This window comes from Homalodisca vitripennis, chromosome 7, assembly GCF_021130785.1.
Source record: "Homalodisca vitripennis isolate AUS2020 chromosome 7, UT_GWSS_2.1, whole genome shotgun sequence".
Classification (NCBI taxonomy): Eukaryota; Metazoa; Arthropoda; class Insecta; order Hemiptera; family Cicadellidae; genus Homalodisca; species Homalodisca vitripennis.
In genome coordinates this window covers 97,135,091-97,279,269 of record NC_060213.1, presented here as the reverse complement: position 1 = coordinate 97,279,269, position 144,179 = coordinate 97,135,091, and the positions used below count along the sequence as shown (strand labels likewise).

General features: G+C 34.8%; 1 protein-coding gene across 3 annotated transcripts; it reads left to right on the top strand.

The window, feature by feature from the left end:
* The first annotated feature begins 62,226 nt into the window (after positions 1–62,226).
* On the top strand, positions 62,227–129,372 carry LOC124366077. Of its 3 annotated transcripts, none has more exons than XM_046822304.1 (25): positions 62,227–62,403; positions 76,589–76,845; positions 77,146–77,248; positions 78,487–78,595; positions 79,360–79,421; positions 89,484–89,652; positions 90,508–90,645; positions 90,785–90,973; positions 94,974–95,194; positions 96,295–96,516; positions 97,449–97,574; positions 98,538–98,774; positions 102,528–102,669; positions 104,945–105,075; positions 106,170–106,256; positions 107,636–107,854; positions 110,119–110,286; positions 112,155–112,328; positions 113,908–114,024; positions 114,113–114,230; positions 115,540–115,756; positions 118,425–118,609; positions 119,356–119,565; positions 122,535–122,695; positions 128,750–129,372. In XM_046822304.1, the coding sequence occupies exons 1-24, from the start codon at positions 62,392–62,394 to the stop codon at positions 122,681–122,683; spliced, it is 3,762 nt and encodes a 1,253-aa protein (XP_046678260.1). In that variant the 5' UTR covers positions 62,227–62,391; the 3' UTR covers positions 122,684–122,695; positions 128,750–129,372. The 3 variants fall into 3 exon arrangements, with proteins under 3 accessions (XP_046678260.1, XP_046678261.1, XP_046678262.1); XM_046822305.1 differs by lacking the exon at positions 62,227–62,403 and adding an exon at positions 62,439–63,268; XM_046822306.1 differs by lacking the exon at positions 62,227–62,403 and adding an exon at positions 72,646–72,782.
* Positions 129,373–144,179: the final 14,807 nt, after the last annotated feature.

Here is a 144,179-nt window from a genome sequence, read left to right as displayed (position 1 = left end):
GTCAATACCGATATAGACTTTGAAAAGTTTAAACAAATGTGTGCTCTGGCGTGGAAAGACAGACACGGCTTCCTGGTCATATGCAAGGACTGTGACATTGATAAAGGCAGGTATCGTATCGGAATCGATAGTTTCATTCAAGATCTATGATGGTAAGGATATACCACTACAATGACCTCAGAGGTTTCTCAATCCAGAGATCCAACAAAGTCCATTCAAACCTGTGCACCTGGTACTATGCCGATAAGAAAAAGTTTTGCGGTAATTACTGTAGCAGACGCGGACCACATGGTTTTCTCTTCAATAGGAGGTGCTGGAGACATAAGCGTGTAGGGATGTACAGTGCTAGTCTACCACCCGTAATCTTGTTAATGATTTCAGCAAGCGAACGGTTCTACAATCGCGATATATGGATAGAGTTTGTGAAAAGAAGTCAAAACAAAGGGGTACCGCTCGAACTCGTGGTGTACCACGAGGACATGCTAAATAGTACGGTAAGAAATCCACAGAACATGTTATCCAGATTCAGACCGTTTCCCGATCAATTCGGTCAAATCGTACCGTTGAGAAACGCTCATGGTAGTGTAAACTTTGCGCAGACCTGTATAAGGATGCTCCAGTACGGGTGTAACATACCGCATGCAGCTCGCTGTATTCTCATTACAGAGAGAACAATACCAATCAGGAACCCTGTCAAGATCTACAATCGTGCTCTAGCTTCAAAGTGCTACATTGACATTAGCTACAACGTAGGTTACGGCCCCGTCCCAGACGGTTTACCGCGAGGTCAAAGGAAGAAAGATTTTGCTGGTGTAAACAATCTTTGTCAAAGTCTGTTTACGACAGAATTTCTCAAATTGGCTTTACCGACCGTACCAATGTACTGCGATAAGTTCGGAATAACACTGCGTGACGGGACTTACTCAATTACAAATACCAAACAGTTTGAGGCTTGGAGGAGTTTTACAGGAGCTAATCCAAGTGAATTCTGGTTACTCAACTCTTACATGATTCACATACACAGTAGGGTGAACAGACCTATAGAGCATCTGAAACAATATATGGAAAAGCACGTGGAGAGTGACAAGTATACTGTAGCTGAGATACCCCAGTGGAGAGACGGATGGAAAAGGACCTTTGTGTTCAGGGACCCTGATAGACCTGTACAGATACCGAGAACAGTTTACCTAAGAGGGCTAGGTACCGTGGTGTCACTAAAGCAGGTCGTACGCTTTCTAAGAAAGCATAAAAAACGAGCCCTCTTCTTTAGACAGGTTGAACTGCCATAAAGTAGTTAGTATTAAAGTACTAAAACCGAGTCACATTGTCAGTTTAAACAATGGCTTCAAAGGAGAAGGACCTTACTCTCAGTATAACTCGTTTGAGGAAAGCTATAAAGCAAAAGTATAAACAGTTCAGAGAAGGAACTCTGGCCACAGACGTATTTCTAGAAAAACAGTACAAACCTATCCTGTCAGAGTTACGAAAAACAACAGGATCTGTAAAAACTGAACCGAAAACCGAACCAAAGCAAGAAGAAGAAGAGGAAAATGAAGATGAGGCAGCCGTACAGTTCACTCCGGACGTTATGTCAACCCCCAAAACACCTGCGTTCCTGCAGGACGATGATGTGCTTGAAGCAGGACCGTCGTCACCAGACGTCAGTGATATACTCAGCACGAAAGAAGGACAACTCTCAGCATCTGCATGGATACAGAACACGTTCTCCCATCCACTAACCATAAGGTACATGACAAGTATGATGAAGGATATGTCAGGTAAACATAGTAAGATCGACCATACGTACGGACCACGCTACGACAACAATACGCTAATGGTAGGAGATAAGAAGTTATCATTTGGAGATGACGGTAGCATACTCGTAGGTGAACGGTCCTACAGACCTACACAGGGACTTTATGAATTGCTTTTTAATCGTCTGCCTGATGACAAACGTTACAACGTAAACGATATGAGAGCTTACAAGGATATATTGACACTGTCGTCTGCTCACAAGAGAAGTTACAATTATAAAAATCACGTGAACCGTAACGCTTCAACGAAATACAAAGTCATTATTTCTCAACTCTTCCCAAAGACCGGTAGCGGGTATAAGGATGTAGGAGCACCAGACCCTATCTACTATGATGACCCAAACGAACTGTGTGACAGACTCAGACTCCTCGTGTCCTCAGCAGAGACCGGTAACACGGGACATAGGAACGAAATAATAAACATTATCGAAGAACTCAAAGAATCAAAGACTATATCAGGTGATGGTAACGCGAGATTCAGATCATTGATGAGATGACCGTCAATAAGTTTGGTCAGAGGCCACAATCTCTGAAGAAGCAAGACATTCAGAGAGTTACGAATACTGTAAACAAAAAGCTAAAGAAAGATGTAAGAAGACTGTACTCTCAAATTGCAATCCTTCAGAATCAAGCGCTTATTCAGCAGAATCAAATAAACAGCTTACAAAATACAAATGAAGAAGTTATAAGGCGTCTAGCAGTTCAACTATTTCACTGGATCAATAAGATACACACTACCGTACCTCCAGCTCGCTTCCACGGCGTCTTAGATGTTGATGAAAACACATATATTGACTGGGATAAGATATTTATAAAGAGCAATGTACAGGAGGAGTCTTCATCACTTGCACAATGAGTGTTGACAAGTTTGGTCATACGGTCCGTGAAGGAAGTAAGAGAGGTCCGCCTGGACAAGGATTCAGTCTCACAGTCGACGGCAACTACGATATCAAGGGCAAGCGGTTATGTAACGTGGCCGACGCCCAGCACAGTCTAGACGCTATAAACTTGCAGACCTTGAAAAATAATGTGGATAGCGCAGTCCTCAAGACTGTGTCTGACGTTTCGCTTGTATCCAAGAAAAATGTGATGGACGCTAAAGGTAACAGAATTAGCAACATAGGTGATGCTCTACTCTGGACCGATGCTCTGACTCTTCGTCGTCTTGCTAGGGAGGTACCCTATAAGGACACGAACAGCAAATATTACAGGTTTGACAACTACAGGTTGCGCATGATAGGTGATCCCGCGGGGGATACAGATGCAGTGACGCTAAAATATCTTAAAACGAACACTCTAAAAAGAAGTAGTGATGGTAAAGTCTGGGAATGTGATAACAAAAGACTCGGACAGATGGCTGATCCTCTTCTCGCTGGCGACGGTGTAAACCTACAGACTTTGAACAGGAAACTGAATGAAAAAACGCTGGCGATAGACAAGGACACGATCGACGCTAAAAAGAGGAGACTAGTGAATGTAGCCGATGGTCAAGGACCAAACGATGCCGTTACACTCTCTCAGTGTCAAAATCTATTGCCTGCTACTAAAAGTATTGCGGACGGAACAGTTATCTTTAATAATTACAGAGTTTCTAATGTTGCCGAACCTAAAGAAGGTACCGACGCGTGCACTGTAAATTATGTGAAGGAAAGAACACCGGATACGGATAAGGATAAATGGTTATTTGGACGTAAACGATTAAGTCAAGTAGCTTCTCCGCTGTATGACGGAGATGCTGTTAATAGAGGATACCTTAAAGTGAACACTCCGATACTCGACGGTGACACGTGGAATTGTAGGAATAAAAGATTGAAACTTGTGGGCGACCCTGTCGACATGAGTGACGCTGTGTCTGTTAATTATCTGGTGAGAGTGGTGAGCGAAGTCTTTTACGGTATGTACAAACTACTGGCTCCGACGCTAGACGCTATACACCTAACCGATAAAGACGAGTGGATTAGGTTCAACATTGTCGACCCATACTTTAAAGACCCAGTGAGCAGGGTGAGATCGAAACCGTGATGGTTTTATTTATATGTGAGTTGCTGACATTTTTACCGATGACAAATTTGTTGTAGAACTTAACGAATGCACTCTCAGAGGCACTATGTTGGGTATGACCAGTAGCGTGTTGCCAGGAGTCCCTGATGGAATTAGAGGAGGTTTCAGATATATAAATGGCCGTCTGTACTTTATAACAGACAGTCACGTTCTGGAGTACGACGAGTTTACAGGAGTGGTTACAAGATCCGAGGCGGATATCTTTGACGTACTGCAGATCACATGTGTTAGGGAGACCCTGCTCAGGCAACTCTATAACGTATTACGGTATATAAGGGAATAAAATGGGAAAGCACAAAGTAAAGCGAAACAGATTGAAACGAACCGTCAAGCGAGGAAGAGGTCTGGTTTCGAGCGCTTTGCAAAACGCCGGATCGGTCGCTGGAAATCTTTTGAACCGTGCAATTGACGCTCTACCTGTCGAACTCCATTTACCTGGTGGGTACCGATACTGTGGTCCAGGTACGAAATTAGGGGTGAGATTGGCAAGGGGTGATAAGGGTATAAATCCCTTGGACGAATATTGTAAAAATCACGATATAGCGTACTCAAAATACAGGGATTCCGAACACCGAAGAGAAGCCGACAAAGAATTAGCCAAAAGAGCCTGGGAAAGAGTCAAATCGGCAGACGCAAGTATTGGGGAAAGAGCCGCAGCCTTAGCTGTAACAGGAGCCATGAAGACCAAAACAGCCCTCGGTGGAGGGAAGAGGCGGAAGAGCAAGCGAGGGAAGCCCAAACGTAAAGGTCAGGGTATGTACCTCAAGCCGTATCCAAAGAGAGGCGGTGGGGTAAGAAAGAAGAGGAGGTGTTGCAATAAAAAAAAACGTCGATACCAGTAAAACCGTTATCAAATTACGAGCTAGTACACTACGCGAAACTACTTAATATTCCGAATTTCCGTGGAGTTTATATGAGAGACGCTCTACCCAAACGCCCACGATCGTATGAATCGGCCATAATTAATCTGGATAACTCGGCCGGTGAAGGTACACATTGGGTGTGTTACAGGAAGTTAGGTAACAGGGTATACTACTTTGACAGTTTTGGTAACCTAAGACCACCAATAGAGCTTATATCATACCTAGGACCAGACGTTAACGTACGGTATAATTACGAGAGAAGACAGAGTGAGGGCTCAGTAGTCTGCGGACACTTGTGTTTAAAGTTTCTCAGCAGTAATGTTTTCACTTAGCGGTCCTGCTCCACAGGTATCATGCGAGGTATTTCCTCCAATGGACGTGAGCGATGGTGATTACGAAATTGGTCTAGTTGACCTCTCCACATACTATACGATTCCAAATATTGAAACGGGAATAAACGATATGTTTTATTACGGTGACAATAAACAAATCAAGATAGCAGAGGGGTCGTACGAAATTGAAAATATCGAAGAATACATCAAATCCCATTTAGGCGCGGATGTGACATTTAGTCTGAAAGGAAACAATAATACGCTAAAATCCGAAATCACTTGTAATAAAATCATACACTTTGACAGAGAACAGACAATCGCTCCCCTACTAGGGTTCAGTAAAAAACCACTTGAGCCAGGCAGGGTACACACATCCGATGTCCCCATAAACATAATGAATGTAAATACTATACGCGTTGAATGCAATATCGCACGAGGATCCTTTCAAAACGGTGTAGAGGGACACGTGCTGCATGAGTTCTATCCTGAAGTGGCCCCAGGCTATAAAATAGTTGAGAAACCCGCCAATGTAATCTATTTACCGGTGAACGTTCGTAGAGTGAACAACATTTCCGTAACACTCAAGGACCAGGACGGCAGATTGATTAATTTCCGTAACGAGATAGTCTCACTACGCTTGCATATAAGAAAACAATAATGGGTCTAGTATTTAGAGAGTTGCCGAGCCACACACTGGTCAGTAATCACCGAAAGGTGGCAGCGTTAACATCAAAGAACATAAAGTTTCTAAAGTCTCTAGGCTTTAAGTATGGCGCTTCTATCGATAGAGTCCGGAGCAATGTACGATGAAGTCGTAACGGGGTGGGAATTTCATACCCATAAACCGTACGCCTCGTCTACGTTTAAGAATAACGATGAAATCAGAATACCGATTAGTCAGCAAGACATAATCACAGCACCGTTCGAAAGCTTCATACATGTTAAAGGGACGCTGCAGGCTAAAAAAGCTGACGGCAGTGCTTGCAATGTAAATCTAGTGAACAACTCAATGGCACATTTATTTGATGAGATTCGTTACGAGTTGAACGGTCAAGTAATCGATAAAACACGCAGTGTCGGCATAACTACGACGATCAAAGGACTGGTATCTTTTAAGGAAAATGAAAAAATGAGTCTGGCTAACGGAGGGTGGCTCGGGGCGAATAATTCCGCAGACGCTGTTAAAGAGTTCAATTACGCCGTTCCCGTTAGGACATTGATGGGATTTTTCGAAGATTACAAAAAGGTAGTGGTTAACAGTAAACAAGAGTTGGTTCTTCTGAGAGCCGCCTCTGATAACAATGCTGTAATTTCAGCTGACGCTGCTACTGTTGATCTTGATATAACTGACTTGTACTGGAGGGTTCCTTACATTACAATATCAGACAGCCACAGGTTAAAGCTGTTGCGTATGGTCGAGAAAGATACACTGATTCACCTTCCGTTTCGATCATGGGAAATTCACGAGTACCCCAGTTTGCCGTTGACAACACGTCATAGTTGGACAATAAAAACGAGTACCCAAATTGAAAAACCTCGTTACGTGATTTTAGGTTTCCAGACTGGAAGGAAGAACAATTTGAAAAAAGACGCTTCCAGCTTTGATCACTGCGATCTACTCAATATCAAACTGTTTCTGAATTCACAGTACTTCCCGTACGATAACATCCATGGTGACCTACGCATTTTCTACGACATGTTTACCAGATTCCAGAGCTCATACTACCAGATACAAGGTGCCCCTACAGTTGATTTCAACACGTTTAAAAGTAACGTACCTCTCTATGTTATTGACTGCTCCAAGCAGAATGATTCAATAAAAACTGGCCCCGTAGACGTGCGTCTGGAGTTTGAGACTAAAAACGCTATTGCTGCAAACACTGCGGCTTACTGCTTAGTACTATATGACTCACACCTGGCATACACTCTGCTCACGGGTAACGTTAAGCGGATGGTGTAGGAGCGGTGGTGGGGTAAACACTTATAAGTAGCTAATTTTGTACATGTGTCTCATTCTGTGTCATGGAGAAGCTAAACAGTTTTCTAAACGAGCCTGACTCGGTCGAGGCGACTCGATACCTAACATTAAAGAACGAACTACTCTACAAGGTCGAGGGCATGCGAAGACTCTTTGCTCGCTTTAGACCTACAGTTAGAGTGCCCAGTGACTCTTATAGATACGGCCATTTCAAGGAATGCGCGTGGGCACGGCCCGACGCTACGTCAGGTCCTGACACTTGTCAGTGTCACTATATGGATTCATACATTAGGGGTTCGATTACGATTTTGGATCAGTTAGCTGAAATGAACGATCCGTTTCTTTCGAGATTACAGGTTCTACTTGAACCCTTCCGTGATACCGCAACACAGGGGCTGTATTGTTAGGGTGGGGGTAATTGTTAGGGTGGGGGTAATTGTTAGGGTGGGGTAATTGTATAAATTGAGCGACTCCTACGCCGACGTACATTACCTACCCAGTGTTGAACACTCTCGCAACGATGGCGCTATACATTTTCAGTTATAAGGAAGGAGAAGCAGAGGGGAAATTATTGGGATACCTCGAGTGTACTAATTGTACATCCTATACCGACTTTTATGATGTTAAGGACTTTAACAAAATTGAGGTTTGTTTTGAGGTAGACGATGAGCCCGAGGCCTACGACACGGATGATGAGGATAATCCTGTTAAACAGGCTCTAAATAGGTATAGACAGGGTATAAAAGCCGGAGTGTACACTTCCTTGTGGAAGGACGGAGAGATGAAGACATGTAAATACCTCGACTGTGCTAATTTCACACCTAATAGTGCGTTTTATGATGTGACGGGTTTTGACAGAATTAGGGTTAGATTTTGCAGAGAGGATGATGTGAAGCTGAAAGGGTATAAAAAGGGTATCAAAGCCGGAGTATACGCTTCCTTGTGGAAGGACGGAAAATTGAAAACAATTAAAACCATCAACTGTGCTAATTTAACATCCCATGGCGACGCCTGGGATGTGAGGGACTGTGACAAAATTTATGTCTCTTTTTCGATAGATCCTTTCACATACGAATGGGAGGAGGAGGTGGAGGGGGAAGAACCACCTGCTAAAAAATCTCATTGGTCAGAATAAGCGCGTCTCTGATTGGTCGAAATTCTCCTGTCTAAAAGTAAAATTTGAGAATTTACGTCAGACGTTGAGATGGAGTCGCAGACTATGGACGTGGAACCCACGCGGATTCCAAAACGTAAAGAGCGTATCAATGCGTTAACCGGGGTTTTTCTTAGATCTGTCTACTTTTTGGATAGTGATCTTTCAAAATGCGTAATTGTAGGGTTTGTTAAGAATCGGGGTGACTCTCTCGGGGTTCTCTTTAAGGGTAAAAAGGGATGCGTTTATTGGTCACACGATGTGTTCAATCAAATCACTCCTCATTTCAATTCCATAACCCTGGCTCTGGAGAATAAAACCAAATTTTATATTAAATCGGACACGGAGGAGGATATCAAGGTCACAAATGTTTTCGGTCGTATGCACGTGTTTCTCTTTGACGGGGAGCATACTTTAACGCTTAACGAGGCCGAATGGACTCAGTTTACAAACAGCCTTCCTCTGATGTACATTGCTCTCAGAGACAATTTTATTATCGAAGAGTCTGTACGGTTTACCATTCACGCACTAGCATCAGGGTTGGTAGAGGAGGACGTATTTGCAAAAGCAGATAGTCAGGGACTCCTCTGCTCCACAGCTCATAAATTAGCTCTTGAAGTGGCCTTGTACAAACGTTGGCCCAATGGATGTGGCAGTAGTTGAATTTCACGCATTTCAAGGCAATAAAAGACCCTTTATTCTTAAAGAGCTCGCGATCGTGGGAAACTCTTTTCAATGTCAAATTATATTTAAACCACCTTTTCCTAGAGAACGGTTGAGCGCCAAAAATCGTACAACAGCTCGCTGGCTTGAAGATAACTACCATAAGATTTCTTGGGAGGAGGGTGATTATCCCTACAGAGCTAATGTACTTCGCACTCTATGCAAACCCTTTGCCGTGATTTACACGCGCGGGTTGGAGAAGGCAGAGTTCTTGAGAAAGTTTCACGGTGATGTCCGTGAACTGGACGATATAGTGTGCGAGGAGGCCGGCAATCCGTGTAGCTGTAAAACAACACACAGGTTTGCTTGCTCGTTGCCACAACATACGTCAACCGAGGATCCCAATGTGAAATGCGCAATGATTGCAGCAAAGTGCCGTTTCGAGATCCTTAACAAACAGCTGCACAATACCAACGCTTATTAGTATCGGCGAGTGATTAGTAAAGGGGCGGAGGGGTTCGGCATTTAGTTGAGAATCCCGACGTGTTGGCTTGAAAGGACTCGCCGACGGGTCACATTGAAAGGCTTCACCGAGTAAAGTGACTTTTGACTGTAGGTTAGATACGAAAAATTCTAGAGCGGGGTGAATGATTGGTAAGCTCCTAAGGCTGGCGTAAAACCTGTAAGTCCTGGGGCTCTTTACTGCTCTTACGGCAGGCCTAAACTCCGTAAGACCGGGAGCAGTTGTGTGTGTGTGTGTGTGACAGATACCTCTATGGCAGGCCTAAACTCCGTAAGTCCAGGGGTATGTACCTCGCTCTAGATGCTGTAAAAAATAAAAAAATTTAAAAAATGTAAAATTCTCCGGTAAGTTTTTGAGTCACATTGAAAGGCTTCACCGAGTAAAGTGGCTATTGAAACTTACAGGAGACAAAAATATGTTGAGGAGCGATACATTGTAATGGAGTGAATCGCTATCGTGTACAGCGGTGGTTGGGGCTGTACACAAATACTGGTCACATTGAAAGGCTTCACCGAGTAAAGTGATTAGTAAAGTGAAAGAGTGAGAATAGGCCTACTGGGGAAACTCACTATAATCAAAAACGCACTGGGACCCCTACGGCCTAGCCATTCTGGCTTACCGTGGTGTGGAAACGTGGGTCACAAATTGCAGTTAATGCGGTGCAAGTGCGAGTCTCGGTGGGGGAGAGGCGTCCGCGTATAAAAGCGCGGTGCATCGGCTGCAGCTGCACTTGCTGTGATAGCTTTGCTATGTCTGTGGCAACTAGTTTTACCGTTTTCGCCATGTTGCTGTTGGTGGTGGCTGGCAACGATCTCGAGGTAATTATTGTTTTGATTATTTATTGTTCTATCGAGTTGTCCCTCAACACTGTTTCTAACTTGTAAAGTGTTTTTTAGGAACAACCATCCACTTCAAACGGTTTGCGTAGGAGTCAACCGATCCCTGTGCCCGGGGCTATCCGGGATCGATACTTTACTACGGATAGCGGGTCTATAGTCCATCTGAATATGGTTAGCTCACATTTCAATACTCTAATTTTTACTCCTTAGGTGTGTGGCAGCTTTTCTAACTTTATTTTTCTCTTTTTCAGAATAATGGTGATGATCGGGCTACACTTCCTGTCCTTCAGCGTGAGGTGACCAGGGTCAGTACACTATTGTTACCGTTGTATTGTACTAATTACGCATTACTGCAGTCCCTATAATCGAACTCTATTTCAGAACGAGTACGAGGCTCAGATCCAGAGGATGTTCAGGTCTGGGCAATGGGTGACCACTCGACGCGGCCGACTGCATGTCATAAGCGCCGGTATTGAAGAGGTGATTACCGTTATCCTATTTTCCATTCGTGCAGTATTCGTGTCTGCTAAGTCCCGCAACCGGTGGCGGGACCCGCCATGTATTAATTCACTTGTGCTTTAGGATGAGTCTCAACCATCGACTCTCGGGTGGACCGGTGATGCTAACCCAAACATCACTCTCCCCTCTGACATCTCTGAGGAGAGTCTAATCGCTGCTGCCGATAGGGCTATAGCCGAGGCGTCGACTTTTCCCGACGAGGCGACTCAAAGGGTGGTGATGGAGGAATCTAATTCCAGCTCAGATGAGGCGATTTCGGTTAGTATATAGGGCATTCATATTATATTGCAGGTTTCGCTCTGTTTACAGAATCAAAAAATGGATATTTCTTGTTGACAGTTGAGTACTTCTTGGGACTTCCGACGCAACCCCTCGACCCGGAGACAGTCCTCTGAGGATCTCTCTCAGTTCTATCGGAGGTTGAATCAGTCTACTCCACCAACAGTCTCGCCCATCAGTAGTGGCTCCTTCCACTCTGGTTTCTCCCCCGACCCCACCTCACAGGAGTCCCTCATATCCATGGAAGTGGCTGCCGGCTCGCCACCCCTCCTCTCACCATCTGCAGTACGTTTCATTCCCTACATTATCCATGCCACTACGTAGTGTTTCATCTGTTTAATTCGTTACCTATGTTACAGGACATAGATCCCCAATGGGAGGCAATGAGGGCGGTGTCAAGGTCCCTGAGTATAGTCGCTCAGGTGCAGGGCATCAGTGAGGGGGCCGTCTACGACACCGAACGGTGGATGGTGCGGAGACCCGAGGAGGAGGAGTTCCGTGCCGCCGCTCCAGCCGCTTGGGAGGAAACCCGCGAACGGTGGATGGTGCGGAGACCCGAGGAGGAGTTCCGTGCCGCCGCTCCAGCCGCTTGGGAGGAAATCCGCAGCATCCTCGCGGATTTCCTATACGAGACAGCTACCCGCATGGAGGAGGACTCCCGACGTAGAAACACCGCTGTGCCGTCCAACGGATCAACCCCTGCCACTCAACCCCGCGAAGTGTCCTGCCCCGTTTGCTTTGCGAATCTACCAACAATCGCTCTTCGACTGTGTGGGCATACACTCTGCCGTCCATGCTCCAACAGAGTGGGGGATAGATGCCCCACGTGCCGTGAGCTGATTGTGGGAAGATTCACAATATATCTCCCCAGGTAGAGTTCTACCTCTATCTTAATTATTCAATTGGCTTCACATTCAAAATTTATATTCCAAATTCCAAAGGGACGGGACATTATCCAGTCGTAGGATGTCTACCAGCTCTCTGGACCGATTCTTATACTGGATAATGTTTAACCTGGGTACTATACGTAGTACGGATGTTCCGAAACCACATCCAGGCCCACATCGACTCACCGCATCACACAATAAGGTACGATTCGTCTTTATTTCTCTTGTTTAGTTTACTTTCCCGCCCTTTTTACATTTGAGGTTATGTTCCCCTGTTCCCGCCAATTCATCATGGGCGCAGCCATATTGAATACGCGGGAAACCAAGAAAGTGAGGTTAGGTTCCCCTGTTCCCGCCAATTCATCATGGGCGCAGCCATATTGAATACGCGGGAAACCAAGAAAGTGAGGTTAGGTTACCCTGTTCCCGCCAATTTTTCCCGCCCTCGCCGCCATATTGGAATTCCCTCCGTCCCTCGTTTCTCCCTCACCGGACCCAACAAATCACCGATTTTACCGAAAAACAACGATTTTGACACCCCAAATCACCGATTTTACCGAAAAACACGATAATTTCGACAGAATTTGGAACATTTTCATAGGATAAGAGTGTGAGCAGGGAATTTCTCCCGCACATGAAGGGATTTCTCCAGCAAATGAGGGAATTTCTCCCTCCCATAAGAGCCCATGTTAGCGCTCGATCCGCGGGAGGTCTACTCCTGTATGTTATTAGATTTTCATAAACGATCTAGAGTGAAGTCGTCGAAGAGTATAGTATTACAGAATAGTTTTGTGGCCTACACGCCACAATGGTTGATAATCAATGTTTTTGAAGCAATTTTACAAAAAGTACTAAAACACATGTTATTTTTTAATTTAATTTTCCACGACTAGTCTTTAATTCTTTTAAATTCTAAAACCCAAGAACAACGGAAATGTAGGGAAATCCAGGTATTTGGAATAAAAATTTATTTATATGATTTCTAATCTACGCTTATGTTTTCAACTACAGAGATGTGGAAGGCTTTATTGATAAATTTGAACATGCTTGCAACATATTCTTAGTTAAATGATCGAAGTAAAGTTTAAGGTAAAAATAATAGTGGTCAAAAGGATTTCAGACATTTTCCATCGTTATGGGTACAAAATGAAGGTCCCTCACCTGACGAAGAGGATAGATTCCAATCCTCGAAACGTCGTGTTATACCTTTTGTAACCATAACGATGGCAAATGTCCGAAATCTTTTCATCCTGTTATATTTGAAAATTGGAGTTCTTATGCTAACTATGGCATATAATTCAATTTGTTTCGGAAGCCTAAAATACTAATAATACAACTCATGTTTCGTTAAAATGGTACACAATAATTAAAATTTAATAAAAAATCATGCTTTTTTTAATTTTTACAAAACGTAATACTAGTACAAATAAAAAAAATAAAAATGGTCTAAATAAAATGAAATTAAAACAAATACGTTTTTAGGGAATTACTCAATTGCAGGGAATTTTTAAGTACTTTAATAGCACGAGGGACTAAAAATACTTATTTCTGTCTGTATGTATGTCTGTCCGTAAGACATGTCAAAATGAATTAACCTATAGACTTAAAATTCAGCAAGAAGCTTCATTTCTATATAGGAAACACTGAGTTTCAGTATGGTGTATGGCACTCATGTGATTATAGGCTCATCTCATTTAGATATCTTACTATGTCACATGTAGAAATGGCATATAATCGTACTTAGATTGTTTCTAAATTTATTTATCCTGTGATCATTTCATTGCCATCATGGTTACACGTAAGACCATTATAAGAATGTTCGCTAACTCTCAGCCAAATGCCATTATGTCTTTTGTTGCCATCATAGAACTCAATGGTGCTTAGCCTATATGCAAATGAAACTTACTACAACATAGGTTTATAGGTTAATGTGTTCTTGAGAGAAACAGACAGAAATGCTTTTTTCAGCCTCTTGAGTAATACGCTTCGCCAATGCTCAGCCATGCACCTTGAAAGCATATTAAACTGTTTTGAAAAACTAACTTACGGTTCGATCAAGACGTAGAAATGGAACTCTTGGAAGCAATCGCAATAGACTTGTCTGGGGTTACGTATCCTGATTGTATAATCCTCTGCTGACGTCACGCGCCCTAAGTCAACAAATCTGTTAACCGTACTATTTCCGTAACCGACATCGCTGCATCGTTGTTCGCCTATAAACAACGAATTCCCGTCCATTAATCACTGAATCGACTTGATGCAATCGATTTGATGAGTTAAAATTACTTCTTTACGTCAATTGTTCTATAATGGCTATGATCTCAGTCAGCTCTTAAATTTTTCAAAACCGAACTTCCACTTCTCCCGCACTTCTAAACGCATTGCGAATATTACATTTAATTTTAATTTGAGAACAAATAAAACACATCAATACTTTTAAAATCTTTTGTTTAACTTTGTGTTCAGATAGTTATTTCTATATTTGGCTAATCTGGTATAACAAAACAAAAATTACCATGTTTTGGGTAACATTAACTTGAATAACATATAACAAAACGTGTAATTAGCTGAGCGTTAGCGAAGACAATCACTCAGGAGGCTGGCAAAATACTTTTTCAGTACGTCTTTCTGACCCTACGTTACAATTAGAACAAATAAAGTTACATACTTGAAAATTTGCATCAAGATTCATTTCTATACAGGGAACGTCAACAACGATGCATGTTCCTTTATGGGTTTTGGCTGAGCGTTAGCGAAGCCTACTTGTCCGCAAGATATCTTGAGAACGAAATGAGCTGTTAAGTAAGTTATAATTTTGCTGCAGCGTACGTACAACTTTTTTGTTAGTAATTAATTATTAAAGCTTGAAATGGGAATGTATTTAAATGTTACTAATTAGTAAACAGTAAAAAAAAAAAACATTGCCGGAAACATTTTTAATGGATAATTATGTTAATAATTTAAGCTTATCAACTTCGTTTCGTAAAAGTTCCGTAGGGATAGATAACGCAGATACAGCCGAAGGCAGTGGGAGGATTTGATGGGAATTTCCGTTAAAGATTACTCTTAACGACTACTGTCCGTCTGGAAGCCAACGGAAATATATGTTTATTCATTTCATTGTATTGTTTTCACTTGTATTTTTGTTAGTTCATCTTAGTGCAGTTTTGTAATAATTTAGTTCACCTAAAGTAAATTACTTGTAAGTTTTCCATAGATAACCTTCTTTTAACGATATATAATAATTAATATTTAATAATACTTGATAAACCATGAATTATAACTGATTTGTACACAAATATCTCGAACAATTGCGGTAGGTTATGGCAAGGTCAAAGTACAGAGTATACAGGGTGTCCCGTAACTCTCTAGATAGAGGTATACCATGTTATTGCTCAGGTAAAGACCAACATATTTCACCATATGAACTTGGGTCTCCGATACTTAGTTTCCCATCTGTCTGTCTGTATGTTTTTTTTTATAAAAAAATAAATAGGCTATCTTAAAATCTAATAAATTAAATTATACCAAATTTGACTCAAATTTTTATAATAACAAGGCCAGTTACTGAAAAAATGTCACTAAATTATATGTAGTATTTTGAAAATAGCCGCTATTAAAACTTGTAAACTTTAAATATCTTAAGAACCTGTAATTTTCCTCAAGAATTACAGGAAAACAAGTCTTAAGAGGATTTTATCTCAATTCTAACGACACACAAATTATTTAAATCTTATAATAAATAGCTGATTTAGAGCAGACTTACTGTGACGAGACATGGCCCTCATTGGAACTCTGTAGAGCTCTTATTTCTCCAAACGTTTTATTGTTTATCTTTACAAATCTTTTGACAAAGTTCCATTATACACAGTATAGCCAAACTGCCATTAAAACCTTATATTTCCCACGTTTTCCTTTATTATCAACTAAAGAGAAGAGGTCAGACTGGGATTACTATTCGATTTCTGTATGAAAAAAGTACACTAGGATTGAGTGACTTTGTAGTTCCTATGCTGCGCATGTAAAACTATGCGTACACTTAAAAAAAGTTCTTAAAGTAACACAATAAATATTAATACGTAATATTTTAGTTATTGTTACTTGTTGCATTAATGCTTTTTTTCTTCAGTTACGTAATCTCCAGGTAAAAACGATCAGTAATGATTCCAAAATCGATACTATTGTTGTGATCGTAGCATATTCGCCCGGCGAGTGAGATGTTCTGTTCAATTTCTGGTCAATCGAGTACTTTTAAGGAGCATGTTTTTATTGATTTTGATTATTAAAATATATACAAGTAAATCACGTAGCAGAAAATGAAATAAGAGTTAGAAGTAACAAAAGATAATTCATAAAAACTGGAAATCCTTTCAAAGTAGCTTATTTGAATAGGTTATGTATCCCATGGAGGAATATGCACCATCATCGATATCGATTTTTCCTATGTCAAAATGAAGTTTCATATAAAACTCCTGTTTAAAGTCTACAGGAAGATTCTTTTCGAGACATCCTGATGATAGACAAATTGACAGAGAGGACTAGTTTTCCAGCCCGCTGAGTGATTCGCTAACGCTCAGCAATAAAACAAGAATACAATACTGTTATACAAAATAACTTCGAAATGCATTTTCATCCCCCGATGGAATAAAACCATGCTTGTTAAATAATCTTGTGGTGTACATTTTATTACGCAAACACGGTGTAGTTGTACTTGTGACAGCTTTGCTTATGTAATTAATTATGTAACTAATATAAATATTTAATTTCATCTGTCAGTAAATGCGGTATGTAAGTGTGACTGTACTTGCGTGGCTGTGATAACCTATCACAATTTTAGTGTTACGCATAATAGTTGAATTAATAAACTCTTGATGAAGTCCACCAATAAGACCGTTCGCTACTGGAAAAACATTTTTTGTAGATGTCACAAATTGAGGAAATCAAGAAGGTGGCAAAGGTTAGCAATACCTGCTTGCGTAAGTCGGTTCAAATTGAAATGTTAGTTAGTGTTAGTTCTAACTGAAGATTCAGTGAATACAATGTGGGTCGTCCGAAATGTCAAAGATATCCTGATATTAGTATGATATCGATGTATGTGATATTATTATACTGAACTAGAGTTTATAATAGCGCAGGATATTCTTGTACTGACTTGCAAGGAACAATCCCTTAATTACGTAACCCTAAATTCGGATTTTTCAGACCCCTTTCTCCCTCTTATAACGGTAACAATTAGCCCCCTCAATATTTACGTAACGCTGACATCAAATCCCCCGCAATTTATGTTATTCTAAAAACTACGACATAATAAAAAGAATTTTAGTTTTGAACTGTATGCTGTTTCGTATTGGTTTGTGGATTTTTGAAATTTAAAATTAACTATTTAAACCGCAAGGAGCGCCTATATTCTGGTAGAATTCGGCTTGTGCTGTCAGATACGCGGAATTTAAGCACATACCGCGCTCCCTAAATAGGGTATGCTAAATATTATGTTTCAGTACTTCCTGTACAGCCAGTGGACTTAGGGTCCAGGTGGACCTAGGGTCCAGGTGCTGTACGACCACGATATGACGTGGCAGCAGAGTGGTTTAGTGCGGTAACACAATCCCACATAACCGGGACGCCGGAACCTTTGAAGGTTCCCTCTGCTTAAACCCCCTCCCAAAAGAAATCCTGCACGCCGAAGTTACGGGGCGCTTGGTTAACGCTTAACGCGTCTGTCGGTATGTACATTCCGGTCCATATAGTATTGGCTCTATAACAGAGCGTGTGAGTGAGGGAGGCAGTTTCTCCAAACAAAGTTCTTATCAAATATTGTCAACGTGGCTCAAACGTTACAATCCTCGGTGATAAAAGCTTGGCACCAAGAGATTTCATTTAGGTATTTATTTAGATGGTGGGGTCAGACTTATTTACGTTTGCTTTTTGGGAGGAAAATATAATACTAACTCTAAAATCTTTGGGAGGAACTGAGCACTTTTTTTTAACGAATTTAAGTAATTAATGATTGAGATTTACTTGTTACGCAATGCTGCGTAGAACGTAACTACCCTGTAACGTTGCGTACGCTGCCGAAACCCCCCCCCCTTGGTGTTACGTAATTTAGGGACGGCACTAAGGGTATTTTACCTAGTTGATCTTAGTACAAATTGTTTCATATTTCAGTACAACTAAAGTAAATTACTTGCAATCTTTCCATAGATGCACCTTTTCAGTGATGTACACTGTTATCAATCAATATTAACTACTAATATGTGTATAAACGGCATGTGATAAAATGACACAGTGTTTTACACAAATATCGCGAACCATTGCAGTTGGTTGTGGGAAGGTCATAGTACAGAGTATAGAGCTCTTATCTCTCCAAACGCCTCATTGTTTATTTTTATTATTCTGCCGACAAAGTACTTTGCCAAACTGCTATTAAAATCAGACATTTCCTACGTTTTCCTTTATTGGGTATTAAAGAGAAGAGTTCAGATTGGAATTACCATTAGATTACTGTATGAAAAAGTACGGTAGGACTGAGTAACTTTGTAGTCCCTATGCTGTGCATTTTAATTTGTGCGTTTTATGTACTCGTACACTTTAAAAAGGAATTCTTAAAATAACACAGATTGTTTTCATAAAGATTTTATACCTTGTTATAACAAATTAACCAGTTTTTTACCTCTTTATTTAAGAAATAATTATCATGCTTTTTTTTAAATATTGGCATTTATACTAAATGTAGGTACAAGAAATGTGTATTTTTTATAACTGTGGTAATAAAACGAAATAATTACTGCAATAGGTTAGCAATGTTTTGTACTAATAAAACACACACACACACACACACACACACACACACACACACACACACACACACAAATTTCACAGTGATAGTGCAATTTGTTTAGGAGAAATGTGTACTTACATTCTAAGATACCAATTTTCAGCTGTAGATGAAAACTCGTAATTTAGTCCAAGCAACATTAAAAGTGCGCTGCACCTTATTTAGCAGACTTTTCTTTAGTTTTTGTTGCTTTTTTGTGTTGCTTGGCTATTCATTAGCCCTTCTGGCCTCAAAAATCACGAATCGGTCAATTTGCAGGAGGCCTACTACACAGTTTCTCTCTACACCACCTTACGATTGTTTTAAAACTCTCACTGCCCACAAATCCCCTTTGATGTAGGTAATGTCCACATTCCATACACCTTTTTAAAGTAAGAAGACTTACAAAGTTAGTTGTTTGGCTGTTCGCTGTTTTAAAAAACACTTTTGCTGTTAGATCTCTAAAAATAGGCTTTACATCTGAGACACAGACTCTGGTGACATGCTGTGTATGTAAGTGTACTTTTTACTAAGAGCAAAGACCTTTGATACTTGCACCATGACCTTTTGTTTTTCCTCTTCGGACATAGCTCATGTAGAGGTAGGGTATCAGTTGACAATTTGGATAGGCCTAGTTCTTTTACAAAACGTATATTTTTGTAATAAATGAAAGTCAAATATGCAAGTATTATATACGAAAATGCACACAACAGAATAGGTAAAAAATCAAATTAAAATTAAAATTTTTGAATTTTTTAGTATAAGGTTACCAGTTGTTTAGTTCCTCGAAATACTTAAGAGGCTTTATTGGCGGCTATCTTGATTTTAGTACCATTAAAATACTTTTGCGCCCTTATTTTTAGTTGTAGAATTATGGGATATTTCTTATTTTAAAGATATAAACTAATACACATTCTAGTTTTTATATATTTTTTTGGTTATTCAGAAAAATCTCAAATTATATACTTTATACTTTTTTAATATTAAAAACGCATGCGCTTAACAAAAAAGCGTTTGGATGAATATTTAAAAATATAGTTAAAATGGGACATATTCTATAAGTCTATTAACAAAAATAAAAGCGTAAGTGTTTGAAGTTCGTATTGTTCTTGAGGAAAAATTCAAGGTCGTTTCACTAAAGGAGGCTCTTGGGAAGAATTCTCACTTTGGTATAATCTCGGATCAAAAAGTATATTTTGAGTTCAAAAAACTAACTTGAAGAGCTAAAATTAAGGAATCTACATTAAAATGTACTTTATTTAATTCTGCGTTTATTAATATGAATCAAATTATTTAAAACAAATACTTCCATTGTTTATGTTGCCAAGGACGAATGAAAGTGCCGGTTTTTGACGTTTTTAAACCTAACTACAACTTTGAAACTTCATAACTCGGAAACATGTTGTCTGGTTAAGGCCAACTTTTATACAATATAAGTACGTGTACTGTTTTTGACAATGAAGTGTTAAAATTTTATAAATATATTAAATTACCATCTTGACTGGGAGATTCACACAATTCGGCACGTCTCGTTATGAAGATTTTCAAGTAATTATATGCCGTGTATTTCTTTAACTATTGTTTAATTTTTAACACAGATTTAATTGTCAAGTCTGTTGATTTGCAGTTACCAACGCCTGTTCTTTTGAACGCGCAAATCGCCAGTGATACTGTACAGAGTGACCTAGGCAGTCTTGAGATTTTGAGATAAAATATTGAGTACTACCCTCAATTTTGGAGGCTAGAAGAAAATTACTTCAAACATTAATCGGCCTAGTGAAAAATCTCTAATATATTTGATTATATATTTATTACTAAAAGGTGTTCTCTAATATATTTGATTATATATTTATTACTAAAAGGTGTGTGGGGTGGAGGGTTCAGTCAATCCATCCTGTATTACTATAAATACTAGGCCAGTGCTCATATGTATGTTTAATGTATATCAAAAGTTGCGGATGGCGTATTCCTGGGTGTGTGATATAAACATCTCAAGTAGTAACAAGACTGTACGGCAAGTTTCATTGTTTAACTACGGTTATCGCCATCAAAGGTTATTTCCGCCTGAAAGATAACAATAGGCATACTATTAGTAGTCAAGCTGATTTTAAAAACTAGTCTCTAATTTTATACAGATTTAGACCAATGTCATTTGTTGGGATCGCACCAGTGGCGTAACTAAGGGGGTGACGAGGGGGGAATAAAACAACCCGCCCCCCAAAGGTCTAAAGATTTTACAAAATAAACGTATAACAGCAGTAACGACTTGTTTTAAATACAGCAGTTAAATATTTTACTTAAATTAGGCGTGTCTAATTTATTTAAATTTATATTTATTCCATATCCTACCTCCAGTGTCGATTGCTTATCAATCAGATCCATTCCTCCCAAAATATAAGTCCTAGTTACGCCACTGGATCGCACCAAAAGAATAATAAAATACCAGTATAATTTATTGTATAAGTTTTTTTTTACTTTTTAAAAGAGTTGCATCCTTCCACTATCCGCAAACCACCACTATCGCATAAAATGCCCATTGGTTTCTAGCGCTTCTAATAAGTTAGTGCTTTACAATAAGTATCACAATTAAGATATTATATTGTTGTTTGCTCATTTATCTTGATTTTAAGAATAAGTTCAACGAGTCCCTCTTGCCCAGTTGGGTAATGTTCATTCTTATATTTTACGCGTTGAATCCTAATAAAGGTGTTTCTAGTTTTATACGGATGTTTGTTCTTTAGCGGGCAATACATAAAATATAAATGTAATAACCCTAAACCTCCTATTACAGACCAACTGTGTCAAGTTAATGTGTACACATATAGGCTATAACCCATTAAGCAGGTTCAAACATTTGTTCGCAATCTATATAGCATCGTAATATATTTATGTTCTACTGATGCATATTGATGACATTATTGTTTTGACTGTATTACGCGACAAAATGTACAAGCAATTTATTTTTTAACAAGCTCCTTTTTTATTTTATTAATGCACAAGAATATCATTTAACAAGTTCTTTACCGGTTGGTGGAAGGAGGGAAACGGATTGTCATTTGCTTAAGCTAAATAATACACTTTTGTACCACAATAAAATAAAACAAGATTACTTGAAGTTCGTGAATGTTTTACATTACATAAGATGTTAGTTGTGTAGATAGAGATTGTGAATAATTTATTTATGGCTTTGAAAGCTAAATAATCGTTTATTTTATAAAAATCAGTCACAAATGTTTACATATGATGTTTTTCAGGGAACAAATCTAAAAACAACCAAGAGACTCCACTTGAAACACGTGGGCTCTAATTTTCCCTTAATTATTTTGTGTCTGTTTGTGTAAACTGCATACACAAAATGAAAAATTATTTCTTAAATATTCCAAATTTCTCCCTCTATGGAATCAGCTGTTTTAATTCCACTCCTACCAGTGCCAAGCTGTTGTGGGAATAGACAGACAAACATAAACAACAATCCACAACACGGGTCCCTGTCACTAAAATGGTACCAGTTTTAAATTGTGTCAGTTATGTTATCAGTGGAAGTATTTTAGTGATAAATTTGGCGAAATTTTACCGTTCACTCAATATTGAGGCCGCACTCACCGGTCACATCGTCCGGTCTAGTCTGTCACATCACTACATCAGCGCGGTGAGGGAGGCGATGGTCGACCGCCCGCAGGACGTGGAGGTCGCCGAGCACGCAGGCCAGGAGCCAGGAGGATCACCGACCACCCAAGTCCGGAAAGCCAGATCCATTCACACCGTCACCGATAGGATGACACGAACCGAAGAGGTCGATTACGATTCCGACTCTTCGTAATGAAACGACGTTGGAAACTTTTGGAAACCGTTTGAAAAAATACTAATTCATCAAAATTTGGAGCGTTCTATAAAATGGGGAGTCTGTCGCAGTTGTGGAGTTTAAACAGCTTAGTATGGTAATGTCCGGGTGTTGTGTGGATACCTGATAGATTTATATAATTTACTTTAATTTTGAATTATACAATTCAACTGAGTCGTGTTCTTTACTAATTTTGCTTAAAATCTATCCTCGGGGGGATGGGCAGAATTTTGAGGATATCCACTCACACAATTTTGAGGTGCATAATATTCTTCATATTCTCACCTTTAAGTGGCCCAGGTATATTTCATAATGATGTATCCTGCGGGAATTATAATATCTATTTACATAACTGGCAAGAGTCGCAAAGGATAATGGAATAGAAACAAGCGGTCCGAGATCAGGCCGAGACCAAAAACTAGATAGTCAAAAAGTAATGATTACTCACAATGCTCAACAGAGTAAGTTATACTCGCCTCCAAAATGAAGTGCTACTGTTTACTCATTCGAATTTGGTGTGTTTCCAAGATGTAGAGAAATTAAGGCATTATTGGCATTATCGCGAGGTCACTCTGTCCCTATCTACTAATTATTATCTATTATATGGTTGTCATGAATATGTTTCAAGTTGTACCGAATTTAAAGTTAACTTTTACGAGTACTCACGTGACCTGAGCTTGAATTTTGGTACTGTCATGAGGGATGTTTTTTGTCGTCAGAAGTGCCTGATGACGACACTGAAGCCTACACTGATGACCAGGGACATTTCCGGTCGGAACTTTCCCGACCTCAGATCACGTCTCAGATCGTCCAAATTTTCCAACCTCAGATCACGTCTCAGGACGTTCTGAACGTGATCTGAGGTCGGGAAAGTTCTGACCGGAAATGTCCCTGGTCATCAGTGTGGGCTTCTATGACGTCGGCATCACCCCCCCCCCCCACTTCTGGCGAAGAAACAAAAACATCCCTCGAGATAGCACCTAAATTCAAGCTCAGATCACGTGAGCGCTCGTAAAAGTTAACTTGAAATGTTTCTATTTACAATACGCACGAATGTATTTACCTACTTATATAGCCTAGTAATAAATAGTAGATGGGGACAGAGTGACCACCGGATAATACCAAAGTACCGAAATTAAATAAATATGGAGTAATTGGGTTCTTGCCTGCCTTTGCAGAGTATTTTTGAAGGTGACATCTCAATAACAGTTTTATTATACACACACAAGTTTTCAAGAGACATAACGCCAAAACGCTACATTAATATTAGGTTTATACAAGAAATAGCCAATACATCAGATGTCAGTTTTATCACACACAGTATCGTTATCTCTGAGGGTCTTGCATGCAAGCTCGTGTTAACATATAAATATCACGTGCTTATATGGAAAACATTACTTTAGTACTTTTAGTAGAGTAAACCAACTATGACTCTCTCACTAGCTCGCTCAGATGTTATTCTGTGTCTGTAATCACCACATTAATATCTCGAATGCTCGAGGTGTTCGTCTAAATTTGGTGTGCTAAAATTATGCGAATTGGTATTCAAAACCGGTTTGCAGCAATCTTCCAGTACGCCAGGGGACGTATGTTTGGGCGCAAATAGAAATGTAGAATTTACTTGACAATATTTCGCTATTAATAATTTTTCAGTTGCTAAGGAACAGTCCAGTACAGCTACAAAATAATTTTTTATACTACAAAAACGCTAGTCATCTAAGCCATACTGAAATTCATAGCAGGAAACTCAGCATTCTGATAAGCTAAATCACAGACTTTTTTCTGGTTAGTCTAATTAATTATGCAACCAGTAAATAAATGCATGAGGGCCGCATCTGTGTAATACCTTTTCTCAACTTTTCCTTATATGTTATTTTCGATTTTCTTATATACTTCAGAGAAGAGAGGTTATTAATTTGGTTTAAAATTATTATTTGACAAAGCACTTAGTGAATTATATATATACATTAATTAATTAATATATATATATAATATATATATATAATTATATACATAATATATAATAATTTTATATATATATATATAATATATATACACACACAAAATATATATATCCAATATGTATATATCCTTTTTTACTATCCAAACTCAATTTTAAGGAAGAAAATTAGTAGTGTTGTGCCTTAATTTTATAAGCAAAATTCGCTTTCAGAAATTGTATTATTTTAATTTACAGACATTATTTTGTTCTTATATAAATGTTAGATGTGACTTTTCCTTATTCAAATTGTAACGTCATTTTATCATAACAGTAAAACGAAAACATATGGCTGTCAATAAAAATACTACAACTAAGTTGTACATATGTCTATAGTTATTGACAAGGTTCTATAAATGTATTATAATTTTGTAATACCCATTGCAAGTTTTACAATAAAATTCATAGTTATTACATATCAGAGTTTAGAAAGAAAATATTTAGGTAAAAAATGCTAACTGTATTTAAAATTGGAGAAAGGAAATTAAAAATGAAAGCGTTTTATTTATACAATGCGTTAACACATGACTAAAATAAAATATTTACTAATCCTTTTTATTCTCTTCTTAGATGGATTATTTTTTATTTAGCTAATTTGGTAGCTTCAGGTAATTTGTGTTTTTATAAATCGTACTTATTTTTACATACTTTTTTGGCACTTTTCGGCATTCATAAAACAAACGTTAAAAGTCGTTGTCATTAATGTCGATGTCAGTTACCTATAAGAGGCATGACATTCGCAACTAGATATGCCCACATTTGCTACTATAAACAATTAATTGAAATATCAAAACAAAAATCCAAATACAAAGAATGTATTCGTAACTAATTACCGAGTACTCTCCGTATTAGGCTAATCCAAAAATAGAATGAAATGACCATACTTTTCAACAAGATAAAAATTATGAACGCTCGTGAATTGATTACAAGGACATATAATTATTTCTGCACCGCTGAGATAATATTAATTATAAATGCTGCTTTATTACGTTTCATTCTCTAATAAGGCGTGTGCAATCATTAGTCTTTGGAATTTGGGCTTTGATTTGGTTACTTCGTCGATTAGTTAGTCATTATAATGACTAAGTACTTGTGATTTTACTGCATTTCTTATATAACTACGCACGTAATTGTCTTATATAACCACTTACATTTATGTTAATTAACTATTCCTTACAAAGTTCAAAGTCCTTTACAGCTTTTTCAGCACAATTTTTTTCTTAACCTTGAATCAAACCACGCAATTAGTTTTAATACTTATACATATTATATTAAACTACCAGTTTTATAGTTTTTTAAAAGTATAGTATCAAAAAACGCTCGATTTAGCATTTTCTAGCAACGCTCAGTTCTTTTGTTAAAGTTAATTGTTGCCGAAGGAAGGTTTGAAATGATAGTAGGATTTCGGAAATTTGCCATCGTTATAAATTGTGTAAAATATAACGTTGTTATACATTTTGTAACATTTAACGATCACAAATGTCTGAAGTCCCACTATCCTTTCAATACCTACTAAGTTGTAATAGGATGTACCACTTATTTGAAAAAAATGAATAAATTATTTGTTGTTACAACAAGTAAATAAATAAAATTATAAAAACCCATCTTTCTGTATATTTAGGATTGGTTACCTATGACCAAATAATTAATTGTAAGTTTTATTTGAATAACATCAAAACTTCCAATACATTAAAAGCTACTTAAGAAACTAAACGTAAAACATGTTAATATTGTAAACTAAACGTAAAAGTCGTTATAATATTGTAATGTAGATTAAATCAATATTTTGAGTAATCTCCGTCAAAATATTACAGAATATACGTGTTTAGCAGAAATAGCGTAATAAATAACTAACCTTAAATAATGTTCAATTGCTTTTAATTCCTTGTTTAAACACTATAATTTATGATGGATGATTTAATAAGATAACCGGTTTTTGGAAATGTTGGACATCGACATTTTAGTTTGTTATATGCTTGAATCTTTTTTACAATTTGTTTAGTTATTAGACATGGATTTTCTGAGTTCATCGCCACTTTCTCAAAAAAAATGGCCACTGGTCAAAAAAATGTTTATGCTTAAGAGCCGGTTCTACTGGCGAACATCTTTATTTCAGCTCCATAAGAACATCGTTACTTGAAACAATTTTACGTCCTTATATTTGATCGTAGAATTATAAGCGATATCTCATTTTAAAGATATACTTAGTACGGATTCGAATGCGTTGTTAGTTTTTTGAATGCGCATTTATTAATTAACTCGTTAAAACGAGACATAAACAATGGTTCTACTGCCAAAACCTAGGGCGTAAAAGTGATTAAGTGAGTAAAAGTGTTTTCTTATGTGGTAAAACTCAAGGTCGTTTCTCTAACCTGTTTTAAGGTGTCTTGACTCCTGATGAAGAGGAAGATTCCTAACCCCGAAATGTAGTTCTATTTTAGTAACATTAACGATGGCAAATGCCCGAAAACCTGCTTTGAGTTATAAATCATTATTCAATTCGTTGTGAATTGTTTATTTCTTGTTTAATTAAATTCATACTAGACCTAAGTAAATGTAGACATGTAGTTTATTTGATGAATTCGAATTACTAACAATACTCAATTCAGGAATGTGAAAAGCGGGTCAATTGACAATCTAATCTAATCTTAATATTTAGATTCGTGCTAGGAATAACGAAACTTCCTGTATTCAAACGAAGACCAGGTTTGTAAACATTGACATGCCTAGACGATAAGCCAGTATGATAGGTTGTCGCGGTTTAAAGTTTAAAGCTCTGGCGGGCGATGGAGATAAACCTTTGGCACACTTTCAGTACAGAAGTTAAATGGTGGTCGAAGGTTAACGTTTACATGTCGATAACGAGTGTCTTGACACAAACAGACTGTTGTTAACATTGGTACTTTAATCGGCAATCACGATAATGCAACAGTAATCTCCGTGTAGAGCGGTACATCGCATGTGCGATATTGATGATCAAACAGCGATGCTATAGTCTAATGATGCCATAAACCATTCCATAAAGCTTGAGAAATGTGGATTTTGATCACATTAACGAATGTCGTATATCTACAAATCGATGGTTGTATTTACAGTTGCATTCTCAAAAACTGTCCGTGTTATTTTTTTTATATCAATTAGATTTAATTAAATGTAGTCAATTTCTGTAAACGTAGCCTACTTCAGAACTGTAAATAATGGTTACATTTTGTTTATAATTGTAATACTTAAAGGTGTCCACCAGGAGACATTTTTGAAATTATTGCATTTTTCCTTAAAAAAAAAAAAAAATAAATCGGCAAATTCACTGCTGTGCAGTAACCTCGGGAACGGCTGGACAATTTAACATTTTTTAAATTTTCTACAAAAAAGGTAGTCACTCTTTGTCCTATTTTCAACAATTAGGTCGGAAAAACGCTCATATATATATCCCGGCGGAGCAAGTACTTTTTGTGATTCAATGTTTATTGAAATTATATATATATATATATATATATATATATATATATATATATATATATATATATATATTTACTAGCAGTTACCCGCGGCTTCGCACGCATTTTCCTGTTGAAAACTCGGACAATATGTATATTCATCTATTCTTTATCTATGACATAATAAACACTCCTGAGATAATCGATAGTCACTCAAAGCTATTCCAATCTCCTGATCCATTTTAGATTTAAGTTTAAAGAACAGTGTTTTGGGGTCCTGAAGTCGTAAAGTGAAACAGTTTTTATAAGATTCGTATTTCCTCCAACATTCCATGATAATTTATTGAAGTGCTCCGACGATTTCAGTAACAACAAGAGTTAGCCTTTTTATCCCAACGACGAAAGTGTATCGTCCAACTCAAAAGTTGCTGCGGTCAATATGAGTCTGTTCTGGTCGTTTAAATTCACCCCCGGTCTCATCTATTTACAGTTCCACAATTGATTTATGCTGTTGCACTAACCAAAACAATGGTCTCATATGTTGGTTTCGGAGAGTATAAGTTAAATAGCATTTCCATGGCATTCGATGGATTATTGATCATTGGCGCAATCAAAATTTAAAATTAAATAATAACTTCGTCTCTGCAATCTGTGTTACACTTCTGATCAAGAAGTATACAGTAATGCAATAGTTACTAACATTTCAATGTAAACAAATGTTTCTGCCTCTTCGATGAACTTCAGCTGAAAGTGTTAACAGCTGCAAGTATCAGTTCACTTTGTATAACGTGTCGTAGCGCAATCTGCCGGATCCAGTATAAAACACTAACATCAACAACAATATTAATATAAATAAAAAATTAAATAACATTTTAATTTAAATTTAATTAAAATTAAATTAACTATTTAAATCGGCCAAATCATAAATCTAAACCATTCTCGAATCCCCTTCAACACACACAAAAAATTTCATCAAAATTGATCCAATCGTTTGGGAGGAGTTTAGTCACATACCTACACACGAACACAAGAAATATATATATATATATATATATATATAAGAAATTTTAAATTTTTAATCGTCAAATGAAACAAGTTTAAAATTTTGAAATTTTCCGTAAAATAATATTCAAACTAGGCATTCAAATAGTAAGAAATCGTCTCTCCTCAAAATTCCTTAAACTCATAATGTTCAAGAATTCTCTGTAAACGAAACAATTACCTTATGTGTATTTTTTTATTTGGCAAGCTTACTCAATTCTAACTAAAAAAAACTCACACATTGAATACTGTATTGTGTTCCAAATGGTAAAATGCTTTGGAACATTACGAATTCCGAAGTAAAGTGTGTTTTTATAAAAGTAAAATATTCATGCTATGTATTATTTTAAGCGTTCAAAATTACATCAATTTATAGTTATATTGAACAATAACAATAACATTTCTAAAGTTTTAAAAATTAATATTAAATACAGGAGTAGCAAAAGTCAATCCTCCTCTGGGCTCACACCCATCAGACAACCCAGGGTCCGTGACAACCTCGGTGGTACCAGTTTGTAGTGTAGTTGTGTAGCAGTTCACTATAGCCTACGTATTGTCTGTTACACTACAGCATCTCACCGAGAACTATTGTAATTAAAGTGTTGAACAGATTATACTGTGTCTAGTTACAGTGTAATACTGTTGATGATTCGGATGTAATCTATTTATTTTTGTTATCAGGGCTAAGCATAAAAAAGTAGCAGAGATAAATTAGTTTTGTATTTTACTCAATTCAAGTTTGTGATCTGCATTACCGACACTTTAGTTTAACCACCTTCCAATAGATGGTAGAGTGCAGAATCTTCTGTATCGGTAACTGAGACTAGCCTATTCTTATTGGTCAATAAACCTGTAAGAGTATTTTTCTCATTGTTACGTTTTGAAAACCAGTAATCTTTTGACGTGACAACGTCTTAAATTAGGTTGCGGCTCGGAGTCACTCATGAAAAAGTGTAACGCCCGGGTAACGTTACGATGCCCGTCCAGTGGGTCCGCCGCACGGGATCCGCACGGGATAAAGCAGATAACTATGTTTATTTGTGAAAATGTGGAGTGCTTAGATTCGTCATTTACAACAACTACAACAATAAAGGTAAATAATTGTACACTGATATTTCATTATCGTAAACTATGATTGATTGATTAATTGTTAGATTGACACAAAAGTTGAGAAACTGAGTTTATAGGTTATGTCATACTATTGACAAATAATAACAAATTATAACCTCTAACCTGTCATAACAGTGCGACCAAACAAACGAACTAAACCGACCAATCACCACGCGCGGAGTTAGAATTTAACTGTGTTTAGCAAGAATTTCAAATTCCAATTTTAGTAAATTTTTTATTCAACTTTACCATTTACAATAACAAATTTTAATTAATTTCAAATTATGTACAATGTTTTAGTAAACAAAATATATTTCTATAGTTAAAATTTGTGCAATTCTTATTTTCATTCAATTCCTTGTTCCTATTGTGCAATTTAATAATATTCATATCAATAAATATTCTACCGAGAAAAAAGACGTTGTCACGTAAAAATCTTCGCCCGTAAAACCGACTTTACAGGCAACCATAATTTTTTTTTACTGTTAATTACGAGACTAGTTTTGGTAAATAATTTTGAGCTACAGCATAGGAACTGGTATTATAACTAATGTAATATGATATGAACAGCAAACCGAATGCCGCGAGAGACGAAGACTGTAATATAATGGCTGTAAATACACATAAACCATGGACGACAGAGGGTGTGGCCGCTCTGCGAATCGGAAGCGTAGTGGTGTTGTGAGTTTGGATAGGTTAGTGGGTCCAGAGGCGTAATCAATAATACGTGGCTGTGGCTGTGTGCGACCTACACACAATTATTAGCCACAGCCATCTCATTGTCGACGCGGCGTCAGAGACGCGACGATGAGATTCATCAGGCTGTGGCTTTGGCGGCGTAAGAGTGGATTGGCAACACGGCAAGCAGAGAATATACAGCCTTGTTGTTGATGTATAAGCCCATTGTGCCCAGTATTGTCTCCAACAATGCCCCATCGAATGAGTTGACCGAAGCGGAACAAATCAGCACCAGAGCCAGAGGTTTAGGTTGTGCGTACATGCAGACCTATCGCTATACGACGTCAATAAATACAAGGGCTGAAATATTAAAATAAATTATAAAATAAGTATCAATAGAAAATAAAAGTAGTAAGAATAACAATAAAGTTAAAATCTTGATTTATACGTATAATCGTTCAATAATCAACCTATTGCTCAATTCATATATTGTACTTATAGCATTACTTTTGTTGGTACAGTTTTTGGTTTTCATCTTATAAAATGTTAATACTGTTGCTAATTTATATATTTATTGCGATGTAGGTGTTGATTTACTGATGTTATTTTTATTACTAAGAGCATTGTTATGTATTTGGTTTAATTTTAATTTTAGTATAATTGTCAATTCTGTTGCAAAATATATATATTTATGGTATTGTAAGCATTGTATTGTTATTGCATTTTGATACTCTGTTGCTGCCACAAATTTATATATTTAACTAGGCAAGTTTTTGTTCACAGTTGTCATCATTGATGCAAGTATTATTATAAAATTGGCGATTACCGTTGGGATAAATAAATTTAAAATGCAAATTACACTGTAGGATAAATATTTCAATAAGCACTTGAACTATTCTAAATTGTACATTTAATTATATAAAAAAAAACTAGACCAATTTTAACATTTTTAACACTGTAGAGTAGATCCTTTTGTAGTAATTGTAAATTTCACATTACATCATGGTTACCTACACCTTTAACCCCTGTTGCCCGATAATTTTGGATAGTAGGTAGTTAAATCTTGACTGATATTGCCGTCTTTGTAACCCTTTCTAATTGTTGTGGTGTGTTGTTTATTTCTGTTACATAGTTGTAGCTCATAATAATTACTTATTGTTGTAATATAAGGTTTCAAAACTGCTGTAAAGTATTGTTTTCAAGCAGTAATAACACGTTAAACGCTTAAGATTTTTACTAGCCTATCATTCTATAAATATCTTTCTGCATGTCTGTTTGAACTTTATTGCAAGGATTGTGCTACTGCTGTTGTTGTTATGTTGTCCAAAAAGTTTTATACATACAGGTCATTAACCTGTATTAAGGAATCCTTTTACAATCCTTTTACTAGAAATCATTAATTCCTAATTTATTACGTGTTGCTGTTACTCATTCAGACTTGTTCTGCATAATTGGTTGAGCGTTAGTGAAGTGTTAGGAAATTTAATTTCCTGTTCGTACGATACATGGAGAACAAAAAAGGTCCTACAGACATGACATTGTGCATGAAGCATCATTACTATGTAAGCAACATAGAGTTCGACATGGTGCATGTCACTCCATGTGATTTGGATGAGCATCAGCGACCATTTTAAAATTGGTCTTATGGATAACCATGGTGGTAATTTGAAAATTGCAGAATAAATATATTTTTAAACAAACTAACTACAATCATGACATTTTAACGTATGCTATCCCACTAATATTATAAATGCGAAAGTTTGAATGTTTGGATATTTGGATGTTTGGTGGTTTGTCCTCGAATCACGTTGAAACTGCTATACGGATTGTGCTGAAATTTGGAACAGATATAGCTTTAGAGAATTAACATTTAGAGTGATTTTTACCACCCATAACATATTCATTTCACCAAATAAAGTCGAATTCAAATTGAAAAATTAGTTTGTTTACATTCGAATGTTATGATAAGAACGAAACGTATTTTGACAGCTGTTGACAGCTATAGTTCGACAAACTTTCTGAAACATCTGTTTACATTTGAATTTTATCAATAATAAGTAAACAGTGCTTGACATGATATAATAATTAAGTTAAACTCTGATACTATTTACCACGAACTTAAATAATATCTACCTGATGTATGCCTATTTACGTTTTAAAATGTTTATAGGACTCCCATCATATTACATCATAATTGCTTTTACTAAGTAATATAAGGACTTTGGTTCTAAGATTGCGTGCGAAGCCACGGGTAACAGCTAGTAGTAACATAATGACATGCAGCCCAACTAACTATCCGTAAGTTACCTCGAGAATGTAAAACATTTCTTCTCAGTATGATGTTCTGTTAGCCTGTCTGTCACAAGACATCTCAAGAATGAATGAGCTATATAAAATAGACTTGAAATTTTCCATTCAACCTTAGCGAGGCCTGTTACGTGACACGTGGTCTGGCATACAACTACCTAGTTTTTATATTAGTTGCAGCTTTTCGTAATTTTTAGTGCTTGTTGATGTTCTTCCAAGGTTAATTTATTCCAAGAATGCATTTTTATCTATTAGTATTAAAATTATTAACGGTTTGGGTTCGGTATCATTACGTACGTAATTATATATAATTTTCATTAATTAGTTATTAATAACGATATTTTAATTCTGTAGCAATGAATTGTCTATACACGCCTCTTTATGTTTTATTGCCTTCTAGTAAAATATAAAATTACTGTCCAAAATCGCATATTGCTATGTATTAAAGATACATAACCAAATTTAATTGCAGAGATCACCCTGGACCGTGCTACTCTCGGGACTTTCTTTAGGTGCTGTGATATTAGGTAAGTAATATGAGAATCGACCTATTAGTAGACGGTTGCATGTTAGTTAGATGCTGTGAAACCTCATGCATGAGCATACTAGCGCGAGTATGCATTGTGTCTATTTATTACTTACATTTTGAGATTGTATAGTGGCACTTCCAGGATAATTCAATCAATTGGGATTTTGTTACTTAGTTAAAAAGAATGAGGTTATGCAATTCGATCTGTTTCTAAATCCTTTTTATAGATTCGTTCACCGACTTCCCCCAAACTACTAAATCTATTTTAATGAATCTGAATTAAAAAAGAAAGGTACTGTCGCCCGGCCACCCCACTCTAATTTCATAAAGATTGGACCAGCACATGACAAGTAAATCGTTGTATGGAAGTAAAATAAAACCTAATGGAAAAATCAAAATAACCTTCAGAGATGCGGGTTTCTTTAAATTACTACACCTTACCTCATAAATGCTATAAAATATAATTTCCCACGTTTGGCTTCGGGATTGAAGTCTTTATTGAAGGCAATCTGAAATGTGTCCTACAGTAGTAGGAAGCTGACAGAGTGCAGGAATTGGCATTTTTGAAATCAACATAACGTTATCTCAGAGGCCACGTTAGGAGTCTTCAAGTTTAAACCAGGGCTTAAAAAGGGAGACGGGGAGTAAGTTACCGAGATATAAACCTAGTTGTCTTCAAATGAACGTTACTTTGCTAACAAATGCTAGTGTACTTTTCCTTGTCCGTGCTAGTCATCTGATTTACGTTACAATTTAGGAGAATCACAATGTGAAATCAGGGTAGCAAGGCAGGATAGAATCCTGGGATTGAAATTTTCTTAATAAACATAGTTTTCCTCAGAGATACCATGGGACACTTTTATACTTGTCTCAAAAAACACAGAGGGAAATACGGCCTAGAATTCCTTCGGAATATGATAAAAATTGGCTAGGCACTTCAACTGTTACCACTGATACTGGTGCCACAGAACATTTCGCTTTTAGTGCGAAGATTCTGAGTGGTCTCAACAAGGTGGCAATAAGGAATCTATTCTACAGTTTTTACAAATAAACATTTACCTCAGATACACTATGGCAAATGTTCCTGTTTATGTTAGGATTGCTCTAGAAGGCATTTGAAACATGACACTGACCAACAAAACGGAATAGGTAATTTAAAATCTGACTTTCCAGCAATGACTAATACAATTAATTGTCTTAAGGACGCCAATTAAATTTGTCTATATATTCTTTGTTTAAAGTTTGTTATTTGACGATGGAATATTTGAAAGGATAACAGGATTTCGGATATTTGCCATCGTTATAGGTTATAAAAGGTATAACACAACGTTTCGAGGATTGGAATCCATCCTCTTCGTCAGGTGGGGGAGATATTAATACATACGAGAATAACGAATAGAAATAAGTAAAGAATGGAACGAAAAGGGGGTATCCCACTATAGCCTGTGCTGGTGTGATGTGTGATTGTTATCCTCGTATTTGTGATTTGTGATCGGGACTTGCATCCTGTGCAGTGACAACGCCTGGACTGGACTCTAAGCAGCTTTTTCCGTATGTTTGAACCATTCTCTTTCCCTTATTTACTTCTTTCTATTCGTTATTTTTGTGTGTATTAATGCCTTCTCCACGTCCTGACGAAGAGAATAGATTCCAATACTCGAAACGTTGTGTTATACCTTTTATAACCTATAATGATGGCAAATGTCTGAAATCCTGTGTCTGTGTACGTTTTCGATACTATAGTAATTCTCTGTTTGAGAAATCCTGAGCCCATCCTAGAGTACCAAGAAAGAATAGAGAGCAGATATTGCTATCTACACAATTAAAATGCAACCTTCGCGGTTCCAAAGGGGAGTTTGTCCTTCACGTCACTGCTCCAGATATCGCCTCAGTTGAAGTTAGTGTGAAATATATTTCATGGAGCAGTGGAATTGCACAGAGTTTAGAGATTGCGATTTCTCTAAATGGCCGGAAACTTCACTTTAGGAAGTTTTTCACTTTATGTTCGAGTTTTAAGTGACGGTCCATTAGAGAGCGTGTTTAACATGATATAAAACAACAGTACCTAGCCAATGTAATAGGCCAAGGTCCATTGCTTTGAGTAGTGAATGACTGGAGTAGAACTGACATGTTCTCTGACAATATCTGACATATCTGTTAATTGGAATCACTAAATGTTAGGTGCTAGGCCCTGGACATTGATCTAATTTCCAAATTACGGTACAGGTTACAAATTATTAGGCACTGAAAAGTAAAATATATAAAATTTTAAATAAATTTCTTTAGTTCCTTCAAATAAATTATTCATATTTCTGTTGTCACAAAATATTTCTTGTTACGATTGAGACGGAAGGACTATTTTAACATTAGAGTATTATCATTAATCTAAATACTTATACAGCCGTCTAATATATATACAACCGCATGTGTAACTGACTGACTGACTGACTCACTCACTTCACGTATACTAATTCTAACCTACTTCCAGATGAGTTAGAGACTTGAAATTTGGTACACAGATAGCTTTCCCACGTGTAACCACCAGGAAAATCCCGAAAAGTGAGAATTTTTCATTTTTAACCCCTCAAAAAAATTCCCAAAAAATCGCGCATTCTTCACCCCTGCAGGCATTTTTTGTAAGCCCGATAGCGGGCGAACCGTTGGAGCTAGCTCGGATCTGACGGAAAATTCATGGTCAGGAATGAAGTGAACTACAAAAAAAGGTCTAATGACTTTTTGCTCTATCTTCCATGGTTAAGCGACAAAACGCTCGAACATTTGAAATTCCAGAGATTTTTTCGATAAAAATAATGTTTCAAGCCCGATAGCGGCCGAACCGTTGGTCGTAGCTCAAATCTGATTGACCCATCAAATTAGCAAATTGCGCGATCTACAGAAAAGGTCCAGTAATCTTTTGCCCTATCTCGATTGGTTTGGCCGAAAAAAACGTGATTATGTACAATTTTGTTGTAACTTTTACGCGAAACTTTTGTTTTTGGGGTCGATAGCGGCGAAACCATTGGTCGGAGGTCAAAATAAGACTAACGTTTTATTTAGGAAATAAGATGACCTACAAAAAAGGTCCAGTGACTTTTTTACTATATTTCCCTTAGTTTGACCGCAAAACGCGATTAAGTGAAAATTCGGGAGTTGGCTGAGCGTTAGCTAAGCGTCAATAGTAGATAGGGACAGAGGAATATTTATTATGTTCACAGACACAATACCCTCTAAAAAAGGCCCAAGTGTGTCATTAACCCCCGGTAATATTAACCCCCCCCCCCAGGGATTTCCTGGTATGACCTGATAACCTCCTGTACATTCAACCCCCTGATGTGTTAACCCCCCTGGTAACATTAAACCCCCCCAGGGAATTTCCTGCCATGACCTCATGTCCGAATTTTACCAGTCACCAAATCTCTTAACCCCCCCCCCCCTGGGAAGATCCTGGTATGACCAGATAACCCCCTGGAGACTTATCCCCCGGTAACGTTAACCCCCCCTGGGAATTTGTTCATATGACCAGACAATATCCTGACGAAATTAAACCCCCTCTTGTCTTAACCTCCTTAACATTAATCACCCACCCAGGGAATTTCTCGCCTTGACTAGATAGTCTCCTGGTGATATTAAACCCCCTGTTCGACTTAAAATACTGCCTTGAGGTCGGTTTTTATTATGTTTATACTAAACAATTCAAGATAGCTGACCCGTGCAGACTTTTCTCCCGAGCTCATTTCTGGCTAAACCATAGGTCGTAGATCAGATCTGAGGGCACAATCGAAAGACAAAATTAAATTTCCAACAAGAAAGGTCCAGTCACTTTTTGTCGTATCTCTAACGGTTTAACCGCAAAATGCCCTCAAAGTCAAAAGTTTTTACGAATCCGGAAAAAAAATCTATGAAAAAGGTCAATTTTTAAATCCCTTGTCATTTACTTAATGTCCGGACTTAACCAGTCACCGAATTCCGCTTATCCCCGAATTTGCAAGCGTTTACTTTGGGGGCCTGGGGGCGTAGCCCCCAGCGAGCCGAAGGCGAGTATTGTATATACGAGTATCCTTGTAATCAAGTGCATTATCTAACTGAAACTAATGTATATTATTTTATTGAAAAATGGCTTTAACTCGATTATATAATATATATTTTATCTGAATTTTTCTACCCCCAATTTAATATTGAAGTCATATAACTAGACATATAAAATATAACAACAGATATGAGTATTGTACATTTATTTGACATAAATTTCTTTGGTTCCTTCAAGATGCAAATACTTACACACAAAGCATGTGTGTTAGATATTGTATCAGAGATTATTGCAGGTGGCTGCCTGATCACTTCTTTGTTACCATTAATGTTTTATATACCTATATAATGTTATTAACTCCACATTATAGGGTTATCTTTATATTAGAATAATGGATCGTGAGCTAAAACCCTTTTATATTTATACTTATTTTATTTTCGTTATAATTCTCTTAGTTTTTTGCCAAATAAGGTTTTTTATCTCAAACTGTTTTCAGAGATACTGATTACATGTAAATCCTACAAGAAATAAATTATACATATTTCTGTTGTCACGAAATCTACGGAACCTTCTTGATACGATTGAGACAGAAGGACTATTTTAAGGTTAGAATATTATCCTTAATTATATTTACGAATATCCTTATAATGAAGGTTGTAATAATCCTTATAATCCTTTATTGAGAATGGGATTATATAATAAATATTTTATCTGAATTTCTTCTACCCCCGATTCAAGGTTGAAATATATAACTAGGCATATTAAGGACAACACCAGATATAAAGTATTATACGTGTATTATTTAAAATAAATTTATTTGGTTCCTTCAAGACGCGAATACTTACACACAATCATGTGTGTTAGATATTGTATCAGTAGGTTTTGCAGGTGTCTGTCTGATCACTTCGTTGTTGTCATAAATCATAATAGATGGTTGTCTATTATGGTATCTGATTGTTATACTGTACTAGAAGTACCAGACACGCGTAAAAATATATATAACTTGCCTCTGTAAAAATCCAAGGAATGTTAAATTATTTGCTGAATACTAATAATAAACTATTCTTTGAGCTTTGTTACTATTTAAATATAAAATCTATATGAAAACAGTAGAAGTCCAACAACTACGCACTTTCAGCTTGGGCTGAAAGCACTCTATAAAAAATGTTTAAAAGTCAAAATATTAAAAAAGTAGCAATTTTTGCTCTGGCTATAAAACAATTAACTGAACTTCCTCAAAATTGAACGTATAAGTTATATAAGAAAAGAAAACTCCACATATTCTAATTTTGATTTGAATTGATTTTTTTAGTGTTCAAAACCAAGTACGTACTTGAAATCATAAAATTGTTTTGAGATAAAATATATCAAGTTGTTTCGATATTGAAAGTGATCTTTACAATGATTCTGATTATTCGTAAATTAAATATTGTTTTTAAAATTTTATGAATATACAATCATAGACAATACAGACAAAGCAAAAATAACCAAAAAATACAATATCGTGAAAAATTTTACATGTTTGGATAATATGAAGATATAACTCCAGTTTTCAAAATAGGGGAAATGCGGACCCTGATGAAAACAGATCAATATCAATTTTACCTAGTATACCAAAGTTATTAAAAAAATAGCATGCAAACAACTACGTAATTATTTATAGGGTAATTTAATGGTTTTGTATTTTTTTAAATCAGAGCACAGTTTTCATGTTTGGCAACAGCACAATTTGAGGCTTCATTGAGCAGATCCTTATTGAGAACATGAATCTCGACAGGAGACAGCCCCTACTCATCCAGAATATAGTCACTCCGGAAGTGGAATTTCTAAGTTTCTTGGCCTTAGAGAACAAAAAAAGTCAATGGAGCCACCCATGCAAAAGTGAAATATATTTAAATAGACATCCAGAATGTTTGTGGTCGGAGATCTGACAACTACTTTAATATGTCTGGTGAGTATACAAGTATGCAAGCAAGAATCAAAGACATTGATTCAGCTGCATTATTATATTCACCATGTGCTGGAATGTTCACACTTGTTACTCGAACATGGTCAGTATTGATGCAGTTACTAAATCCTGCATGCAAATTGTGGCTTTATTGGACTGTGTCGTCCAACCATACAAATGTTTTAGCAACAGCCCAGATAGGGAGTGTACTTATAAATAAAACAAAAGACTCATTACACGGATCTTCTGACACCAGATAGAGTTCGAGAGCAGAACATTTGTTGTAGGGTTTAGCTTTCATGTCTCGGTAGATCCTACTGCACAAAACTTGCCTCCCATATTAATTCAGCTTACAAACAGTTGTAAGAAACATATATTTACAAAAGCTGAAGCAAGAGCCTCATACGTTATTCTTCTAAATTATTTGATAACATTGTTTTGGGCACATCTGTAGATATAATTAATTATTGAAATTTAATTCTGGAATCTTATGACATTGTAGAAAACATACACGAAAAAGGAAAATGCAACATTCAGTATATTTAATACATACAAGATGTATATATGGTATGTTTATTTATTGAAAGCACAAAAGACATTGAGACTGCTTTAGGAATAACTACAGACTTTGAGACATTAAGGGAGAGAGGAATAGGCCTAAGTATTTCTCAAGAAAGATATTGAAACACTTTGCAAATTCTGCTGAAGGCTATCCTAATATGATACAGTATTTTAAATCCTCTTGGCATTAATCAACTATTTATCTGCTATAAAAATATGTTATACCAAAAGTTACAAAATTTAAAATACCTGTGGAGTTAAAAATGGTTGTATATCAATTAGAAGATGCCAAGATACAGTCTTATAAAACGTGGCTAACTAACATGAAAATTAGATGGAGATTAAAGATTTGTGGTTTCTGGATAATAGAACTTTTAAAGAGAGGGCCCGAATTCTAATAGTGTGGGCCCAGTCAAAAGCATGGGCAGCCCTGTGGGTCCTTGGGTGCAGGGCCCCTTGGATGGGTCAAATAGTATTGGTGGTGCCTTCTGTGGCCTCTCTAAAGCCTTTAACTGTGTAAACCATTCATTATTTGTGGGTATGGATATGAAACAACGTATTTTGTAAAAAGTAACAGAGAGAAAGATAAACAATAAGAAGTTGTACATTCTATTAAATGAGTAGACTTAGAAAAATTCTTAGTTCTATGGGCTAGTATAGTGGTCGCCAAACAGTCAATCACGTTCCACCGGTGGATCGTGGGGTAGTTTTTGGTAGCTCACGGCCATAATCGGGTTGATAACTGCTTGCGGTGGCATTTAATTACTGTAGCTGATGCGTCTCTAGTGTACGCAATCAGCTGTTGTCACTCGCGTGACAGAGTGATGTTATGTCTGTACCGGGTATGTCATGCCTTCACCTTTAAACTCTTTCCTTGTTTATACTTTTTTACGCAAGTAAAAGATAAATGCTTGTTTCCTTTATAAATGAGTGTTGCAGTTGGAAAGAAAGGAAATGTTGAGCGTCATTTTACGACCGTTCATAATGAAAAAGACTATCCACTAAATTCAACAATAAGAAGAGTAAATGAGATGCAGTTGAAATCTCAACTACATGATCAACAGTCAACTTTTTTTAAGACACAGGACAAGAACAAGGCAGCCACCTAGGCGTCATTCCGGGTTTCCAAGATTTTCGTCTAACATAGAAACCCTAAGAAGATGGTGAATTGATAGAAACTGCATTTTTAGAAGCTGCAGAAACATTATTTGATAACTTCAAAAACAAATCTTATATCATGTCTGCTATTAAATCTGTTCAGATTTCCGCTACTACAGTGATGCGAAGAGTCGAAGCTATGGTCTCCGATGTAATTTCGTAGCTTCAAACTGACTTTGATCGGTGTAGTTATTTTCCCTTGCAATTTCACAAATCAAGTGATATAGTTGATACAGCTCAGTAGGCCGTTTATGTAATAATGTTAATAATGTTATTTGGAGATTTTGAAACTTAAAGAAAGGTGGTACCGATTCCTGGGCATACTACTGGAAATTATATATTTGTGGCATTTAAAAAATGTATTGAATTTGAAAATATTCCTGTGAAGAAGTTGGTGGTCATAGGTGCCGATGAAGCTCCTGCAATAGTAGGCGAGGAGAAGGGATTTATTGCCTTGTGTCGTAAAGACAGTGACATACCAAAATGTGTGTCTTATCTTGCATCATACACCAACGGTCACTGTGTGGAAAGTTCTTAAGTATGAACAGTGTTATTAAAACTAACATTATTATCTATTAGAACTAACAGAAGAATTAGAATGCTATTATGATGATCTAATGCTTCATATAGAGGTTCGTTGGCTTAGTAGAGGAAGAGTTTTGTAACATTCCAATGAGTTACTTCCTGCATTAGTGGAATTCTTCAAAGAACGCGGTGATCATCTTCACTGAACTCGAAGATACCACGTGGCTACAAGGTTTTGCCTTTCTCACTGATATAGCTGAATAGTTGAATGGTTTGAACTTGCAGCTGCAAGGCAATGATACGGAAAACGGTGGAATGATTTCAGAAGTATACTTCATTTTCAAAAAAAGCTCTAGCTGTGGGAAAAGAATGTCATGGAGTTTGAATAAAAGCACTTTCCTAATCTGAAAAAGAACGGCGACAAACGAAACCCTCCACAACACCCTAATAATAACGAAGAATACGTAAAATTTATTTCAGACTAAAGAGATCAGTTTTATTAACGATTCCAGGATTTTTAAGGCTTAATACATGTAGCACAATTCGTTAACTATTCTTTCGAATTTAATGATGTATAAGTATTCTCAACTTGTGTTGTAAAACATTTCGGTGGAGATCAGAGTACAGGTGAAATAAAAGTTGTTGATTTACAAAATGGTCTGTCTCTAAGAACTGTAACTACCACTGGAAATATTTTGCCTCTAGTCCCCAAAGAATAATATTCAATTGTAGTTCGAGCTGCATTGAAATTGAAAGCTATATTTAGTTCTACAAATTTGAGTGAAGTATCTTTTTTAAATATGAAGTTTATAAAAAATACAAATATAGAAACAGGCTGACCGATGAAGATTTGGATCATCAGAATGGCGGCTACAATATACTCTCCACATTTTAAAAGAAAATACTTGATGGCCAAAAATAGTTCCGCTCTTGTCATTAAAATGTACATTTACACTATTTTGTTATACTTCCTATCTGTTTTGATTAATACTACAAATAAATGTATGTTTAGGGGCAATAAATGGGTGTTATTTCAATTTTGCGTACTTTATTCGACCCAGTATTATTCCTTGGGGCTCGACAGAGGGTTTATAAACTTTGTGTTGGCTCACTGGCTCAAAAGTTTGGCGAGCTCTGGGCTAAGAGATGGTTGCTCCTATTTTAAACACCTCATTGTATTCAATTCTGACTTCACCATCAAGCCATTTCACTATATTATAATACCACTACAATATTTCCTATTCCAAATTCACTTTTGTACTATTAATCCGTTTGAAAAAATTCAGTCGATATTATGTTTAAAAAATAGCAATTCTTTTAAGTTTATTTGGAATTTTATTCCATAAAGAAGTTCGATAAAATAGCTGTCTTAAAAACTATCATATCTGTATAATTCTTCCATCCTCAGGATGTTTTCCATTTCACAAAAACATAAACAAAACTACTTGTACTTAAAAATTACCTATGTCCATGATATAAACCAAAATCCGTACCACTAAGTTTTTACAAAGTATTCGACAAAGTTGTTTAAGACTTTATTGAATAAAAACAATATTCTTACTACTTCTCAATTTGGATGTTGGCCTAAATTTAATTTTTCCCGAAAGAAAATGCTATCTTCCCCAATCTCCATCTCAATTAGGATCTGTGATGTGAGACAAGCTTTTGATGTGATCGACCATTATATCCTCCATAACATGTTCATCCCACCCATTCACCAGTTGTACTACATTCTAAAAATTCTCTTTTAACGCTATTATATTACAATTGCCTACTTAATTAATACTATAATGGAAGTGTTTTGTAAGACAACATAGAAATGTATTTTATGACGGTTTATTATAAAAAAGATTAACAATATTTTGAATATTTTTCAATGCATATCAAGGAGTGTCGAAATGGAAATCATCAAATATTTTCTGTAAAGGATGTATTAAATAACCTTCAATGTGTTTGACTGTTTTAACACCATTCATTAGTATTTTACAAATTATTGTTAACAGTTTATTTTGATTTTATGAATATCAACTATACCTTAATATCCTTGAATTGAGAAGGAGTAAGTTGTGTTTTATGTCACACTTCTGTTACACTATTTCTACATTAAAACTCTACTAACTTATGTGCCATTTGTTTTTTTTTTAGAATAAAGGAGAGACCGATTCCATTTTAAGCCTTATTCTGTCCGTCCTCATGGGCCACTGGCCTGTGCGAGGATCTTATCAAACAGAATTAGGGGGAGAGTCGATACAGTACAAGGTCGATGGTACTGATAAAAAGTACAACTATCTGTAACATAGGATTCGAACCTGCGCTATCTCTAACTCAGACTCAAAGTCCAACGTCTTAGACCACTCGGCCATCGGCACTCCCTCCATTGGTAGAACAAATCTAAATACCAAACTACAAGTCATGCAATGCACCGTGCAAAACAATGAGAATATAAAACCAAACGTGTACATAAGAATCGCTCGTGAGCACGTGGCTCATGTCAGGATTTAAGACGACAAAATTTCGATCTGTTAATTCCGTTATAGCGTGCATGTTATTAAAGTAGATAAATATGGCATCCATGATGTCCTGTTGAACTGGTTTCATTCCTACCTTGTTAACAGAGTTCAGTGTGCATATAATCAAAGCAATGACAATATATATCTTTAGAACTTCGCGGCTGTAACAACCGGATTAAGAACATTTTTATTCCTTCTTTACATTAATGACCTGCCCGACATTCTCATCGGTAATTCCAAACGTAGTATTAATAATTAAAGATTCGCTTACTATATTTCATATATAATCTTTTTTAATATATAATCATATCTACCATGATTATCTGTCCCAGTTCGCCACTGCTTCATACCAACGTTAAACTCTTCTTCAATCTGTTCAGTTAAAACCCCATATCACGAAAAAAAATTTCAAAAATTTGTATTATTTACTTAGTTACAAGCTCTTATTCTTGAAGTTCTGAATAATGCTTATCGAAGCAAACCAAAGCATACAATTAATGGCGGTTCTCCATCCCATTACACACACATATATACAATCATTTCCCTCTTTCCTTCTTTCAAGCAAGGACGACATCTTTTACCCAGACCCTTGTTTCATAAGAGAAGGTCCCTGTTTGGGTGGCAAAAGTGCTTCGATGACCTGAAGGCGGAAGTCATACAGTTTCGTGGTGTAGTCAGTATTAGCAACATTATGTAGCTTTAGAGAATTCACCATTATCATCCGAAGTAGAAAAATCAAAATCTTTTTATACCAAAGCATTGATTTATGATCACTGAAGGTAGTAGGAGAGCATCCGATCATTCCTATCTACTCCTTTTAAGTTGGCATTGTATTATACAATATCCAAGGACTTCTTTCTCCGGCACATTACGACGATCCGTCATGAGGACCATGTTGTTGTCATGTTCTGTTAAGATGTATGACATGACTCTCTTGTCCCTAAATTTGGCCACATTCAGCATATCGGGCGATTGTTTCCCATTTTTTCAGTTTTGCCTGTTTGAAATCAATATTCAGTGATCACATATTCAATCAGAGTGTTGTTTATGTTACGGATGTAATATGCTTGGAAACTTGAGGAAAGAATATTGTTCAACTCCACCACATTTACCAAGGTTTGATGTACTGAGGTTTGAAATGGCCCAGAAATAAAATGTGTCTTAACAAATAATTTATGGAATAAGAGTTAGATAAAAAAATGTGGCAACTCACTAAAATCAATAACTACATTTTTAAGATAAACGTTTTGTGGCTTCATGATAACAATTCAAAGCCCAAAAAGATAAAAACAAAAAAATACAATTGTTACTGTTTACATTAATGTAAAAATAAACATTACCATTACCATGTCCACTTGTCCAGTTGTCCAGTGTCCATTGAACTGTAACTGGAATTTAGCACAATGTTGATGATGACTACTACATCTCAGCCTTGATTATGGATCCTTCCTATAATCAAGGATCTCAGGCATCAGTTCAGTTGTAGCAGGCTTGTTACAATAGGCCAAACATAGTTTTTTCTAATATGATCGGAATTCCTGTTGTGTTTATGAGAGTTTCTTGTCTCTCTTTGTGTTTATGAGAGTCTCTCTTTGAGGTTATATTCATGCAACATTGTGGTCCAACGAGAAAATTAATTTAATTGTTTATTAGCTCTTAACAGTATGTTTATTTAGTATTCCGTGTAGTGAGTTACTTGCTATTTATGTTGTAATTGTAATGTTTATTGTTGTCAGTATGTTAAAACTAGTTTGTTACTAATACTTATTTTATTTTAGGTTGATTAGCCCTGTCTATCTCCATTGGGTCTGGCCACGTAGTAGAGTCCAGTTCTCTCTTTTTGGGAGATAGATATAGTCAACTGAATTAGCTATTCATTCAATCCTACACTGTATAGACCTCTACATAGACCATATTATAAATGACTAAAAATGGCTGCAGTATAAGTGGCCACCAAGACAATCAGATGATGATTATCAAATGATGCGAATCATCAATATTTATGACCATCTAAAGGACTGAAACCAAAATGTCAGACCAAATAACAATATGGTTTTGATAGTTTTCAATCGTAGAAATTAATCTAAAATTATTAATATAATATATAATTACTTAATCCTACTTACCTTACATGTAATTTCAAGGATAAACATGACTGCTTGTGAAACAGAGAAGGCGTGCGGCACTGTTCTTGCCGCAATTAGTCAATAACGTAACATGATTTTAATTTTGAATTTATTTCCAAACACCATTTTACTTTGAACTAATTTTGAGCAATAATGTTGGAACTGAATTAAGTTTTATGCTTTTAAAATCGTATTATAGTGAAGCTAGGCTATACTTTTATACGTAAAAATAAATGTATTTTTTTCAGATTACATAAAATACATACATTAAATAACGTTAAATGTACTTACGATTACTTAAGCCAATCTGAAATGGTATTTCTGCAGTTACTGGTGCCGTCAAAAGTACATTCATTAATAAAATAGTCATAGTTTGTTTGATTTCAAATCAAATAGTACACAATTTTTCATTATATTCATAATACCAAATTTAGAATGTTCAAAAAGAGTCTTCTCAAGATCGTTTTTAGATAAAAAGTAGGTACTTTGGGATTATACCGACCACACCAGTATGAAGAACACAAAAATATAAATTTATAGAAACAAACATGACAGAACGAAAAAACAACTCTTTAAGTACAAACTTACAAGCATTTCCAGGTATTGTGATCGGTATTGTTGTCGCTGTTATCTTATCTTTCTCGAGGATCCCGATTACGACAGGCTGCACTGCAACACATGATTATTTAAGTTTTTTGCACGGTACATAATTGCCTTTCCATTACAATTCAATTTATATAATTTCTGACCAGCCCCTCTAGAATTTGATATTTTACTGATAGGTACTATCTTGAGGGATGTTTTTCTTTTGTTGACATCAGCGCGGGCTTCGGCAGCACCTCCGGCCGGAGGCACTCGCATTTTGGGTGGACGAGTGTGATCAAGAATAAAAACAAGTTTTGAGTGTTTTTTTTTCAATAAAGAGTTTAGTTTTTGTTTGGTAATGTTTGTTTTTGTTGAATTTTTGTGTTTGGAGAAATTTAGGGGTAAAACATGGAAGTACAACAAAGCGACGCACCAGCTGAACGGGCGGCGAGACTCTGCAATCACGTTATCTACTAGACCGCTCGACTTTGACCTCTGTCTGAGGATGGGGGGGGGGAGGTTTGCGATAAGACAATTCCTGTTTTATATTGACGAAATATTGTTCTACGCGAATCTAGTAATCGGTAGAAGCAAAATGTCAAATAACGATTCATGTCTGGGTGTGGTCGGTATAATCCCAAAGTACCAAAAAGTGTTTGTTCTTACTTTTTTTGCAGCGAAAAACTATTGGATTTCTACCTTTAATTCTAGATTTCATCTCGTCAATACAAACTGGAAAAATCCTATTTGAAGGAGCAAGATCATTATCTTGTAAGTATTTAAAATATTGCTCAGTGTTTATAACAACATTTTGAGCCAATATCCGCATATTTATCGCCATTGTTCTTGTCGTTATCATTTTGTTTTTGTCCTACATAAACAAAATAGCAGCTGGTAATGATATCACTAGTCTAAATAAAGAAAACTGGCAATGATTTATTATAAAAATGTATAGGTTAAATGTTGTATTTGATAATATTGATAATCATAATCCGATTGTGTTGGTGGCCGCATATTATACTGTAGCCCTAAAAATACTTTTGAAAAAGAAATTCTGTAGGCCTATGTATTTTGCTCTGTAGTTTCAGGATACGGACCTTTTGTAGATATAAAAAGATTCTCAACTTTAACCCACTGTGAATTGATTTGTTTGCCTGTGAGTGTCCCACCAGGCGTGTCATTGGTAGAACAGGAATGCCATAACATAACCATTAAATACGAAACTAGTTGCCTTTGTAAAAACAGTGGAGGTAAACAATAGATCAATAACACTACAGAGTAAATTCGGCAGAGAGTAAATTCCAGCCGATTTGTCAACTTCTAACTTACAACTGCAATCCTTGTAGGCCTTGATACGGCCTGATCTAAACCCAGGTTCAGACACGCATTGATTCAGTTCCTGGTCATAAGCATTTCAAGCTACCCCAGGATCTGGTTAGTATGTATCAACTCTGATTAAAAGGGCCTTTCAAAGAGGGAAGGTGCGACCTGAGCAAGCTGCTTGCGTTACGTTTCAGTTACGCAAGCAGCTTGAGTTACGTTTCTAATGTTATGTTGTTGCAAATCTCTGTTTGTCTTGGTTAATTCTTACTACATGTAGGATAACCTCCCTTATTTATAATGTAACTGGCCCAGCGCACACGGAGTGACTTTGCTGCAACTATAGTTGGAAACAAGTTGTGTTTGCAATTAGTTTACAACTGAAACAAAACTTCTGTCCACACACATCGAAGGGTTGGTTGTGTATCAGTTGCGTCTTTATTGGAGTGTTTATTAAGTTAACGTGTTTGTTTTTAATACCTTGGCTTGACTGTTTGCACTTACCATGTCAGACTCAGACGAAGAAGACGTTAACTACTATCAATACCGAAGACGGCGAAGGGTACAGAGAGAGCACCCAATGTTATGTAACTGGGTGAGTGAAACACCTCCCTCCACAGTAAGTGATGAAAAATAAGTAAATCATATATTTTTAAGATTCTTTAAATGGTACAGTAGAACCCCTCATATCCGGCCACCACGGGACCAAGCCCCTGGCCGGATAACGATTCGGCCGGATAAACCAACCTACAGTACACAGCACTTGACGAAACAAAACAATTGTACTGTACTGTACTAACCGCACTGGAAATAATCAACGAACTGTTTACAGGTTAAACCTACTAGCTCAACTGAGGACAACACAGGAAAATGTAAACAAATAGATACACCAAAATAACGCAAGAGTCGTGGGAGACTAGTGCGTGCAACTGCGCGTCTGCAAGCCGTGGTAAATAAATTTCGATATTGGCTTGCGGGAAGTGGCCGGATAAACCGAGGTGCGGTAAAACCGAGGCCGGATATGAGGGGTTCTACTGTATAACAAGATTAATGTCACAGACAGACACTATGCACTAAACACAGACAGACAAAGTGAATTTTCTGTAGAGTACTCTTCCAACTAGCAGTATTTCCCTGAAAACTATGAAATAATATATTTTCTTACCTGGCATATCCACTTCAGCAGACACTTCTTTCCATGCTTTCTCCGTCACATCTTTCCTTGTATATTCTGGGAGTTCCTAGTTGTACAGAACTTCATACTTCTCCACTGCTCCAACGAGCTTAATGTTGAGTTCTTGATCACTCGTGTTGAAATAGACACTATGCAGTCGGCAAAACACCACATGGTCTTGTGCAACTGAAGTCTGCTACACAACTGAAACTGCGGGCCTACGGTTGCATGTGACTGGTTTTAGATTGTCAAAAACCGGTCGTGTCTTGGCCCTCCCCACTCCAAATACATTGCCGAGGTCACCAAATAGTTGTGCGCTAAACTGGTTTGCAACTGTAGTCTGTGCTGGGCCTAAAGGATTCTCGACAATTGTCTCTAGTCCTGAAAGACATTTAATTGGTTTGTTTCTGTTGAAAAATAATAATTTCCAGATTTGAGCATGCTATTCCACCCCTTATTGGCAAAACTATAACTAGATATGCTTTACTTATCACACAGCCTTATTCCAGTTTGTCAATCATATTATCAGTGAATTATATTAAATCTGTAGCTCTTGCTCCCTTCAAAAAATCATAATTGTACTCATATTGCCTGTATTTAGTTAATAAGTTGTTTTGACCCAAGTGTAGTCATAATGTTTTCTATTATTGTTTAGAATTAGAGGAATATGATCTTATCAAATCAAATCTAAAAACCCATAGGCAAAAACTGTACACAAATTATAGATGGTTAAATGATATTTCATTTGAATGGGGCGTTCCTCAAGGATTGATCTTCTGATCTACGTTAATGACTATTCAAATACAGGGGAGTCATCCACAATTCTCTATGCAGATATTACAACAAGTTAACACAAATATATAGGAATTTAAAATCTTTAGAAACTTAAACTGTGCTGTTAACTGGTTTAGTTCAAATAGGACTACATTACATAACCCAGAAAAAATACACAATAATTATTTATTTACTGTTAAAACTAACTAAACTTTAATATAAAAATGATGTTAGCTCTGTTAAATTTCATATAGATAACAATCTATCATGGAATTCACATATGTGATTATTCCATGATAAACAATGATAAACCTAACTAAAACTCTGAAAAGTCATATTGTGGTTTTTTTCAAAATGTATAATAATATGAAACCCATAATTATGTATTTATATTTTCAAAAATGTAAGAAACTTTTACATGATTGGCTTCTGCAGAATCCTCCTATCCCCTGGTAGTTTTGATTGTTATCAATCAGTACATTTTTTGCTCACCAATGGGTTGTAACAGGGATAATGTTCAAATTCAACACTTTGTGGGCAAACTAGTGCAATTCCAGCAGCAAACAGGGGCTGAAATACATTTTTTACTTATAATGAGCAGTCCCAAAGGTTGAGGTTGTATGAAAAGAGGTATATCATATCATAATTTTGTTAATCGGCTCAAGAAAACAATCACACTGATAACAGCAATTAAGCAGGTACCGGATCCTCTCGTTCAACAGACAACTCCTTGCAGTAACACTTCATTGTGAGAGCTTCGTAGACTCTGACAACAGTTGTGCCCGTGAGAGTCCAAAATCAGGCCCATTTCAAGCACTGCAGTCTTCGCCTTCGGAGTTCTGCCCCATCCACATCCATCATTGACAACAGCAGGCCTACCCCATTTACAGAGGTCATCAGCATCAACAAGCCTTCCGCATCCCTTACATCCACTGTCACCATCCTCCTACCCCCATTCTGAGCGTGCGTCCATACCAGCAAATCTTGCCCTGAATACCATTCCTTCAGCGGGTCCCTCCTACCTCCTACAACCTACAACATCAGTACTTCTCCTCTGCAAACAAAATCCACAATTACCTGTGTGCTCCTCCCAGTTTGATGTAGCTACGAGTAGTTAAAAATCCATGAGTGTCTCAGAAAAGCGTAACAAAGGTTCAAAAGTATTTTTTAGACTAATGCAAGTAAATGTGTATTGTTTAAGAAACAAAATATTGTACTTAGAAAGTTTATGTATAGAAAAAGAACTTAATTTGTATATCAGAACACTGGCTGAAACAAAATGAACTAGATCTATTGGTACCAGAGAATTTTACTCCAGCCACTGTAGTCTGTAGAAAAACTAGGAAAAATAGCGGATGGTATTTATGTTAAAAATACAATATAATTTTCTGTTGTTGATGTATTTAAATTTAATTTTGAATTAGATTTTGTTGTATAAATTAATACAATTAAATATTTTTATTGTGAGCATTTATAGATCTCCAAATGGAGATATTAACAAATTTTTTAACTGTTTTCAGCATACTATCAAAAGGTTACTAATTAATAACTAGAGAGTACTCATAGCTAGGGATTTTAATATTGAAATAGGTAATAATGATAATAGTCATTTGGATCTTTCAAAATTTAGTAACATTCTTAGATCCCTTAATCTTTTTATTACAAATAATCAACCTACATGCTATAATTCCTGCATTGACAATATTGTTTTAATACAAAGCTATTTAATACTATACTTGGTGAACATTGTCTTGCAGACCATGTACCCTTTTTAAATGCTCTCCACAAAGCATACAGAACCTATTTGGTATACAAAATCTAATTTGGATTTTTTAATACAAGATAGGAGATCCATCAATACAACACTAGGGAAACAATAATATTGATATATTGCCTCACAGACTAGCTGAGACTAAAAGCTTGTTAAATTAAACTTTATATATTTTTTTAATAAGCTGCCTGATGATGCAAGACTTTTTCTTTAAAATATTAAAAAAAAGTTTATATGATTAGTTAGTGAAAAATCCTTTTTACAGCATCGAGGGATTCATGAATTGCCATATTGATGTTAGGTTTTAATTTAAGACTAACTAAATTACTTTTTGTTTGTCGCTACATTAATTAAATTTCATATTGACATTAAAAAAACTGTTTGTGTTAATGTAATTATTTTTAGCTCATAGTGTATGCATTGTACATTTTAAAATGACTTGTCCTATTTCTGTAAACAGATCAATGGAATAAATTATTCTTATTCTTATTCATTCATGCCTTGTTATCAAAGAAAAGAAGTTGTTTGCTGTATGTTTTGGTTAATTTTTTATTTATTTATTTAAAAATATCACATTATATCATGTACATGACTGGTGATTTGTTATTCAAGGTCTTATAATAAAATTTACTAAAGTCTAAATTATTTTGCAATGCAACAAAAACATTAAAAAGACCAAAAATGTACAGCCATTTACATACTAAAATATTCTTCAGTAGAATAGAATGCTTTCCTCTGAAGCCATTTCTGATAATCTATTCTAAATTTTGTTAGAAATTTTATCTTTTTTTTTACTCACAGGTAGACGTTTAACCTTTTCTTTGTTTTAAATATTTTTAAAGGATCAAATAAAAAAAACCATTAAATTTATTAAAAAAGTGTATTGAAGTGTAATGGGAAAGTATAATTCAAACTCAAATATTTTGATTTTTTACAATGTATTTTTAATACAGTAAAATCAAATTAATTGATTTCCTAGAATATAGATATTTTGAAGACTGGCACAAACATTTCCTCAAATCTAAGAGGTTACTAATTAACCCCACAAATTCAATAAAAGATCAGACAATGGGTAGAAAGTGTCATGATTAAATTCTTGAAATATTTTGGCTTTGCTGTGGAATTATCTTCAGTCAACAGATGTTAAAAAAATCAACAACAGATGTTAAACTGAAGATGATTCTATTTAAATAAACTAGCTCTCCTCAACAAGGCTGATATACTTCAAGAATTTAATTATGTAATTATAGTTTTAATGTGGAGTGAGCTGGAAAAGTTAGATGGTAATGCTATTGGCTGCAATTAACTAAGAACTAAAAAAATAATGTAAACTTTTTAGCAACTTTTACTAACCCGAGGAGGGTTCACTGCCTTCCAGTTGAACAACTGGGAACAGCAAAAACCAATGTGTCACTTACATCTGGGCAATCCCATGGATGACGAAGAGCAACACATCAATAACTGCAAATGTCCAGATATTTGGATAAAAGAGTTAATTGATAGTCAGAGGATAATTGTTGGATTAGATAGAGCTCCCTTAGTGTTATAAACAGGCTGTTGCTAACCTGAATATGGGGAGGGAGTACTGTCTCCAATCTGCTTTGACTGGAACAGAGCTAATCTCTTTCTTCCGATGTGTTATGACTGTGATGTAGTATTCGCTATCTCATGGGTACTATCTCATAAGATACATGGATACAGGAGGAGCTACCTCCAACCTTTCCCATCCTGAATATCCTGTCACCCTGAAGGAAGCGCAAAGGTTCTTGTAGGGCAAAGTTCAATGAGATATCACAGATCTTTTTCAAAGTGAAAAAAAACTCAACACTATTTATGCTTTTTTTGAACCATTTTATTGCAGATTGTCTCTGATGCAGCTAGAATATTCCTAAAAGACAGATCAAACCAAATTTTTACACATAACACACCAAAAACTTTAGTTACCGTACTAAGTTTTTTTAATAATAAAAAAAATGAATAAAAAATTCTTAAAATCTCAAAAGAATAAATTAAATAATAATTTAATAAGTTAATAATATATAAATGTATACAACATTAAAATAACAATATAATAATAATTATTATTTATTTATCTCAATAATATTTATTATTTATACATTTTTTATTTATTTATTTTTTATTTATAATTATTTATTTATTTTTTTAAATGTTTTAATAATTTTTCTTCAGTTTCTTTAAATTATTTTCCAATTTTAAGACAAACTTCTCTATAGTAAGAGGGTGATAGAGCAGTTTCTGTACCTTCATTGCCTGAGTTTGAGGAGTCATATTTTGCACTCAGCAGGTGAGGGCACACTCATTCCTTACATCTGGCCAAACATGAGTTCCTGTTATCTGATTTTGGTTTATAAACGGTTATGTACATTGTAAATAAATGTACTTTGTATTGCGGTCCTACTGCACATAAATCCAAATGCTCCTCTGCACTCACCTCCCAGTGGCGTGTCAAGGATATCTGGTACCCGGGATAGCAATATGTTTGTGCTATCAAACAAATGTGTAAAACTTACATTTATAGTATTATTAAAATATTACATGGTCACTTAAGACATTTAATGAGCAGAGTTTGGTTGTGAAAGTGCTAAAACCACTAAAACTCCCTTGGCATGCCCCTGGTCCCCTCCCCAGCCCCTGACAGTAACTATTTTGATGTCTCAGGATGAAGTAATCAGTTTGAAAAACGTGATGCAATGCCAAAGGATTCAAATGACACAGCATGAAGAGCACTTTCTTCGTTCATTTTCATCTCCTTCTTAAGCCACATTGCTAAGAAGCATCTAGAGTGTCTGTATCATCACAGTGCAGTGGGTCTCCAACAAGACAAGCTGATGGGTGGCACTCGAGTTTGGCCAACAAATGAGGAAGTCCAATACTAGCAATGTGTAACCTACTGGATCATTGATTCAATAACACAATGAATTAATTTTCTATTAAGTACTCTACTTCTACCCGAGCAGAAAACATGTTCTGTTTCTGAAATTTTGTATGTGTGAAAATGTATTAAATGGAATACACAAGGTCAACAATTTCTCATAGATCCATTTAACCTTGTAGTATTGTTAGTATTGTTTTTATATAATGTAAACATTTATATTTTGTTAGTATTTCATTATACTTAATTGCTTGCCACAATTGAAAAAAATTCTACGAACAGTGGACATTAGAATTTCGGTCTTGGATGTTGTATAATTATAAGAATTCTGTGGACAAACAAACAAAATTATGAACAAAAGTGAGCAATTGTGGCAATTATATACACATAATAGGAAACATCATTATAACTTGGGATTTATAATTTGCATCTCCAAAGATAAATTATTTTAAGAAATTACTTTATTGCCTCTGTAAGAATGGATTTTTGAGTCCTAGAAATCTTAAATCGGGGCACTTTTTGTTAGGTCTCAGTGGTGTAACTAGTACTTGGCTTGGGGGGGGGGGAGAATCTGATTGAAGAGACAGTACAAGGGGGGCAGTATGGAATAAATCTGAATTTAAAAATTAGCTAGGCCTAATTTGAAGTAAAAATTAACTAAATAATCACTTAAAACAAGTTATATTGCTGTTATATTTGTTTTTTAAATTTTTAGCGCTTTCAGGAAGGGGGAGGTCTACTCCCTCATAATTCTCTTAGTTACGCCACTGTCATATTTATTTTATCTTTAGTGTTTTAAGTCTCACAAAAAAAGTTGATATTGATATGCATTCTAATAATTACCCACACTAGGGAATCTGTTAGACCCAGAGTAGTGTAAAGCCAAAGTCCCAGAAGTTTGAAGTCTCCCAAAGTAACTGTTGTAATTTTACCTTATCATTATTTTTGTTCAACCCAGCTATAGATACTTATAGCTGTTGTTTGAGCAGTGCCTGTTACTATGACAGTAATGTTGTCCACTAAGAGAAGGCTACATCTAACCAAATTCATATTGCTAAACCAGGACAATAAACAAAAATAAATGTAAGCAGAAACCCAAGAAATATTACATTGAAGGAAAATATAAGTTGATAATAGTTTAGAGAAAGAACCCTCAATCTTAGTTGAAGAACTCTCCTTTAAAGTTGTGTACCAAAACAGATTTACATTATAGTAAATGTGATGATTCTAATCTACACCAGCTTGTCATCTGGAGTTCAGAAGATATGCAATTAATAAAGTGAATAAAAACAAGTAGGCTAAAAGACTTATTATTTTAAGAGCTATTACTTGTTATGATGTGAATAATAAATGCTCAGTAATAATAATAATTACAAGTCAATACGGTACAGCTTTTTTCTGTATTCATTCCCCTATGCACTACGAATACTGTGTTAGAGAGCTCTTCAAGTGTAAGGAGCTTTTCAGATTCAATATTGATAGACTTTAAAATATAATGTTTTTAGATCACAAGAGAACCAACCATTGTTAACACCCAGAGCAAGAAAAGTGGTTTTTACAGTGAGGTAGCGAGCGGTAGCTTATGATGTAAAGTGTAGATCAACAGTATACAAAACCTTTTCTGACATCTTGATCCTATCTATATAAAATTAATTTGGATTAAATCTCCATCTTCTGCTATATATATATATATATATATATATATAAAAAAAAAAAAAAAAAAAAAAAAAAAACGCTGCAGATTTATTTATAAAAACAACTAGCAGATAGCTTACTCCTTTAATATACAGAATTGATTTATATAATAATCATAATATAATATACCCCTTTAATTTTATTTATACAGAAGTGAACCTTATATTAAAACTGTTAATACATTCTTGGAGTTTCAGAGGTCATCCCAGAAGGCACCTCTGTGTTTGCTGATAACTGTACATAATCACCTAGCATAAAGATTTTAACATATTAGAAACTAATTTATTTATAACAATAAATAAGTATGGCACAGTATTTTTCAAACACATTTCTAAAATTAAAGCCTGAAAAAATTGTTTGTATTCAAGCAAATCAGAAGTGTCGCAAAATTCACGAAAATTCCAACTCTTTTTGTTGGGGACAGCTTGAGGTTCTGGGGATGAGGTTGGGGAAAATGTACAAGTTGGGTGAGCAGTTGGCAAGGATCGAAGCTGCGGTGGTGAAGGGTGATTTTGTCCTTCAAAGATTGGGCTCAACTTAAATCGGCATAGCACTGCTTGCTTGAGTTACACATATCCCGTTCTTTAATTGTATGGGATACAACAAAATCAACATTTTTGAGGTTTCAGTGTATATAACATTTTATATCAAATAACATATTAATAGAACAGACTGTGTACACGACTTTTTTTGTTTTCTTAACCCTCTATATCCTCAGCTAACCATCATAACCTATAAGAAAAAACACGATGTCCGACTTATTAGTGAGGCAAGAAGGTATCTTGACATGTCCAACGTCGCCGTGAGCAGCTGCACAAAGCAAATTATCAAGTAAGTAACAAACCTTTTTGAATTTTTACATTTTTTAAACTCAAATAGGTTTTTTATTAGTATAGATCGGCCTTTTTTATCTTTATTTCTGTCTTTTTCTAACTAGTAGATGGTTAAAGTAAAATAAGCCTTACTAATGTAAATAGATTGTATAAATTATATAGATAGGTTACAAGATTCAATTAGACCTCTCGATGTAAATATATCTCAGATACAATCGTAATGATACTGGTAGGTAACACTCGTGTGTAAATTTAGCCTAACTAATATTTTGAACATTAAGAGTCCTGGACAAATACTTAGCTTCATGACTCCTGGTGAATTTTATTACCAACTAGTTTTAAAATGTAGGTAAATTGTTCTAAATAGCAGTTGATAGAGTGAGTGAATACAAAGACCTTGGTAAAAACCTTTTAAAAAAGTTAAATCATAATTGAGATTAAGATTTATACTCGAAAATTGTTAGCTGTCGTTACTATAAAATGTCATATTGAAGGGGTAAATATATATGTTTCGTAATAGTGCAAGGCTAGGACACTATTCTAGCCGAATTCCATCACCTCATAAGTTTTGAAACGTTTTAAATTCTTCCCAGCTGGTATTAGGTATGTAGTAGTAATAATAACTGGTATTAATAATTAGTAATAAATTTTATCTAGCAATACCAGACAAGGATGAAATTGATAATTTTATTACCATATCAATTGCCTTCACATACGTTACGTGTGATCCGTATCCAGTGTTTTCTATACCAATATAGTAAATCTAACGTCTATTTCCTCTCATTAGGTGTGTAGGCTATACTCATTGTGATTTGTTTTAGCATACATATTATTTAATGACAGGCTTGTTTTTATTTTTAGGAAAAGATGTAATATTTAAAGTACAATATAAATAGAATAGAGCATTTAGTTTTCTTGAACATTTTGTCTATTCAACAATACTCGTATAAGCAATATGTGTTTTTATAAAGTATATAGACGCTGAAATAGTTTATACAATGGTTAAAATTAAAATGTATTACAGCTCGAAGATCTGTGTATATATAATTAATCATCAACTTACTCATACATGTCAGGATATTGGGTGCATATCAGGGTACTCGAACGTAATTATCTCAGAATTACTAAAACGACAAGATAGTATGAAGCATAATGCAGTGCAATTATTTTGATAAAGAACTGTAACTGTTGCAGTATTACAATTAAGTTAAATACAACGTAAAGTAAAAAAGAAATGTTTAACTCAATTTAAGTTGCCATTTTCACATATTATTTTCAATATGACATTTACTATTATCACGAAAACATCGTCTAATTTTGAAGATTATAATGAAAATTTGTTACTTTTTATGGGAATAGGCATATAAGTTGTATTTTAATTACCAACTCCATTTAATGTATATCAGTATATACCGAATAATAATTTTAAATTCAGCTCCACTAGACTATAAGAAATAATTGTACACTAACGTGTCGCACTCGTTTATAGAGCTGTGCAGAAGTTTTTCGTTCAAAGTAGAAATTTATTTTTTAGGTTATTCGATAAGAATGTATATTAAAATGTTGAAATTAAAGTCAAATAAACACACTAGTGAACATTGATTATAAATAGCACTTCTCGTCATAAATTAAATTCAGACTTTTAGTTTTGAAGTAAGCATCTATTTGGTTTTAAATAGAAACATATTTAAATCCTATAAAGTAATATTGTAAACAATTTGTCATATTACTTCAAAACCCAAAATAAAACACTGAGCATACAATGATATTTTTTATAAAATGGTATATTATACAATTTATTAGAATATATCATTACAACAAGAAAGCACTGTGAACATTTTAAAATACAATAACAAAATTATGATTTAATGTTGGATTAAATTTCGTAAATTAATTTTATTGCGTATAATGTATATTAATTAAATTAATTAAAATATTAATTAACCATGTTTGGTAAAAAATACAAAGCAAAGCCATTTGTTTCCACTTTGCTTTATGTAGAAAGAATATTATTGGAATAATTAAACCGGGATATTAGCCTACAATAACAACCATTAGCCTACGGCTATTTAGTGGAATTTAACGTTTATTCCTTATAAATAATAATATTTTGTATGTTTTATTTCATGACAATTGTTCTTTATAAATTAGTAGATTTATTTTCATTTCGGACAAATATTTGAATTTCCCGCTCATTTAATCGAGAAGAGTTGCATTGCATACTTGGTACCCATGATGCATTGGTGAGTCGGGAACCCGAACATATCCGAAGTCCATTCGGCTCTGTGATCCCCTCCTCTACGCGTCACCATTCTCCATCTTTCTTTATCTAACGCCCAAGACTGGTTTACTATTAGTGAGTGACAGTGGCAGTATTCTGTGTATACTTAAGGTGAGCTACATGTTATAAGGTAAATAGGTTAGAGCTCGTGATTGGTCTGTGTGATATATTTAGCACTTTACTAACAACAATAATAAATCATGTACGTTAAATTCTTAATGTCTACACATTTTAACATGACAAAACCAACTGGATGACCTTGACACCAGCTGAAAACACGTTAGGTATCACGTTAGGTCGTGTTAACCAACTGGATGACTTCGATACCAGCTGAAAACGTGTTAGGTATCACGTTAGTTCGTGTTAGGTTACGAGGATGCTAGCTATCGAGTATATTTCAAAAATACAATCGATTAATAAATGTTTACAAAATATATATTATGTTTACGATTTATAATGTTTTAAATAATTGTTTGCTACACAAAATACTAATTTTAAAATATTAATAGGTGTAATATATATTTAGGTTATTTTACAGAAATACTTCTAATATAAAATGCTTTTTATTGTTAGAATGATATAAATATATGAAATGTATGTAATGTGTGTGTGAAATCATTTATTTTCATCACTAATATTTTATACAGAAATAAAATAGCATTACTAATTTAACATTTGTTATTTATTTGAAATAGGCTAACTGCTAATTTTCTAAAAATCCCAAACGTAACAATGGATTTCAGTAAATCTCTTAAATATGTATTCTAATTGATGCAAAAATATTAAGTCATTTTAAAAAGGTCTTTTTTGTATTTAATAAATTTGTTAGTATGTTAACACTTATTTTCAAGGTTATTAGATTTTTGTTTCCTTCGTGGGGAATAGAGACATCAGTAATATTTTATTATTATATCAAACAAATAGACAAAATGTCAGAAATAATAACACGAGTCTCAATTTCAGAGATTTCTATTTATCTCCTTATGAACTCAATTCCCACTAAAACAATCCGCCATCTTTGATACATGACGTCATAACATGATGGAAATTGAAGCAAATGGTGGTGGGAGTACTGTAAGCAGGGAACAAAGAAAGCAGCGTTGCCCCACTTGATCATTTGCGTGTCTGTTCGAATTGGCAACCATGTAATTCGGCTGTGTTGTCAGTTTTTAGTTCATGGTAACTTCACCTTTCTATTACGACAATTTATATGTCTTTGGTGTTATATCTGTATACACATTAACTTTTTGGCCAGGCCATGAATTTTATTTTGTAATATTATATTCTACAATCAATAAATGTTTCTTTACCTGAGATGAATTATTTATGTTGTACAAGTATTTGTAGTATCCATAAGCCTTAATTTCTATGCAGGTTTCAAACACACATTTGGGATATTAATCAATAGATTATATATGTTTATTACTAAATCTCGTAAATCTTATTTCTCTATTCACCTATCGTTCACAATTTGGGGGTTTTCAAATGTACCATCTGATGTTCAAATTCACGTATTATAGCCAGACAATTCTTGTACAGGAGTTTAAATAATCCAAATAGCAAAAATATGTAGGACAATATTTTGTATTGTAGTGATGAAATCGTCCGCGATCGGCGAGTTCCAATAAAGTTACAGCTCCCTAACAAAAATGCATTTTAAGGAGTGATTATGGATTTCTGTTCTCGTGAAGTCACAAATTTAATGTTATAAACATTAAACTTTGAAGTTTGCTAAAATTAAAAGTAAGGACAGATTTTACAGCACAACAAATAGATATTAATCGAAAGTTGAATAAGTAACTATAGCTCAGCATCTCAAAAGACAGGTAAATATTACCTGTGAGAGGATTATAAACGTTTCAAATGTAAATTTCGTGGAAGCCAGAGTTTAACATTTCATAAAATGGTTTTGACACTAAAAAGAAAGTTACGCTCATTGCAATTTAACATTAACACGTCAAAAATTAACTCAAAAAAGGATTTTTTGACTACCGAAAATTGTGCACTTTGCACTTGAGAGACGTCATGTTGGTCTGGATCTTCGAAGGATTTTCTTTAGTTTCTGAGTAAACAAGGTTATCTTCAGAAGTAGTAAACATGCACTATTTGGTAGTAGGAATCCAAATACTATGGGATTAACGACTACAGGCTGTTGTAAAAAGCAGCAATATTTTACTTTGACACTGTATAAGTTTCTATAACTTTTCGCGAATACACAGACTAGAAGAAATACCTTCATTCCTAATTGGAGTGTCTTTATTGAATAATGACGATTAACGACTATTCATTCAGACGTGTGCTGCAGTAAGATACTACAAGTACAAAATCCAAGTAAAACATTTTAAAGCGGCAATAATTCCATTAAATGGAGCGCCATCTAGCAGACAAAGATTGACTTACGGTAGTTTATCTATTCCCTCTATGTTTTGAACTGAGTTTACTTGATCGGCTTGTACTAGTGTCTGAGTAGGTTAATACAGTATATTCGTAGTTATTTAAATGAATTTCTAACAATATTGGCAACACTAGTAAACGTCATTGAAATGCAATTAAAGGTAAGCAATTGTAAACATTTGACAAGTATAACCTCAAAATAATTAAAACAATCCCAAAATTACGTGATTGTGTTAAATTAACTGCCGTTTATAAATTATAGGGACTCACCTTAAGAATTATTATCTGATTAAAGAAATTAATTTTGTTTATAAATTGCTCACAATTAGCTTACAAATGTTGTATTAGGATACACATCGGCATGTTAATAAATTTCCAAATGCCTTGATACTTGTTCAAACAAATTTTGACTGCACATTAAAGTTACCAAATAAGTTATAAAGTCAACTTTAAAAAACCCTTACCTATCATCTTATTGCAAAACGAATATAACATTTTATGATATACATATGACATACAGAATCCAAATTTGTATTTTTGTCAGTAGCTCATTTGTATGTATAAAATCGCTGTTACCAAACAAAATATTAAGGTTATATTTTAGTATCGGATTATAAAAACAGATTTTTAAAAATCACTGAATGATAACAACATTTTTATGTGAATAGGCTAATTGGTAAATATTTACTTTGCCTACTTCACATAATTTCTCAAATGAAAAATATACAGGACAGGAAAGCAACTAAAAATGGAGTGTAAAGAAAAAAGTGTTAAATAAAACAACCATATGAATTAAATGTATTAAAATTCCCAATTTTTCCGAAGTACACATTCCCTATTGATGTTGATATACAAGGGTGCTGAAAAGTCTTGAAACAGTCTGATATCTGTACTTGTAAACATTGTACTTTGTACATAAAACTTTGTACAATGACATAGGGCAAAAAAGTGAACTTTTGATGCAATCTGTAGGTTTTTACCACCTCATTGGAATGGCCCGTAGAGATTCTGTGGAAAATCTTAAATGTAAGCATAAGTCGATATGCATACAACTGACCAAAGTAGAAATTTTCACACTGTACTTACATTTTTTATGAAACTCCACTTGATCCCTTTCGCACAAAATGATAGTAATATCAGATTAGTTTCTTAACTCTTGTTTATATCTCTAGGATTAATTTAGTTAACTGCGCTTCCACCATACTTCCGATATTTTAGTTAGGCTTAAACTGGCTTTTATCGTATATTATAGTTATATGCAAAACTTGTTAACTTCAAAAAATTTTTGACCATTAAGTCTTGAATTTACCCTCTAGGCATAGTTATTGTTGTTAGTAAGAGCCTGTGAGTCTTAACTATGTCTGTTTGCAGTTTATATATTGTGAAATGATAATAAACGTTTGTTATTTCTGGAAATGTAGATTCATTGGTAAACATTACCTGAAAACGTTATAATTACTGCATTTTACTTTGTTATCAGCAATATTTTACATATGAGACTTTTTTACTAAGGTTACACTAAGCTATGTAGTTTAGGCCTTGCATGCTGGTTTATTGTTCAGGCCTAAAGCAGACTAGCCTAAGGTAGGTTAGGTTAGCTACACTACTACTTTAGGTTAGTTATTATAAAGTTTTACTGGTTTACCTTTTTCAGCAATTTGGAACCATGTTTCAGACCTTTCATGCATTGTAACCGCTTGGTAGCCATAGCTTTTTTTTTTTTTTTTTTTTTTTTTTTTTTTTTTTTTTTTTTTTTTTTTTTTTTGTGGGTTGGGTTTCTGGCATTTATATCTACAACTTTGAGAGTTCAAATAACAATGTTGGATATTGTTTCATTTCTCCTAACTGCATTTTAGTGCTTTTTCTGTTTTCTAAAGCTATATTCTTAATTTTTCTTGTCGGCCTTTTATTGAGATAACATTTAGGCCCGCATTTTCCAATTCTTTTTCATTCATTAACTGTACTGGCTTAAAAGTTCACTTCTTTACCTGACTTAATTTATTCTACTCACAGACGTTAATGAAATTTAAGTCTTTTGGAGATAAGTTTCATTTTTATAATAATATTACATTAAAAAAAGCTGTCGTACTCATCGGAACTCTCAGAATTGTATATTTTTTCATAGGATAAGATTTTGTTCGTTATCAGAAATTCATTCTGTACATATTAATTCTTATGCTCATAATGTGACTTTTGTCATGATTATCATATAATTTTCCAGTTCACATATTTTAAAACTTATTAACACAATTAAATTCTTGCTCTTAAAACAATATTTTGGACTCAAGCACTGTGGAAAGTTATTTTAAATCAATCAAAAATATGTTCTGATCGAATATGGAGTGTAAAATGCAATACCAGAGCAAGGAAAATCATGCAATGACATGTGAAATTAATGAATTCTTGGAACTGTTGTAGTAATTTTTTTTATCTTCTATATTTTATTATTTATCCTTGATTTTTTTGTTCTGGTTACGGTAATTTTGAAAGTAACGGCCGGAGCGGCAAAATACGAGTATCGCGTTATTAACTTATCGGATTCGTCTTACTGAACAAAACTATATAACGTTTTACTGGTCGGAAATGAGAAATAACGAAGTTGTAGGACATAACATTTGGAACTACTTTTCACGCGCGGATCAATATTTCCATGTTGCACATCCGCGTCGGGCATCACGACCTTTGTGACCTTGATTCAACCTCGTGATGACGTCATCGGACGCGACGCCATCTTTGGAAACGTAAATTTAAAATATTACTGAAATGAGCAGAATGTTGACCTTCGTTGCTGCCGCAGTCCGCGCTGATATCAACGAAAGAAAAACGTCCCTCGAGATAGTATCTATCAGTAAAATATCAAATTCTAGAGAGGCTGATCAGAAATATAAATTGAAAACTAATGCAAAGAAATTCATGTAGTGTAAAAAACATAATAAATCATGTAAAAGCCAATATTAATATATAAATGGACCATAGTAAATGATATAGTTATAGAGAACCCTTAAAAGGAAACAATCTCGTTTCGGTCGAAACGTAAACTCCTAACATGCCCGACAAAACACTCCGACACACATAATTCCCTACAATTTGTCGAACTAGTGGGTGGTTGATCCATGGTTGACAAGCAGTTACTCGAACCAAAATACCATACACAATATCTTCATAAGCAATGGACCACAGCCCTGGAGGGATCAGATAACAGATACGTTATCAGTCCCGGCCGCAGATAATATTGAGGTACACAGATATCAAGACACACAGGACACAAACAATGCATTAAAAACAACTATTTATGAACATACCTCTAGAACCATATTATTTGTCATTTGCACTCCCTAAACCATACATATTTTTGTTCAGGAGAATGAGCAGAATGTGTTAATAACGTCAAATTCATGATTTGCTGGGTTGGCCTTTAACCTCATGGATACCCTTGTTTATTATTATTTAAATTCTCTCTAGGTACTTATGTATGAAACTATATTTCTAATTATAATTTTCTCTGCTGTAAAATATTTATTTCTTGATATCATTATATTCATGGTTTATTTATTATTAATTTGGCTGCTTTGCTCTCAGCCGTTATTGATATCCCTTTTTATAGTGGTGGTTACACTACTTTGTCATGTGGCTATTGTAATAACGTAACTTAGCTGCTTCCATTAGAAAGAGATTAAAATAATGTATCATAGACCTATTCATGATATATTTATTATAATTAATGTGATACTAGATGTTCCAGAATTTTTGTAAGGCATATTATGGATTTGCTTCTATGGTTAAAGTAAACTCATTCATTCAGCATTTGCTTGTTAAAAAATATTAATTTCTATTTTTTATAAGAAAATGTAATTTAGCCATTTTGGTGACAAGGAATGACTGTCGTGTCACCATGCAACTTTGAAAGTGATCTTATGAGATAAAACTGTGAATCTTTTTTATGTTTGATCTATTGTTGTCTTGAATTTCAAATTTTAATGTTGTGTAATTTAGGATGAGTTTATTTTTAGAATTTTATTAATCCTAGCCTACCACCTAGGAAAGTTATTGATTTCTTTATGAATTTTTAGGGGGAGACTAATAGTTCCAAGTTCAAGTTCTTTATTAAGCATGTTGAAAAAGTTAACAATGCATATGCCAAAGTTAATACAATAAAACATTAAATCAAAACAATCATTCTAAACTTTATTTTATAAAGACTTATCATTCAGAAAATGATCTACAGAATAATGTGCCTTTTCAGCAAGAAACAGCCTCAACTTCCTCATTGTGACTCTGTACCAACTTTATTTTAAGCTTAATGGCAGTCTATTAAATAAAATCACTGCAGAATATTTCAAATGTTTCTTATAAAACGAGGTAGAGTGTGGAGGGATGTTCATAATGCATCTGGATTACTTCTCGTACCGTAGCAGTGTGATGGGAGAAGCTGTTCAAAAAGGTGGAAATTTTTTATGGAGATAGGAAATGATTTCCAAAATATAAATGGAAGGGAAGGTAAGAATTTTGTTGAAAGTAAAAAGGTCTGCACATGAAGTTTGGGATAAAACATGAGATATTATTCTCATGGCTTTCCTTTGAAGCCTGAAGACAGACTTGGTTTTGGTGTTGTCCGTGCCCCAAATGCAAACTCCATAAGACAAAAACGGATAAACGATACCATAATACGCAGTAACAAGAACATCAATGGACACAAAACGAGACAGCTTTCTGAGCACAAAAATACCTTGACTCACCTTCTTGCACACATACTCTTAAGTGCATAGTGAAAGATAAGTTACAATCTATAATGAAGCCAAGAAATTTAACCCTCAGAGAAGATTAGCTCAGCGCCCAGGTGGATACTGAGTAAACTATTGTTTGGCCTGTTCCGTATACAAAATTCAATGAGGGTCATTTAGAGATGTTCACCTGCAATCTGTTTAGTTCCACCCAATTCAGAAGTGCATTTCCTGCTAAGAATGTTTTGAGCTCTAAGCAATCTTTGAAAGGGCTGGAAAAAGTTAGGGATGTGTCATCCGCATAGAGGCACAGATTGGGCCCAGATAAACTCTGATAAAGGTCGTTGATGAAAATTTAAAAAAATACAGGGCCCAAAATTGAACCCTGTGGGACGCCCTTCCTGACCGTTTCTTGCTTTGAAAATGCACTACAGATGGTTTTGGACGAATCGACAGAACTCACCTTAACACACTGGGTTCTTCCCACCAGATAAGATTGAAACCAACGAAGAGCAATACCTCTAATTCCCATGTTAAACATTTTATTCTGCATAAGGTCATGGTCAACAAGATCGAAGGCTTTGCTTAGATCAAAGAACAAGCCGTTAGAATGGTTTCCTGAGTCGATAGCGTCAACATTATTTTGGAAAACCCAGAACATCCCATCAACAGTACTTTTCCCTTGGGTGAACCCATACTGATGACTGAATAGCAACTTGTTACTCTTCTGAAAACTCCATAGCCTATTTAACACGACTTTTTCAATAATTTATGAAAAAGTTGAGATGATCGATACTGGCCTATAGTTGGAACATTTCAGATTGCTGCCCTTCTTATAAAGAGGGTTTACCCAGAAAGTTTTAGACAATCTGGGAAGACACCTGTTGAAAATGAATGATTGATCAAATCACAAAGTGGCTTAGCAAGTTCTGTAGCAACCTTTTTTTTAGCAAAGCTGATGACACTTCATCATATCCAGCTGAATACTTTGTTCTCAAGCTGTGAATTGCTTCTACTGTTTCAATGGGATTAGTGGGTGATAAGAAAAACAAGTTTAAAGGAAATATATTAAATAATGAAGAGGTATTGCTGTTTGATGTTTTAACACTCGTGAAACATTAAGAAAGTAATCGTTGAAGATGTTGCAAACCTCCAAGGGATCGTCAACCACCTCTCCAGACTGACCTCTAATTACAGGACACTAGTACCTTTTTTCATCCTGTTTTTTTTAACCTCCACTCTGATTGACAATGCCCCAAAGAGTTTTGGTCTTGTTGGATGACATGTTAAGCTGTTGTTTTATACTCTCTAATTTGAGTTTCAGAATGAGCTTACGATACAACTTTCTGAGGCCAAGATATCTCTGCCTACATGTATGAGAAGAAGGCAAATCTTTTGACTCCACATAACACTTTTTTAACTCTTCTCTAAGCATTAATGCTTCACTATTTAGTTTAATCTTTAACTTACCATTTTTCGTGAAGACTTTTCTCCTTACTAGAGGGAAGCAGGCGTTAAAATGAAAGTTTATATCCCGAAAGAAGATATCAAACTTTCTATTCACATCATTCATAGAATAAAAATCAACCCAGTTTTCTCTGGTCAGAAATGACTCTTTTTTTTTTTTGTTCTCTTAGGACAAGAAGCTTATAAATTGCACTTAGTCCTGTCAGAACCTTTGCGCTGCTTCCGGAGTGACAGGATATTCAGGATGGGTAAGGTTAGGGAGTAGGTGCCGCCTCCTATAGAGATCCATGAGGAATAATTAGGGCACTACATCTCAAAGTCATCCCGGAAGAAGGGGAGGCCAGCTCTGAACCAGCCTCTCCAGTCAAAGTAGGCAGGGGGTGGCACACCCTTGTTGAGGTTAACGAGAACCTCTGAGGTAAGGGAACAAACCCCACCAACTCCAACAGTCATCTTCCACAGTAGACTAAACTTATCGAATTGCCCATGAACCCCAGAATCTCAAGATTTGCGGTTAGTGATGTGCCGCTACTGGACATCCATAAGGTTGCCCAGATTGAAGTGGCACATCGGTTTTTGCTGTGCCCAGTGGTGGGTTCAACTGGTAGGTATAAACCAGCCAGAAGTGATCCCTGCTGGGTAAGAGAAATGACTTGAAGAGCCTTATATTTTCTTCTGAAAAAACACGTTTGTTACGGAATAAAGCTGGAGACGAGTTCGGTGACGATGGCTGTCTCTGCATTACGGTCAGTTACATATGACACTAATACAGAGCTCCTAAAACAAGGTTCAGATACATCTGTATAAAAATGGTCAATCAAGGTTCGAGACTCCTTAAATTCTCGGGTATACGAGTGAATAATCTGACGTAGCCCAAAGGAAAACATATAATTTAGAAGGGTTTCAGAGTCGTTAGAAGAAACTACCAGATCAATGTTGAAATCACCGAGGACAATAGTATTATCACAACCCTTCATGATGTGTGAAAGGCAACCATAGATATTTTCGTAAAAAACTTCTCTGTATTTAGAGGGGGGTCTATAGACTCCGACCACCAGAAGTTTTATACTGTTCAACACAACCGAAATAGCCGCCAGCTCACAGACACCTTCAACACAGTAGGCAGCGACATCAATGGGCAAAAATGTAATTCTTAGCTTTACAAAGATCGCTACTCCACCTTTTTTTATTCCAGATCTACAATACGAGTTTGCAGCCACATAACCATCTAATTGTAGGATACCAAGATGATCAACATGATGCTCGCTTAGACACACCACCATTAGATTTTCTTCCTGTAGAAAGAGCTGGAGGGTTTCATGATTTGTCATCAAACCACGAATATTCTGATGTAGAATTTTTATGGTATAACTATGAGCAGCACCTACATAGGAGTTGAAAGACGAATCAAAGAAAGACTGCTTACGTTCCTGTTGTGCTACATTGAAGGATGTGGATTAGGGATGATTCCATTTCCCGACAAGCAAACAGAAACAAGTTCAGGAGGGTGGTTTTTTTTGTTGTTTAAAATTACACATGTCCAAAAGAACCTGATACATTATGAATCCCAGTAAAAAATTTCCCTTCTTATTTAGATGCCTACCATCTTTTGGCAAGGTGATACTGTCTTAAACAATAATTTACATCAACATATTGTACTCCAAAATTTGAACACATAAGCTCTATCTGCTCATTTAATTTACACAGATTTATACCTTATATCACGCCTTATGGGAATGCTATTTAGAAATACTTTACAACCAGGAAACTCAGTTTTAACACTATACAATGAATCTGACATAGAATCTAGGATAACACGTTTTCCACATCCACCATTATATCCCGGTCCACCATTATAGTATAATAAGCGGTTTACACTCGTTATTTGATCTGCTACTATCGAACAATTCAATATATTATCCAACTTTGATGTATATAAAAATAGTACACAATAAGAGTTATAATAAATTACATTACATTAGCAAGAAGAATCTCGCACATTACAATTTAAATACATACATTTTACAATACAATTACAAAACCAACTATGGTCTAGACTTAGATATCAAAGAAACCTTACAACGTTTATAACTTGCCCAGCTTGATAGCAGTAAGTAACCGCTTTTGTGAAATGGAGGAAAGAATTCTCCCCATGAGTATTACCAGGAGCCAAACCCACATGTTGAAGCTACTTACACAAATCTAGTCACTTGTGAGAAATATCTTACATATTTTCCTCATATTCATCGCCATTTACATTTAATCAAAATATTAGTTAGTTCTTGTTGTTTATTGTTTACATTAAAATTACTAAAACTAATAAGTTGAAATCATATGCTACGTTAAATAAATTGTAATATCGAATTATTCTTCAGATAAAAACAATCAAACCATTCGATAATAGCAATCAAATAACGAGTGTAGGCCGCCTATTAAAGTCTACCCATTTTTAGCTTAATTTAGGCCTAAATGTTATATTTTAGTGTTGTGAACTGATCGAACAATATACTTAGGGAGCTGACTGATTTCTTTATGGATTTTTTGTTAATGTTCCTGTGTAGCCTAATTTAGGCCTAAACGTTTTTTGTAGTGTTTGTGAACTGATCAAACATTTTACAGCAGTTTTCTGGAATTCATTTTTTTAGAACTTAGCCCTATGTAAACTTGTAAATTTGTGTGGCACTTTAAATGTTATAAAGGTAAAATTTCAGTTACAAATAGATGTACTGGACTGATTATCTCTAATCACTCAAAAGCGTATCTTTGGACTATAAACTGAAATTCATAGTGATCAGTAGATAGAAGATATTAGGACTGCATTGTGTTTCTTGAGAAAACTAGCCTATTCACTAAAATTTTAAACCAGTTATTTCACCCAAGCATTAACCTATTTACTTATTTGTAAGTGCCTAAACGAGATATTCTTTTATTGAACTAGGTCATTCAAATACAGTTGTTCATCATACCAGACATACCGATCACACCAACCTTTGAATATGTTCGATATGTAAATTAATTTAAAAAAAAGTTGAACAATAAGAATATTGTTGTTGCATTATGTCAGTTTATTTTATCTCAATGGTCAAAACCTTTATCGTCTGTAAGCAAATATATACATGCAATAGACGTCAATGGTCAATAAAGAGATCGATGAGATAAAACATGGTACTATAGTTTGACTAAAAAATTGAAACATTTACATAAAGTTATAAAGATTTTAATATTCACAAAGTTAACAAGGATAAAATTTACAAATGTATAGATCTTAGGCTAAAAAATAAGTTGTAAAAAGGATTTAAGCCTTACAAATTGTAACATTTTAACTCAAATAGTTTGAAATGTAAGAGTTTACTTTCATTGTGCAACTTGTTAAATATTTTCAGACTTACAATATAAAAGCTTTTTTGACATTTACTTAGCCTACTGTATGGCACATCCAACCGGGTTGGTTTCTCCAACAAAAATCAGTTGGCATGGCAGTCGGCTTGATGGCAGTCAGTTAGATGCCCTGTTGGTGTGACAAATGGTTTTTCATTATTCATACCTGTATCTTACACCTAAGGTAAATATATTGATCTTGAAGAAAAAGAACAAAACCATACTTAAACTAACTACTCGACTCACATAAGTGCCCTAACCTAATCTACCCTGAGGGCCTACCACCCCATCTAAACTCTTATCAACATATGAACTAAATAAGGTTACATACTTTCCTTTGTCAATCCAACTTTTTTAACTCAATGATGACTAGTTTTGGGAGTGCTGCCCTATTATCAAATCATGTCTTTATATCGTTAAAAACTGAACACGTCACAATAAATAAAATTAAAAAAAAATAAACACTCATGAAAGCAACACAAGATAAATTGAATTATAATTTATTTTATATGTAAAACAAAATTATTATAACTTAGTTTTACTTAGTTATAGGGTGGTCAGTTCCTGACCATTACGGGCCATACACAATTCAAAACTAAATTATAATTCAATTTTTTTGTTATGTTGAGTATATCCATGTGTAGTTGTTTGTTTAGTTAAATGTATAGGGCCTATATGTAATTTTATTTATTTTGAGGAAGTGTTTGGTTTAAATGATGTAATAATGGGGCAGCTCCTCCGAAACTAGTGATCACTGAAATAAAAAGTTGGATTGACGGTGGAAAGACATGTGATCTTATTTAATTTCGTAGTCAAGTATCAATCCAAGGCAACCTGTATAAATCAAACAACCCTACCTGAGGACATAAATAGGATTCATCTTGGTAGGGGTTGGCCTAATTGGGTAGGGTAGCTTGCTCTTAGTCCAGTTTGCTCTCAGCTAGGGTTGGTTGAAGACGGTGTGTGTCAGTCAGGTAAGTTAGGTTAGGTAAATTTTTGTTACTTTTAAGTGAAAATATACAAAAAGTAATTGCGGTTGGTATAATACATAAGTATTATTATTCACAGCTTTATATTAAGCCTAAAGTACACAAAAAACAAATATGAAACAAAAGTAAAAAATTATCTAAATAATAGGCCTACATTACTCAAAAGTAGCTAATTACTCAAAAAAGAAAGCTGCACAGTAAAACATTTGATTCGGATTACCATTCAACATGTTAAATTTAAAAAGACAGTAATGCAAATTATTGTGGTTATCTCGTTGTTTGCAACAACTAATTTTGAACAATAACATATCCAGTGTAAATTACATATAGTTGAAGTGTCATATTATATGAGTAGGCTACTTAAATTTAGTGAAAGATAATGTATTAGGTTTTAATTATTTTGATATCCAATCAGAAACAACTTACAGTGTACCTTTAAGTTTTCGATTATTGTTTGAAGGAATGTCCATTAAATTAAATTGTCATTTATTGCTGTTGATCACATATGCATACATGAACTAGACATGTAAATAAAAATAAATATAAATAGGCTAATAAATTAAAATATATGAGCCCAGCAATAAAATACAATACATTAGTGTCACAGATAAATGATAGAATTGAACCATCTTTTAACAGGCTACATGAATGGTGTATTTAGGTAAGGTTCGTTGATGTTAGATAACTGTCTGGTTGTAATATTGTCTCTAAGAAAGTTAATCTTAAAGTACGTGCACAGTTGTCACAGGCATTGTGAATATGAGAACAGTAGCTAGATGGTATGTATGGTAGCCTAAGTTGGATGATAAAATCGAAAACTTTAATAAGTCATGTACCGTGCGTTTGTAAAGTAAAAATGTACTCCTAAAACTTCTTTTATGTGAAAATGGCCAGCAAGCTCAGTGCAAACAGTATGTATAGACCAATTAGGAAAAATTTGTGGTAAGATAGATGCATTTGCCTAAAGGTGATTCATATTCAAAGTGGGTCGATGTGATGGAAACACCTAATCTAAGCCTAAGAGCCAGTGTTCCATAAATACCTTAAAGCAATATTTTGCTAACTTGGAATATCATTAGTATCGGTCAGTGATATTGGAACTGTTTTCCCACTACATTTCTGAAGTATTTATAGGCTTAATGGTGACAAATTTTACTACCCATATTAAAAATCTTATTACCCATACTGGTACTGTTGAGAACTCTTAAAACTTTCAAGAATATAATTGAAGTTATACGTAAAGAAATGCATTTTAATTATTGCCAAACTTTTACTGGGCTACAAAAATTCTCACCATACAACTGGAGCTAGTCCTTCGGAGTTTTATTTGATTGTAATGGGGGAGGGGTGAGTTGGGGAAGAAAGATTGAGGGAAAATTGGCCAAAGTTTATGCTCTGAATCTCAAATACCATAAGACATACACCTTTTAAAAACAATCTACCAACTTTTTAATGAGTCTCATATCTTTATTTCTGTAATTCTATGAGGAGCCATTCAATCAAAACTTTCTTTCGCTGTTTTTTTTTTTTTTTTTTTTTTTTACCGCCAACCACATATTGTAGGCCATTTTCTGGGAATTACATATCTTAACTGGGTCTAGTCTATAAATATTGTGGAATCTGTCTATAGTTAAAAAAAACTACACACACCTCTGTATAAAATATAGAAACACAGACCACAGCTATAACATCAGGCTTAAAAACTTTTTGTAAGCAAACAAAATTATGTAGCGCTTAAGAGCTTATCAGGCCCAGAATATTGCAGAAAATTGTCCTAATCAACCATCGAACTTGCTGAAAATGTTAACAAAGATACTACTAATCTGTACTACTAATAACCGTTTACTTAGCTGTAATCTTACTATACACCAACTAGCTACACCTTGTTATTAAATACTAAATAACAAATTAATAAATAAGACACAAAGCTAAATATAAATCTCTTAACAGTGTTTAAATTTGAGTTATTGGCAATGTTCTCCGTGGATAGGACAAGAACCCTTGGATCATTCAATTAGTGTTGTAGAACATATAATTAAACAAAGCTAGCAAATTAAGGTCATGCTTGTGTCACGGGTAGTGAGGACAGTCGACAAGAACATGTACCACTGTGACTACAGTATCACATATAGTGCATACCAGTGAGATGTCTCGGCTCATGAGATAACTAAGATGAGCCAGGAGAGTGTGGCTTAGTCTTAGTCGACACAGCGCCACCTTCTCATAAAGGTTCCACTGAAAAGCCGTATTTCATGGATTCTTGCTATCTTTTATTGAGCATAGCTTGTTATTTTTGACTGTCCACCACTCAACGTTCCAATTGGCCATCACTTTGAATTTTACCACCAGGACAATGTCTGATGCCACCATCTGAGTGGTGAAGTGTTGTAGCTCTAATTGCTCCTGTCAGGCCTAGAGTAATCTTGGATTCGTAAACCTACTAGAGTGCTTTGGTATAATCTGAAGGCCGCTATAATTTTTGGAAGAGTTTTTCTTATAAGTGATATAAAAAAAACTGCATTATTAGAAAGAACAAACTATTTGAGTTACTGTGAAAATTACATGTCATTTTGACGATTGGTTCTTGTTTTCTGCCTCCTTAATGGAAGTGATGTCTGTGAGGAGTCCAGTTTGCCTTATCTAATATTTGTTATTAGGCCATATAAGTAGGTTAGGTTAGGTTATAATAAATATGTTACCAGTAGTACCGAAGTTTATGAGTGCTCACGTGAGCTGAGCTTACATTTGGGTATTGTCTCAGGGGATATTTTTCTTTTTTCGCCAGAAGTGCAGAACCACCGAAGCTCGCACTGATGGCTAGAGGCATTTCCGATCGATACGTTCTCGACCTCAGATCATGTCCCAAATCGTCCAACTTTTCTGACGTGAGATCTCAATTCCGTTAGACTATTTATATTTATAATATGTAGACTATTTATATTTATAATACGTACGCATGAATTTACTTCCTTAAATAGGCTAATAACACACAGTAGATACGGACTGAGTGGACGCTTCGCCAACATCACTTCTTTTTGGAAGGCAAAAACAAGAAGCTATCAGTAATGATATATAATTTTCTCCATTAGTTAAATAAAGTATGTTCTTTCTGATAAAATAGGTTTTTAAGTCGCTGGTAAGAACAACTTTACCAAAAATAGTGGCCTCCATATAATACAAAAGTAGCCTTACTAGTTATGCTTATAGTACACTTCATGATCATCTATGAGTTAATCTGTATTTTATTTATTATGCTGTTGAAGAAGTTATTTTTTTAAACATTTATACTTAAGTGGATTTAGGCTATATTGTATAAAGTAGTCTACAGTTCTAAAATTACAATTTTATGTTTTCTAGTTTCAATTAAGAAATTGGAATTCATTCACAGATAATACTAATTCCAAAAATGTTAAAATGCTTTAATTTTATGAAGTTAAAACCTGGAATATGCATACAGTTTTTAAAAGTGATGGAAGAAGTAACTTTAAAACTACTTTATTGCTTACAAAGGCTATATTATTACTATAGGCTATATTAATTTGCATACGTATGGCTTAACAAAGTTTGATTTTCGAATTATTCAGTTACTTTTGGTATATTACTGAGTGCAGTTTGAATAATTCCAATTTCAACAATTCTAGTAAATTTAGAGAAGTTTGTTTTTCTTACCAAATATCTATTAACAGTTTTAGTTCTTATTAAATGTTACCTATACAAAAGAATGTTTTCATTCAAAATACACCAAAAATAATGCTGTCATTCATTGAAACAAATCGCTCTTTTTTAATTAGATAAACAACGTTGAAACGGTTAAGGAAATGGGGTCAAAAGCAAAGATTGGTAGCGGTAATCGCCGCAAGGACAATGACTGCAGCCTGTTAATGGAGTGTGTGGACGAGGAACTCTCTGAAGCGCAGTTATCTGCATTCAACAAGACGCTGACACAGTTCAAGGAGACGTCAGCCAGCGTCGATAGTCTGTTGAAGGCAGGTTTGATTGACATCCCTGACAGAGGAAGTGACTACATTTCCATTGAGTTTAAGGATGGGTACGTACAATCTACTGTCTGGTGTTGTTGGATTTTTATATTGATTTATGAAAATTATGGTAGATACTTGAGTTTATTGTAATATTATGTAAAGTGTTTTCTATGTTTAAAATAAATAATAATACAATAAAAATTAATCATTTCTTTATGTTCACTTTTGCTGTGTTTCATTTAAATGAACAATAACAAATTGAGATATCTGATTAATGATGTAGTAGAGTCTGGTTTAGTTTAGCAAAATTGATGAGAAATTAAAAATAATTCCGTATATATAATTTTTGTTTGAATTACTTTTTCCAGCGTCAATGGCATAAATGGACCTAAACCAAAACCTCCAATAATTTCGGGTGCAGGTCCTAGACCGGGTGCCCCAGTTTCCAATGCTACATCACTTCTGTTACAGGTGTGTTATATATCTTTATCTTGAATGATTTTATTTTCTTTTTTTCACCATGTTCTTTTAAGAATTTTGGCCCGATTTTCAGTTGGTTACCTGCACTGTGAGTGATATCTAATTACATATCTAAGTAATTATCCAATATTATGTCCATATTACATGTCTTATGATGAAGAAGACAGCCACATTGCTATGAAGCTGATGAGTAGAAAGGTGATTAAGCCTACATCTCAGAAGGACACATGGGAATAATACAGGAATTTCCTGATGCTGAAATGATCTAATAATGCTAAATGTCTTAGTGCCATGGTAAAGAAATACTCCTTTGGAAAACCATATCTTGTTGTCATAGAAAATATAGATAAATGGAGCCTACTCTACTAAAGGATTTTTGAAGTTTAACACTGATGGGGCAGGGTTTGGAGTATATGGGCCAGGAGCAAAATTGATAGAGCTCTTAGGGAAACACCCCACAGTATTCTAAGCAGAGGTCATGGCAATGAACTAGAAGGCTCACACAAAGTTGTAGAATATTTAATACTTTCATATAGTCAGGCAGCATTAAAGGTGCTTGACACCTGCTTCTTTGATTCAAAAGCAATTTTGGAATGCAAGAATGCACTAATGAAACTGGCAAAGAGGAACAAAGCTCCCCTAGCTGGTTGCAGGCCGTATAGACAAATGGATGTTAAACAGCAGACACTCTTGCCAAGATAGTCTCTGAAAGCCTTTTGGTAAGGCCAGAGCCGTTCTATGGAGTAGCCTTCTCCTACAGTAAAGCTCTCTAGTAAAGGATTTGGAAAAGATGATTGGATCTGAGACTTGAAGAAAGGCCTACAGTAATTCATTACCTTAAGATACTCAGGTAATCAAAAATGTTTGTCTCTCCATATGCAAAAGAATGGTTAAGACTTATAAAACTAAATAAGTAGGTGCAACTAGTGCTAGGGATGCTGACAGGACATGAGCCTCTTAGGAAACATTTTATGAAGGTGGGTCTAAGCTAGACTGATGAGTCTAGACTCTGCGGAGAGCCAGAAGAATTAGCGAAATACATATGTCTTAACTGTCCTCACATTTGCAAAACCAGAAAAAAATTTTAGGAGCTTATCTCCTCTTTCCAAAGGACATCAGAGAACAGGAGCTCTTACATTTCATAGGCTTCTGTAAACGCCTCATATTCAGTTAGTTTTATTGGAAAGGAGTCTTTCAGCTGTGTGTCTCATTAGAAATTTCTGATCCAGAATGCGGGCATGGGTCAGACAGGTGGCACCTACCATCTGGTTATGGATCCGAGAGCCTTGGATCATCTCTACGTCAGTTCAGGGAACACTCAAGCCACTGCCTCTACAGGTAACATTTCCTAATTTATTACTTTTAAAATTTATTTTGTTACTTCAATAGTCATAGGTGAGAAGTACACCATTTGAAAACGTAGCATTTTATACACAATTAAAATTCACTCACTGAATTTAAATTGTATTCAGAACTTTTTTTTATTAAATTTATAACCGATAATATGGAATACACCCTCTTCCTATATGTCAAGAAAAAAAAATCCACAAACAAATTGCGTGTTATTAGCACCAATGGTTATTCTGTCCATGAAGTTAAAAGAAATTATTTAAAAGTACTAAAGCTGGTTCTAATGAACCCATGTTATATTGTACTGAAGAAATAATTGTTTAATTGAAAAGTTTAACATATTCTTCTTTATTATGTTTGAAATAATTTTTGATATTGTCAAATTAAATATAAGTCTGTAATTAGAACTAGGAGGTAAATAAATATTGTAAATTAATATTAACTGTGTTCCCGACATTTACCAGCCTTTAAATTACTCAACTACCCACTTTAAATTTATTGGGCCAATAAGTGTTTTTGTTTATTGATTTTTATGGTTGTACTAAATATTGTAGATATTTCTTAAAAACATCATGTACAGACCAGTCAGCTAATTGGCCTGACCGACCCGGCCCACCCCTTCCTACCTACGCAAGCACTTTACCTGCTCTATACTCCTGTACGTAACCCCTTTAGTTTCTTTACTCACCTCACTGGCTAAGGAGATGTCCATACTTATAATGGAATGTTTCAACACCAAATGTTTGTTCCAGTTCCACTCATGGCTGGAGTAATACAGTCCAATCCGGGATTAGCTGCCACAATCTCAGCACCAGTAAGTTTTACTATGTATTTTATAATTAAAACAATCCATAGTATAGTAGTACTGCCTGCATAATACATACAACATGTTTGAGATCCTAGGCATAATGATGGTTATTTGAACTTCCTCAGCTTTGGTTGTCTCTGGAAATGTGGTTTAGAAACGGATAAATTGTGAAGGGTGATACAGAGGAGTCGACTGATGTGTTTCAAAATCGGTCAAAGATACTGAATGAGCTTTTCGTTTTATCATACAAACTTATCTGTGATATATGAAAGCTGGGGAAAAAAGTAAACAAATACTTGTAAATACATCCAAGTACGCTATTTATTTCCCAAAGCTGACAAATTAATAAATGTTCTATAAATTGCATCTAGTATTTGGCTTTTGTTTACATTAATGAATCGTTGCAAATGTTTCTTTTTTTTTTACACAAGGCTCTGTAGGTATCATGGTCAAGTTAAACCTAAGCATAGGGTTATTCAGGAACCCTCGCAAGACACTAGAGTCTAGTACACTAAAGCTGGTTAATCAGGCTGCTATGTTATATTAACCCTCCATCGGGCGCTAAACGGAGTTTTCCTCCGTGTATGTTTTATTATTAAAAATAGTACTACTTTTCTGATGTCGGCAGTCGTTTCCCGCAGTGTACTTCACGAGCATCTTTCGGGGAAACGAAACAATAGCCTCCCGCTTTTATTTATCAAAATGTGTCAGTATGAGGTCTACTTCCGTGCGTGACTGGACGATTCCTCCGTGAGCGCCCGATGGTGTGTTTGTAGTGCTTGGACGAAATCACCGTGAGCGCCTTATTGTGTTTAGTTTTTATGTTGTTGTGCGCCTAAATGTGTGACCTGTGATGGTTTCTTTTTCTTTTTAAATTTTACTATATATTTTATTTGAATTTTGTGAAATGGAGAATGAAGACGAGAGACTTGTTAGTACAGTACCAGTGTGCTAGGGAACATTTCAGTAATGATTATGGAGTGAACATTGTCGCTATAACAACCAGAAGGAAAATGTTTTGAAATTTTGTGCAGTGTGTAAAAAAATTTTTAGTAAAGAATACATTTTTATTTCAGAGCAATAATTGACATTACAATTGTATAATATCTCAAGAATTGAAGTAAGTTGTTTTTGTAAGAAGTTAAAAACTAAGTTAATTTCCATACATATTTACAGTAGGTTAAACATTATTACAATTAATTGCATTATTCCTTAAAATTAATCATGTTGTTATTATACAATAACATTTTTTAAGATTTTGAATTTCTTATTTGGAAAATTCATTACATAAGAGTGTAATTTTTATTAAATTTCTAAAAATGAATATATTACATTGTAATTAAATCAGTATGAATATTTAAACAAATAAAAACAGTTTAAACGACTATGATATCCATTATTCGCCAACCTGGAGGAAACCTCCGTGAGCGCCTGATGGTGTTTCTAATTTTAAGCGCCCGATGGAGGGTTAACAAACTGAGAGTCATCAGTACTGAACATTTAATGAACAACAGCGTGATGTGGTCTGCTGGTCTATCTTGCTAGAAATAAATGGTCACTGTCAAATCTTCATAACTGCGATTCAACAAATATTTCCTTCAAAGTCATGTAACTTTATGAACAAGCAATCATTATCTGTTGGTTTTATTTTTTAAAGAAATAAAGACTACTAATTTAAAAAGCACTAATTGCGTACAAAATTGTCTTTTTAGGAGGATTGATGTAATTCCTTTAAAGTTCATTGTGACTAGTATCGCAGGATCTGTTTTCAGAGGTAGAAAGATTCAAATGTGTTTCATTGATAATTAGCAAATTATTTAGTACTAGCAGTTACCCACGGCTTTGCACACAATTTTGTAGGTTTTGCATCTGTATTAGTATTTCTGGTTCGAGTGAATTATATTTCCGACACCAATTTTGAGTGTGCTTTCTTGCCACAACAAAGAAAATATGTTCTAGAGTATATATATATATATATATATATATGTAGAAAAAGGCCAACATATTAATATTAATTAACTATATTTCGCATTACGCTTCTTCAGGTCAAAACAACATAACAAAACACATAAAATATATTTATACAATGAATGATTTGAAGAGATAAAGGATTATGGACATTTACTGTTATGTCTCGAAGGCTGGTAAAAGCCTTTTTCACCAGTTGTCAAATTCTAAAACATAAGTTTAAAGATGCAAAATGTAAATTATTTAACACAAGGTGGTGAAGACACCAAATTTAAAGTTAAAACAAAAATTAAACGTAAAAAAAAAATACCTGTCTAGTACCATATCAGGTAAAGCAACACATCACAGATACCACTGAAATAGAATAGAATAGAATAATGTTTATTGTCATTTTACAAAATGCATTGACAAAGTCATAAATACACCTAAGTGGCATAGTCAAAAGAGATAATACTCTAATATATAAAAATACTGTACATATATTTTAGGTTTGATGTTAAATAAAACATAATTCCAGTATACAGATGAAAGCTTTAAACCACTACATTAACAAATTGGAATATGCAATTGGACAATCTAGAAATATATATCATTAATACTAAATAACTCTGAAAGTTCATAAAATGGGTTCTGTATTAACCAGTTATATAGAAGGTTATTTTTGACGATGGAAGGATTGTGAAGGAAACAGGATTTTTCCGGACATTTGCCATTATTCAGTGAAACAATTAATCAGTAACACTACGTTTCGAGATCTGCAATCTGATCTCTTCTTCAGGTAAAGAACTAACCTAATACATAATATTACAAACTAGGTTAAAATAAACAAATCTTACCAAAGCGTTGTGGCACGCCTAAGTCAGGAATCACAACCTACATGTTGTTTGTCAACTTCACTAACTCTATAAACATGCACTTAATAAAAAACTATACAAAACACTAATCATTAAAACTGAACTACGGAATACAGGTCACAATACGTCTTCATTCGTCTACTAACCACCTACGACTGACCAAAGGGGCTAGCCAATGGTAATCGTGACGGCAGACTAAAACAAGATGACGGAAATAAAAAGGAAGGAGGACAGGAATGGGCCCTTTCGTTATTATTGGTTCATGCGAGATGAACTTCTTAAAACCATATTGTGACTCAGCATATGGTTTATTACAAATTTCTGATCCGTTTGATATTTTTGGTTTTCTCTTTAGTTCAATTTTTAGAATTGGCAACCAAAGCGGCCTAATCTCGACTGATGGTTGACTGATTGGTTGGTCTGCCAATTTAATGTATGTTGCCTCAATTAATTTCCTTTTGAAGAAATGTGGTTCCCGATGTATTATGTTGGCTTCATCCCAATTCATATGATGGTCTTCGGACCAACAATGATGTGCAATTTTTTACTTTTCTGTGAGACCCTTTCTCGTGTTTTCTTTGTGCTCTTTTATCCTTGCGTTTAGTGGTCTTTTTGTCTCGCCTATGTATTCCCTATTGCAACTACATTTTATACTGTAAACACAGTTTTTGGAATCCTGTGTGCCATTTTTTGGTTTTGTTTTTACGAGACTTTGTCTAAGAGTGTTGTGTGTTTAAAACGCGGTTCTAATGTTGTACTTTCTACCTACTCTTCTAATTTTCTCCGATAATCCCGGCACATAAGGGATTGACATAAACGCAAATTTATCACAATTCTGTTTTTCTGACTCAGGAATGATTCTTCTAGTTCTTTTGCACTTATTTATTACTAATTGAGGGTATCCATTGCTTCTGAGATCCGATTCAACTTTCTTAAATTCTTCTTTTAATCCATCTTTATCTGAGCACAAGCTCTTTGCTCTATCAAACAACGAGTAGGCTACTCCTTCCTTGACAGATTTTTGATGGTTGGATTGATAATTTAAATATTTTCCTGTGTGTGTTATCTTTCGAAAAACAGTTGTCTTAAGGACATCCCTATCTCTTAATACACACACATCCAAAAAGGGAAGCTTGTTTTGGACTTCCACTTCTATTGTGAGGCGGATGGAAGGAGAAATACTATTAATGTGATTCAAAAAATTATTTAATTCAATGTCTCCATGAGAAAAAAATAACAAAGGTATCATCCACATACCTCCACCAAATCTTCGGTTTGAACTGAGCTGAAGCCAAAGCTTTTCGTTCAAATTCCTCCATAAAGATATTGGCGAAAATAGGAGACAGTGGAGAACCCATTGCCATCCCCTCATCTTGACGGTAAATTTTACCCTCTAACTCAAAATAATTGCATTGAGTGCATAGTTCTAACAGTTCCATAATTACTGGCACGGGAAGTTTAGTTCTATCCTTTAATGTTTGGTCTTCTTTGAGACGTGATTTAATAATTCCGAGAGTTTCTGGAACTGGTACATTTGTAAATAGACTTTCGACATCAAAACTTACCAGTTTGTCAGTTCCAGTCAACTTTAGGGATTTTGACTTCTCTACAAAATCCCTGGAATTTTTGATGAAAGAGTCAGTTTTTCCTACCAATGGCGTTAAGATGTCCAAGAGGACTTTAGACAATTCCCTGCAAGGTGAATCACGAGAACTAATGATGGGCCGGAGAGGGATGGTAGGTTTGTGGATTTTGGGAAGGCCATACATATGGGGGATTTTGGAGTGGTGAGGAGTTAATTTAGATCTAAATTTATCTGAAAAAAATTCTTTATGTTTTCTTAAGGTGTTTGCTACTTTGCGTTCAAATGAATCAGTCGGATCTTTATTTAAAACTGTATATTTGCCAGTATTTAAAGTTTCTGCAATCTTTTCTTTATACGCTACTGAGTCAAGTACAACAGTAGCGTTGCCTTTATCGGCTGGTAAGATTTTGACCGTGTCGTCTTTCCCAAGGATCGACATGGCCTTTTTCTCCTCTGTTTTCAAATTGGGTTTTGTGGGAGGAATTTTTCTGAGTAAAAGACTGGCCTCACAACGAAACCGGTCACCCTGTTCCTTAGATAACTGTGAAACAGCCGACTCGATTCCAGTTACGAACTCCAGTAACTTTACCGATTTTTGTACCACAGAAAAGTTTAAACCCTTGGATAAGACTGATATTTCCGCTTCATTGAGGATTTTTGAAGAGAGGTTGATTACATTTTTATTATTTGCATCCGTATTCACCTTGCCATCTTTAGGCAAATCACATTTTTTGGGCCTAATTTTTTCAACTTTGGAGATTTTCTTTTTCTTATCTGTTTCAGAAACTTTTTTACATCTATTTTGGATGCTTTCGAGAATATTTTTGAATTCTGTACCGATCAGTGTTTTTAATTCAGTTGTTTTACACTCAGTACTATTTTGGAGGAGGCATCTTTCACGATGATGATATGCAATTCTTTCTTTAAGTAAAGATTTAGAAGCAAAAGACAAAATTTTACTGGCTTTCCTACTGTGAAAAGGAGTTTTTAGAGTTAACCCTATAGGCATAAGGTTTTCAACCTTACATTTATGCAAAAAGGTTAAATGATTAATATGTTTAGTTAACTTAACTTAAGATGCAAGCTGTCAAGGTCTTTGATTTGTTTACTGGTTCCGGGTCCGTACCGAGAATCAATTCTTTGTTTGAAGGTTATTTTTGACGATGGAAGGATTGTGAAGGAAACAGGATTTTTTCCGGACATTTGCCATCGTTCAGTGAAACAATAAATCAGTAACACTACATTTCGAGATCTGCAATCTGATCTCTTCTTCAGGTAAAGAACTAACCTAATACATAATATTACAAACTAGGTTAAAATAAACAAATCTTACCAAAGCGTTGTGGCACGCCTAAGTCAGGAATCACAACCTACATGTTGTTTGTCAACTTCACTAACTCTATAAACATGCACTTAATAAAAAAACTATACAAAACACTAATCATTAAAACTGAACTACGGAATACAGGTCACAATACGTCTTCATCCGTCTACTAACCACCTACGACTGACCAAAGGGGCTAGCCAATGGTAATCGTGACGGCAGACTAAAACAATATGACGGAAATAAAAAGGAAGGAGGACAGGAATGGGGCCCTTTCGTTATTATTGGTTCATGCGAGATGGACTTCTTAAAAACCATATTGTGACTCCGCATTGGTTTATTACAAATTTCTGATCCGTTTGATATTTTTGGTTTTCTCTTTAGTTCATTTTTTAGAATTGGCAACCAAAGCAGGCTAATCTCGACTGATGGTTGACTGATTGGTTGGTCTGCCAATTTAATGTATGTTGCCTCAATTAATTTCCTTTTGAAGAAATATGGTTCCCGATGTATGACCTGTATATTTGTGGTAGTTCAGTTTTAATGATTAGTGTTTTGTATAGTTTTTTATTAAGTGCATGTTTATAGAGTTAGTGAAGTTGACAAACAACATGTAGGTTGTGATTCCTGACTTAGGCGTGCCACAACGCTTTGGTAAGATTTGTTTATTTTAACCTAGTTTGTAATATTATGTATTAGGTTAGTTCTTTACCTGAAGAAGAGATCAGATTGCAGATCTCGAAACGTAGTGTTACTGATTTATTGTTTCACTGACCGATGGAAAATGTCCGGAAAAATCCTGTTTCCTTCACAGTTATATAGCTTAGTTTTAAAATACAGAATACTTATTAACTAGACCTATTGATTTGTTGTAAATCTTTTGGGAAATTAAAATATGACTTTGTTGGGTTTTGCTTAGCCTACAATGTTGCATTACAATATTATTTTTATTTCTGGTATTATGGCTATGTAGATCTCTGCTAAAAGTTTGAGATTGAATATATTTCATAATGTATAATACTGAGTCAAATATATATATAGGTTAATTACAGTTTGCAATTCTAGTTTTATGAAAAGTGGTTTGCAATCAATGGGGTCCAGTGCTTGTGCTTGTGCTATTACCCTAACTGCCTTTTTTTGTAAGATAAGAATTTCATTGATTTTAGTGCTATTACCCCATATTACTAAACCGTACCTTATTATAGATTGAAAAAATGCATAGTAAGCACATTTTACATAGCTTTCAGGCACATATTTCATTATTCGTATTAGTAAAAAAATTACACGGGATAATCTCTTGGAAATATATTCAATATGAGGATTCCATGTTAAATTTTTATCAATAAATATACCTAGAAATTTTACACAAGAAGAGAAATCATTTATTATATCATATTGAGGAGTTCGTCTTAAGGTGAATAAAATATTTTGGGTTTTTAATTCATTTAATAAAAAGCCATTTGACCTGAACCACAATGAAGCTTCTTCGACTGTTTCATTCACAAGGTCTTTTAATGCTGCAAAGTCTGTATGACTATTTAAGGAGGTTGTGTCATCTGCATATAACAGAGATTTGGCCTTAACAGCAGTAGGAAGATCATTTATGTGTAGTAGGAATAAAAGGGGGCCCAAGACTGAACCCTGGGGCACTCCACTCTCAATCACTAACTCATTGGACCAGCTTCCATTAATAAGAACTTTTTGTCTCCGATTTTTTAAGTATTCTTGAAAAAACTTAGCAGAAATACCAGTAATGCCATAATAGTTAAGTTTCAATATTAGTTCATTATGTTCAACACAGTCAAATGCCTTGCTCAAGTCACAGAGAGTGACTTGAGCAAAGGATCCATCCTCAAAAACATCAAGGACTTCTCTAATTAATGTATCAACAACATCAATGGTACATTTATTTCTCCTAAAGCCAAACTGTGATGAATTAAGATAGTTATTATTTTCTAGATAGGCAACAAGTTGATCATGTACTAAGATTTCTATAATTTTTGACAGTACCGGTACAATTGATATAGGGCGATAGCTTTCAGGTAGATCTCTAGGCCCTTTCTTAAAAATTGGACACAATCTTGACAGTTTCAATTCCTTAGGGAAAACCCCTTCATTCAAACATTTATTAATACATACAGTTAAAGGCTTCAAAAATGTATGACAAATTTTCTTAAACAAATTATTAGACAAATTAAAAATATCTTTGCTTTCTGAGTTTTTAAGTCTTTTGACAGCTTTAGTGACATCTTCAGTTGAGACTTCTGTAAAAGTAAAATCTTTTCTTTCAATATGGTGATTTATAATAAAGCTCATACTATCAATATTAGGCCTTTCAATACTATCCTTTATTTGCTTAACTGAACTAATAAAAAAGTTGTTGAACTGATCTGGGGTGATATTTATGTCTGGTTGAGACGGAGAGTTGTTTGTATTTTCTTTTATTAAGTTCCAAGCAGTCTTACATTTGCTTTTACTATTTTCTATTTTCGCTGCATTATGTGCCAATTTTGCATCCTCTATGGACTTTTTATAAATTCCTTTGAGATCAGCGTAGTGTGTGTGAAGCCTATCACAGGCAGAATTTTTTACTAATTTGTGCAGGTACAAAAGCCTCTCTTTCATTTGCGCCAGTTCCTTTGTATACCATTAATTATTATTTTTTTTCATCTTGGTCTCAGAGAAATTTTGTTTCTTTAATTTGGAAAAAAATTCCATTTTATTAATTATGACTGAAAAAAAGTTTGTGCGCACTATACTTTTTCATTATAAAGTAAGATACTCCAATCGTGTGACAATAGGCTATTGATCAGTTCATCAGTAGATGACTGTGGGAAACTGATTATGAAAGGCATTATTTGTTGGTTAATATTTAAATTTCGGAAAGTTTTTTTTGGATTTTCGAAAAAAATCCATGATGCATGCTGATGCACCTCTACAGGCTGAACCAGACCAGATTGGCAGGCTGGTAGACAACCAGGAAGTACCATCTCATCTTGATGACCTAGTACATGTCTTAGCTCATATTTTGTAACTAAACACCTGAAGCAGAGAGCAGGTGTCTCTTCTAGAAACTCTGTTTCTTTAATGCAACACTAAATGAAAATGATTGAAGATGTCCATAATTTCATTATTCTTTCATGTTTTATATTACAATGCTTCACTACATTGACCATTCAAAATGGTATCCTCGTGTCTACCTTGTCGGTTCCCACTTACCACGTCCAGACATCGTGCTAGGATAATATTTTGATTTATAATGTGTCTGTTGGATCTGCACTATCCTGTAGTTACATATTGCAAGAAGTGTATCAGTTAAAAATAAGTTTGATGGTTCATGTGAAGTTTAGATGTATGAGTTCATTTTATAATTTGTACTCATTACATTTAAAGAAATTTTCAGCTCTTTTAAAGCCAACTGTAGGGGTCTATTATGACTGCAGGCTGTGAACTTCAGTTTGACGTAGGAGGTCTATTATGGTTGTTGGCTGTGGACTTCAGTTTGACATAGAGGTCTATTAAGGTTGTTGGCTGTGGACTTCAATTTGACATAGAGGTCTATTAAGGCTGTTGGCTGTGGACTTCAATTTGACATAGGGGTCTATTACGACTGTTTGGCTGTGGACTTCAATTTGACGTAGGGGTCTATTACGGTTGTTGGCTGTGGACTTCAGTTTGATGTAGAGGATTTATTATGATTGTCGGCCTTATAAGGGCTAAAGACTGATTTAAATAAATTCTTGATAATAAACCAAAATTAAATGTTAAAATCTGTTTTCATTGAACATTATTTATTTATAAAACAAGTTAACATAGCGTAAACTCCTTCAAAAGTTGTCACAATTGTTTTCCTATGCTATATACATTGTAAAATGTAAACATTGGTAAACTTGCTTCTCTGTAGATTGGTCGAACATTGTATTACATTGTCCACTTGATTCTTAGATTTGCAGATTTACTACAAAATTGTCACAAGTAATGTGCAAATTCATATTTGCAACAGCATTGTTTTGCCGGTTAAAGTTGGATAACTTCACTTGCATTATTTGCTTCATGTCAACTGATACCAGTTGTTTGAACGATCAAAGTATGCCTGCTGTTCCAATTAATATGTAAATGTTGAATAAAAATGTTTATCTTTAAAGCTGCTTCCAGTAAATTAGAGCATTTCCAAGGATAAATACACAAAAACAGTGAGAGATTTATAATAAGTTTTAAAAATTAACAATCGTTCCTGATTATTCTGGAATATGTATGGCATCTAGAATTGGTAAGATAAGATTACTAATTTTTGTTGTGTAATCACAAATACGAATGCAAGTATTTTGTTTTTAAAGGTGATGACTCCCTCTGTGCTGAGGCCAACTAGTCAAACTGCTGTGCGTAGTATACAGCCTCGTGCAGCCACAACTCCAGTGTTACGTGGTGCGCCAACCAACGCCTTGCGGCCGCAGCCACGGGCCTTAGCACCCTCCGCCAGTCCCGCTCTTGTGCCTCTCTCTTCTGGTTAGTGTTAGGAACCAACCTACAGACTTGTAAAACCTTAAATCTTAGACAATTTATCTAAAAATGTTATATGTTATTGTTTATGACGTATCTGTCTATCAGACAGAACTTTCTTCTTTGGTTTTATCCACTAAATAATACTAAGTAATTTTTTTTTTTTGTTGGATAAAGGTCATAGACACTTGATTTGAACGAACAATTTTTTGACCACTTTATAATTCTTAAAGAGCTAAGATTAGTTGTTCTTGAAAAAAGAATACATGGCTTTATAGTTGGCTGATAACTGATAAATTATTGTAACAAAGAAGCAATATTGGTGCAGCTATCACGTGTTGAGCGACCAAACTTTATGCTCGTCGCATTTAGTAGCTGTAACAAATTGAAGGATCTAAATTATTGTAACAAAGAAGCAATATTGGTGCAGCTATCAAGTGTTGAGAGGATCAAACTTTATGCTCATCGCATTTAGTAGCTGTAACAAATTGAAGGATCTAAATTATTGTAACAAAGAAGAAATATTGGTGCAGGTATCATGTGTTGAGAGACCAAACTTTATGCTCATGACATTCAGTAGCTGTAACAAATTTCTGTAACTTATTTTCAGTTGGTATTGATGGTAAATATCCACTTAGTATTATTAACATTTATGTTGGAAACTATTTAGATGTGCTGCACTACACTAAAGAGAAAAACAAGTATAAATGCATTTAAAATCTAAAATTACCACTTTATTTGAATCACAATCTAAAAAAAAAACTGTATATACTTTATTTAACTTTGTTCTGCATGTCAAAAAATCCATTATAATTGAAAATTTTTTCAGAAACTGATGACCAAATTATTGATATGTTACAGTGATAACTAGTACAGGAAAGCCGTCGAATCGAAACAGTCCGACCACAATTCGCATCAAGCCGACTGGCAAAACAAAAGCAAATGAAGCGAGCAGCATCGGCGGAATAGTCCAAAACAAGACACCAGGTTCATCAAAATGTAAGTAGTTTTATAATAACAAGTAGAAGTGTCCTAAAATTTTGTGTTTGAAAAATATGTATACATATCACAGTCAAACAGTTTTGTTAAATTAATTTTTTTAACAAAGATTGTAATATGTGTTGTTCAATGTTTGTAGCATCTGCGGAGGTGGTGGACTTGACAGATGATGACGGCAAGTCCAATGCACCCCAGGCAGACAGCAAGGAGGTTATGTTCAACAAATTGAGTGGGAAGACTTATCCTTCACTTGTGGTGGTGGCTCGGCCGTATCTCAGGACGAAGGAGGTGTCCCAGGCACTGATATCTTCTGAAAGATCCACATTAGGTGAGTCATTGGGACCTGTAGAGTTATCTAGGGAAATTTTTAACAGTGACACGAAAATAACCGTTAAGACAACAACTTTAGCTGATTCTGTTGTGTGTTGCTTCATTACGTTTCCTTGAGGAGAAAATTAAACGTATTTCTTGTCCGTTATGTTTAACATATGCATTTGGTGCTAATATAAGGCCTGTTTTAACCCTTATAACGTCACAGACGCCGTATGGCGCATAGACAAACTATCTCCAAACGGCAAAGACGCGGTACGGCGCATCGACACAAAACTGCGTCTATAGCAAATTTAAGTTCCTTTTAAATCCGATCAATGTCACTAACGGTATGCGTCAACCATGTGTGTGGGTTATTGACCTATGTCAAGCGTCAAAATATAGCTGTCGCGTTACATTGTTTGAAACAATAGACGCGGTGTCTAGACACTCTCCCCGCCACACGGCACAGACGCCGTACAGCGCGCACGCTTTTGTTTGCAGTTTGGCTTCAGGTAGTGCGTGTCTAACCATCGCTGAGCCGGTTTCCTTCGTCGTGTTTTCTGTTTATATGGTTTTTATTTATTTGTTAAAAGTATTGATATCTTAGTTTTAGAATTCATTTAGTGTTTTTAGTGTCATTTTAGTGTTTAGTGTCACCTATTTAGTGTTCAGGTACTTTAGGATTCTACCGACCACACCAGTATGAAGAACACAGAAATATAAATTTATAGCTAAACAAACATGATAGAACGAAAAAACAACTCTTTAATTACAAACTTACAAGCATATCTAGGCATTGTGATCGGTATTGTTGTCGCTGTTATCTTATCTTTCTCGAGAATCCCGATTACGACAGGCTACGCGGCATCACATGATTTGCGCGGTACATAATTGCCTTTCCATTATAATTCAATTTATATTTCTGATCAGATCCTCTAGAATTTGATATTTTACTGATAGGTACTATCTCGAGGGATGTTTTTCTTTCGTTGACATCAGCGAGAAGGCATGGCACTCGCATTTTGGGTGGCGGAGTATGATCAAGAATAAAAACAAGTTTTGAGTGTTTTTTCAATAAAGAGTTTAGTTTTAGTTTGATCTTTTTTGTTTTTATTGAATTTTTGTGTTTGGAGAAATGTAGAGGTAAAACACGGAAGTACAACAAAGCGACGCATCATCTGAACGGGCGGCGAGACTCTGCAATCACGTTATCTACTAGACCGCTCGACTTTGACCTCTGTCTGAGGATGGGGAGGGGTTTGCGATAAGACAATTCCTGTTTTATATTGACGAAATATTGTTCTACGCTAATCTAGTAATCAGTAGAAGCAAAATGTCAAATAACGATTCATGTCTGGGTGTGGTCGGTATAATTCCAAAGTACCGTGTTCATTATTAGTGATAAATAACATGTCTCGTAACATTGACGATCCTGAGTACAGTGACTTTATAATTTTAAAATTTTTACTTTTTTATACTTACCATAATTATAGAAAGTAAAAATAAAAATGAACTTTACACATTAAAATTTTTTTTTTTTTATATATTGTGCCGTTTGCTGGAAGTCGTGAAAAGATATACTGACGTTATAAGGGTTAAAAGTAAGTACCATTTTTAATTTATGCCGCTGCAGCGCTGTAGTCGCTGTTTAGCGCATGCACACTGTGTAGCTACATCTGTTGAGAAGCCACAACCACTCGATTGAGTCTACATGTGTTTGCATGATTTTAAAATGACGCTACCTATTGAAATCCTGTAATATGTAAGCTTCAGAGCAGTTGACATTCATCACCAAATCAGTGATGTTTATGGTATAAACATTATGAGTGATAAAATGCGGAAGGTTGTTAGGGTTTTTAAAGATGGCCACACAAACATTCACGATCAAGAACAAAGTGGGTGTCCTTCAGTCATTACTGATGACTTGATTCAAAAAGTGGGCTGTAAAGTGAAAGACACGTCTGTGAAAGAGAACAGACGATTCACAATTACGTCCTTATCTGAAGAGCTCCTGCTGTCTCAAGAAGTGTTCTTTGTGAAATTGTGTCCAAATGTTTTAAATTTATAAATTTAACTTATAAAATTCGGAAATTGTGTTCATGCTGGGTCCCAAAAATGTTGACTGAGGAGCACAAAGTCGATTAGTCAGTGCGTTGAGTTTTCTCGTGTAATACAGTAACGAGGGGGATGATTTTTTAAGCCATATTGTCACAGGCAACGAAACATGGGTAGCCTATGTTACACCGGAATCGAAGCAGTTATCAATGGAATGGTGGTATTCATCATCCCCTAGGAAAAAGAAATTCAAACAAACGATTTCTGCTTAGAAAATCATGTGCACTGTGTTTTGAGACAGAAATGATGTGTTGCTGTTGTTTTTTCCTCGTGGAGACACAATCAATGTAGCAGTGTACTGTGAGATATTATAAAAAAAGGTGTGGCTTGGTGAATACGGGTATTGTTTTGCTCCATAATAATACCCGTTCATATATGGCAAATCGAACCAAAGACCTTATCACTTATTTGGCTGGGAACAATTGGATCATCCTCCATACAGTTCTAGTGCAGAGTGATTACCATTTGTTTCTATATTTAAAGATGCATCTGACAGGGCAGTTTCACACCGATAATGACGAAGTAAAAACTACTGTGATGCAGTAGTGACTGTGATCTAATCAGGCGGCAACCTCCATTAATAGTGGAATACAAAAGCTGGTCCCACGATACAACAGGTGCCTTAATATTAACGGGAATTATGTATGAAACTAGAGTAATGTATGATCTTTCAAGTGAATTAATTAATTTAGAAAAACATTTACGTCCTGTTATTTTTTATTCCAAAACAGAACTTACTTTTAAAATACGCCTTGTATTGAATCCATAAAACAAAACAGTAATATAGTTTCCAGGTATTTTAATAAATTACATGAAGCCCAACAGAATGGTTTACTTTTCTATATTCACTTAAAAATGTATATTAATGATTTATTAGATGTGTATTTATCCCAAGATATGCAAGACTCAATTGTAAAGTTCCTCATAAAATGAGTTTATGAACATTATTTTGAACATTAAGTCATTTCAGAATATTCTATTACCTTTATAATATTTTCTAAATGTTTTATAAACTTTTTAAGTTGTCCAAGTAGTAGAATTTCGGAATATTATCCAATAGGTTTCTGAGGTAATAATCTATCCATTTGACTAATTTCCATCAGCCAATTTTTACTTCAAGTATGGAAATAAAAAGTAATAATTGCGTGCTGTATATGCTTACTGTTTTGTTTTGCTAACTCAGACTTTAATTCCATAATTTTTACTATTGAAATTACACAGCTGTGCTTACTGCATTGTCTTCATGGAAAAGTATTTTTTAATGAGGAAATTCTTGATTTTTTTTCCATTTAAATGGTGCGATCAAATCATAAATGGATTTTGTTCTGTTGTTTGTCTCTTTCTCATTTAGTAGGTGGAGATGATATCATGTGAATCAATAAACTATCACCAATTTTAACATATTTGCTTTTTGTGTAATTTGTTTGTTTCCAAAATCCCACAGTTCTGACTGTCTCTGGAATACAATAGTGTTACATTTTTATTGACAGTTTTGCACCAATGCATAACCTCATCAGTATTGCAATAGAAAAACGCCTCAGAGTATATAACTAAATATTTTTTAAAATTTTCCATTGAGAGCCATCGTTTTCCAACGTTTGCATCCAACTTTGTTGACATCTAATTGAATGTCTGAATTTGAAACACATTATAAGCAGAAAATTACACAGAGTATGTTGTAGGCCCCGTGGGTTCTCTCGCAGTACTGGGTTATGAACGAAGGAAATGGCTCTTAATAATTATAAAACTACTAATAATTCCCATTCGAAGGATCAAATACTGTGGATATCCATGTCTGTTTCTACAACATTCATCCAATACTTGCTTCGTTATGACAGAAAAACATACTGTTTTGATTTAAATTGGAGATATATTTTAACAGCTGTTACAACTGCCAACAGACACAAGGATGAAAGCCGTGCTGATGGGGACGCCTACCAAGTTCACTGAGTGGTTAATCCAGCAAGGGCTTGTGCGCAGTGAACAATACTGCAGCATTCATGTAGGCACTGACATGTCACCCGTTAAGCTCAAGTTGGGCATGTACTCTGATGTGTCCAAATTCCCCTACAGCGGTGGCTACGTGTGGATCAGTGAGTGCTGTCCGCAGCGGTTTGTCTCGGTGAGTCAACCCATTTAGGAATTTAACCTTTTTTTGGAGTGTTTTTTAAAAGGAAAGTTTGCTTTTATTGAGTGATTAAAGACGTTGCTTGAACGATGTGTAGATTTGGCCTTGATGTTTTTTCCACACTTGTGATAAGTTGTAAATCATTTATTAACAATTTTTAGTTACGTTTTATCATTTCTATGTTCAAAAAAAGTAGTGTTGGACCATAATGTAACATTATAAATTTAGAAAGGCAAAACAATGTTTTCCAAATTTAATTCCTTATATAAGTACATAATCATATTATAATAACGTATTTTTACTGAAGAGGAATGTAAAATTCATTGCTTTGTATATGTCTGATTGCTGTTTTGTATGTAGGATTTTTGCTTGGTGGTAAATCCATACCTGAATCTGTTAAATTTAGTGCAAAAAGGGATTTTTTAAAGGCCCTTCAATACCCACTATTGTTCATAAACACTCCAATACTATTTTTCTGATAGTCAACCACTTTCATAACTCTCACTATTCATGTATTGATGGTGTATCTATATAAGAATATATTTGCAACTCGTATTTATTGACTTACCAATTAAACACTTAGTACCCGGAGCCTGAGTGTAGCTCGTGCCTCCTTACTTAATTCTTTTGTTTAGCTCAGTCAGGTATTTTCTAATTCAAACTTCATGGTTATTATTTTTATTGGTTGTTGATCGTGTTTTACTAAAGAAATATGAATATTTTTCATTGTATTACAAGCAAGTGTGAACAGCCAATTAAAATCACTGTCAGTCTACTCCATTGTGTTTCACATCGTGTGATGTGAGTCCTTAATGATGTTTAACTAATTTTTTTACAAATCAAGGCCACTTTGTATACCTATTTGCTTCAGAAAGTACCACACTAAGGTCATTTAGTTCTTGAACTAACAAGCTATGTAGCAATATATTTTTACATTTTTACATCATATTTAAGTTTAAGTAATAGTTTTATTTTAAATATAAACTTTATTCTTTTTTGCACACATTTAAAAAAGAATTTGTTATTATGTTATCTTTATAGGAACTTCTTCCCCAAGTGAGTTGATTTATGATAAAATATTTCTTTGAAAAAAGGTGTTTAGTGGGTCTATATTCGAAGGCGCCCCACATGCACCAACAGTGCTGGTGAAACTGCTCTACCACTGGTCATGTCAGACCAACGTCACCAATATCTCCAGTTGGGTGAAGGTGGATGGACTCTACGTCAAAAGTTTCTATACCAACATCCGTTCTGTTTGTACGGCAGCTGTTCACGAGAAATTTGAGAAACTGGGCGGCCCCAAGAAGCGAGTTGAGGTGAGCAATTTCACAAGTTTCAAATTAAATGTTGGAAAATTTATAATTTGTGGGTGGTGATTTATTTACATTAAGAAAAGAAATCAAAACTGACTTTTTCTGTGACATTTTGTGTAACTTTAGAAAAATAATGTTCTTAAAATATTTTTATCTGATCAAAATTAACATAATGAATGTGAACCCAAAAATCTTTCAAGTATGAATTTTGGTAAATGTTCATTTTTTTGCTCAAAATGCAGTATAACTTGTTATTTAAGTAACAATCAGAGATGAACGGATATAATTTTTTGACTGTCCTATTTTCTCTCAATTCAATTCCAATTTTGGTTCTAACTAGACTAGATACGAACCTGTATCTGATGTAATTAAATTAGGGCTTTCAGTCATAAAACTGGGGTTGTGGGGGGATTGAATAAAACTAGTTATTTGTTATATTTATATATGTTTAGTAATTGATTTCATTGTTTTAATTAAATTTATTTATAGAAGTTCCAGTTTATTTTTCAATTAATTATTTATATTTATAAATATTTGCCAATCAAACTCTGAAGCTTCATTATCGATCGACATGGTTTTTTTATGGATCTGGTCAATCTTTTTATAATATTATTTAGACTTTTCTGGCCAGAGGAGGACTGTAGGATACTGAACTGAAATTCAGTTCCTTTCTGTTGCAAATTAGTTTTCACAATACTGAATTGACATGTTTGACATTTTGTTATCAATGAAATCAAGACATTTGCTTGGAGTAAAGAAACAGGTGTGTAGTTAGTTCAGCAGATAAACATACCATATGATTCATTAACAATTTTTATGGAGATTTTGAAATGATATCATGGTAGTTTCCTTAAACCATCTAATGCTGCTCAAATTATATAGAATTGCTTGCTTCATTTAGATTGTTAGTGATATCCTGATTTTCTATCCGATAGCTTGGAGTTATCAGCCTTGGCACTACCTCTCAGGACGGCAACATGCGGCAAGTGAAGGTGGAAGTGTTGGGAGTGTATGATCCAGAATCCAAGCTGATCCGCCTGAGAGCAGTAGAACCGTTACAAGTGAGTACTGATCATGAACATTTATATCTAGTTACTTTTATTCTGTCTGATCAGTAAAACTCTTCACCTCCCGAGAGAAACTTAGAAGAGAATAATTTAACAGCTAAAACAATTATCATTGCATAAAGACTTAACTGTTAATTGGGCAGTTTCTAATACTCATGGTATAAGGATTATAATGATTATTAGCACATGTGAATGTGTTTCAAGTGAATGAGAGTAAGTTTTTTTGGATAAGTTTAATTCAAATGAGTTTAAGATTTCTGTACATCCCCCAACATTCAGGACTACTTAAGATAAAGAATGACATTTCCTTTTGAAAGTAGACTCACACATATTGATAAAAAGACAGTGAGGGAATCTAGTGAAAAAATAAATTAACATAAAAAAGGTATTTGTTCAAATTGTGGTTAATGGCGAAGGATGATTTGAAAGGATAGTAGAATTTCGGACATTTTCCATCGTCATACGCTACTAAAATGCTAACAAACAAAATTAACTACATTTAAAGTATTGAAATTTACTCTATTTTTCAGTTGGTAAATGCCCTATACATAAAAATAAACTAAACAATGTGGCAATGGAATGGCGTTCAAAGGTATAATTAAATACTTTTTAAACATTGCAGACTTCATTCCTTGAACCAGAGTGATATACTTTTTGTAACATAACAATGGCAAATATCCGATATCCTACCATGAAAGCTTACTTCGCAATAAAAATATTATATACAACAGATTAAATTTTTGTGGAAGGCACCTTATTGTCAACTGTTCAATTTAATAATAAAATGTTATGAGCTATGTCTTTATTCAACTAAAATGTTATTTTACACTAATAGCATCATTATTGAAGTAAAAGTCAAGTTTCTTTTTTTAACTGAAATTTGGATATTTCTGCTTTGCTTTTGTTCTTTTTTTAATTAAACATTTTAAAAAATCCATAACTACAAATGATTTACAGGATGGTGAACGGAACTACAAACGCCGATTTGTGAAGATATTGGAACCTTTGGAGGAGTGGGTCCACAAGGAGTCCATCATCTTGACCGACTACACGGTAGACAAAGGAACACTGCACCAGATGGGCTACCAGAGCGTGTACCAGGTGTCTATGAGTGACCAGCAGAACACAAGTAACAAATATTCCAATTCGGCAGTTATGGACTATCTGCGTCGTATCGTGCCCAGAATGTTTCAGGTCAGTCGGCAATTGTATGCTGTACGTCATCAAGAGTGTTTAATATATTACACCTCTAATAGTCGCGGAGCTGAGAGTCAATTTGCATTGTATATAAGCACATAACCTAGTTTTCCTTAAAAAAATTTATTGTTGGCCACAGTATTTTTGTCGAAGGTCGAAATGGGAGAATATCAGAAGGGTTAAAAACGTCATAATAATTTTTTTCCAGATCATTGTTTTTTTTTTGGCATGACAGACTTAAAAATCAATTGTCACACGTGTTAATAAATGTTAATTCTGCGTCATCTAGCCGTATACAGACCCTTAAAGTGATGACTTTAGTCTCTTTATCTAGTTATCTGACCATGATAAACTATTATTATTTATGTTTCTTGACAGTTGATTTTAAGTGCTTCACATTAGAAAAATATAATTTAAGAAAAATGTAAAAATGTATTGTTGATAATTTTTAACCTCTTTGATATCATCCCATTTTGACTGCCACAAACAATACTGTGGTTAACAATCAATTTCTCCTTTAAAAATGTCCTTTATCGATTTGAAGGAAAACCAAGTTGTGTGCTTATACTATGCAAATTGACTTTCAGCTCCTGGACTGTAGATTGTTATTTATTTGCTTCACATGAAGGTGGTGATATACTATGCTGAATTAAAATATTTTCATTCTAGCTATCAAGCTTTGTCACACTGTCAAACTGTTTAAACATGATATTTGATGGACAGCCAAGGAATGAATACTTATTTATTTTCAAGTTGCATACATTTTTGTTACAATACTTTGTAAACAGCTGACAACACTGATGTAGTTTGTTATTATTCTGAATCGTGAATGCCATGCTGTGTTTTTTTTTTGTGATGTCATTTTTTCATTTCCAATAATTTAAGTTCATTTTCAATTTCTAGTAATTAACACCTTCACTGCAGTCAATGTGTTAACCTCTTGAGTAGGCCATGTGGTCCTAGTTTTAGATATTTTACCAAATTCTTCTATATAGCTTTTAAATTAATATCTAATCCAGTCTTTATTAGTTTTTTGTTGGTTACTTTTGTTCAGTTGACATATTACTTCGTAATATTTTCATGTGTATTTTCATATATTTATTTAAAAAGTCACATCTCAAAGACGGTTAATGAAATTGACTTGGTATTTGTATCAAGCTAATTAAAAGAGCATTTATAAGTTTTAAAATTAAATTTTTCAAAAATAGAAAATTCTACAAACATTTTGGAAGTTTAATGTTTAGTTGTAATGTTAAATCCAGTTATATCCTACTTGTTTGTTTTAGTTGAAAAATAAGAATTGCAGTTATTTTAACCTTATAACGTCACAGACGCCGTATGGCGCATAGACAAACTATCTCCAAACGGCAAAGACGCGGTACAGCGCATCGACACAAAACTGCGTCTATAGCAAATTTAAGTTCCTTTTAAATCCGATCAATGTCACTAACGGTATGCATCAACCATGTGTGTGGGTTATTGACCTATGTCAAGCGTCAAAATATAGCTGTCGCCTACATTGTTTGAAACAATAGACGCGGTGTCTAGACACTCTCCCCGCCACACGGCACAGACGCCGTACAGCGCACACGCTTTTGTTTGCAGTTTGGCTTCAGGTAGTGCGTGTCTAACCATCGCTGAGTCGGTTTCCTTCGTCGTGTTTTCTGTTTATATGGTTTTTATTTATTTGTTAAAAGTATTGATATCTTAGTTTTAGTATTCATTTAGTGTTTTTAGTGTCATTTTAGTGTTTAGTGTCACCTATTTAGTGTTCAGGTACTTTGGGATTATACCGACCACACCAGTATGAAGAACACAAAAATATAAATTTATAGCTAAACAAACATGATAAAACGAAAAAACAACTCTTTAATTACAAAATTACAAGCATTTCCAGGCATTGTGATCGGTATTGTTGTCGCTGTTATCTTATCTTTCTCGAGAATCCCGATTACGACAGGCCACGCGGCATCACATGATTTGCGCGGTACATAATTGCCTTTCCATTACAATTCAATTTATATTTCTGATCAGATCCTCTAGAATTTGATATTTTACTGATAGGTACTATCTCGAGGGATGTTTTTCTTTCGTTGACATCAGCGAGAAGGCATGGCACTCGCATTTTGGGTGGCGGAGTATGATCAAGAATAAAAAACAAGTTTTGAGTGTTTTTTCAATAAAGAGTTTAGTTTTAGTTTGATCATGTTTGTTTTTATTAAATTTTTGTGTTTGGAGAAATGTAGAGGTAAAACACGGAAGTACAACAAAGCGACGCACCAGCTGAACGGGCGGCGAGACTCTGCAATCACGTTATCTACTAGACCGCTCGACTTTGACCTCTGTCTGAGGATGGGGAGGGGTTTGCGATAAGACAATTCCTGTTTTATATTGACGAAATATTGTTCTACGCTAATCTAGTAATCAGTAGAAGCAAAATGTCAAATAACGATTCATGTCTGAGTGTAGTCGGTATAATCCCAAAGTACCGTGTTCATTATTAGTGATAAATAACATGTCTCGTAACATTGACGATCCTGAGTACAGTGACTTTATAATTTTAAAATTTTTACTTTTTTATACTTACCATAATTATAGAAAGTAAAAATAAAAATGAACTTTACACATTTAAAATTTTTTTTTATATATATTGTGCCGTTTGCTGGAAGTCGTGAAAAGATATACTGACGTTATAAGGGTTAGTCATTGGGTGTATTTAAAAACAGCTCTCTATGGATAGAAATGTTCTATTTTAATTTAAAACAGCTTTAATAAAACCAAACATTAAAAAAATTACCACTTTGATCTAAGAGTACTCTTTAAGCCTGTAAGGAAGAATAAATACCAAAAAATTATTATTTACAAACAAATAAGTATAAACAACAATTGTACAACAGGTTTCGTAAATTACAGTCGAGTTGTATCAAGCGATGCGGAGATGTAGTTGGCATGGCATAATATAGCCTACCACATGAAAGGACAGTTTATTCTGAACAAAACGGTACCTAATAGGGAAATACTCTTCTTCTTCTTCAATCAATCTAGAAAGTGTGGCAAATTTAAAACTGCATTCAGCTGTGTATACACATCCATGGGGTGGAAGCATGGCTGAGACACTCACAGATACATGACTGTAGAATGCAATAGGCTTAGAACCATGTAGTACTACTCCAAGTGTACTTCTAAATATAATATGGTAGGCTATGGATGGTTTAGTTTTGTTCTACAAAATACTCTTGGATCTCAGAATAGTCTATAAATTGTTCCTTGAAATTACTTATTGCATTTTTAAAATTGTTGCAAGCCTGAATAGGTTTAAGGGCTTTTATAAAGTTTTAAAATAGATGATGCACAACAATTGTATAATTCATAAAACTAGGCTTGAGTTTGAAAAAAATTTAAATTTTTGTACACCCAATGAAAGATATCAATTTGAATCTTAGTTTCTTTTTATTTAGTATTTTGTCTCATTATAATGCCTAAACAGAATCTATGTTACAAGCAAAACACATGTAGTAGTCCTAATAAGTTAGTAACCATATATTATTTAAAGTCATTAATTTTTGCTACATCGCAATAAAAATACAGGGTTCAACGAATTTCAGTGAAGAGTCTTAACATTGTTTTTTTAGCATTTATTGATAAAGAAGAAAACCAGTTGTAACTTTTCAAATCTACTATATTGAAATTGTAGAAAATAATGTGGTTGGTGAATAAAGTGGTTCCTGTAAAGATTTTCCAATGTTACAGAACACTCTGTCACTGCTCTCTCGTCAGATCATACAGCAGTTCCTGGACGAGCTAGTGTGGAGGGAGAGGTGGGGAGTGATCCCAGCTCGAGCTTTTGAAACCATGATCTCTCACCTTGCGGAACAAACCAAGCTGGATACAGGTCAGTGTCATGTATTCATGAGTCATGTGTTCATAGACTCTGTTCTCAATATTAAAGCCAACTTAGACAATGCAACAATTTCTGCAAGTGATTTGTTAATAAAAAGTAATATCAATAAACCCTCTCAGTCTTTTCAGTGGGCTAAAATAACATCAGATCATATTCTAAATTCAGTTCAAAATATGAAAAACTCTGACAGCTGTGACGTTTATTGTATGTCTAATAATATGATAAAGCAAATAACCCCTCACATTTTATCTCCATTGACACATTGCTTTAACCTTTGTCTAAAAGATAGTTATTTCCCCGAGGAGCTGAAAATTTCAAGAGTTTGTCCGGTTTTATAAAAAAGGACTCAAAAATAAACCAGAGAGCTACCGCCCGATATCCATTATTCCGATTCTTGGCAAACTGTTGGAGGCTCTAGTGCATAAGTAAATTTAGCAATTATCTCGAAACTAACAATCTTCTTAGCTCCGTGCAATTTGGATTTAGGAAAAATTGTTCCACTTTTCAAGCTCTAAGATAAATTGTTGTTGCGGGATGTGTCTCTGGCTTTGGAGGATAAGGCCTTTGCTCAAGCCACTATGTGTGACTTGAGCAGGGCTTTTGATTGTGTAAACCATAATGATATTATAAGGAAGTTGGCATATTACGGTTTTGGTCAAATGCCGATTTTATTTTTTGAGTCTTACCTTAATAACAGAAAACAAAAAAGTTTGCATTGAGGAAAGCTGGTCTCATGAAGTAATCGTGAAGTACGGAGTCCCGCAAGGATCCATACTTGGACCTTTGCTGTTTTTAATTTGTATAAATGATCTGCCTGCTTCAATTACAGCTTCAACCATCCTTTATGCAGACGACACTACATTTTTAAATATTAGCAAAGATTTAAGTGAACTTAGTTTAATTTCAAAAAATTCTATTTCAGATTGCTTCAAATTGGTTCACGAGCAATGGTTTTCTTATTGAATGAATCAAAAACGCACAATATTATTTTTCAGTACGAGGACAGTTGACAGTCGTAACTTAAAACATTAGTCTCTCAGACAATGTAAAATTCCTAGGAGTATACATTGATAGAAACATGAACTGGGACTCTCATATTACGTATATTTCTTCTAAATTGTCAAGAGTAGTTTACCTCCTTAGGCGACTAACCTTTTCTGTTAGCACCGACTATGTCAGAACCGCCACTACTTTGCATTTTTTCAATCAATACTTAGATATGGGCTGGTTGCATGGGGCAATGGTAGTAAGATCAATGACATACTGATCCTCCAAAAAAAGGCCATAAGAATTATATCCAAATCATCTAGCATAGAAACACTGTAAAACGCTATTTAGATTTACTAAACATTCAAACTGTCATAAACCTGTATCTATTTGATTTAATTCAATATATTTTCCAAAATCCAAATTTAATAAAGCCCATTGGTGATACCCATTCACACAATACAAGATGCAAGAATTTATCAAAAATAAAAATTTAATAGATTAAGTAAAACTTTAAAGAGTCATCAGGTACTTTCCCTGAAGGTATATAACCATCTGTCACATTTAATCCCAAAGTTTGACAAAACACTTTTCTTAAAGAAATTATTATTTATGGCTTTTGGAGAACCCATTCTACTCTGTAGAGGAATTTTTCTCCAATAAGTCTGTTTTGTTTTAATAAGATTATGTTATGTTTTCAATACAGATCCATCGATGTAACTACAGTAGTACCATTGTTATTTACTGTATAGTTCTTTGCATTGCCAAATAATGTAAATTATTATTAAATTGCATTAAGTGCATTAATGCTGATATTGTTGATGTAACTGTGTTGAAACTTTTAAACTTTTAACTTTTAACTATCTATGTTGGACTTGGCTACCAGAATGTGCTGTATTTATGACTTTGTCAATGATCATGAGATTTATACGACAATAAAGTGATTTTGATTTGATTTGATTATGTCTCACTCCTACTATCATACTGACTTGTTCAAATGATTCTTTGGCCTCCACAATGAGGTTTCAGAAGATATTTTGGGTGTTCTTTGGTATTTAAGCTGTTTAAATTCTAAATGAAATTGAAAGAAGAATTGTATAAGAACTGTTGATGTTGCATCACTTAGTATTTTTGAAGAAAAAATATCTTCCTATATCATGTGTCATACATTCATCCATTTCCGTAAATTAAAACCAAGTAGTCAGATTAATAAGTGAAATTATAAAACAGAACGAGCGTTAGAGCAGCAAATGTTTCATGTGTGATTTATTTGTTTAAGGGGATACTCTGATGACAAGACTAAACAAGATAGCTTCCAACCCTTTCAAGAACTGGGCCTACAAGAACTGGCAGGCCAACTGCTCCTTCTCCACCACTGCTCAACAGGGTGTTCGTTTCGTTGCGGGCACGGTGAGATTACTGTTTTTATGTTAGAAAACCTTGAGATATTATTGGTTATAGCTTAATGCTTGGTTGATTGTAGGTTTAACAATGTGGTCCAAGTTAGTGTAGTAGTATTGGGCTGAACAGCAACCCTATAGTAAATCCTCTACGAGAATGCAAGGCATCACACTGCTGTCCACACTCGGGAAACAATTGACTTGAAACAAAATTTTTATTGAGATTAAGAAATGTTTATTGTCTTTAAACATAAATGAAGATGCAATGGGCAACTTCACTTTTTCTTATAAGTGAAATGGTGTACTCTATTACAGCTTTAACATCCCATAAAACAAGTGTATGGGTTTTAACAAAATTAGGTAAAAATAAATTTTATATATATGTATTAAAAGATAACATTACAAAAAATAAATAAATCTAACAACAATAAATAAATAACAGGAGATATAACTAATAATAAATTGTTAATTCATTATTAAAAACTTATATCACAGCACTAATATCACAGGTTAAGTAGTCATCTAATGAAAAAAGAAGCTTAAAGATCACCTGCTGTATAACGACAGCCCCAACTTTGCTCTAAGCAATATCCACTTTTTACAACACTTGAAACATCATCTTGGCGGCACTTGAACAACGATGGATGAAGAAGTGAAAACTACTATGATCTGGTGTCAGAGCATATGGCAAATTTCTTTCAAGATGGATTTCAAAAGTTAGTTTTAATGTTAAAAGTGCCTAAATGGACATGGAAACTATGTGGAAAAGTAAATAAAACTATGTACAGTCTGAAAATAAACATCTTTTCAACTGTATGGATATAATGTAAAAAATTGTTGGTAGTTAAAAATACTCCCTTGTACAAGGTAGATTTTAAACAATATTAATATTTATTTAATTGTTTTATTTCAAGTTTTTTCTGAAAAATATCTTGATTTTGATAATAATCATGCTTCCAAACATGTTTGGTCGAACTTAACAAAGAATAGTGTTTTAAGGTAATAATGTTTGTGTTATTCTAAGTGTAATTATATTATTTGAGACAGATTCATGATTGTGTATGTCTTTGTTTAGTTATGTTACATCATTATTTTCATTTCCAGAACGAGCCAGTCTCAAATCCACCTCTTTCACAGCCATCCACCAGTAGTCTGCCTTCAATCGACAATCTGCCTCCGAGTCTGAGAACGGTAAATTTTGTATGCAACATATTGTGTTATGGAGGCCCTACTAAATCTAAAGCATTTATTATAAATTGCTATTGAATGACAAATACAGAGTTAAGACAGATAAAGACACAGAACATTACTATTGATGTTAACTCATAGTTAACAATAGTGCCATTAACATTGCAGTAATTTATTATTATTTATGTAAACTATTTTACAGCAAAATTAAAATCAAAAAACATAAATCCATAAGACAAAACATTTTTTCCATTTTATGAAACTGAAAATTGTGAAAGAGAAATATGTTTCGCACTATAGCTAATTAAACAGCTTTATTTCTACATAATTACTTCTTAAGATTTGTTCTGAAAAAAAGAACTTGCTGGTATAAGGTAATGGAGAGATCAGTTAAAATGTTCAATTTGAGGGAAATGTGTTGTTTTAATTCCAATGAATAATAATATTTACCAATTTTAATCTAATTTATTTCTGCTCTAAACATTTTTGTAAGCCAAAGAAAATTCTCTCAATAACATGAACCACAGTGGTACAGAGGCAGATTGTACTCTGATAACCAGGTTTGCACTGTTGTACACTTACAGTTTACAAAGCAGAGAATTACAATTGATAACTGAGTACAAACGTTTCATTTATGATTACTTCAATTCTGTTCAGATCCAAAAATGTTACATAAATTACTATCTAAATTTCTTAATGCAATTTTTCCTTTTTAAAATTTTAATTAGAAATTTTATTTTTATGTTTTATGTAAATTTTTACTTAGTTATGTTTAAATTTTTATTTATACTGATTTCCAAAATCACCAATGCTTTAAAAAAGTATTCATATGAAAAAAGTAAATGTTTAAATAAATTAACTGTTTCATTGAATTCTCTGATTTAAATTAAGTTTGTATATCTGACAAAATTTATTTGACAGTGTTTTAATATAAATTGCTGTAGTATTTAACAAATTTTAAATTATTAAATAAACAATTGACTATTCTGAAGTGTTGCACCGCACAAGCCATTAAAACGGTATATAACGGTTTTTTACTTGTAACCAGATGAAGAAAAATAGGCAGTTATATAAAATTTTAAAACTTTAATGTCATAAGATAACTTATATGTATCTATCTTAAATGATATAATACATTATCTTATTAATAGAATTAGAGTCACAAACACAAACTTAATATAAATTACTTAGGAGATCAAATTTGTAAAACAAGTAATATGTTTGTTGTGTAAATCGAAAGTGCGTTTTTTAAGAAGAAGAGTAAGATGAAGGTGCATGCTGTCTGAACTTTTTATCAACATGTACTTCAAATACAAGCCTTTTGAGGCCTCTGTCTAACTTCAGTGGAAGCAGGAAAGTAAGATTTAACTGTGATGTCACAGAGTGACAGCCCCGGACTGACTCAGACGACCAACAACAGCAACAAGCGGGGCCGCAAGACGAAGGTAGTCTCACCCGCGGAGCCTGACCCCAAGAAGCGGGCGCTCATGGTGACCCCTACGACCTCCAAGCTGCGACCACTAGACTCTTACTACTACGGGACCATCCCAGGTGACCCTGAGATTCTTGAGCAACTGAAACAGATTGACATCAACATGAAGGTGAGCAAATTTCATTAATTCATTGTAATTATAACATGTTTATTAAAGAGTAAGACTATTTTAGTGGGTGAAAAATGTATAAAATGTTATATGTTTTAACTGTATAGTGTAAATTATTGCCTGCATAGTTAATTTATGTATTAGAGGAATTTATATGCATAAATCAGTAGGAAATAATAAATTCAATGTTGTTCCTTGCTTAATGGAACTTCAGTTTAACATTCATAGTGTCATTTTACTTAATGTTGTACAGTTTAGGGAAAATATTTCACAATTTTTCATTAGTTTGAATGAAAAAAAATTTGATTGATGCAGGAAGGGTAGTTTAGTTGAACGGAGCAAAATACCAAAGTTATGTTTAGATCATTTATGTTTAGTCTGTACGTATGTATCCAAATATAGTATATTGTGAGAAACTAAAAGTGAGCCAGAGAAACCTTTATGACTGTCATATTAATATAAAATAACAAATAACAGAGGTCCAAGAGTGCAGCCTTGGGGAAATGGTTACATCAAAAGACCCAACTATTTTGCTTCCTTTCTACCTTAGGAATAACGATACAGTTCTGTAATTGGAAGTTAATCTGTTTAATTGTCAATGATGTTCGTGATTCCGTTCATGTTGTTAAGACCTCCCTATCGAAACAAAAAATAAATCCATATGTCTGTTAGTCCTGTCAAACAGGTAAGACTTCAACTACAATGTAACCAAGAGACTCAATACATTTTCTTCTGAATACAACTTAGTTATGATCTGAAGAGTAAATGTAATAAATTTGGCTAGCCAGGTGTCTGCGAAGAAGCAGCTTTTGTGGCCCTGCTTCGTAATAATAGAAAGCTTTACATATCAGTTATACTTGAATGTAATGTCTTAAAACTGTGGAAATTATCTGACCAACTTAAAAAGTACTATGGAACAAATTATATCACTGGGCTTTTATTACCTTGCCAACTCAAATGAATTCATATAGGCATTAATCAATATCAAGCAGTAACTCATTCACACCGGGATTAATATAAATTATATTTCAGTAAAACATTGTATTCAGATGATTGATTTGCCAAAAAAATTGTTCACAGGCAATGGTGAATGTAAATGAATATGGCATACGTTAACAATGTTAAAATATATAAAAATTCATTGTCTATAGACCCAGAACTTTTTGGGAGTGCCGATGGCCAAACGGTCTAAGTCGTTGGACTTTGGGTCTGAGTTAGAGATAGCGCAGGTTCAAATCCTGTCTGTGACCGTTGCACTTTTTATCAGTACTATCAACCTCGCACTGTATCGACTCTCCCCCTTATTCTGTTTGATAAGATCCTCGCACAGGCCAGTGGCCCATGAGGACGGACAGAATAAGGCTTAAAAGGGGATCAGTCTCTCCTTTTTTGTAAAAAAAAGAAAAAAAAACTGTAATTAACTAAAAATTGTACTATACTTGTCAAAACAGTCCTAGAAAATATCGGAATGAAAGTTCCATCATCAGGTCGTTAAAAAAAGGTAAAAGTGCTCCCTATGGGGTTGTTAAAGTTAAAAAATTCAAAATAGCGTACACTCACAACAACAACAATCATTGTTTGTCCCTATTTATTTTGTTGTTGCCACTGTATGTTTGTTATTTTTTAATTTTTGTTTAACTTAAAACCCTATTTGGCGCACTTTTACTATTTTTTAATCACCTGATGATGGTATTGAGGCATTGTAGAGCTTGATACTATTGTAAATTACATGTTTTTAAAAAGAGGAAATTTGATGGTGTGGTATAGTTTGTATAATCAAACATGCATAAACTAACTTGAGTTGTGAACTTCTATTCCTTTTTTTTCAAGAATTTCATTAGTAATAGAGAATTATTATCAGTTTTATTGATATTAATTATGTATTAACTTTTGCAATCCAATATTTTTAATTTGTTCCATTCAGGCGAATGTTGCAGATTCTCTATAAATTGTCTTAACCATTCGGGCTCAGAGCTCTTCTGCTTAAACTGAGTACAAAACACCAATGACAAGAGCATAGTTGTACAAAAATAATAATAAAATAAGTAATATTTTATATTTAATTGTATTTAAATACTTACAGCTCCTTCACTTGTTATAGCAGTTAACAAATAGAAGCAATTTAACCATAAGTATCACTAATAATATATTACAGTTAGTCATATAACAAATCACCATGTGTCATGTGATCGTGATATGTCACCAAGTCTCTTTCATGCAGTGTTCACCCAGTGTCAATTGTAATATTGTGGTACATGTTACAGTGTGCCATGTGCCACTTGGTCATCAAGGACAACTTGCGGATGATGCGCCACTTGATTGGCCACGCCTACAATGAGGGGTCGTACACCTTCTCGGACAGCTCGCCTCAGTGCCGTTATTGTCTCAAGGACTTCCTCTCCGACTTTGCTCTGCAGAGTCACATTGAAGAGGTGTGAAACAGTTCTTACAATTATTTAACAGATTTTTTTTAAAACATAAGGTATAATATTTATTTTTGTTATTTCATTGTCACTATTTTTATCTTGCCAGAAAATCATACCATCAAACTAACATTGAATAGTCTTCAATATTGATGTATTAAGATATGTGTGTTGTATGGTGGTGCATTGAGGTAAGATTCATGCTATGGTGGAGAAATTAGTTTTTAACTTTCTTCCATGTTAACATGCGTTTTATATCACATGCAAGATAAAAATCTAAAATTTTTGTGTGTGTTTCAGACAATCCAAGCAATTATGTCTTAACTATATATTTTATATTGTATGAGATAGTACACACATTCTCTGTTTTTAATATTATTATCTTTGTGTATTTGTTTTTTATAAATATATGTATATTTTTTTGTATTTGTATTTTTGTATTTGTACAACACGGCCAAATACAAAATAATTGAATCGTAAAAAGTAAGGGCTCTGTGGTGTAATGGTAGCACATTCACCTGGCAAGTGAGAGATCCGGGTTCAAGTCCCAGTGGAGCAAGTATTTTTTGTGATTCAATGTTTATTGAAATTATATATATATATATTACTATAATATTATACATGGTGTATATAAATATATATTTATATTCTTATTTTAATTTTTTACATATGCCTATTTAATTTAAATTAATTTCCAAAAATTGTTTTGAACATTGTTGAACAATGTTTACTTAAACACATTGTGCAACTTCGTTTTGGGGTTATCATTGGCTGATCATTCATACTGGCAAGATCAAATTAAATTCAATAACAAAACAGCTTGTTATTTAATAATAAAAATCAATAACATTTCTAACAACTGAATATATTAAATTAATGATATATCGTACATATATTTCTCCTTTACTAAAGTGCCACAATCTGATGAGGGTAAATACTACTTAAAATCAGAAAGTATTTGAAAGGCAAAAGAGCAATTTATTTATTTGCTGATTAACTCCCTTTATCAGACATTCTTCTAAATCTATAAAAATATCTACCTCTCGTATTTATTCTATAGTTTTCCAGTTATACTTATAAGAATGGAGAACTGTTAAATAGAAATACTTAGTCTGTATACTTAAGTTCACACTATCTAGGGTCTAACACTTTTAATAGTTTCCAAAATTTTAAAAATTAATTAGTTACTACACAAGAACTTGAACTCAAGCAATCGTTGAAAAAGAACGTTTGACTCAATTAATAATTTATTTTAAAGCTTATCTCTTTTGGGATGTTAATCATGTACAATATTTATAATTAAAGTACATGAATAAATAAATCTAACAATTATTATTTTTTCAATATTACATCTTTAAATTACTTTTTATATAACTGAAATAAGATATAAAAATAAAATGTATGAATATTGGCAATTTTTTTTAAATATTTGACAAATAAAAACTGATAATGTAACTTTATTTGAATGTTACTCACACCTTTTTGTTGAATTATATATCTTATCAATTTTAGATTTTTTTCAATTGGCCTTTAATTTACAGTAGGGATCACCAGAGAGTGCAGTTGAGGGAGGAGCCTATTTGGAGCGTGACCTTGGAGCAGCCAATGAGGAGTAAGCGACGTTGCTGAACTTGTTCCTCGCTGTAACCGTAGCGCGCCGTGCCGGGCTGTTGGAGACCTGTTGAGTGGCAACGTCGCGCTGGCCTATCCTTTCTATTGGTCGCCGCCAACTGCACTCTTTCGTGACTCCTACTGTAGTTGTATAATGGTTATATAAGAATAGAACTTTTGATATTAATATCAAAGATTATACAAATGTATGAATTAAATTTATACATGTACAGTACTAAAGCTTATTGACTGCTTGTTTTCTGTAGAATCACGAGAAAGGTGCGCTGGTCTGCCTGATCTGTCGGGAGGCTAACCGCGATCGTACAACTCTCATCCTGCACATGCATCACAATCACACTGAACTGGACCTGCCTTACCAGTGCGGCATCTGTCGCTTCCGCACTTCACAGCATAACGTCCTCATCGACCACTTCCACGAGGTCAGCCGACATTATACATCAGATTTGATTCTAATCTCTTATCCTTGGTGATGTTTTGCACTGTCGTACCAGTCATACCATATTTTTTGATCTGTCTTACCATATTTTTACACCTGTCACATTATAAGTTAGAGGAACATTAAGCATTTTTAAGATGTTCGTAAAAAATATTGGTGTGTACTTTAAAAGTAAAAGGGCTTGCCACCCTCAACTAAGAAGTTCTTTGAAAATCTACTAGAAAGCAACTCAATCTAGTTATCTCCTTCTACAATCACTATTAGTTTAGTCACAATAACCAATGGAGCACTCCAACTTTCCTATAGATTGAGAACAATGATAAAGCATAGCTGAATGACAAAAAATATGTCAAAATGTTTGTCACCGTTATATGTTACGTTTCTGGAATTAGAATCTTCTCTCTTCTTTAGGTGTAAACATACTTAATATATAGGTTCACTTAAGCACTAAACAATATAAGACAATGAACTCACCAAAGTCAAGAAAATTGACGATATATAAAGTTTATCTACAAAAATGTACCTTAGAGCTATAAAGATCTAATGACATTATATGTAGTTTTGATGTATTCTACTGTAAATTTTTCATGGGATGATTAAAGAAATTTATTGGTTGATAATATTAATTTTAAACAATTTTTAAGTAAAACTTGACATGTTGTCAGATAATGTCACGTTGTTTAAAAATGCTCTACCAATACTGACGGCTACCCACTACGTGTAGGCGCACCTTATATGTAGGTGCACCATGTTGCTATATGTGTATACCACACCACATGTTGTCATACGAAACGGAAACGATAATAAAAGAATAGCGGTTATTGATTTTTTTATTGACATGAAAAGCATTCAAGTTTGCTTCCCAACAGTCACAATACTTTTTTTTGCATTCGTGGCACTTTCATGAATTTTAATGTATACAATAAACTCAAATAAGACAGTACGGACATTTCCGTTTGCGTGTTTAGTGTGATGGCATCAGTACAGACATATCCATATGCAACGCATTTAAGGTTTAAACCAAAAAAATAAAGTAAAAAATGTATTGAATATTCAAAATGTAATAGCTTTTATTTACAAAGCTTACATAATTATATCTACAAACATTTATAGAACTCATAAATAAAAACTAAAACTAAAGAACCAAGACTAAAATTCTATTAAAAAAGACTGGAACCAAACCAATTGATATATCTTAAACCGCTTTTTATTTTATTTACAAAACTAAGTACTATCATTTTAAACCATTTTTATTGCAATTTTAACTTTTGAGACACCCTATTAATAAGAAAATAAAATGTAATTTTAATTTTTAACTATCTTTTAATATGCTTGTAATTATTTACATTTATATTATTTTATATTATATGCAAAGAAAAGAAAGAAGAAAAAAACTTGATTCTTAAAGTTGGCACATAATTATATTATTACAATAATCATATCAGGCTGTTTTTGGTGCTTTTCTAAGAGCTAAAGTTTAAATCAGAATAGGGTAATTAAAAATGTTTTTTCATTTAAACTTGTAGTAAACTTACTTGTGTAACTGTTATAATTGTCTACAGGTGCACAAGAACGGTGATAAACTACAGTGCCCGTTCTGCCTCAAGATAGTCTCCATGCAGTCTGTAGACGGTCGCAAGATTACCCAGAATCAATATTTCTTTATCAACCACATCCAGGTGAGCTTCAGAGATACACAGATACAGAGTACAGCATACGTTATTGAGAAACTTGTTCGGTGGCATTCACAGGTGACTTTTGTTACAGAAACATCAACGCAAATCGTTGGCACGCAAGTGTAACAAGTGTGTCCTCTGGTTCGTGCATAAAGATTTGATCAAGGAGCACACCACTAAGGATCACGCCAGCTGTAGGGATCATCCAAGTAAGATTTGCGTTATGTTGAGAAAATATTTACGATATTTCTTGAAATAGTTCTGTAGTAAAGCAATTAAACAATCATAACAGTTATGTTGAACATGTTAGGTTTTTGAAGGTACATAAACAAATTTTTTTTAAACCTGGTTTTAAGACAAACAGGAGGAAGAATAGAATCAGATTTGGAACCAGCATTTGATCAACAGCATACAGCTTTTTCAGTGAGTATTTCTTATCCTAGAAAAGTGGTCAATGAATTCCCTGAGGTTGAAGGTCTTCCCTACTTCTCAGAACATGTGTCTGTACGACCAGGATTTTCTGAAGATTGTTACTTGAGGAGCTAGCCCAGAGAACAATCCCGTACCTAAAGCGGCTCCCAAATATGGCATGACAGACTATTCTCAAAGTTTTAGGAGTACTAACTAGTGACTAACTCTTCTTAGTGCAAACAAGGCTGTTCTAAGTCAACTGCATATGAAGTCTGTTGTTCGTTCCATGAAAGGCAGCAGCCTAATTCTATCCCAAGATGTGTTGTTGACTTTAAAAATTTTAAGTAGGAGCATATATATTGATATTTCCTGACCTAGATTCAGCCGTTTTCTTTGAAAACTAGGTTATTTAAACAGAAGCCTCGAGACATGCTAACTGAAATAAGAGTTGTGATTTCTCGAGCTTTATGTGAATTTTCAATAGTTGTAATATAACTACATACATGACAGGGTGACACAAGACTTCAAGGTGTTTTTAGTAGGTTATAAACTAATAGTGTGAATAAAACCCCTGGCCCTAGGACGGATCCTTGGAGAATGTTTTTTGTCACATTCAAAGGCATGGATGTTACACATTAAGATCCTTGGATGATTATTGTATTTTGACAACTTGCTTCTTATAACACAGTTAGTCCTTAAACGACTTAAAGGCAGAATCCCTTTTTCAAGGAATTAAGCTCGGTCAGAATAAGACTGTGATCTAAACAATGAAATGTTTTGATAAGGCCGAAAAAGACACATGGCAATAGACTTTGTAGAGAATACACTTTTGAGATTTTTAAATCTTTAGAAAGACAATTGAAAAATAATGTTCGTTTGAAAAAAAAACTTCAGATATAATTAGTTCCTAAAACTTCACAGAATTTTATTAACTAACTAAGCTAAGTTTCATTTAATTTTTGACAATGCTACTAAGTTGTCAATAATAAATAATAATTTATAATACATTTTAGGAAATTTTTGTTTTCAATAATTATATTTGTTCAAATAGTTTACCTAATGTGGTTCATATTTTCAGCATTGTACTGCAATGTTTTAATGTTGCAGATGTGGAAAGGTTCCCAGTGGATGGTATTGAGGCGGTAATGATGCCGATGCCATCAGGGACTGGAGCGATTCCACCCAAGAGTCAGGGAAACAAAAATAAGCACACTCCGCTGAACAATTTCACAGTCAATAACTTTCCGTTGAGGATTGTGGACGTTAGCGAGCACTCCACTTGTTCTGAGTGCGAGGGTGAGATGCTGCAGGATGAGCATTATCCGTGAGTACCGAATTTTTCCAGTTCGACATTTTACAAGAATGAACACAAACATACTGGATGAGAAAAAAAACTCTAAATGTAATTAAATCCGATTTCTTTGAATCTACCAATTATTCAAATACTCATTGTTACATTGGCACTTGATAAGCCATTAAAAAAAAAACATTTATTTATTGACTAAAGCTTGTTTAGACTGTTTTTTTGATTTTTATTGAAATAAATAATACTGCCTGTAAACAATTCTCAAGTTGTTAGTGCTGCTTATATTGCCCCAGCTGATTATTTTTAATTAACAAAATTATTTAACACTAGCAGTTACCCACGGCTTCAACGCAATTTTCTGTTGAAAAACTGGACAATATATCTATGTATTCTTTTTCTATGACATAATAAACAGTCTAGAGATAATCGATAGTCACTTAAAGCTATTCCAATCTCCTGATCCAATTTAGATTTAAGTTTAAAGAACAGAGGTTTGGGATCTTGAAGTCGTAAAGTGAAACAGTTTTTTATTAGATTAGTATTTCCCTCCCACATTCCCTGATAATTTATTGAAGTTCTTCGATGGCTTCAGTAACAATAAGAATTAGCCTTTTTATCCCAATGACGAAAGTGTATCGTACAACTAAAAAGTTGCTGCGGTCAATATGGGTCTGTTCTGGTTGTTTAAATTCACCCCCGTCTAATCTATTTACAGTTCCACAATTGATTTATGGTGTTGTACTAACCAAAACAATGGTCTCATATGTTGGTTTCGGAATCTAACTTAGGTTAAATTTTGATGATTAAGTGATTTTGATATTTTTACTGATCACTAAATATGTATTAGGGCAATGTTATCTCCATTTGCTTTTCAATAACTACAGTAAAAACGCTATACACAATGTTAAAAGAACTAACCAGATTAGATTACGTTATGTGCAAACATTCACAGCTTTATACAATAAGGTAGTTGTTATAACAGTGTATACATAGCATTTCTATTGTATTGGATGGATTATTAATCATTGGCACAATCTGAATTTAAAATGAAATAACTTCGTATTTGCAATCTGCATTACACTACTGATTAAGCATTTTACAATAATTCAATATTTACTAAAATTTAAATGTAAACACATGCTTCTGCCTCTTTGATGAACTTCAGCTGAAAGTGTTAACAGCTGTTAAGTATCAGTTCAATTTATATTACATGTCATAGCACAGTCTGCCGGATCCAATGTAAAACACTCCAATATCATAACATTCGAATGTAAACAAACTAATTTTTCAATTTTAATTCGACTTTATTTGGTGAAATGAATGTGTTATGGGTGGTAAAAAGCACTCTAAGTGTTAATTCAGACCAAAAGCTATACCTGTTCCAAATTTCAGCACAATCTGTATAGCAGTTTCAGTGTGATTCGAGGACAAACCTCCAAACATCTAAACATACAAACATTCAAACTTTCACATTTATAATATTAGTGGGATAATTAATCTGTATGAAATAGAGTGAATACAGCCCAAGTTAGCAAACAGTAAAAATGTCCTTGTTCAAAAACTGCAAGAAAAGGGTCCAACTATTATCCTTTGCAATCATACTAAAAATTAATATTAACAAATGTTAAAAAATAATATTATTGTAATATTTTGCTTTTTTAAAGAAAATCTCTTTAAAAAGATTATTTTTAATAATGTAAAATGGTCATTGTTATCATAATATGATGAAATAGCTTATAAATATTACTTACTTACTTACTCCCATGGCCATGGATACCCTAAGTGGTATTTGGCCTCGCCAACCAGCTGCCTCCATCTCTCCCTGTCTTCACAATCCTACTGACCCGCTCTCAATTTCCGCAAGTCCTTCTCCACCTGGTCCTTCCAGCGATTTTTGGGTCTACCTCGAGGTCTTCTTCCAACTGGATTGTGTTTCCAAACCTCTTTAATCAGTTTATCATCCTCCCTCCTCATCACATGGCCTGCCCACCGAAGTCTCCTGCTCTTTGCTTCTCCTACAACGTCTGGAGATTGAAACATCTCTCTGATTTCTTGGTAATGCCTGAATCTCCAACCATCTCCATCTCTAATAGGTCCGAAAATTTTCCTCAAAATTTTATTCTTGAATGTAACCAATTTCTTTTCTGCCTGTTTATCTATAATCCATGTCTCTGCTCCATAAAGAAGAACTGGTCTTATAACAGTCTTATATATTCTTAGTTTTGTTTTGTAAAACAGTAATTTTGATTTTAAAATATTATTTAATGCGTACATGCTTCTATTTGCCAAATTTATTTTATTTTGGATTTCTATTAGTTCATTACTCTTTGAATTAACTATTGCTCCGAGGTATTTGAATCTTTCAACTTGTTCGAATTTATGGTTCAGTATTTCCAAATCTTCTCTACCATTATTTCCTCGCCTAACATATAAATATTAACAAACATATAATATGCTGTTATAAAAGTAGTTCTTGTAATAATACATTTTTTTAATAATAATGCCTTAAAAAATTGAGTTATTTTTCAAAATAGAGTTCTGAAATATTGTGAAAAGTATTACATATATCAACTGTATAGAATTAATATGTTTGCGATACGTTGTTGTTTGTAACATTTGTGTTAATTATATTTGCCCATGTGATGTGCAAAATGCTGAGAATCTAACAGAAGTTTTGTTGGCACAGTGGCTACTTGTCGTGCCTGAAATGCCGGTTCTCGACCTGCTGCAGCAAAGCTATGCATGAACATTGTGTCGTCTATCACGATCGCATGCAGGGCAAGCCTCAGTTCAATGTCGGCAAGACGATTGTCCTTGACAAGGTTCTGTTCTGTGTGTGCGGTTTCTCCAGTAAAAGTGGCAACAAACTTGGTGAGTTAACATGAATTATATACTAAACCTTAAAGATATAAATATTCCTTCTTTGTAAATCTTTCAGAATGAAAACTCGGCAACATTTTGGAACATTATTGAAATAAGAGCCTAAAACAAAGCTATAACTCAACAATAATAAACCATACCTATGATATACCATTAATATTTTCACTGCACTGCACAATATTAAAATAGATTGACCTAGGCTTACTAATTACAATATATCACATATAAAACCATGAAATTACTAACAAAAATAAGTAATTAACACTATCTCACGAAATAAATATCTTTTGTGACTAAATCTAAAGACCAAAACAGACGGACACCTGCTTTAAAATGGCTAGATGATGGCAATCATTCTGGCAAGTTTGTGATGTTACTGTGACAGCACTGTTGTTAAAACAGCAAAACAAATCACTAATTGAAATAAACAATTCTTTCTGTTTGAAATGGTGTATAAATAGTTTTGCGGGGTTTTGACTTATATAGGCCTAATGTATGAACTGTCAAAAAGGGTGCGTTTCATATTGATATTATAATGTCCCTTGCCACTTGAGAATCGATTTAGAGTGACAATATAATGTCAATTACCAGTTGTAGGGTTAAATACAGAAGAACAAAATTTTCAATGTCCATGTACAGTATTGTTTGTTACAGTTGATTATATGTAAAATAAGTTTACTTTAAAATATTGGCATATCAAGCTGAGATTTAGAACTCTACTAATGTGTCTGTGACAGCGCGGCATCTGGCGGACTGTAAACGTAAGTCAGCGTACCCTAGTCCCGAGCGCGCAGCACAGTGTACGTTACAGGGACAATCGGCCAGCTTCCCACCTCTAGTCACTCTGGATGAGGAAGAGGATACCCAGGACAACGAGGAGAAGTGGCTGCGAGCCTTCACTCAGCCCAGGAGCTCTGGTGACAATGCAGATACACCTGAAAAGCCAGGTATACTATCTTTCTTATTATTTTGACTCTATTTTTTCAATGTTTCTGAATTGTTATTCGGGACATACTTTTGTACATAATTTGTCAGTCTCATTATGTAAGAGAGTTTATTTTTGGTTGTATTTTATACAGTAGGTAAAGCATATTAGCTTCTTGTTATATAGATTCTTTCAAACTCCCTCAAAGTTTTGGGGCACAGAACAGTTTTTTCTAAACTTGTTTATCTGTTATCCTAGCTGGTGGAGGGTATTTCCTAACTATGTTGAATTTGGTTAATGGTCAGAGACAACGGACTGACACAGAAGGCTGAATGGGTGCTGTTCATAGTACGGGACACATCATTGCAAGCCTGGCTGTATGGACAGTTACCGCACTCTACTCCCCCCTCCACCATTGGGGTGTTGCCATATTGTCATATCAGCTGATGTACTCAGTACAGAGCCCTCAATACCACAACTGTCCCCCAAATATCCAGTACATGTCTAGTATCCAAAACTTTGACATCTTCATTTACTTAATCTGTTGCATGCAAACTTCCATAGTGGTTGTCCAAGTTATTTGGCCCAAAATTTTGTCTTTATATCTGATATTAGTGCTTGTAGAACTCGTAGGGGTGCATCTTTATTATCAATTCCAATTCATCGGACAGCCTTAAATAATAAATCTTTCACTGTTTCCGCATGTAGATTGTGGAACGCTCTCCCAGATAATATCAGTTATTAACAAGCCACGATCGCTTTGGAGCCAAAGTTAGGGCCTTTCTGCTGCAAGTTCGACGGGAGTGACAGTTGGTGGTTCTTGTGCACAACTCTATTAGTTGATTATTGTAAAGATAGTTTTGTTAGAGTTCAATCAATATACTCAATTTGTAATTTTTAAATGTAAATTTTATGCTGTATCGTAATTAATTATTTAATGTAATTTAGTTTTACAAGCCAGTTACAATATTGTAACAGGAATGATTATATTTTATTTTCTTTGTTTGTGTGTAGAGATTAAGTGAAAGAGAGAACTTTTTAGTCCTAACTTCGCCTCTATAAATAAAGAAATTGGGTGATGTTAAAAGAACTATACAGCATTATTCCCTAGATTAGGTGTCAACATGACAGTGCAAAACAAAATACTACCAATAACTATCTGCCACATTGGATTCACTGTAGTGGGTTCAGCAAGTTTTTCCTATTGTCCAGTTAGTGTTGTGTTGTTCGAAGTCTTGTTATTTTCTTTCTAATCTATTGAAAAAGATGTTTAGGTAATAGAAATAAGCATAGGGTCCATTTGATAGACAACCAATCATGACGGTATGATTCTAGCAGTTGTTGAAAGTATTGAAATGGTGTCAGATGGAATAATGTACAACATAAATAAAAATGTTTAAGTTGTAATATTCATTTTCATCTCTCAGTGAAGAAAATGTGTGAAAAGGATTGTTAACCAGCCAGGCCTTAAGGGCAGTCTTTAACCGTTTTGGAAAGGCATCTCAATTTGTCTTGCAGATGGGTGTGCATCATGCTTCATGCCCACGTAGGAGGGTATCTTTTCATATTGGGAGAGATGATCAGCTGGTAGGTGGTAACATGTGCCGTATTAGTCATAGAAGTGTCTATTCTGCATCAGCGGTGATGTCCGTAGGTATACAAGATGATTTCTTTTATGTAGAGTTTTACTATTGTCGTGATCTTCAGGATACTGAAAGCTTACAACTACAAATTTCCTTGAATCCTAACTCAGCTAAGATTGTTATAGCCCACTTTTGCTATATCAATACTCTCTGGAAATTTCTTGTGCAGGTTCCTTCTCAATTTACTGGTGCCTTTAGGCATGCCTGGAATCTGATGGTATCAGAGCGGTTTTCTTCGGTAGGATTCCTTTATTGTCTGCACCTGAGCTTGATGTCATTAGTGAAGTACAGTTCCAGCATCCCTTCCTGTAATTTCATTTAACCTTATTCTTTGTTTTGGTGGCTTCCAGAAAATCTTTTAACCCTTTGGTCTGCTAGTTTATGCAGCCTCTGAACCGCACAGTAAATCCGGCTAAGTTGGTCTAAAATGGAGACTTCTGATTGAAATTCTATTACTTTAGCTGTGCTTTTTAGATTTGTTAATGATATTCTGGTGTTTATAACCATCTTAAGGTATGAAGGCCATTGTTTTTTCAACCTTCAATATGGGCTTTAAATAAAAGAAAAGTGAATAGGAAAAACATATTTTATTACCAAAATGTATGTACTCTTATGTTTACTTCTCAACATAAGTACCTTAAAGATTAAGACATACCTGTGGACAAGCTTTCCAAAATCCTCTTCATAAAATGTTGCTACCAGTGAATTTAAATGAGTCCTGATCTTGTCTTGAAGCCCCTTAGTAGTTGGAAAAGTGCTAACCTCCAAGCCATGTTTTCAATTGTATAGTGTGTGGCAAAAAATTTCCCACTGAAATTGTTGAAGAAGTTGTTGGGTTACCGACACTATGAGGGCGGGTGTTGTCAACGTTGCAAGGTTTGAAGATGCTTGGAGCAATTGGAGAAATTTTAAAGTAGTAGTAAATTGTATTAAAACAACACTTTTCCAATGTAATTTGTTTTTTGGGTGAGGCCTTTTGAAACCAAAGATTTCATCGTTAGATGACTTCAATTTTTGTGGGTATTCAGGACAAGGGTAAAGTTGATTCTCACACAATATGTGGGAATTTTTTGTCTAGAGGGAGAGTTTTCTCTGCACGTAGTTCTGAATCTTCACATTGTTGTACCTCCCTTATTTAAAGTTTAAACCCTAAAGTATGTGTGTAGAAGAATCACTGTTACTACCTGTCAAAAAATCATTTAATTATTATTAGTCAACTGCCACAACCTATTCTATCCCGTAATGTGTTCCTTTTACCTTATTATCCAGATTGTATTACCCACAAAGTACGAAACATAGTTTAATTTTATTTGTGCTGCTCATACTTAAGTTTGTGCACTGTGTACAGCTCCAACAGCCTCCTCCAGTGGTGACCCACCTTCCATGTTGAACCTTCTTGGACTGGTCCGCAAGCCTTCCACTGACGAGTCCAGTCTGGACAAACCTCCCTCAGATGGAGACTCAGCTGCAGAAGTGGTTGAAATTGATGATAAATAAGACTTCTGTAAGGTTAGTACCATAAGTGTTAGGCCTAAAGCTGGATTCACCATAAAAAGTTGAAATAAATACCTAGAGAAAATCTCATGTAAGATAATAAGTCTCAAACCTCAATACACCTTTATTTAGACAATAAATGTAATGGTTTTGTTTGGTTTGCTTCCAAGCCTTTGTTTAACTTATATAATTTTCAAAATAAAAATGTACAAGGGCTGTTTTTTTGTTCAAATACAAAATACAGTACATACAAATAAAGAGCATATTGTACATTGGCTCCTTGAGAGCTTCTCGGACACAATTTAGCTCTTGTTGTCAGGTAACATTTCTGGTTTTCTGAAAACAACAGCAGCTATTTTTGGTCTCCCTGTTCAAGAAGGATAACGAAGTGCTGTAACTTACCTATAAACTCATCATGGCCCTTAACTTTTCAAGGCCAGGCACCGATCTTACAAAAAACACTTACTACTTTTCAACATCATCTCTTTGAACATTTATGCACTTGTTCCAACAGACCACAAGCTTTTTTTATACCAGCTGCAAAGAATATCTTTATCCTGGTGTTTGATCCCACATACTTCTTGACGTCCTCGTTATCCTGGAACCTAATGAAAACAAGACAGCATATAGTTTTTTAGCCTCAGACAAGTAAATTACAATATTTATTCTGATATTGAATTGTTGGATAATGTGAAGTTGTTGGGTGTTTGTGTGGATGATCATTTAACATGGGTATCCCACATTGATCACCTATCAGCTAAGCTCTCCAGGATTGTTTACCTCTTAAGACGTCTCACGTGTTGTGTGCACACTGATTACCTCAGAACGGCATATTTTGCTTTCTTTCAATCAGTGCTCAGATATGGCCTTATTCTATGGGGAAACTGCAGTAGGATATCAGAAATTTTTACTATACAAAAAAAAAGCCATTAGAATTATTTAGAATTATTGCACGTTGTCAACCATTAGCTCACTGTAAACCAATTTTTATTGCAAATAAAATTCAAACAATATTTAACTTATATATATTTGATATTGTGCTCTACATACTCAAACATCCTGAACCTCTGAAGACATACAGTGACAGACATATGTATAACACCAGAAATAAAGAAAGTGTATCCATAGAATTTTATAGACTAAACAAAACTATTAATAGTCACACAGTTGTTGCTTTGAAAGTATACAACTGTTTAAGACCACTTATCTTGAAATATAGTTTTAATGAATTTAAACAAAAATTGTATTCCTGGCTTTTAGTCAATCCATTTTATTCATTGAAAGAATTTTTTGACTGTAGAACTGTTAGTTTCTAGACATAACTTATTTAGTTTTAATGATTAGATTTTAAATGTTAATGTCATGGTTTTTTATTTATACAAACTATATTAAAAAATTTATCAATGTTATATAATTCTGTTGTTGTAATTTCTGAGGCTGTGTTTTACTTGTTGTTATTTGTTTATTTGTTACATACCTTTTTTAATTTGTTATTTATTTATTTATATTTTAAAATAATTTAAATTGTGGCGTGACTGTTTTGGCAACTTCATATTTTGGGTACTGAATTTTCCTTGTCTGGACTTATGCTAATTTATATATTTTATACATGACTTGTGTCGATGCTCGTGTAAGCTTTATGACAATAAACGAATTCTTATTCTTATTCTTATTTCCACGCAATGCCTCCTTCCGAACCAAACAAGTGGAAATCACTTGGTGCTAAATCGGGACTATAAGGGAAATGAGGCAGTACTTCCCAGCCCATTTTGTTAATGGTTTCTCGGGTTAGTTGAGCAGTATGAGGATATGCATTGTCTTGTTGGAGAATCACACCTCTCCTCTGAGATCCACAACGTTTCTCTCTCATGGCTGGCTTCACTTTGTTCAAAAGCATATCCGAGTAGTATTGGCTGTTAATTGTACGCTGCTCTTCAAGATAATCACAAAAAACCGGACCTTCAGCATCCCTGATCTTTCCTGACAGGTGAACTGGTGTGCTTTGCCTTTTTGATTCTGGCTCATAATAGTGAACCCAAGATCATCTCATGTCAAATTTTGCTGAGGAAGTGCTCACCCTCTCTTTCATAACCTTTCTGTAGCTCTGTGCACAGTCTCAACCTTGTTTCCTTGTGTAGCCGTGTCAACTCATTTGGGACCCATCTTGCACATGTTTTTTGGTACTTCAACTTGTCTTTAATAATGTTATGAACTGTACCCATCCTCACATGAACTTTTTCAACCATCATTTCCTCAGTGACTCGGTGGTCAGCACGAATTACGTCATCAATTCGACTTTCCTGTGATGGAATTGAAACTTCAGCTGGTTCGGACGGTGTTCGTCAGTCACTGAGTCTCGGCCATTTTTTAACTGTTCTATATTTATATTGAACTGTGGAACAGTAATTTAAATTGTTAGTCAGTTGTTGAATATCCGCCATATTCAGTGTGCTGTGTTGATGCAGTTTGTGAGTTGTCACACTATTTTCAGTTCTGTCTGTTGTGAGAACAGTTGTGTTAGTGTTCTGTGTTTGTTCTTCCAAATAAATGAATAGATCATGTCAATTGTACTGTGACATGAGTATTCCATATTTACATAAGTAAAGAGCATCGTTTACATAACAAAGACATCTATTATTTAACCCTACCTCTATTGTAAATTGGTTTGTGCCAGCCTATTATTCCTGAGTTTCAAAAAGACGTAAAGAAGTGAGTTTTTTTTGCTTTATTTACATGTTTTTGTTTGTGTAAGGAGCAAGAAACAAAGATTTGTGTCACCTGCTAGTGAAAATACTATACTAATCCAGTCTGATCGTGGCAGGTAACAATGTGTTGGACAATGAAATGAATGATTACATCTCAGACTTCAGTTCTCTAAAGGAATGATTCCATCTCAGACTTCAGTCCTCTAAAGGAATGATTACATCTCAGACTTCAGTCCTCTAAAGGAATGATTACATCTCAGACTTCAGTTCTCTAAAGGAATGATTCCATCTCAGACTTCAGTCCTCTAAAGGAATGATTACATCTCAGACTTCAGTCCTCTAAAGGAATGATTACATCTCAGACTTCAGTCCTCTAAAGGAATGATTACATCTCAGACTTCAGTTCTCTAAAGGAATAATTATATCTCAGACTCCAGTCCAGAGAAGACTTTTTTCTGATAATTCTATAGATAATACTGATGAGAACCCTACTTTTGGTTCTCTTGAATATAGATCGTTCAGGACCTTCAGGCATTCAAAGACAGTTCTTTATGACAGGAAGGCCTGATCCCCATGATTTGTCATCTGAGGATTCAGACGATGATTTAAACCACCAGTCCTCACTTCAACACCAAATCTTGAGTCAGACTGTAACAATAGCCTAGGCCTAGTCACACCACTTAATAGGAGTAGGAGTAGGAGTAGAGGTAGGCCTATCACTAGTAGGATCTGTACACCACCTAGTACAGAAGTGTGGGTCGATGTAGAGCAGCGGTTCTCAACCTGAGAGTCATGCCAGCCTGAAATTTCAGTGTATTAGGAAATAGGAGTGTTGGGGAACACAACTTGCAAGCGATTTTTGTAATACTTACGTATCAGTTTGTTTATTGTGTGATTCTTGACTCTTGCATGGTTTTTTGAAATGTTCTGTAGACCAGTAAGCATAAAAAGTGGAACGGGGCATCTTACTTTACTTATTCTAGTCCAAACTTCAAAAATTAATACAAATTTTTATTCTCAAGTATAAATTTTATGCTAGAAATATTACACTGTAAAACTGAAATAACTCAAATTCTCATTAACAAGCTTCACACTGGCTTTAATTTCTCTCTGAGGTACAAAGAGATGGTATTGTTTATCACCCAAGGCTACTAACTCACCCATAAGAAGACAGTTACCTGCATCAGAATATTCTCCCTGAATCCCTGTACCAGTTCCCCACTCTGTCTTGGATCCGTCGATATGCAATTCCATCGTTCAGTGAAACAAGAAAACAGTAACACTACGTTTCGAGATCTGCGATCTGATCTCTTCTTCAGGTAAAGAACTAACCTAATACATAATTACAAACTAAGTTAAAATAAACAAATCTTACTAAAGCGTTGTGGCACGCCTAAGTCAGGAATCACAACCTACATGTTGTTGTCAACTTCACTAACACTAAAGACATGCACTTAATACAAAACTATACAAAACACTAATCATTAAAACTAAACTACGGAATACAGGTCACAATGCGTCTTCACTCGTCTACTGACCACCTACGACTGACCAGAGGGACTAGCCAATGGCAATCGTGACGGCTGGCTAAAACAAGATGGCGGAAATACAAGGGAAGGGGAACAGGAATGGGCCCTTTCGTTATTATTGGTTCATGCGAGATGAACTTCTTAAAACCATATTGTGACTCCGCATTGGTTTATTACAAATATCCGATCCGTTTGATACTTTTGGTTTTCTCTTTAGTTCATTTTTTAGAATTGGCAACCAAAGCGGCCTAATCTCGACTGATGGTTGACTGATTGGTTGGTCTGCCAATTTAATGTATGTTGCCTCAATTAATTTCCTTTTGAAGAAATGTGGTTCCCGATGTATTATGTGGGCTTCATCCCAATTCATATGATGGTCTTCGGACCAACAATGGTGTGCAATTTTTGACTTTTCTGTGAAACCCTTTCTCGTGTTTTCTTTGTGTTCTTTTATCCTTACGTTTAGTGGTCTTTTTGTCTCGCCTATGTATTCCCTATTGCAGCTACATTTTATACTGTAAACACAGTTTTTGGAATCCTGTGTGCCATTTTTTGGTTTTGTTTTTACGAGACTTTGTCTAAGAGTGTTGTGTGTTTTAAACGCGGTTCTAATGTTGTACTTTCTACCTACTCTTCTAATTTTCTCCGATAATCCCGGCACATAAGGGATTGACATAAACGCAAATTTATCACAATTCTGTTTTTCTGACTCAGGAATGATTCTTCTGGTTCGTTTGCACTTATTAATTACTAATTGAGGGTATCCATTGCTTCTGAGATCCGATCTGGTCAGTCAACCATCAGTCGAGATTAGGCCGCTTTGGTTGCCAATTCTAAAAAATGAACTAAAGAGAAAACCAAAAGTATCAAACGGATCGGATATTTGTAATAAACCAATGCGGAGTCACAATATGGTTTTAAGAAGTTCATCTCGCATGAACCAATAATAACGAAAGGGCCCATTCCTGTTCCCCTTCCCTTGTATTTCCGCCATCTTGTTTTAGCCAGCCGTCACGATTGCCATTGGCTAGTCCCTCTGGTCAGTCGTAGGTGGTCAGTAGACGAGTGAAGACGCATTGTGACCTGTATTCCGTAGTTTAGTTTTAATGATTAGTGTTTTGTATAGTTTTGTATTAAGTGCATGTCTTTAGTGTTAGTGAAGTTGACAACAACATGTAGGTTGTGATTCCTGACTTAGGCGTGCCACAACGCTTTAGTAAGATTTGTTTATTTTAACTTAGTTTGTAATTATGTATTAGGTTAGTTCTTTACCTGAAGAAGAGATCAGATCGCAGATCTCGAAACGTAGTGTTACTGTTTTCTTGTTTCACTGAACGATGGCAAATGTCCGGAAAAATCCTGTTTCCTTCACAATCCTTCCATCGTCAAAAATAACCTTTAAACAAAGAAATGCAATTCCAGGTCACACAGTGAGGAAGAGTATTCATCAACGCAATCCTTTCTCAAAGGAATTCACAAATCAAATGGAGTACTGTGTGGTCTGATCCCCCATGTCGGAAATCCCATTTCTATTTACTTCTTGAAAAATTATGTTATGTCCAAGTGCTCCTGAAGCGTACCAGAGTTTCTCATTTTGGGGACGATATACTTTCTTCCTAGCCACCATAAAATGTGCAGGTCTAGAGGCAGAAGCTCTAACAAATAATCTTGGACAACTTCAGGACATATACTAATAGCACCCATGTTGAAGTCTTTGCAGATTATCTAGTCCTCTATATGCCAAGTTTATGTCCATCTTAGGCCACCAAACTACAGCCTCAAAAATTACTACATTACATCAATAGATGAAACTAATTTAATATTATATGTTTCAGGATTTGGATCTTTGTTTCATCGACTAGTGAGCTTAACCTGGTGAAGAAAAAATGAACTTAAACAAAGTGCACATAATTAACATGTTAGTTGGTTTAACAGTGTAATAGTTTTGTAACTGTGTAACTAAAATTAGGTTTTGAAATAGTATTGAATTCTCTTGGTGTCTATAAGGAAATTGTGATCCAACCAAGTTGCGATCCATCCAATCTTTTTTATACCAGTGAAGTCATTTAGTTGATTATATTTTTTTATTTCTTACGGAGTTTAATGTAAAATAAAGCAATTATTTTAATAGGAATGTAATAACAGTTATTACTAAGAATTGTCTTTATTATACAGTACATATAATATGATGAATGTCTGACAGAATTGTGAATCCAGCACATTGTTTAAAGATGAGCTTGTATCGACTGAAGTTTTGTGTGTTTTTTTTTTAATTTGACCACAAAGGAGGGTAGAATAAACTTAAGTTTTATATAATATGGTGAAAAAGTTGTATCTGTAAATATTTTTAAAATGAGTTTGAAATATTTTTCACCTGAATGTGTTGCCATTATTTTGATTTTGGCAGTACTACATTGTTGTGTCAATGCAAATTTTAGTAAATAATTTTTAATTCTGATTTGTTCTTTATTTTGTGGTATTGTCACTACTTAACTCCTTTCTGTGGCAATCAACATTAAAATGTTGATTGAACCTGACACTCCTATTTTTTTAGTTTGGAAAGTCATAGTTAATTTTACACACTGTGTGAAACATCACTTTCTTCCCGATATGTACTAGAATGCGATGTCTACACAGCTGATTTCAAGTCAGTTGCTATGGATACAAGTTAATGTTACTCAGGAAACTAAAGTCAATTTGTTATTTATGTACATTTATTTTGTGTTATGTGGTGTGTTGAATCTGTAAAAGTTATATTACTCGGCAGTAAAAATTGTTATTATAAAGCCTAGTTTTTATGTACTCGTATTAACCCTAGAACTGGCAATGGTGTCATTCTGTACTGGCAGCTCTATTTTAACATCCTCGCAGACGTTTCTTATAATGTATCACATTTCATAACTGTTAGTCCAAATATAAACTGTTATATGTCAATGTATTCACAACTATATGGAGAGCATTATAATAACAATATCTTATTGTTTCCATGGAAACATTTTTGTTTTTTTTTTACAAAATGTAACAAAAATGTTTTTTGGACATTATTTTTGTAAATATTCCGTTGTGTAACTGCTTAGCAATAAGCTTTACATCAAAACTCTAAAGGTATAACTTATTCAAAATTTTATCCTGATTCCAAAAATATATAATTATTGTAACTTTTACCTCAAAACGTATGTGATACAGAGTTTTGTATGAAAAAGCATGCGTATTTACTTATTTTCAAAAATGCGTAGATTTCTAAATAAATATTATTGTTCGTGGGTAAAAATTATCTCATGACTGCATTTATACTTATATAAGTATGACAGATAAAACAAAAATAAAATAATTAATTTTAAACTTACCTTATTTACATATGTACAATATATACAAAGTTTCATTTTTCACTCAGCGTCACTAGATCCCGCCCTGCGAACTCTCTAAGATCGTTTGATCGGTCTCTAAAGTTGTCACCTATACTGAACAACTAAAACTAGAACCTAAGAAAGCTAAAAAAAAAACAATAATAACAACATTAAAACACTATAAAATACAATTTCCACAAATACTATTGGATTCGTAACCTCAAACACAAAACCCGGGACTTGTTTACAGTTTCACAACAATGTGGTTGACCCGTACTACGTTCATGTCAGCTGTCCATAGAGAATGATGTTTTACGGTAAACAAAGAAGACAATAATCGAAGTAAGAACAGTAAATCGGTACTATAGTTAATGCTCTTCCAGAATATATAAAATAAAAATCATTAATATGACCTTAATTGCCTAAAATTTCAATAACTGTACATGTCTACTTTGGCGACGAATATTCATCCTTGCCAAATCGGACAGGCCTTTGGCGACAAAAGTTCGTTTCATACCAGCTGGAGGGTTGACTCCTGTTTTTAAATTCATACCTACAGTATCCTTTCACTACAAATCTTTTTTTAATTTTAGGACTAAACACATTTTTAAAACATGGTCCCACCAAATTACTGTACATTGTTTCCAACTTTTTTCAAATTAATTAAAATAATTTTTACAGATATATAGACAACACAATAACAATGATAATGTATGTAACCCAATTATCCATAATAGTTTTTTTTTATAATTCCCTGAAGCAGTTATGGTGCAGCACATAATAGTTGCTAAAGTACATGTATTTTATTATTTAATAAAAAAAGCAGAACACATTTAACCCTTTGAGTCCCAAAGTCTGACTAGGAGCTCGAAAGACGTGTGAAAGAAGCCGATATCCGACTACATGCTTGTGGCAGAAATATGTGAGAAAAGTGAATGAACAATAAGAAAGCCATCTCAAATATAATTGATGTAATAAATGGTTTTTTATACTTTTAAGTTTGACCGATCTTTCCAAGAATACCTTGATATGTGCAGTTTTTAGGTATTACTTCGAAAATAACAATAAACAATACACTATTCAGGTGGCTTTGTTTTTATTTTTGTTGATTTACAGAGTGCATTTTTATAGTAATATCCTTAAATACCTTTTAAGAAAAATAGATTTATTCAACCAAGTGGTACAAATGGTTGAAAATTCTTCATAATAGTCGTCTCCTCAATTAATACACCTGCTGAGACGATTCTGACATGCCTGGAAAGGACCCTGGAACTCCTCGACTGGAATGCATCTCAGGAACCTTGTAACGTGAGCTTGGATGTTCTCACTGACGCCCAGTGCTTTCCCTTCAGTTCTCACTTCAGTCTGGGGAACAAGTCACATGGAGCCAAATCAGGGCTGTAATAAGGCTGGGGCACCACAGAGTCTTCTTCTGAGTCAGATTCGTAACGACAAAGGCTGTAAGGCTGGAGACATTGTTTTGGTGGAGCTTGAAGACGTCTGATTTTAGGCTTGCCGCGTGCTACCTAGTCTTTCAGTATCAAGCACATTCAGATTAAAGGCTGCATTGTGGTACAAACTAAAAATGGATAATTTAGCATTGTTTTGATGCGAGATTGTGTGTGATACTCAGAGCTCTGCCTTTTAGATTTTGGATTGTACTCGAACATCCAAGATCGTCCCCCGTTAGAGAAGTAGTTTAAAAGCCTGGATAATTTCTAATCAATTTTAACAATTCTTAACTGCTCAAAACTCATATTTCTTTCTGCGCCTCCGTCAACACCTTCAGCACAAGCTTCACACAGACCTTTTGCATTAGCAAATCCTCCGTCACTATCCCATGTACTACAAACGTTGAAAGTTCAGTGTATCAATGATTACCTGGATACTTAACCGATGTGTGTTTTTTTGTTTTGTTCTGAGGGAAAAGGACGGTTTGTCCCCATGCTTAGTCCTGAAAGGACCTTTGCGCCTCCCTTACTTAAATTTGTGTCCTCAAAGTCCGAGGCTTTTGCAGAAGCCTATCAGATTTGAGGGCTCCTGTTCTCTGATATCCTTGGGATGAGGAGATATGCTCCCAGGAATCTTTTCCGAGTTTATAAAGTGGCAGGACAATCTAACCAAATATGCTGTGCTGATTATTCCTCTTCTTCACAGAGTCTATATTCGTCAGTCTGGCTAAGACCCACCCTCATAAGATGTTTCCTTAGGAGACCATGTCCTGTCAACATCCCTAATATCAGTCTTATATCCTCCTTCCTCTGATCCAAGAGAGCTGCCCATCCTTTAACGTAAGGGGAGATAAACATTTAGGATAGTCTTAATCCTGAGGCTCTACTCCAATTAATGTTTCTTATCCTCTTTTCCCGATCTTTTACAAGAGCTTTGCTGTTGGAGAAAGCTATCCCGCAACCTGGCTCAGGCCCCACCATTATGGACTCCTCTCCCTTTTTGGTGAGAATGTCTGCTTTTTCATTACCATGAATGCCCTCATGACCCGGCACCCAACCAAGTGGTACTCTGTTATTCTTTGCCAGCTCAGCTAGAGCATTCTTACATTCCCAGACTGCTTTCGAGTCAAACGAACAGGTATCTAGTGTCTAGTGCAGCCTGACTAGCAGAAAGTATCTAGTATTATAATCCTTTTGTCCTCATTTGTATGAGTGTTCTGGAGCATGAGTCTATTACCATGACTTCTGCTTGGAAGACCCTGGCATGTTTTCCCAGGGGCACTGCCATGTTAACTCCTATATACAAGGTGTCAATTAAGTCTGGAACCTCTTTTTTAATTTTTGAACCATAATAGAAAGAAATACCAAAGTTCACACGTGCTTACTGGTGATAGTAACGCACACATCTGCCCAATTACCGACCGGATAATCCCTTTGGGGGATGGTCCACAAAGAGTCGGACAAAATTCTTAAATAGCAGCATAGGTCAAGTTTGGTATCAAATTAAAGGTCTTACTTAGCAGAGTACAATGCCGCAAACCGGACTTCAAAAGGTGGATTCATTCAGTAGTTATAGCTATTTGAATTTTAAAACAATTGAACAATGTAAATTATTAAGTATTACAAGTAAACACAAATTTTTAAGTACCTGTGATCAAAGTAAGTGTTCAAAATGTTCCTCTTCCCATCATCTGACAATGTAGTAATCGAAGCCAGGAATCAATAATTATTACCAATAACACAACTACTGTTAAAATGTGAAAGTGGCAGATTGAGTCATACACAGCATCCACAGAAACTTAACGTTTGGGCAGGTATTATAGGAAATCAAATTATGGGCCCATTATTTATCAATGGTAATTTAAATGGTGACTCGTATCTAGCAATGCTCCAAAATGAGATAATTCCTGCACTACAAGCTGCTCTTGGTCGACAATTTCAAAGAATTTATTTCCAACAAGATGGCGCGCCACCACACTTTGCTCTCCTTGTTAGAGAATACTTGGATACAATATTCCTTCACAGATGGATTGGAAGACGTGGTGCAGTAGAGTGGCCTGCTCGTTCCCCTGATTTATCTCCGCTGGATTTTTTTCTTTGGGGATACCTAAAAAAGATTAAGTTTATCGTACTAAGCCTCGAGATTTGGTGCACCTAAGAAATCTCATAGTCCAAGAAGCTCAAGATATTCCTCGTGACTACCTTCAAAATGCAGTGGATGGCTTTTACAACCGCCTAAGACATTGCCAGACGATGATAGGGGAACATTTTGAACACTTACTTTGATCACAGGTACTTAAAAATTGGTGTTTACTTGTAATACTTAATAATTTACATTGTTCAATTGCTTTAAAATTCAAATAGCTATAACTACTGAATGAATCCACCTTTTGAACTCCGGTTTGCGGCATTGTACTCTGCTAAGTAAGACCTTTAATTTGATACCAAACTTGACCTATGCTGCTATTTAAGAATTTTGTCCGACTCCTTGTGGACCGTCCCCCAAAGGGATTATCCGGTCGGTAATTGGGCAGATATGTGCGTTACTATCACCAGTAAGCACGTGTGAACTTTGGTATTTTTCGATATTGTGGTTTAAAAATTAAAAAAGAGGTTCCAGACTTAATTGACACCCTGTATGTATCCTATATATGTATATATATGCATGTATGTATAATGTCCGTATATTATGTATCCTGCCCTAGTGTCAAGGCGTGAACCATCTGTGTAAAACTTCAGGACACCTTTAGTAGGGTAGGCCACCTTTTTAATCCATTTCTTCCTTTCATCGATAGAGACAGTATATGGTTTTTCAAAGGAGTATTTCTTATCCATTGCTTCTGTCACATTGGTTAGCATTTCACCCTCAGGAAATTCCTGCATTATCTTCATGTGACCTTCAAAGGAATTTATTACTTTTGTTTCTAGAAGCTTCATTGCACTTAGAGCGGCTGTTATCATCACCTCCTGCCCCAGAGGAGTGTATCCCAGGACCGCTTCAATTGCTAGTGTTGGGCAGGAGCTCATCGCTCCTGTAATGCTTAAGCAAGCTAGCCTTTGAAGACTCAGTAGCCTTTTAGCAGCTGTTGCTTGTTCTACTTTCGGCCACCACAGTAAGGCAGCATATGTGAACATCGGTTTTATTATAATTTCATAGATCCAGTATTTCATTTTGGGTTTCAATCCCCATTTAAATCCGAATAGTCTCTTACAGGCCCCAAGGCCCATTGTCGCTTTGGATATTATGTTCTCAATATGTGAGTTCCAGGTGAGCATCTCATCCAGGATTATACCCAGATATTTCACTTCCTTTGTTTGGTTTATTCTGATTCCTTCCAGGACAGATTGTGTAAGCTGGAACTTTCTTTTCCTGGTAAAGGTTATCATATTTGTTCTAGATGGGTTGATCCGTAGACCTTCCTCATGACACCAGTTGATTATGAGGTTTTAACTATTAGCCTTTGTTTTTTTCCTTTGACCACAAGCACAAGGTCGTCCGCATAGTATAGTAGCCTTGTTTCCCTCTTCTCTGCTTTGCTAAGAAGATCATCTACCACCATCGCCCACAGGAGAGGAGACAGAACTCCCCCTGGGAGCAGCCTTTCTGGGCCGTGATTGCGGCAGATTCGTCTCCGTACTTTGCCTTTACTTTGCTTTTTAGGAGGGCTGGACGTTGTCATTGGATCGAACTGTTGTTGGGTGTACAGAACGGGACTCATCAGAGATCTCCTCCCCATCGTCCTTGAAGGCCTTGTGCCACTATCTGCATTGAGATCTAGAAATGTATTTCTCTTCAACGGCCTCTTGAAGTATTTGATAAGTTTCTGTTGCATTTTCCCCCAGCCACATGCAAAATTGATCACTCTGTTCCAGCAAGCGCTCCATCGTGCTGTGACACAATCGAAAAAGAGACCATGCAAAGACATGTCCTATCTCCTATTGCTTGGAGCAAACTGAGACCGGACAAGTTTGGCAGGGCTGAACCCCTACTACATTATCCGGTCTGAGCATCCTGTGATAAATAGTTGCGTCACAATAAAATCTTCTGCATTACTTTTCAGTTTACCCATGTAACTACGGGCCCACATTATCTGACTGGTACACTAGCGCCTGGTGATGTCACGTGCCATGTGGTGATCCCATGAACTAAGTCATCCGCTCACTCCCTTGCATCAAAGTCCTCTTTATCTACTTGTCTTCTGATTTCAACTTCTGGTCTGTTTTCTCGACTATATCGGCTGATTACTCCATACACCCACTTCATAAATAGTAGCCCTTAATATTTTGCTCATTTATTTTTTAACCCACTCCTTATAAAATTTCAAATTATTATATATGCATAAAAACTAATTATGAATCTAAATTGTTATTAAACTATTTAGTAATATTCAAAAAGCTCGGGACTCATTTGAGGTTCATTCAAGGTTGGGAGTCACACTAAAAATATATCAACAAAAAGAGTTTTGGAAAGAGTCAATGAAAAGTTTGATTCCATTGCTCTAGGTGAATGGAAAACCCGCTGCTAACATGGAAAAAGGTGAAAGAAGAATAATTACAACATGAAAGGGACATTTAAGTCTTGGAAAGATTTGTTATTAGCTTGGAGGATAACAGTGATAATGTGGTCAGTATTGCGAAGGAAGTGATGCTAATCGACCCAGCATTTAAAAAAATGGATCACCGAAAATGACGACTGCATGCATAAATAGGATTATTCCTGTACTAAGTGATTTAAGTAGGCCTGGAATATGCAAAAAACAAGTTATTCTTAGGAATATTTTGTTATAATGACAGGAAATTTCCATTAACAGAAGTATAGTTTTAAAGAACGGTACTTAATCATTAAAAAACAAATAAATTTGTGTGCTATAAAATAAACCACAACATTTTAAAGCAATATAAATTTATTAATCACTTTGGAACCTTTTATGTTTAACCCTCTAAGCGACAATCAGTTTGGCTTGAAATGGCAAGTTGATTTTTCAGATTTGCTACAATCCTTGCCTCCTTCATATAGCTCTAAAAAATTAAATGAAAAAATAGACTAGATTAGATCCAGCTATTAGCTAAGTCTTTCCATGGAAAAAAACAATTCCTGGTTGCATCACTACAATGACCAGACATGCATCAGCACGATGTCTGCAACAATGATAGTAGTTTACCAGCTCCAGACAGCCATCCTGCTACTCTTATCCCAACCCACATTTCACCTCAATACCTTCATCACTCCATGTGCAAACCATTTCACGTCTAAGTTTAATGTATAAATATCTCACTCATGTCACTGTATTTTTGATTTCCCTCCTCCGAAACGGCAGTTATAGCTACTATTGCAAATGCCAAACAACAGTACGGTATCTTATTGATCATAGTACTCAAAGGACCATATTTTATCACATGGTATAGCGAGTATCGATTCAACCAGCCTTGTAATCTGTGGGCGGGATGGGAGCAAAGAGGTACAACAATCAATTCATCCTAGGAAGACTTATTCAATGAGATTCATTACAGTAAGTGTCAAAAAAGAGTGCAGTTGGTGGTAACTAAAAGAATGAACAGGCTGGTGCGACATTGCCACACCTCACTCAACTGCTGCTCGGCATGGTGCGCTGCGTTTACAGCTGGGAACAAATTTGGCAGTGCAAACTTGTTGGCTGCTCCAAGGTCACACGCGAAATAGGGTCCTCCCCCAACTGCACAGATAGTCCTCACATTTTTGCGGATGAAAACAAATCCCAAACAATGATCCTACTGGAATTAATAAGAAAAGTAACAAACATGTAGCTCAATGAAATGGTGTACAGGGCTTCAACTGGCACTCTTGTAAGTTCAATTGATTTTAAGTCTCCCATTAAAGCCTGCTTACATATTCACCTTTGTTGCCCTGTTTAGTTAAATCTTTATTTCTCTCCTGAACACTGTTTAACAAGAAGGTAAACACCAGGGGCAGAGCTTATGTTCAAAGACTTTTGACTTCGGTTCCAAAGTTGCTGTCTTTTCCTGATGACTTGTGATAGTGAGATATCTTTCTAGTGCTCTGAAACCAGGTTACTTTAGTTTTGGAAGAGTTTGGTTTAAGCTTCCATTTGAGAAATAAGTACTAAAATCAGCAAGGCCATATATGAAAATAGATTTTTTCAAGTGGAAATCTCTCTATCATTATACAATACTCGTAGCAATGTCATCAGTGTGAATGAACCCTCTAGGCTGATACAGGAATATAAATATAAAATAAAATAGGTGTAAGAGCCAAACTTTGGGAGAAGCCGTATAAAGTTGTCTAAAACCACGTTGTTTACAGCTCAATCACCTAACTAATCACTCAACATTAAGTCTACAAACTGTAAGAGAAAAATGCAAGAAATTACATTGTTCTGTTTCACCAAGGGCGGATACATGAGCTAGGCAACCGCCCGGGGCCCTGCGACATGGCCCGGACCTAACAAAACGCAGGTCGGGTCGATTGGTTAGAGGCGCTAGGCCCTTAAGCAAGCAAAGAGACAAAAGTCTATTATATTGAAATTTCTCACTCAGAAATTATTAGGTGAAGTACTTAAAGATACCCACAAAATGGGCTGGGCAAGTCAGCGGGGTCCTATGGTCCGATCTAATCGAAAAACGCAGGTCGGCTCCTTAAACCAGCCCCATAAACAAGCAACGAGTGAATCAATGTGAAATACTGTAATAAAACCAAAATCCAATATAATTATATATTTTTTTTAGAGCCCTCCTGGGCCTAAATGGACTTGAATGGAATATTTTTATTCTATATTCAATTTGAGCCGCAGAGGTCTAAAGAAAGCTAATTCGTAAGGATACGTGCCACTGAGCTAGAAATAAAGAAATCGTAAACTGTCAAGTCGGTAGGAAACCAAGGATATTGCCTATAATTACTATTATAGCTGTATTGATATTCTTAAATGGTATTGAATGTTAAGTTTAGTAGATTTGTAACAGGAAGACTACTGTTTTAACAGAGGGCCAGGTTTCTTGAGCCTGGTAATTGCCTCTTAGCCATCCAGCTCATTGTGTACCCTCTTCCTGGTTTAAGCTGCATCAAATCCCAGGCCTTTACAAAACCATGAGATCTTCTGAACATTGCTTGCCTGTTCCAACCCTCTTTAGTATGCCTAAGAAAACCTAGGGATCTTGAGCATTTGCTCTGTAATGCTGGACATTCAAATATGACATACTCAGCTGTTTCATTAGCCTCGACATTTCCCGCAGTGTTTCCTGAACCGAAATACCTATTCTGTTCAGGTGGCTTCAGAATATCCATTTACCTGTAATAAAACAGGTCATCTTGGGGATTTCTGTTCTACTCATTCTAAGGGCATCTGCTGCAACATTCCTTCATGGTCCATTGAGCAACCGCTTTGCTTGTATGTTCCCTTCAGTTCTCCTCCAATAGGAAGATTATAATACAGTATACTATTTAGAACCTGGCATTTACAATGATATCATAATTTTTATTTTTTTATTTTATTCATGTAAATTTCTTGCATTTATTTCTTATTATTGTATGGGCTACATTTTAGAAAACATAACAATATTATAAGAAACAGTGTAATTTGTATCAATGTGTACTGCAAACAAATCAAGATTAAAAGGGGTTTTTGTTCTTTTTCTGAGGAAAAGAGATGATTGACCCAGCACTTAGTCCTAAAAAGGACCTTTGCGCCTCCCTTACTTATATTTGTGTCCTCAGAATCTGAGAATTTTACAGAAGGCGATCAGATTTGAGGGTTCCTGTTCTCATGTCTTTGGGGCTGAGGAGATATGCCCCTAGAAATCTTTTCCGAATTTGAAATATGGCAGGACAGTTAAGCCCTATGTGCTCCGCTGATTCATCCGCATAGTCTGCATTCATCAGTATGTCTAAGGCCCAACTTCATAAGGTGTTTCCTAAGGGACCCATGTCCTGTCAGCATCCCTATTATCATTCTTATATTCTCCTCATTCTGATCTAGGAGAGATGCCCACTCTTTAGCATAAGGAGAGATAAACATTTTAGATCGTCTTAATCCTGAGGCCCTACTCCAATTAAAGTTTCTTATCCTCTTTTCCCAATCTTTTACAAGAGCTTTGCTGTAGGAGAAAGCTATCCTGTAACCCGGCTCTGGCCTCACTATAAAAGACTCCACTCCCTTTTTGGTGAGGGTATCTGCTTTTTTATTACCATGAATGTCCTCATGGCACATGAAAGACCTAAGAATAACACTAAGTGACGGAGACAACTATGACATCAACGCACTAGACATTTATGAAGAAATAAAAATGTTAACACTCACCTATGATGATGAAACAGACAGTATACTTTCCGTTCTAAAGGACATATATTCAAATATCTATGTTAGTCTAAGAATAATTTCCACAATTTCGGTCACAGTAGTATCAACAGAAAGAAGTTTATTGAAATTAAAACTCATCAAGATCTTATCTTAGAAACACAATAACCTATGACCATCTATCATCTCTGGCTCTGCTCTCCATAGAAAATGATTTGGTATTCAAAATAAGATTTTAAAGATGTCATTGAAGAGTAAAATGTTAATTTTTTACAGATAGATTAAATTTAGTCTAGAAGTGGAATTATGTTGGTAATTAGAAATTTGGAAACCTTTTTTGCATATTGCCTGCTTTTTTAACCTCAGATCAATTATTACCTGAAATTGACTTAGACTTGTGTAATTTGGAAAGTACACAATGAACTTTCTGGAAAACCCTGCAGTAAGAAAAATATTTCCTCTGAATGTAAGGATACCTCTAACTGTGCTACAACCTAAAGAAGAAAGAAAAAAGAAAGCCTACAGAAGAAAGAAAATTGAAAACAATAATAACAAAAATGAAATCCAAACCCTCTGCCAGTCTAGATGAGTACTCTTCTATAATGATTAAATACTGCATGGAGGAGTTACTTCCACCCTTACTTCACATCGTTAACCTCAGTTTGAGTGAGGGTTGCTTCCCATGTAAGTTGAAAACTGCAAAGGTCATATACCCTTGCACAGAAAAGTAAAAATAGATGACATGTAGAACTACAGACCGATATCGCTAATATCAACCTTTGCAAAAATAATAGAGAAGGTTGTTCTTGTAAGAATTATCGAACAATTGAGAGTAAACAACATTGATTTATCAAGTCAACATGGGTTCCTTCGCAATAGATCAACCTCAACTGCTTTAGTGGATCTTGTTGAATTGATCTTAGAGAAACTCGAAGAAAGCGGTAATGTCATAAGCATCCATCTAGATATAAGTAAGGCATTTGATTGTCTTAGCCACAAGCTTATTTTAGATAAACTTGAACATCTTGGCTTCAAAGGAACGGTATGGAATTGGTTCAGAAGTTATCTGGAGGGTCGTGAACAGCTGGTGGAATTGAAGGAATCTAGGAATGGAGCAACATCTACAGTAAGATCTACCAAACTTCCCATTACAAGGGGAGTACCCCAGGGGTCTGTCCTGGGCCCGGTGATGTTCATAATTTTCAGTTTTGACCTCCCTTATTTTACAGAACAATACTGTTGAATCGTAATGTATGCTGACGACTCTGTCCTTGTGACTTCATCAATTTGGGGGGCCTCGTCTCACAACCACCTTGAGCGAGTGCTGATAATGCAGAAGCAGGCTGTGAGGTTCTGCATGGTCTAGAAAAAAGGGAAAACTGCAGAGACACCTTCAAGGATAAAATATTGACTGTAGTGGGCATTTATCTATTGGAAACCATCTGCCTAGCTAATTCAAAAGACCTTGTACGGAATGGACACTTACATTCTTATGGTACTAGGCATGCAAATGACTTTAATCTGCTTTCTCACAGGACTGGAAGATTTGAAAAGAAGCCTACATACGCTGGTGCTAACTTCTACAATAAACTGCCTGCTGAAATCAAGACAACTAAATTAATGAGTTTCAGAGCACATCTTCAGGCTTGGCTTCTTCAAAGACCTTTTTACAATATAGCTGAGTATATGGACTGGCCAAACAACTTCCCATGAATACATCCATATCAAACTACCCAATTTGTATTGTATGACACAATTTTCAATTTTGATAATTGTAAAATAAAGTTTCTCTCTCTTTCTCTCTTGGAACGTGCACCTCTATTTGTGAACATGTTTTTCCTTTTAGTAAGTTACTAAATAATAATTCCAGACTTATTTGCAAAAATATATAAGTATGTAAGTAGAATAAGAATATTCAATTGTTTGTACGTTCAGCCCAAATGTTAAAACAGACTACATTAATTACAACTTTTAAAACCATTTAATGTTATTGTTGCTCTTAGGTTATCTATGTACGTATAAATTTTGAATTGACTACCAGCAATAATTTTAATACATTCATTGATTATTTGTTGTAACTTAACTACTTCATTGACTAACACATCTAACTTTTTACTTTACAGCAGCTATTTTTACTTGTCATACTATTTAATTTTGTTTTGAAACTATGTAATTTTTCTTTTGAGTTTATAATTTCAGTTGTGTTTCTCCTTTTATATTAGTTCTGTACAAAAAACTTTATAGTTCTATAATAAAAATTTGTTGTTGTTATTTTTGTCCTTTCACTACTAAATTAATTTAGTGAAGAAATCTCCACTTTTGTTTGTTATGCATAACTTAAAATGCAAGACTAAATAAAATTAAAAGCTACTATTAAAAAAAATAAACCTAATGTAATATATTAACATTCGACTATTGGCTATACTTAACAGTTTTTACCTGGCATATTTTACTTTATTTTTGCCTGGATAAACCATGTCAACTTTTTGCTTTTGGGTTTAGCTAACCAAAAATTTTCAGCACGTTAAACATGAAAACATACACAGAAAACACATTATTTCGTATAAAAAATTCAATCAATGCATACTCCCTATAGTGCCAACTGATCAAATTTTCATGCAGTTAATTTAATAAATTAGAAAGCACTATAATAATACACAAATGAGGTCTGTTATACGCTAAATAGCTAAAGAAAAAAAACATCAAAAACACATTTTGGGGCTAATTTTTACAACAAAATCCTGGGGGAGGTCCCCCAGACTCCCCCGTAAAGTCAACTGCCCAGGGCACTGCAAAGCATTGATCCGCCACTGATACCTATGAGTACCTACTATTGTGATGGGATGAGATACAAACACAATAGTACACTCTGAACAGAGAATAGATCCACTCTGGACTGAGTTTTATATGACCTTAGATTGTCATGATTTTCTTAATGAAGATACATTGACATCATTTGAAAGCTACCATAGTCATCATTAAAAAGTAATTTGTTTTACAAAAATAGTTATGAATTATGACACACATAGACATTATTCATAACTATTTTATATTATATTTATATTATATTATAAAAATCATAACTATATTTTAACTATAACTATTCATAACAAAGCAATTCCTTATAATCAAGGCACTAATAAACCACTTTAGATTAGTTTCACAATATTTACTCAAATTTTTCAACGTTTATATGCTCGAGAAAATTTTAAAACCAAACTGATATACTCAAGAAAATTAAATTTCTTATTAATATGAACTACTACAAATTTGGTGTTCTTTACTTATAAATATTATACTATTACAACTATTTTATAAGTCTCCCCTTTTATTGGTTTGTTATAAGTTTATTAACATTCTTTCCCTATTTTTTCTTTTTTTATACTTTATGCAATACCGTACATTTAATGTAAAATTTGTTATTGTAGAAACATGATTTAGAAATATCTATAGAAACAAAAAATATAATTTTAATTTCAGAACTTAAAAATCAAATTTTATAAATAAGATTTAATTTTGTTTTTACGTTGAACATACTTGATAAAGTGATGTTAATAAACTTCATTACATAATTTCAAAGCAATTTGAAGAAAATGCCATTAAAATATTTTGTATATTTGGAATATTTACCTTATTTAACTGGGGAATTTAGTGTTGTCACTACAGAAAGTATTAATTTGAAAAATTATAAAATACCATCATTATATCATCTTTTGGACAAGGTATGGAAAATAAACTAATACTGAATTTGTATGAATTACATGAGAAATACAGCTCGTGTTTAACATCTGTTATCCTCTTCATTACTGTGACTGTTTACCGCAAAAAGTAAATCAGTACTGTATGAGTCACCTTTGAAATACACTAAAACATATTTCTATGAATGAATGCAATCAATTATGATCAATACAAATCTTTTCAGTAGTATATTATTGGAGCTAACTGAAATTAAAATTTTAAAACTGAACTAAAAAAATATACACTGTGTAAAAGAGTACTTAGATAAAAAAAATCATAGAACGAATATAATTTTTACCATTTCAGAAAACAGTTTGTCCCATAGTGAACATGCTGTAAACAAACATTTATGAGATGAATGCTTATTTTGAAAATAAGGGTTATGATTTTTATAGTGTAAAATTAAATGTGTAATGAGATAAAAAAGGTATTTACAAATAG

What these genes read in the sequence shown, in the direction of transcription:
- LOC124366077 (XM_046822304.1), top strand. An exon ending in TCAAGCCACTGCCTCTACAG is followed by an intron (nt 78,596 to 79,359) that starts GTAACATTTCCT and finishes TGTTTGTTCCAG; the next exon opens with TTCCACTCATGGCTGGAGTA. An exon ending in TTCGTTTCGTTGCGGGCACG is followed by an intron (nt 105,076 to 106,169) that starts GTGAGATTACTG and finishes TTTCATTTCCAG; the next exon opens with AACGAGCCAGTCTCAAATCC.